General features: G+C 35.1%; 1 protein-coding gene across 1 annotated transcript; it reads left to right on the top strand.

Moving 5' to 3' along the window:
* The first annotated feature begins 41,507 nt into the window (after positions 1-41,507).
* Positions 41,508-43,068, top strand: LOC100924152 (non-structural maintenance of chromosomes element 3 homolog). Its single transcript, XM_031938512.1, has one exon. The coding sequence runs from the start codon at positions 41,607-41,609 to the stop codon at positions 42,564-42,566; it is 960 nt and encodes a 319-aa protein (XP_031794372.1). The 5' UTR covers positions 41,508-41,606; the 3' UTR covers positions 42,567-43,068.
* The last annotated feature ends 101,111 nt before the right edge of the window (positions 43,069-144,179 follow it).

The raw sequence follows: 144,179 nt of genomic DNA, 5'->3' as shown, positions 1-144,179 counted from the left end.
TTTAAAAATTATTTTTAATAGGATGGTTGAAGGGTATGACAGAATATTAAGAAAGACTAAAAATTAATATCAGGAATTATTTCTCTGCTTTGAGGTTAAATTTGTAATCTCCAATTAGTTATTAATAGGTTAACTAAAATAACACATTCTGGATCAGAGCTTTCATGAGGGAAAGAGAAGATTCTTTGGGTTATATGGAACTCACACAAGTTATCCTTTTCTCCCCATTGTGATTGTGGACTCCAAAGCCCTATAATAAGGAAAATTCTCAGGATGCCTTCCTCTTCCATTTCAAGCTAGTCCAAGTCCCCTGAACCATCTGGGTTGGAGGGAAGCAGAACTAGAGATAGGGGTAATTCCCTTTCATTGTTCATTGTAATTCCCTTTATTCTGCACCCAAATTATCTTAAGGTGCTTTCTCCCAACACACACACTCTTCTCACTGCTCCTCTCCCCAAAATCATACCCTTCCCTGATTATCCATGTTTTCCCCTCCCTTGAAAACTCCACAGAGCCTTTCCAGAGTCCCCCAACCTGCCTGCAATCGCTCCCTCCTGTCCTTTGTTCCACCGTACCTTGTGGCTGGACTCACAAGCCACACAACTCTGTGCAGTTACTTTTTTCAGGTCTGCCTCTATTGTTTTGACTTTCTGTACGTTTTCACAGTTCTACATAAGTACAAATTGACCTCATTTCCCACATTAGGTCATAAACTGCTCCAGAGCAGTGATCAAGTCTTTTGCATTCTTTGTAATTTCCCACAGATCCTGGATCTGGGCTCTGAGTAGAGTGGAAACTAATTGCTATTGACTAGCTAAGCCATAGTTGAGAGAATTTTCAAGACAAAGTGGTAAAAGTGGTAAAAGAATCCATTCTTGAGTAAAAAATTTAAAACAAAGCAAAATAAAATCATTCCTTGATTCAGGAGATATTTTTAGGAAATTTATTTCCTAAACACATTGCCAATATGAATGAGGGAAATTTGTTAAACATTGAAATGATAATATCATGTACTTGTAATAGAGAATTAAAAGTCCATATGGAGGACCATGCACAAACACAGGTGGAAATGTTCCCCTATCCTTATATTTGGTGCATCAATGTGATTAATTTTCTTCACTGTTTCTAATACTTGGTAAAATTAAAACAGAAAAAAAAAATTACAGCCTTGCTGAAACCATCATGTGTTTGTCCAATATATGTTGTTAACCTGATATATAATTGTCACTGCATGAAGCATAAACACGTTCCCTTTTAAATCTTATCAAGCATCTCAGGATTACAACATTCTGAGTAGGGGCTAGGATGGACAGCTGGCCACTCTATATCCAGCTCCACGTTTTTCATCTCTAAGCAATTAAACCTGACCTGTTCATAGGTCCTGATACCCCATCAGGAGAACATGAGACCTTTTCAGTGCTATAGCCCTATTCCTGAGCAGCTGGTAGGATTAAATAAAAAGGAGATTTTATTCCCCTCAATACAATCATATTCTCCAACCACATGTCAACTAAGAAAAGGCATAATTCTTCCTACTTGATTAAGATGAATCATTCAGCATTTTGTATGCACACTAGTGCCATGATATAAAATAATCTTGGAAAGGCAGGCCTCAGTTACTTTAAAATATTAATTATTCCAAGTTAGTACTTTTATCCTACTACCTTGAATACTATATAACCTATTTAACTTCTCCAAATTCATGAGATATATAAAATCATTCCACATCCCTCATTTATTCAGGCAATAGATACAATGCATACTCAAGATTCTGATGCTAGCCTCCATTAACTAGATGTTGTCCCCCTCAAAGTTCCTTTGATTTACTGCACAAATATGTGTTTTTGGTTATTTATTTTCCAACAGTTTTACAAAGTCTATGATGGACAGCTTCACTATAATACATTTATTTCTGATTTGGAAAACTCCAGGCAGCTGAGCAGCATACCACTGTCAAGAATGAGAAATCTTCTGCTTGCTGACCACACCAGATTGGCATCTAAAAATTGCCTGAGGGGCTCCTATGTCCACCCAAAGGGCCATAAAGTTCTCATTTTATAGTTTAAGAAACAGAGAAATGCTAAAAGAAAATGATTTTAGTTTAATCCAACCAAAGTCAATCATCCATAGCCAAGGTAATCCCAGCCTGCCTCCATTACTTCAGAACTCCTTGGGCAGGGTTTGCTGATTGGACATACTCTGTATGCTTTTGCACTGAAGCAAAACAGTCTTGGAAGATGGTGGATTTTCACTTGTAAGTCTTCTTAGTTTGCTGAAGGGAGGGGGAATAATGTGTATACACATGTTACTGAGTATGTATGTGGATCTATAAGTGTGTAAAGTTTATCTTGATATTCTGCTGTGATGGTAGAGAAAATGGCCTAAAAAGGGGAAATAGGTATAATTTTAATTGCTGATGCCAATGGACAGAGAACTGAAAGAGAATATATTTAAATTGTATATTTAACATATAGTTACTGGATTTTTTTCAAAGGCAAATAAACTACTATATTAACAATTATGGAAAGATAGTCTTTAACTCAGAAAATAATTTTATCCTAAAATGTAACAACTATTAAGAACTATTTACCAATATAAATATCTACATGAAGATTTTGATGGATCCAGGATATTTGCTATGTGGGTATTCCCTCTACTAATACAAAATGGATCCTGTTATGCCTTTCTATCCTATATAACATTTGTTCTATGGCTTCCCATCCTATATAATACTTGTTCTTGTCTATCTTACATAGGAGAGTTAACTAACCTCTTATTCCTTCCTCTATTCCTCTTAATTCCTTTTAATATTTCATAAATAGCACCAGAGTCAATACATGACTGGCTCACACACTTTTCTAGTTCTATGTGTTTGTGATGATGTCCAACACTTCTGGAGCACAAGCCATTGCTAACAATTATACTATAATCTTCTTTTACCCACTATGCAAATTTTTCCTTCCAGTCACATGCAAATTTCATTCTTCTAAGATCATGATTTTCCATGATTCCTACCCATGTAGCTTCATTGGACAGATACTTGTATTAAAAATGTTTTACAAAAGAAGCTTGGTATCATTGAAAAAACTTCACCATTTCTCAAATGCAATTTCCCAAGTCTTCCTCCTGTTCAGTTCTGGGCCTAGATTATGTCCAATCTGTATTACTAAGAATATATGCTGCAATGCATTGGATTTATCTGTCCCATCACAGTGGGATTTTTTATAATCTGGGCAATATGCATTTTTCATTTACTTTGTTTTTTAAATATAGATGGCTGGGTCAATGTCTTTCAAATTAGGAAGTCTTGTAAAAAGGGAGAATTTGATGCAATTAGTGGAGGCTATCCAGGAAGAATAACTAGAGAATTCCATCATTGATGAAGAATTATTATTCTATTAGGGTCTTATATATACTATTGCTCCTTCATGTAACTGGTTAACAGGGTAGGTAAGAAAGTCTGTATGATGTTACTTCACACTTAATCATAAAGTATGCCATTGAACAAAATTATGTCCAATAGCTAGCAACTTACATGCCTAAAAAGTGGCAGAAGAACCTTATTTGATAAAAACCTTTAAAGCCGCATTTTGATATTTGAAAGTTAAATGCTTAAAAAAAAAAAAGACAGCTGTTATTCTTGCTAAACATACTATCAACTGTATAGTATGGTATCTTAGGATGGTATAGTATGATATCTTTTAATAAAGATGTAGTGTGCTACAAAAAATAGTTTACAAAAACCTGCCTTTTCCCTTCTCATCGTTTATCGAGCATGTTGCAGGTACAGATCTTCTTGGTCACTCTTTTTAGGAGAATATGTAAGGGCACAGTATAAATGCATCTGAATTTTTCCATCCTTTTTAAATCATCCCTCTTTAAGAGGTTTGAAAAATCATTCCTTGACTGCCTATAGAAATCTGTCACCCCGAGGATGAATTTCTTATGTGCTTCATTAGGAGCAGAGTGGTGGGATAAGTTCTAGATAGTTTTAAGACCTGGGGTTAAATTCTGCTTCTGACATCTGTTACCACTATAACTTGGACCAGTGATTTAATATCCTTGGGACTCAATTTTCCTCATCTTTAAAAATGAGTTAGACTAAATAACCTCTAAAGACTCTTCCAACTCTAAATCTATAATACTGAGAACCTAATTTTACTTTCTTAAGAGTCATCACTATTTAATTCCTCATATGATACTTGGGGTACTATTGTATATTAGCTAACTGGGCTAAAACCTGTCAGAGATAAATTTGTCTTAAGAATCTACATGCCGCATTTTCAGATATGGTCACTGAATCCGATGTTTGTGCTAAATAATTTTAATAATAATAGCATGAGAATTCAATGGACCCTAGGAATGACTAATGTAATTTTTAAATAAAGAGTGTACATGGTATGTTTAATAAAATATGCTTGGCAGCACTTTTTGTGGTAACAAAGAACTGGTTTTTTAAAATGACCCTTAATTGGCTAAACAAATAAGCAATAGGAAATTATCAAGACATTAAAAATAACAAATATAAGGAATTTAGAGAAACATGGAAAGATTAATATGATGCAACATGAAATCTTCAGAATCAGGAAAATAACATCTATGATAAATAATAGTAATATAAATCAAAACAATAAAGCCACTAAGAGCTATGTAATTATAACCAAGCTTGGCTTTGTAGAAGATATGAGAAAATAATATTTCCCTCCCTTCTATAGAGAAGGTAAAAGGAAATGGATGTTGCATATTTTCAGATATTACTAACGTGACTTCCTTTTGCTTAATTGTTATTTTCTTAATTTTTGTTATAAAGGAAGCTTCACTAAGTAGGGAAACATAAGTATCATATTCCAAAATAGATGTAATTTTTTTTAAAAAGCAAGAATTTTTTTAAAAATTTAATATAACATTATCTAAAACTCCCCAAAATCAGATTATTGTTATAGAAACAGAAACTATTTCAGAGTTATAGATTTCATTAGGAATTTGGAATTGGGATAATGTGATCACAGGGGTTCATTTCAGTTTCCCTTTAATTACCTGTTTGAATCTATTTTCTTTACAATGAAGTAAATTTTTAAAATAATAATTGGTGGGAAAAAAGCACAAAATGGCATGACAATTCTAAATAAATTTCTTTTGAATTGTTTGATTTTAATAGGGGGAGGCATTGAGTTGACAGAGTCAAGAAGAACTAGGTTTAAATCTTGCCTCAAGAGACTTAGTGTATAACTCTAGGCAAATCTCATCTTTCTGAGTCTTGTTTTCCTCATCTGAAAAATGGGGTTAATAATAACAGCTCTCTCAAAGCATGATGGTGACTATGCCCAAAGAGCTATCAATCTGTCCATATCTTTTGATCCAGCAGTGTCTCTACTGGGCCTGTATCCCAAAGAAATCATTAAAAAGGGAAAATCACCCACATGTACAAAAATGTTTGTGGCAGCCCTCTTTGTAGTGGCAAGAAACTGGAAACTCAATGGATACCCATCAGGTGGAGAATGGCTGAATAAATTGGGATATATGAATGTTATGGAATATTTTTGTTCTATAAGAAACGATCAGGAAGATGATTTCAGAAAGGCTTGAAGAGACTTACATGAACTGATTATTATCCACAGCAACAGCAAAATTATACTATGATCAATTCTGATGGATTCTCTTTTTAATAGTGAAGTGATTCAAGCCAATTCCAATAGACTTTTTTTAAAAAGCTTTTTATTTTCAAAACATTTGCACAAATAATTTGACAATACTGACCCTTGCATAGCCTTGTTTCAGATTTTCTTCTTCCCCCAACCCCTGCAGATGGCAAGCAATCCAATATATGTTAAACATGTTAAAATATATGTTAAATCCAATATGTATAAACATATTTATACAATTCTCTTGCTGCACAAGAAAAATCAGATAAAAAAAAAAAGAAAGAAAGAAAAGAAAGTAAATGAGTAAGAAAACAAAATGCTAGAGAATAATAACAAAATAAGTAAGAATGTTATGTTGTGATCCACATTCAGTTCCCAGTCCTCTCTCTGGGTGTAGATGGCTCTCTTCATCACGAGATCATTGGAACTGGCCTAAATCATCTCATTGTTGAAAAGAGCCACATCCATCAGAATTGATCGTATAATCTTGTTGCCATGTATAATGATCTCCTGGTTCTGCTCATTTCACTTAGCATCAGTTCATGTAAGTCTCTCTAGGCTTCTCTAAAATCATCCTCCTGATCATTTCTTATAGAACAATAATATTTCCAATAGACTTATGATGGAGAACCATCTGCATCTAGAAAGGACTATGGGGAATGAATGTAGATCACAATATAGTGTTTTCATCTTTTTTTGTTGTTTGTTTGCTTTTTTTCTCTCTCATTTTTTTTTCCTTTTTAATCTGATTTTTTTGTGCAGCATGATAAATGTGGAAATATGAATAAAAGAACTGCACATGTTTAACATATCTTGGATTGCTTGCTATCTGAGGGAGTTGGGGGAGGGAAGGGAAAGGGATTTGGAACAGGGCTTTGTGGAGGGGGGGTGAATGTTAACTATCTTTCCAGTGTTTTGAAAATAAAAGGCTATTATTAAAAAAAAAATTAGCATGATCATGAAAGCATTGCTATTAAATGAAATAAGATATGTAAAGACAGCTATGACCAAGAGGGCACTAAGAATATCCAGTTACATACATGGCAGATTGGTAGCTAGCCAAATTTTTCCCAAAAGGATTTGTAGTAAACAAAACTAAACCAATCAATCTTTTAAGTATTCTTTCTCATTCACTTTTTAAATGAAATTATTTTTCCTTTTGAAAATATAGATATCTTCTAAATCTATAACAAGAAAATAGAAAAAAGAAAATGCCACTGGCAAAAATTTTTACAATATGGAGAAGTGGTAATATCCCCCCCTCAGATCTAATGTAGAGCCTATGAAGAAGGGCTAGCATTTTGTATTTTTTTCTAATTGTTCAGTGCCATTTTATTTAGGATAGTCTCAGCTTAAAAGCTAATTTGCTAAAGACTTGCTTGGTTCAGAGCCTGTCTTTTGCTTTGGCTTTGTTGTTCACTGAGGTAGACTGTAATTTTCTGACTCTTCCCAACTCCTGGGTTTGAGACAATAATCCATTCTGTCTCCTTTTAATTAAAGCAAATAGCCCAGACTCACAATAGCAGTTCAGAAAGGCCTTAGTCTCCTCATTCCCTCAGTGTAAGGAGCTAATTGATTTCCAAATGATAATGGTGTTTACATTAGAAAGCCAAACGCCTAGTATTTAGTACAGGGCTCTCCTTAAACCCTCCTAGCTTCATGAATATCAAATAGCTAAAATTCTTCCATTGTGGCTGACGCCTCCTAATGAGTAGGATCTGGGTCCCCAAAATATTTAACAAGCTAATTGAGTGATTTCTGATTTTCATGCTAGGCTTTTAAACTATGGTTAGATACCAGCCTGGAGTTTCCCTTGGAATTTGGGAAGATTGCTGTTGTTTTTGTTACTGCAATCTTCCTTGATGTTTTACTTCTATTCCCATTGTCCTACCAAGAAGAGTTTACTGTAAAGGCCTAAAGGCAAGACTGTAAGGAATATCCTCCAAGTGCTGAGTTTTCAGAATGAATAGAAAAAGGTCTCCAGGATCTCGTTTTGTTGGTTTTGTTTTTTGTTTTTTAACCTGGGAGAAAGAAAATATCACCTTACTGAAAAATGTGGGTGGCGATTATAAACCAGAAAACTTAGTAAAGTAAGAGCAGTATCACTGCAATTGATGAGAAATTATTCCTATATGGCACTTAGCCATGTTCCTGACTTCTTCAGTAGGCAAAGGAACAGAAACTAATAGCTTAGGACTATATTTTTCTTCTTTCGCAGGATCATGACACTGAACAATGCCAGCGGTCTTCTCAAAAGTGCTGACTGTCAACTTCAAGTATTATTGCAAATAAGCTATGCTCAAAGCCCTAAGTCACATGCTACCTCCCCAAAATTCCATGTAGCCTCCCAAAATTCCCTAATAGGAAATGATTTCTCTTGCCTCAAATTTTTCATAGAATTTTTGAGGATCTCTCTTTAAAGAATCACACAATGGAAAAAGCTCTGGCCTTTGGAATCATAAGAAACCTGGGCAAGAATTCCATTTCTGGCAAGTCATTAGCCTCTTTTAGCCTCCAGTTTTCTTAACATTTCAATACTTGTAAGAGAACTAATGTGAGGAACAAATGAGATAATTATGTAAAATGTTTTGCAAACTTTAATTTGTAGTACACTTATCTATGTGTATTTGTCATCTCCTTCAAGGGATCATAACTTCCTTGTAAGCAGGGACTTTTTCTGATTTTTTTTGTCCCTAGCATAAAACATTGTAATAAAAGATTCTTAATAAATTCATTTATCTACTCATTTCAAAAATGTTTATTATTGAACGGCATTGGAGTACTTATCTTTCATCATTTCCTTAGACTCAGATAGAGCTTTTGCAATTCTAGAGATTCACCTCTGCCTAATAATCTTTGAGGTGAGAGAAACTTGACAAGAACTCAAATACATGATTTTTGTATCCAAGAAAAAAAAGCAGGATTTAAGGTTTTCAAAATTTAGAGGATTTTTAGGGACTGCATTTTCTATACATTTCTGAGCTCAGCAAAGTGTTCACACAGCCCAAAAGGGGAGGGGAAGAAACTCTTTTTATATAATCACTTTCCAAGTAATTAAAACTAAGTAATTTCTCTCATAATTAAAAAAATGTTTGCTCACTGGCACACACATCCATCCTAATGCCATATTTAGCAAATAGTCTCATTTAAAGAGATAGCACTTTGGGCTCACCAGTTACCCTCTTATCAAGAAAAGGCATTGCAGCAGGAAGGTTTTTTTTTTTTTCTTTTGATTCTCAAACCAACTTTTAGTCATTCTTTCTTTACATCACCATAGTTTTCTGCTGTTTCTAAGGCATTATCTGGCTTGCTCATACTTTCTTTTTATGCATACTGTTTAACACTATTAATTGTCCAAATCTGCCATCTGCTAAAGTTTTTCAATAATAATCACAACTGACATAATGATAGAATTTTAAGGTTGTCAAAGTTTTTTTCAATAATCTCAGTTATCATCTATCCATGAGGAAACTGAGGTCCAGAAAGCCTAAGTGGTATACCCACATTCTCACACAACTGTTAGGAAGTACGTGAGGCAGGATTCACCCCAGGTCACTCTGGCATCAATACTGGTGGTTCTTGCCACCATACCACCGGCTGATAGATGAGATTTAACAGTAGACTGGATAAGGAAAAGATAGTTCTATGATCATTTTAGTACCACGAGGCTTTAGATATCATATATTATAAATTCTTTATTTTATAGATGAAGAAGGAATTCAGGCAGAGAGATGTTAAGTAGGTTATATTTACAAAGGTAGTAAGTGGCAGATGCCAGTTGGAAAGTAAATCTTTGGTTTAGGGAAATGGGAAAATTTGGTCCCTGATGTAGGTTTCAGAGATACAGCCACACAGCAGTTAGGTATCCAGCAGTGAGACAGACAAACAGACAAGGAGAGAGACAGAGAGACAGAGAGAGAGAGAGACAGAGAGAGAGAGAGAGAAGAGACAGAGACAGAGAGACAAATTGCTTTGAAAACCTTAAAATTACAACCATATGTGCTATAATTATAATATCTAAGCTTTTGTCTCTGTTGGATGAGAATAAAAACTATTGTACAAAATTGAGGTTTGTCCACAGGTCTTATTTTTATTTAAAGGACACAGGAATGGAATAACTCTGAAGGTAGTTGTGATCTAAATGGAATGGGGACACTACTAGTAGAAGTGTAATCTAATGATCAATTCACCAACTCAATAAATTAAGACAGAGAGAGAAAGGAGGAGGAAGAGGATAAATAAAATGTAGAGCTAAAAATCACAGCAAGTCATGTTTCCAAGGGGAAAATTTATGAGAAGTAAACATCAGTATCAATGCTTTAAGAGACTTGGAAACTAAAAAGCAATTTTCATAAACTTTAAAATACAGCTCTAAATATTATAAAGCTTAAGCCCTCCCATACAAAGGGAAGTCTCCTTTGAAAGAGTTCCAGAAAACCATGAAATGCTGTTGATAAGGCTGTGCCAATTTGTAAAGCTTGCTACAATCTCAGGCTCACTGTTTTTTTTTTTTTTCTTTTTTCTTCCCTTTTTTTTTTCTTCCTTTAAAATAATTCACTGAGCTTTGTGAGTCAGTGAGCCTGCAATGACAACAACAACAACAAAAAGTCTTTTCTAAAGCTAAAACATCTTTTTTCCTCTAACAAGGGCAATGTGTAGCAGAAGCATTTGATTTATTCTGTGGAAATAATGTCAAAGTGGCATTTGCAAAGCCAGATAAAAGATTTTTGATGGAAAGCTCCTAGTAGGGAAATGTAAGCAAACTCACCAAGTTTTCTCTGCCTTTATCAAACCATTGTATTCAGGATTAATTATAGGTTTGCCTGAGCTTCACACTTCATCAGAATGTTTATCTGCCAAGATTGACTTGGTTGATTAGATTTTTTTTTAAATGAAACTTTTTGGTGGAGGTTTACTTTTTTGGAGTTAAACTTTCCTACTTAACAATTGTTTTAATCCATTTTTTTTTCCTCTGGGTTGACCAATTATGCCAAATTAAGCCTATAATTGTATAGTTACAAGATCTAATTAATTTTTTTAAATGCCAAAATATTGAGTGAGAACTTTATATTTGGTTGTCAATGAAATAATGACAGCTTACACATTTATGGAACATCTTTTACAAATCTAACACATTCCTTTCCTAATTATGAAACAGAATCATTTCATATACCACTAAAAGCATTTTTTGAAAAATAAAGTCTAGTAGAACAAAAGCACAGAACCTCTACATTAGCATTGAAAAAAAGGAAAGAAATTTGAAATTCTCCCATCTAAGTGAGCCAACATATTACAATTATTTTAGGGAGAATCGGGAGCTGTTATTGAGGTGCTTTTTTTTCTTTTTTAGTAAAATAACAAATTAGGATATAGTCAATGCAGTTTGCAAAAGTTGTAACATGTAAACCATGAACCTTTTACAGTCCCCCCCAAAAAAGATGATCCCATGATACGATGAAAGGTTTGTAATTCCTCACTTTCCAACAACTATAGCAAATTCATCACACATACACACATAAAAGTATTGGCCCGTCTTTTCAATGCCATTCATCACATTCCATGCTACTCCATCATTACCTAGGATTCCATTAAGTGAATTTAGTGAAGGATCTTAGCCAATCTCTTGAAAGCATCTGCTTCTAGGAAGAACTTATATATAGGATAATGAAAAAATACCCCACCTGTTCAATGTATTGTGACTCGGATAGCAACCTATCTTAAAAACTGTCATATACTTAGAGATGTAGAACCAAAAATAAGCTGAGAAATCCCATCTCCGCCAGAGGTATTGAACATACATCCTATGGGCCCACTCCCAAGCACAGCCATACTCAAATTAAAATATAATTGGAAAATATTTAACAAAGCAAATAAAGAAACAATAAAACAGAAATATTACATTTTAGAACAAGCTTTAGTGGTCCCTATTTCTGTTTTGAGTCTTACAGCACTGATTTAGACAATCTCTTCACTTTACAAATGAGACTGAGGTCTAGAGAAATGAACTGACTTGACCAAGATCATGAAAGTAGTAAAAAATAAAGACTAGCCTTGAAATCAAATTCTCTCATTGCAAATTAAGAATTCCTTTCACTAATCTACCTTGTTCATGTGAATGCAGATCTCACTCACTTCTTAGATATGCTAATATTTGTAATAGATATAGTGTGTATATATATATATATATATATAGAATATATATAGTACAGATAATATATGTAACTCATAAATATATGAAATAAATAGAAAATTGGATCACAAAAAGAGATTTAGTATATAGATATAGATATGGAAATGTAGAAATACAGATGTAGGTAGATAGATAGATAGATAGATAGATATACATACATATATACACACACATATATGCATATAATTTTCTTAGTCTCTTCCCTCTCCATATAATTACTATAAATATGTGTCAATAATTGTACAAAAAAAAAAAATAACCTCATGTGTGATTTTACCACACATGAGGATCTCCTGAAAACTAAATGCAGGATCCTACAACCTCTGACAAAAAAAAAAAAAAGGAAAAGGACAAAGATATTTTCAAAAATTCAGCTGGACAGACTTATCACTGTCTTGTACTTTGGTATCTTCTATGCTTAAAATGTCAGGCAGTTATAGCAAAGTCCAAAATATGATTTTTCCCCTAAGATACTTAGAAGACCAAAAAACACAAACATAGACACACAGGGAAAGCCATTCAAGTAAATCACATTCATCAGAATGGAATTACTTTGTCATAAAAGTGCTACCCAACTCTTTTCCCTGATTCCTAAACATAATAGCTGAAACACCAAAGTTATATAGGTTGGTCTAAATACTATTCCAAAGGTTACATCTGTCTTTAGTATTATTTGTCATCTTTGGACAGCCTCAGAGTAAGGATAGAGTAATGTGGCATAGTGGAAAAAATATTAGCTTCCCTACTAGAGGAGGCCCAGATTTAACACCTGCCTCACAGTTTTAAGTGGAATAACCATTTACACATCATTCAGTCATTGAGTCTTCATTTTCTCATCTTTAAAATGGAATAATAACACCAGGATCACTCACCTTAAAAGGTTATTAGTATCAAATGAAATAATTTATGTTAAGTGCTTTACAAAACTTAAAGAACCATATAAATGTCAGTTATAATTACCAGAGCTAATGATTTTATTAGTATTATCACTGGCAGCTACTGCCTTCTTATCCTTCATATAAATTGCTCTGCCTTCTGATTGTGGTCAGTTATATGTGAGAACTAGTCATGTGAGAAAAAAAAAAAGATCCCAAAATTTTTTGGTGTGGATATTATCTTAATCCAGGTAAATAACAGTTCTTCCATATTACAATCTTCATAAGTTGCTAAGGACAAAAAAGTTCATTATCTGATGGCTAACTGGTAATAAGCTTTCTAAAAGTTATCTAGACTGGCCTTAGGATAATAGAAACAGTGTGACCTTTCTTTTTAGCTCCAACACTTAGCACAGTGCCTAGCATATAATACTGCTTAACAAATGATTATGTGGATGGATATTTGGGGATGAGATAAAATTTATTTCATATATACACACAGCCCTCAAAAGTCCATAAGCTCGTCGGTGAAGGAAAATGAACTTGCTATCACCACTGATGCATCTCTTCTGACATTCTAGTGAATCCCTCTATCCCAAAGAGTTTTACACAGTAACTCACAGGTTTAGTCCTATTCTATGGTATAATTCCCCCAGAAGCAAAAGACATTTGGGGGTTACCCCCCTTCCCTCATCAGATCTACATTGTCCAAATAACTCACTATGCAAATGGAAAATGGTGAAATCTGTTTCACTTAAGTAGCACCATAACTTTCCTGTGTCAACTAGAGGAGCCATGTAAGCACTCTTCTTTCTCCAAAAGGTTTAATGCCTTATCTCTTTAATTAATGATTTAAATAATGATCTTATTATCATCTCCAAGGCAACCTCAAAGACTGGTGCTGGCCAAGAATTTTAGCATTTGAATAGAAAGCTGAACTCTAGGATCACATCACCTAAGACTCCCAAATCCCCCACTTCTGGAAGTAGTCAGAGTTCATAAATTGGATATATGAACTATCCACTCAAGTCACATGAGTGAACATATCTTCTACTATCATATTCTTCTTCAAGAATGCTATCAATGCCCCAGCTGCTGTCAACTCTCAAGAATTCCAGTCTCTCACCTCTCCTCAGAAAATCCTGGGTGAATACATCAAAATACTATGTGTCTTGCCCCAAGGTAGCCATTTCCAGTTCTTGCAGAGAGAAACTATAAGGAAGCAGAGGATTCCCTTCATTATTCCCCATCATGCTGCATGGATTGTCTTGGGAACAGGACAAAAGTCAAAATGAACAAAAGGGGGAAAGGGCTAAGACATGGTTGGCTTTGCTTTACAAGCCAACATAATTGGTATTGCCTATACAAAGATTGTCTTCCTGAATTCTACCAGTTTATGATCTGGGAGACAGCCCCAATCTCTCAAAAAAGACCCCAAGACAGGGATTAATCAGTGTGAAGTGCAAATACCTCCAGGATATCTTTGAGGAAATAACAAGTGGGGAGCCCTGGGGCTAGCTGGGAAGCCTCAGGCTAAACCTTAGAAACTTTCACCTCCCGGACAGCTGACAGTGTGAGGAGTAGGAAGTCTGAGTCAGGGAAGACGGGGAACCTCTGTGATCAGGAATGCCAGGCCTAGCTGTGCCTGGATCTGGGCGAGAAGGAACCAGCAACCCAGTGAGCGCAGAAGCAGTGGGGCAGGGACGCTGCTGGCAGCTGGCACTTGCAAGAGTGTGTGGGGGGGCTCTTGGTTTGGAGTTTCAGGGCAGAGGGTAGAGTTGAAATGAAGCTAGAGGCACAATCCCCTCCATCCCCATATTTGAGTTGCTTAGACAAATAGTTCTCATTAAAAAAAAAAAAAAAATTGACAAGAAAGAAGAAAACTTACCATAGGAACAGGGAACATGGGGTTCATCTTCAGAGGAGGACAGTAAAGTGAAATTAAAATTAAAATTTAAAAAAAAGCTTCTTCTACCCTAAAGAGTAACATTTAATGACTCTGCCCAGAAAGAATTTATAGAACTCAAAAAAGACTCAGTCAAATGAGAGATTAAGGGGAAAATTAATTGATTAATTAATTAGAACCATCCAAGAAAAACAAGATTATGGAAAAAAAAAGTTAACCAACTAGAAAAGGAGATGCAGTCTTAAAGACAAAAATAATGCTTTGAAAATTAGAATAGACCAAAAAATAACAAAACCGATTTATAAAGAATGAAAAAATGGAACAGAAAGTAAAGTGAAATATAAGAAAAAGTAACAGACCTGAAGAATAAATCAAGAAGAGAAAATATAAGAATTATTGTACTACCTGAAAACCGTAATCAAAAAAGGAACCTTGATACAATAATGCAAGAAATAATTCAAGAAAATTGTCCTGGAGTGATAGATCAAGAGAGAAAAGTAGAAATATAAAAAAACCTATTGATCAAAAGAGATCTCAAAGGGATCCTTTATGGAAAACACATAGAAGTATTATTGCCAAATTCTGAAAACCCCAGATCAAAGAGAAAGTTTTTTAAGAAAAAAGAAAAAAAATTCAAATATGATTGGAGCTTACAATTAGAATTGTACAGGACTTATCAGCAGCCACAATAAAAGACTGCAGGTCCTGGAATCACATATACTGGTGATCAAAAGAACTAGGTCTATGGCCAAAAATATCATATCCAGAAAAATATCCATAATATTCAATGAAAAAAATGGACATTCAACAAACTTGCAGATTTTCAGGACTTTTAACCAAACTCCAACTTAATAGAAAATTTAACAAATAAGAGCCAATATCAAAGATTAATTTCAAGGAACTTAAAATGAACAAATTATTTATGTTTTTTTACATGGAAATGTATACCAAATATTTAAGAATGACATCAGTAACTGAGAAGCTTAAAAGAAAAATTGGGTCAGAATTGAGTATGATCTGACTTTAAAAGGCAAAATTGTAAAGGAAAAAGTAAAAATAGCAATTATGTTATACAAGTGAGGTGCAGAAGAAGAATAGAGAGAGGCATTGGAGGGAGGAAAGCTTATAGTTCTGAAAACCTATTCACATTGGGAATAAGTTAAATAGGCAATACTCTATATATGTATATATATCGTATATCATATATATCATGAAGGATATAACACCCTCCAAAATCTATAAAGAAATAAATAGGGAGGAATGAGAGGAGGGAATATAAGGTAAGATATAAAAGGTTTTATGATTTAGATTTATGGCAATGGGACAAGGTACAGAAGGATGTTGAGATTTATCAGAGTGGTGTAAATTGTGTAGATTAATGGGAATGGGACAAAGAGGCAAGGAAAGGGGGGAGGACAAAGATAAGTGAAAGATCCATGGTAGGGGAGTGGGGTTAAGTTATAGCAAGGGAAGTTAAAGAACAGAATTAAGTAGAATTAAGAATCAGGGATAGGAAATAAGAGATAAACAGAAATGCTGCAACAAAAATCAGGAGTAGAATTTGCTAGGAAAAAAAAATAGGGCTAGTAATCAGTGATCTTAGACAAAGTCAAACTTAAAGATTCAAGAGACATCTAAATTATGTCATCCATATTATTATTGTTTTAGATGCATGTTTACATATGAGTAAAAACATATGCATATATATGTGTGTGTGAGTATATGTGAATATGTGTGTATATATATATGTGTGTGTATGTGTGTGTATATATATATATGTGTGTATATGTATACATGTGTGTATATAGACACATATATATGCATGGGTCTGTGGGTGGGCATGAATATGTTGTGTGTATATGTATAAATATAACTGTGCTTAACTGGGGAGATGGGGGAGATGAAAGGGAAAAAATAAAGTAAAAAGTACTCAGCAGAGAACAAAAGAACCCACAAGGAAGCAAAAAAAAAAAAAAAAGACACTCATGAATATAATTTCTACTTAGCATATTATATACACTTTCTTGAAATGGAAATTTACTGTTGTATATTTGATTCCTCTATGATATTCTGCTGGACACATGACATGTTTTGTTTTGTTTTGTTTTTTATTTTCCTTTTTTTTTTCTTTTTCCTATTTTGTTTTTCTTATTTTATATTTAGTTCAATAAATTTTAAAAAATTAAACAAATAAGAACATACGAATATAGGGAATAAATACAAGCTAATTTTGAAGAAGAATATCAATAGCTGAGGAGATTCTGTGAGAAACAGTACCTAAGGTAAACTTTGAAGGAAGCTAGGAGACAGAAGCAAAGAGGAAACATATTTCAGGCACAAGATCCAGAGATGGAATGCTGGGAAGAGGGAACCACAAGTAGTAGGCCAGTTAGTTTAGAACATTAAATGCCTGAAGAGAAGTAATGTGTGATCAGTCTGGAAAGACAGGTCAGAGCCAGATTATCAGGTCTTTAAATGCTAGAGGAGTTAGTAGTTTGTCCTACAGGTATCTTCTGTTTCTACCTTTTATCCCATGCACATCCCTTTTCAAGGAGGAAAAGAATCATACTACTAAACAGAGATATATCTGAAAGATAGCCCAGAGATCAATATTTAAACATGTCTGAAATCCAAAGAGAGGCATTTCTATTGCCTCAGGTTATACTAGTTCTTTAAATTTAATTAATGTGGGGGTTTTTAATCCCTGTTAATGAATGCCCCATTATTTGTGAGGCTAAACTCTGTATATTTTAGCCCTTTTAGACTAGGACATCCTTATGTTTACTAGTGACATCAAGCAGAGGCTATCTTGATTTTCTTATTCCCCAGCACGTGGCATAGTGGTTTGCATCCAGTAAGAGCTTAATTCTTTTAAATGTAATCATTCATCTAATTCACCTTAGCAATGATAGGTAGTCCCCCAATTAAAATACAAGACAGTGGGCTTCCCTAAGGTCAGCGACTTAGGTTTTTCTTTGCTCCTAGTTAATGCATTTTCTTAGGCTTTTTCAGACTCAGAGACAGCCAAAGCTTATCTCATAAGATATTGTGATATCTTATGCTACCACAGTCCTCACTGGTTGGGGGTTTTTTTGTTTTGTTTTGTTTTGGTTTTTTGTTGTTTGTTTTTACTACTAAATTCAGAAAAAATAGAAACTTTTAAACCTGTTCATTGATAAGTTTGGAATTTATCACGTGCGCTCTATTCCCCCTTTTTTTTTATGACTTTGTTACATTCATCTCTCTGGTGACTAATGGAACATGGGGAGGAAGAGAATAGAAATTCTGTTTTGTAAAAAGATCTTTGGTTTAAACCATTTTAGGTAAACTCTATAAGCAGAGCATAAAAGGGCAGAGCTCCTAAGGAAGCCACTGCTAGGACAAGGTCTTTGGACCAGACTAGATGGAAGCAGGGGAGGCTAGCTCTCACAGTGGATAAAAGACAAGGCCTGGAGTGAGAAAGACTCATGTTTCTGAGTTCTAATCTGGCCTCAGATATTTATTAGCTGTGTGATCCTGGGCAAGTCACAACCCTGTTTACTTCAGTTTCCCTATCTGTAAAATGAGCTGGAGAAGGCAATGGCAAAACACTCCAATATTTTTGCCAAGAAAGCCCATTAAAGAGCTGGACATGACTGAAAATGACTGAATAAACAACAAAAAAGTAGAAGCTCACCTGAGATGCAGTAACCAGAGTGAGAAAGCTCTTAGATCTCACTATTTTAACTTTCCTGCTAACTGGATGCCAAACTTTATTGTTTCTATGTTGCTGAAATATTGGTATCCTGGAGCAAAGCCCTTCCTTAGTTATGGCTCTACACAAAGGAGTCTAAGGTTGTTGTTTGTCCTTTGTTCTCCAAGAGGACCATGACATCAGGGAGGTGATACTGTGACTGCAAGTGAATTGGATTTCAGTGGGAGACAGTTGGGCAAGGTCACCTGCCTCACTTTCCCCTCCAGAACCATCTGGGTCCAGTGGCCAGATATAAATCAGGAGGATTAGAGAAGGCACTGGTTGCAATGGGAGACCTTGGCTTTTTAAGCTCAGGTCTTCAACAGGTCTCAGTTTGACTGAGGCTGCACCCATTTGGCAATTAAGGCTAGGTAAGAAATGAGGCAGAAATGGTCTCTTTTACCTTGTCAAGAAAAAAGTGTGAGTGTGTGAGTGTGTGTGTGTATGTCTGGGAAGGGAAGACACTCAGGATTTCTGCCAAAAGAGAACAATTGCTATTTATATTCACTCTGAGATACCAAAACAAAGACTAAATGGGGTTTGGCCTGAGACCTACTATTGGTCAATCTGCCAGAGTAATTTGGGTTTAAAAAATGGGCCTTCAATTCCAATAGACTTGAGATGGAGAGAGCCATCTGCATTCAGAAAGAACTGTGGGGACTGAACGTAGATCACAACATAATTTTTTCACCTTTTTGTTGTTGTTTGCTTGCTTTTTTTCCTCATTTTTGATCTGATTTTTCTTGTGCAACACAGTAATTGTGGAAAAAAAGAAATAAAAGAAATTGTCCTATTGTCCTGAAGTTCTTAATAGAGTTGAGAAGATAAAAGTATGCAGAGAAAAATGAAAAGTTATTATGTATGCTTAATGAATAAAGAAAGCAATGTTTCTGTCTGGGGTCTTACCTGGGCCTTGAAGAATAGACCATCATGAAATGGCAGACTGTGACCCTTCTCCAAATTATTTAAACAAAGAATACTTTTGTGTCTTATTGATTTGACTATTTCAAACTTTAAGCATTTTTAAACTATCAAAAAAACAGAATGCTAGAATAAAAGAGCTAAGTATTTTAAAAATCAGCTTACCTCTCTCATTTAGCTATTCATCATTGTGAATGTGAGGAAAAGATAAAAGGTAAAGTTCCAGTCTTGGAAGGAGAAAACCAAAAGGGTTACTGACTAACCCAAGTCAAAGCAATGGGTAAGGCATGACTAGAAATAATGAAATGACACACCGCTTGTTAGTCCTCCTAAAAGGAAAATGGCAGCCTACCTACCTCAGGTTATTGAGCCATTGTTTGAAAATTACATAAAATCCTTTGGTAAAAGAAAAGCATTATCATGAAAAAGAAAAAGCAGGGGGTTGAAAATCAGTCCATAACCACCCACTACCTCTGTGACTTTGGACTAGATTATTTATAAGATCCATTTCTGTTCATATGCAGTAGAAATAAAACTTTTTGTGACAGATGGAATCATAAATTGGAAAAGGGTGATTCATATGGAAGAGATTTTAATTTCCCCTAGGACTGAGTTTTTAACATCAAATAATGTTGAAATCATTAAGAAATAAACTCTCCAGATTTTGCAGAAAAGTTAAAGTGTGAACTAGATGACAAATTAGGTTTAGAGAATTTACTTTGCTCAGAATAGAAAAAACAAACAAATAAATAAATAGAAATCTATAATGAAAATTAGGAAAAATTTGACTAACGTCAATTGGATTTGCTAACTTTAGAACACTAGCCCCTAAGATAAAAGCTCTGTCATTCAGATTGGTCCTATGATAGGTAAGTACTTTTAAACTACTCTTGAATGTTTGCTTTATCTTTAATATCCTCTCAAAATCATGTAGACAAACAATCTAGAACTAAAGAAAAAATACCTAAGATTTAAGTGGGAAATAAGAACCAGTCAGGCTTGTTTACCTATAAACTGTCTTCATACCCAAAGTGGAAAAACAGGGAATAGGATAGATCTAGGCCCTACTAAAAGCAAAATATAGGGCTTCTTTACCTCTAAAAATATTGTTTCTTTCTAGGCCCCAGTTCTTTCATGTCAATAAATCTAATACATCAAACATTTATTAAGAATCTACCTTGACATCTGCATAGATAGATAGATATGTATATATGTACGTATATAGCCAAAAACAATATACAGTTGAAAAAGTAAAGCACTATGTAAAGTTTGAGGTTGAAGTCATATCTATGGAGGTAGAGAAAGCAAAAGCAAAAGGATATAGAGACAGAGATCTTGAAATGGGCTAATAAAAGACATAAGGAGCTTTACTGGGAGGTAGCAGTAGGAATAGAGAGGAGGGCATGGCTTCAGGAGATGATGAAATGATGGAATCAACAAGACCTGGTAGCTAATCACATATAATAAGTGAGGGTGTAGGAAGAGTCAAAAGCATTGAGACTGGGGGAATAGTAGAGCTGAAAGGAGGGACAGATTTAGAGGGAAATACAAAGAGTTCAGTTTGGACCTGTTGACTTTGAAATGATGGTAGGATATCAAGGTGGATACATCCTGAAAAGGTTGAACTAGATGATTTCTAAGGATCCTTTCAGTTATAAAATTGTGATTCCCTATTTAACGCAAACAAAAAAATTTGAAACTAACATTTCCTTAGAGAACTCACTAATCCTATTTGTACTTTTAAAAAGATGAGTAAGACACAAGATTTCCACTCAAGGATTTTCAAATCTAGTAAGGGAGGTAAAAATACACACAAATAACTAATACAAAGTAAAGTAAATTTTCAATTATTTATTTATTTATTCATTCATTCATTCATCCATTCATTTATTTATTTACTTATCTATTTTTTTTATGCTGTGGCAATTGGGGTTAAGTGACTTGCCCAGGGACACACAGTCAGGAAGTGTTAAGTGTCTGAGGCTGGATTTGAACTCAGGTCCTTCTGACTTCAGGGCTGGTACTCTACCCACTCCACCGAGTAGCTGCCCAATTTTTTTTTTAATATATAAGAATAAAGCACTACAGGAGTTTAGGAAAAAGGGATCACTTCTGACCAGCTGGAATATTGCAGGAATCAGAAAGTCAACAAGCGCTTACTAAGCACCTACTATGTACCAGGCACTGTGATAAACACTGGAAATATCAGAGGCGGGGGCGGGGGGTAAAAAATAGTTCCTGTTTTCAAAAACCTCATGGTCTAATGTGGAGACAACTTGCAAACAATTATGCACAAACAACATGTAAACAGAATAAACTGTAGATAATTGATAATCTGCAGAGGCTGGTGAGTGTGCAGTATATAGAAGATTGGATCTAAAGTCAGGAAGACCAGTTGCATATACTTACTGGATATGTGATCTTGGACAAGTGATTTAACCTCTATTTGTCTCAGTTTCCTCAATTGAAAAAAAGGATATTATAATAACATTGAATGGTTGTAAAGATCAAATGAGATATTTGCTTAAAAAAAAAAAAAAGTTAAGCATAGTACCTGACACATAATAGATGCTATATAAATGCATATTTCTATCCCTTCACTGCCAGGTCCTCTACTCCAGCCAACATTGAAAATATACTCCCAAGGAGACTTGAGAAAGGCTTCTTATAGAAAATGGGGTTTTAGCTTGGAATAGATAGAAAAAGTAAAAATGGAGGAGGGGAGAGGAGATGGAGTCTCATTGTCTTGCAAAGTTACAGCCAGTGTCTCTGAATCAAAAAGTACGTGATATTAAGAAGTAAACCCAGTAAGGTTTTGGGATGGCAGGGGCCCAGATTATGAAAGGTTTTGAACACCAAACAGAAGGTTTTTATATTTGACCCTGGAGATGACAGTGAGCCACTATAACTCACTCAGTGGACTCCATAGGAGTTCAACAAGTGAGGGAATTGTCTTGAGCAAAGCCATGGAAATTAGAAAATGCAGGGGACATAGTTAGAGAATAACATGTAGTCTGGTTTGAAGAGAATGATGTGCTTGCTATAAGCCTGAGACTTTTTTTAAACAAATCTTCAAAAGGTCCACTTGATTGACCTTTATTAAACAGAAGTGTTTTGAATTTGCCCAACTGAAGATGAAAATGACAACTTGCCAGAAGTCATAGGACTGCTTAAATGTACATAATATAAAAATTTAGCTTCTAAAAACATAAGTCCCAGGATGCAGTGTTCTATAACTATCAAAGCAACATGATAGAGAATTATACTTTCTTCATTATAATAATAGTAAGCACTCAGCAAACTTCAAAGAACTTTATAAAGACATCATTAATCTTCCCAGGACCTCCTAAAGTTCTTACTATTATAACCCCATCTTGGAGCATAAATGCAAAAAAGATAATATGATTATCTTATCTAGGTTACAGAAGTCTGTACAGGAAGGAACTGGATCTCAGAGTTGTTCCTTGAATCCTTAAGGAGTGTGGTTCCCCCAAAATGTACGCTTGTTTCAAAGAAATGACATGTTAGGAACAGCAGTGAGGACTGACCTTTGAATCCAGTTCTTCAGATCCTGAATTGAATTTTAGGATTTGCCAAAAAACAGACATTCCCCTGAAAACTGATAGGTTTGTTACTAGGAAAAGGAAGCTTTTCAGTTAAAAATGTAGGGTTTTTTAAAAGCATAAAACTAGAAAGCAAGAATGATTTAGAAAGCTGCATTCTAGAAAGATCAATTGTTAATCCCCAGAAAGCATCATAAGGAGGTTGCCTGTCAGAGTTGAGCCATCAAAACTTATTCCTCACCAAACAATCCTCCCTAGAACAAAGGCATCTCTCAACATAAATTATTTCTGTTGGACTATACATGTGGGAATAGTATTGATATCCTATCATAGATCACTTATTCTTTTAAATTGTGTCAAAGACCTTCATACCAATTCAGGATTAGATGATGGATATGCAATTCAAAAAAAAAAAAATCCAGCAAACCATAAAAAAAGAGTATCTATATCAACATCACAGTTATTACCTAGAAAATTAATTCACAGCATGTCTACAGTCCAAAATTCCTCCCTCTCTTTTCTCATTTTTCTCTTTGTATTTGTTTCTGATTCACTTATCACTAAAATACACATTTTAATTGTATTGTACAAGATTCAAACTTCCACTGCTTTGAACATTCAGGTAAACATTTCCATGCAACTTACCTACAGCAATGCCACAAATCCTTGCTGGAAATGGTGTTTGTGTCTGACAATCCCTCGATATGTAGAATTTTTTCGAAACTTATAAATGATTTCCCATTGCAAACCTCACTAAAAGAACTAAAATGAAGTGCGTAATTCCCCTCCTGTTTTCTCCTCTGGTTCAGTTTTCTAAATCTCTCTCCTCTCTGTGCTACCAAACAGCATACAAACCCAGCAGTAATCCTCAGTAATCATAATCTTGCCACTGGTTTCTCTTTTCACCTTTTCAGTCAAGGACATCCAAGCCCTGAGATTAACTCCTGTCTCTCCCTCCCTCTCTCAAATATATAACCCATTTTTCTAATCCATCCTTTGGTTTATTCTCTGACTATCTTGTCCCATTCAAAAACCTTGTTCTCACCTTCAAAGCTCTTTAGAAGGATTCTCAACCTGCCTCTCATAATTTCAAACCAGGCCCTTATTGCTTCTTAGGATCCTCTTTTTAGCACAAGATTTGGTCCTGTTCCTTAGGATACCATTTCTTCTCCCCTTCACCTCAATCTCTCCCTTTGTATAGCTATCGGGTTCAGACGGCTATCTTCATCCTAAATGTCGACTTTTTCTCCTTCAAATTCAAGTAACTGGCTCCAGAGAAGTAGTAACTGTATTTGTGATTGAACCCCAAATCAAAGCATAAAAGTTATTCCCTAATAAAAAAAAAAAAAAGGAAGGCAATCATGTCTACATTGGTCTCACCCTAATTTTAAAAAGCAAACAAACAAAACCAAAATTCTCTGTTCTTTGCCCAAAGATTACATCCTTAATCCGTGAGCCACCTTGAAACTGTATGTCTTTTGGGTTAGAAAGGGACAACAAGGTGAAAAGGCATGGGGATGATTCAGTGCTATTTAAAACATGACTCAGAATCTACAGTGGGTCAGTAGCACTAGTTTCATAACAAAAAGACTGAATATTTAAACTATTTCATAGCCTAAAATTACATGAGTCACTGACCTGAATGTAACATGTAATACACTGAGCAGCATTAATAAACTGAAAACTATTAGATTGAATTACTAAATATGCCAAGACACATAGAAAGATACTAAGAACATTGGGTCATCCAACCTCATGTCAGTAAAGAGGAAATCAAGAGGATATATCGAATGACAGCCTCAAAGAATTCACATGGCTTCCAAAAAACGCCTTAGATATTTTCAACAATTATCTTGAAGTCATTCTATCTTCATTCTAACTGATCAATCAACTGATTTCATGTTTTAATTCTCAGTAGAATAATTTATTCATAGATACACACTGACACATAAGAGCAGTGCCCACTTTGAGAAAATGAACAAAATAAGCTATACAAATTCTCAAGGTTTTGATAGGTGGTATGTACAAATGAGACAATGAGCAGGAAATGGGCAAGTTACTGCAGGGCTCAAACTTGGCTGAGTGTATCTGGGGTCCAGACTCGTTCAGAGATCATAATGAAACTGAAGAAGTGTAGAAGAGTGGATCTTTAGCCCCTTTCTCACAGTATAAAAATTGCTACTTAAACTTCCTCTACTTCACCCTTTCCCCAAGGACCAAGATGATAATTATTTGTTTTGATTTAAAATGCCTTCCTTTTCATTTCCTGCTGTGCTAGAAGTAACTTCATGCAGAGCATAGAATACACAGAGATGCTGGTGAATGAAGCACAGTAGGTGACAATGTCAACAAGAAGTGTGTAGTAAGATCTGCTTGTGATAAATCCCCAATGAACACTATATATGTAGTTTATACAAGTAGTTTAGTTAACAAATTCCATTCAGATAGATCATTATGTATACAGTAAATAAATTTTCATGAAAGCTAAATATAACGGAAAAGTCAGATATTTAACTTTTTCAATATCCTTCTTTATATAGTGGCACATTCAAAGTTGAAAAGGCTTAGGGAACAATTTATCCTACATATAATTTTTTGTTGTACATAGTTGTTTATATTGTTCTCAATAAACTCCAAAATCTGAAAAAGTTTTAGAATAACATTTGCATATTGTCTTTCCCCATTTGACTGTGAGATGCTTGAGAAGAATTGTCTTCTGCCTTTTTTTTCTATCTAAAACACTTAGTAGAGTCCTTAGCACACAGTAGGCACTTAATAGATATATACAGAATGACAATGTTTACTGCTTCAGAGATATAATGTCGGCCCATTTGCCTGTTGTCCAAGAACTAGCCTAAATTAATAAAGACACATCACCAAAATGATGTTAACAGGATGAGTTTTTTGGTTAAAGCAGCTCTCAAACACCAACTATAAAGGTTTATATCTATGTATTCATTATAAATCTTAAAAGAAAGAAGAAAAGGAAGAGAAACCCTTCAACAAAAGAATAAACAAAAGGTATAATGACAGTCTTTTCCTCTGTTTAACATTTTCCCCTCTCATTTTATTCAAAATACTGAAACTGTTTAAACAAACCTGTAGTAAGTTGATATTGATAAATTTATAAAATGGACCAGATGAATTTTTCAAATGGGTGAATGTTGACATATATTCTTCAGGTTAAATGAATACAAATGTCAATTGTCTTCTAGCATGAAACTACCTTAGGCAATTTAAAGAGAAAAATACATCTGCTGGATAAATAGACAAAATTACGCTTTTTAAAACTACCTATATTTTAAGATTGCAAATCACCACCTAACACCCCAATGACAAGGTAAGGAATAGACCTTAATTTAAGCATGAGTATACTTGTAAATGTTTAACAATGGGATCTCAAGAAAAAAGATTATACATGACACTTTTAAATTTAATCTGTCTTACTAGCATTTTTTCCACCACTTTAAATTTCGACAACCAACAAAACAATAAATCAAGCCTTGATTTGAAGCATTTGACAATTTCTAAGACATAAGTGCTCCTAATGAAAATTTAACAACTGGCTTTTAGGAGCTAGTTAGAGCGGGTTCTAGCACAACCTTGATATAAATCACAATACTAATATTAATCTTAATCATCAAACAACATGATGTATGAGAAAATACTTTGTAAAATATAAATTGTTCTATAGATTCATGGTATTATAATTATTTTCACACTTAACCATAGTTTAAATATTTTTTATTCTTGGGTCACATTTTATTTCTATAATAAAAAGTATTGGGGAGTGTAGACAGGTATTTTTTCAGCGGTAAATCCTAGTTCATTTTAAAAACAAGTTCATTTTATAGCTTTTTAATGAAGTCTATTAACTCCTGTCAGGCCCTAGAGTTAGGAAGACTTGGAAAGTCATACGTGTGACACATAATAGCAAGATGACCAAGGCTAACCATTTAGGGCCCCCAGGCAACTCTCTGAGAAGGAAGGGAAAGAAATCTGTGTTTATATACTACCGACTATGTGCCAACTACAAGATTAATAAACCATTTACAAATAACATTCCAGTTGATTCTCACAACAACCCAGGGAGGTAGGTGGTACTGAGGCAGTAAGCAATTGTCCAACCTCATAAAGCTATTTACACTAAATTCAGGACCTCCTGACTCCTGGTCCAGCATTCTGTCCATTGTAGCACCAGCTGCTTAAGAGAACAAGTTACTGAATGTCTGCCTCAGACAGGTTCTTTTTACTCATTTTGCTTATATCTATACAAATGATAACACCAAAAATGGTGAACTCTATGGCCATGGAGCAACATTCTCAAAGGAGGCAAATTTTTCACTATCCATATCTAAAAACTATAATATGATATTAATCTTGCTAAAAGTAAAGGATTTCAACCACATTAAGACACCAAAGTCATTTGATTATTTTTCCTTCAGACCTAGGTTTCCAAGTTTGTTCCCAGATTAGCTAGTGTACTGAAATGATGAATAAATGAGGTAATGTATATATAGAATTGGTGGCCATGTAGTATTAGTGCTAGATATTTTTTGACTTACTTAAAGGCAAGGTACTATCAATTTTCACCAAAAAAATTATTCACTTTTCCCTGATTTTTTTTTCAGTGTAAATGAGTGATGAAAAAGAGATGTCCCAAACTTCTGAGTTGGCAGGCCTTTAGCTGGATGTGGGTGACATGAAAACATTTCACATTCATTAAATTATTAGTATATTTTTGATAAGCTTTCTGGGAGAGTCATTTTATAATGAACTCTACAGAAAAGTAAAATTCATAGTATCATAGATTTTCAGCTGGAAGCAACCTTTGCAGTTACCTAACCTTAAGATCCTATAATTTTACAAATGAGAAAGTAGAGGTCTAGCAAGGAAATAAAACCATGTGCCCAATCTCCCTGGGTAATCAGGTTTCTTAAAGTGGTTTCTTAAACTTTTTCTAATCATGACCCCTTTTCACCCAATACATTTTTATATGACTCCAGATTCATAGATATATATAAAATAGGTATGCAAATCAAATATTTACTTATAATAAATCATAATTTCACAACCCCCCACATACATTCATGAGATTCTATATGAGACCGTGAACCACAATTTAAGAAGCTGAGCACTATAATGATACCATTTTCCATCCTGTTCCTAGACTACAGGATCTAAAGATGAATTAAAGTTGACTTTGTAACTGACTCTGTATAAACTACCATGGGAAAAGATGCACGTTGGGAAAAAAGACTTGTCACATACATATCAACATTATTTTATTTTTTTGACATGTACAGTAATTTAAAAAAAATATATTTCCTTGTGAATCATATCGGGTGAGAAAATAGAATAAAAGGGAAAAACCACAAGAGGAAAAAAAAGTAAACATGGCATGTGTTGATTTCCATTCAGTCTCCATAGTTCTCTCTCTGGATGCAGGTGGCATTTTCTATCCAAAGTTTATTGGGATTGCCTTAGTTCACTGAACCACAGAACCAAATCTTTCATAGTTGAAAATTGTATCATCATGCTATGACTGTGTTCAGTGTATTCCGGGTTCTGCTTGTTTTGCTCAGCATCAATTTGTGTAAATCTTTCCAGGTCTTTCTAAAATCAGCTTCATTATTTTCAAATACCATAATTTATTGAGCTATTCCCAAATTGACAAGCATTTACTCATTTTCCAATTTTTTTGCCACCACAAAAAAAGTTGCTACAACATTTTTACTATGTGGGTCCTTTTCCCTCCTTTATTGTTGGAATATAGACCCATTAGTAGCACTAACGGATCAAAAGGTTTTATAGCCCTTTGGGCATAGAAAACTATACCTCTTAACACCACTAAACATGTTTATCAGAGGATCTCAAATTTAGAGATAGAAAGGAATTTAGAGACTAAGCCCAATCCCCTCATTTACAAATGAGGAAATAGTCATCTCTTTCACAAACCAATTTCTTCCAACGTGACTATTTCTGAAAATAGTACAGCAATACATGGTTCATTATTGAAACTCTAAGTTTTCTTGTACTATGTTTAGTCTCAGAGGCCCCTTAATAATTACTTCTTTGGCTCATGCCCTTGCCCAGGGACTTCTCTGAGAACATGACTTATTTTGTCCCCTAACCAAGCTTTCCTCTAGGAACATAAGAATTTGGCTCATTTGTAACTTTTATTCAGGTATCCATAATCTTACAAATACATCCCTAACAAAGCATGGAACATAGCAAAACTTATTACTAAATAAATATAGAAAAGACTCAAGGTCAAAGAGAGTTAAGAAAAATTCCCCTAACCTCCTTCAACCCCATGGATGTTTCTTGGTCATAGTCACTGCAGAATGATTCTACCACACTAGAGTTTCATGGAATTATAGCTCCAGAGCTTGCAAGTGAATTGCAAGTCATAACATTGTTTTCCTGATGTCATGGTCCTCCTCAAAAATGAAGGCCAACTAACAATCTGTGAGTAGTAATAGCTGCCCTACTGGGGACCCAGTTGACCAGTTCTAATTGTGTAACACAACTCCTTCCTTCCTCTCTCTCTTCCTTCCTCCCTTCCTTTTCCCTTCCCTTCTTCCTTCCTTCCTTTCTCTCTTCCTTCCTTCCTCCCTTCCTTTCCCCTTCCCTTCTTCTTTCCTTCCTCTCTTCCTTCCTTCATTCTTTCCTTCTGTTTTCTTCCTCCCTCCCTCCCTTTCTTCATTCCTCCCACCTTCCCTCCCTCCCTTCCTCTCCTTCCTTCCCTTTCTCCTTCCCTTCCTTCCTTGCTCCCTCCCTCCTTCCTTTCCTTCCTCCCTTTCTCCCTCTCTTTCTCCCTCTCTATCTCCTTCCCTCCCTCTCTTCCTTCTTTCCTTTCTTCCTCCGTTCCTTCATTTTTCCCTCCCTCCTTTTCTCCTTCTCTCCTTCCCTCTCTCCCTCTCTCTTTCCTTCCCTTCTTCCTTCCTCCCTCCCTTTCTTCCTGCCTGCCTGTCATCTCTCTTTCCCTCTATATACAAAAAGAATCATGTTCTTACCTTCAGGTTCTCTGCCCCAAGGAATATACATTTTGATCACTGAAATTGCAAGATATTTTGAAGTTTATGGGTTACATTTTTTTTTAAGAACCTTGCCTCAAATCCAAATTACTTTGGTTCTCATTGATTAGCCAACATTAAGTTCCAGTCCAAACCTCATTTGGTCAGTTGGGCATTGATGACTCAAAGTAAATATAAATAGCGATCGTTTTTTTTTATCAGAAATTCTGAGTATTTTCTCTTCCAGATTATATGTGTATTTTCACATATATATACCGTACATGCATACATGTATGTATATATAGTCATGTGCACATGTGTATGTGTGTATACAATTTTTTTACCAGTTTAAAAAAAACAGCCCCATTTCTTTCTATTTAGTCTTAATTACTGATTGGGCTTTGCCTCAGACAAACTGGGGCACGGGAAAGATTTTAGTGTAAAAAAGCCAAGTCTCCCACTATATCTGGGGCCATCTCAAATCATCCTGATCCATATCTTGATACTGGGCCCAGATGGCTCAATTCACTTGGAAGTCATGACATCACCTTCCCAACACAACAAGATCTAGCCTGGAAGGAAATTTCCCTCACTATGAAGATGAACAAACAGCTTTTTGAGGTTAAGTGATTGCCTTAGTCACTGCACAGAGGTGGAATCTGAATCCAGAGCTTCTGAAATTACCCTTCATCTTCCTCAGGAATGATAAGAACAACAATATTCATAGTGTCTATATATATATATATATATATATATATATATATATATATATATATACATACACTGTACAAATATTATCTAATTTACTCTTTATAAAAATTCTGAAAGACAGGTATTTATTATCTCTAAGGTAGGTATTATTATCTCCCATTTTAAAGATGAAGAAGTTGAGGCAAACAGAGGTTAAATGACTTGCATAGTCGCACAACTATTAAGTCTGAGGCTGGATTTGAAGTCAGGTCTTTCTGACCCCAGATGCAGCTCTCTATTCACATATCATCTAGCTGCTCTATATATTCACTCCAGACTTAGGGTGGTAAAACAACCTATTTCTATCCCCCAGCCCTCCAATTTGTATAGTTCATTACTCATAGTACCAATGAAGAAAGTCTGCTCTTCATTGTGACTCTAGAATTCACTCCTCCACATTTTCTGTTTCTGCAGCTTTTTACTCTAAACAGTCCTTTGTTCGGTCTAAGAATTTCTTGCCTCAATCCATAAACTTCTTATTCTTCCCCTGCCACTCTAAACTGAATCAATACCTTTGCCTTCCATTTGCTTCTTTCTGCTATCCTGGTGCTATCATTTCCTTGAAAAAGTGTCGAAATTCTTTCAGAATTGACCAGCCCAGGGCAACATGTCAGGCAAGTGATATAAAAAGATACATGGGGCCCAAGTCCCAATTTGTAGGAATTAGGGAGCTCCCAAGTGCTTCTAAAGGCTGGGCTTGTTCCTAAGAGGCTAAAACTAGCACAAGAAAATAAGGTTAGGGTCCTTTGTGGATGCTCCATTTGTAAATTCCAGGTCAGATCCTCTATATCTTTGCCAGGGAATGTTGCTCAGGAAGCATTCCCCAACTTTTGAGAGGAAGCAGCACTTTTCAGGGTGACAAAACAGAACACTGTCATCATAAAACAATGAGAAGGGATAACAGAATCAGAAGGATCCTGGAGATGATTTAGTCCCTCTCATTTCACAGATGCAGCACAGAAAAGCTGTCTCTCACTCCTAGAGCCAGATAGATCACAAGTGGAAGTCAGGATTCAAACTGACATCCTTTGATTCTAATCCTAGCCCCCGTTCTACTGTGCCATAGTGATGTGACGAGCACCAACTTTCAAGTAACATGTCTACACAGATTAGAAACACTTTTAGAATGGAACCTTCTCATGAAATGTCCCACCCAACTTGTTACTTCAAGCTTAATACCCAATAGATTTTATTCATATTTAAGAAATTATTTTTAAAAAAAGGAAAATGTTACCAGTTTCACATCAGGATATTATGCAGAGGAACAGAGATGGGCTCTAGCAGTTGAGAAATGCACACAAGGACCCGTCATCTGATAAACTTGAGGAGTAAAATGAAAGATATGACAAGAGGTAAAAGGGATTTATTTACTGAGGATTGATAAAAGGTGTTTGCTGTAAATGGCTTAAATTATAAAGGTTTCTGGGGAAGGACTGGCATTGTGTCCCTAGGACCTAATATGATTCTTATTTGATGTAACTGACCAGAAAAACAAAACTGTTCATTCTTTGAGACTTTTAAATAAGACTGACTTAATATTTAGACCATGTCAGAAAGGAAGGAGAGAGGGAAAGAGAGAGACGAGAAAGAGAGAGAGAGAGAGAGAGAGAGAGAGAGAGAGAGAGAGAGAGAGAGAGAGAGAGAGCGCTCATAGTGCCCTGGGAAGAGAACTAGATTTGGGATTATTAAAAAAAACTAATATTGACTCTAAGCATCTTACTCTGGACAGTCATTTCACATCTTCCATACTTCGGTTTTCTCATCTGCAAAATGAAAGCATTAGACTAGAACTTCAGCCTCTCTTCTAAGTGTTATAGGGGAAGACAGTAAGCTAGAGAAGCAAAGCATTCCCCGATCTTCAGATCAGACAGAGACCTCTGAAACAGAGGTTATACGTGGCAAGACTTCTTTTAGTTGACATCATGTTAAATGAATTTAATGATCCATTAAATGATGAACTATATAATAACATATCATGTATGCTGAGATTTACCACCTTAGTTAAATACACACATTTCATTACCTGTGTGGTAAACCTAAATAAATAGGTTTATATTAATTTGTAGACAATTCCCATGCAATAACTATATTATTAAATCTAAGGAGTTATTAAATGTTAATTATATTCAAAATTCCTAAATTTAACAATGATGTAATATATAAAGCAGATATTTATCTTTTGCTGTATATGCTATAATTATTAAACCTCAATGAATTTCTCTCTTGAACTTTGCCATGCTCTCTGCTAAATAGCTTGTCTGATTGAACCCTCCGCCTACAACCCAAGATGACTCTTCTCCACTTTTGACTCCTAATGGCTTCCTCATACACCTCCTTACTTTTCCATCTTTACCCAAGATCTTGTCAATTTCTTCAAAGAGAAAATTGAAGCTGTGTGGTAAGAGTTCTCACCCTTGCCTCCAGTCCTATCCTCCTTTACCCTTTTTGTTTTAAAATTACAACATAAAATGTTTACTTCATCAAATTCATTCTATGTTAACAACTACTCTTTTTTTCCTTCTCATATCACCATGTCTCTAATCACTTTTCTATTCATAGCCTTCAAATGTATTATGTTATACATTCATTAATGACATTTGGGGTGTTCATTTTGCCTTTCTAATTTTTGTCTAAATTTTTATAACTTTTCCAAGATTTCTCAATATTCAGTGCGCCTCTACTATTTTTTCCTTTTCTAAATGTTCTTTCTGTACCTCATTCCCACTATACCCCCCCCAAATTTAGTTTTCTCCTTTGGGTCAAGTCAAGAAACATTCATATTTAAGTACTGGGGATACAAAGAAAAGCAAAAAGATAGTTCGCGCCATCAAAGAGCTCACAGTCTAATGAGGGAGACAGCATGTAAACAACTGATCAACAAGATACAAGCAGGACAAAAAAGAGGGAATTTCAGAGGGGAAGCATAGCATTGAAAGGGGACTAGGAAAGGTTGTCAGTAAGTAAGTAAGACAGTGTAGGTAAAGAACCCAGGGAAGCCAGGAGACAGAGACAGGAAGGCAGAGCACTAAAGGTCTGGAGGACAGGCCTTTAATCTTGACTCTGGATCAAGGAATAGGAAAGAGAACTGTGGCAAGGAAATCACAGAATTCATGGATGGGACTAAAGATGTGGAAAGCTTGGGAAGGAGATGGGTTGTGATCGGCTCAAAAAGCCAAAAGAGAATTTTATATTTGATTCTGGAGGTAATAGGGAGATTGTGGAGTTCACCCAGAACGTGATATGGTCAAAGCAGTGCTTTAGGAAAACCACATTGACAGCCAAGTAAAAAATGGGTGGGAAGAGACTTGAGACAGCAAAGTCCTATAGTAGACCAGGTATGAGGTGATGAGGGCCTGCCTCAGGAGGACACCAGTATGAGAGGAAAAAGGGGGAGGCAGTTATACAAGAGATGGTTTGATGAGGAAGTCAAGGGTGACACCTCAGTTGTCACTGAGTAACTGGGTATACAGTGAGACTTTTCATAAAAATAGGGAAGTTCAGAAAATGGAAAGACTTCTTTTTTTAAGCATGCTGAGCTTAAGATATTTACAGGACATCCAATTCAAGATTTGCAGAGACCTTCTAAATTCCATTAAGATTGGCTGTATACCTCCTGAGCTTCATATAGCTCTCCTTTTTCTATGACTTATTCATTTTAGTTTCTTTAGAAATTAGAAATAAGGGGCAGCCTGGAATCAGGAAAATGAATACAAGTGCAACCTTAAATACGGAATAACTGTATGACCCTGGGCCAGTTATTTAACCTAGAAGTGCCTTAGCTTCCTAATTTTTAAAATGGGGATAATAATAGCAACTTCCTCACAGTGTTTTTTGTGAAGATTAAGTGACATATTATTTGTAAAGCATGTGGCACAGTATCTGACAATATAAGGTGCTTAATAAATGCTGATTTCCTCCCTTACTAATCCTACAATAATCTTTATCTCCTTTACCACAAAATTACCATTTTGACCTCCTCTGAATTCCTCATAAAACTCTCCTGACATTTCTATATATGCTCAATATTCCCAGAGTGATCATCAGACTCTTTGAACTCCATTTGGTCCAAACATTTCAAGTCTCAAAATTAAATTTATCCAAAGTTTAATAATCTCATCTGATACCCCACTCAATCCAATAATCACAGCACATGACTAATATTTGCCACCATCCTGTCCTGATCTCCTTCTTGACAACACAGCATTTGACCCACAGTTTTTCATTCTACTTATCTTCTATGATGGTCCTCATGGACTAAAACAATCACCCTAATGATGCTCACAGCTCTTTGAGCATCTCAACTTCAAAGATCTTCATCTCCACTTCATTTCAGCCTCCACACATTGCTCTTTATCATCTATCACTTATAATAAAGTCACCAATATCTCAAACTCAGAATACCAGAGGAAAAACATTAATCCAATCATCAGGAAAGCAGGGAGCTAGGCAGAAACATGGGTATAAAGAATAAAGTGAGCATCCCACTTAATAAAACTGGAATACAAAAATCAAAACAGTACAAGCAGCAAAGCTATTTTAATGTAGCTGTGGATCAATGGGTTCTAATAAAAGTTATAGCCCCAATTACAGGGACTAAAATCAAGATTCTTCTCCTGGGGTCCATAGATGCTCAAAAGGATTTATGGATAGATTTTAGGAGTTCTTTGAATTTGAGTGGGAAAATTATATTTTTATTCCAATGTAATGGGGCTTCCTTTGTAATTCTACATATTTTATTTTATGCTTTGGACAAGATAATTCTGAGGAGGTATTCATAGACTCTACCAAATTGCCAAAGAGAGGTCCATGATACCAAAAAAAAAAAAAAAAAAAAAAAAAAAAAGTTAAGAGAGAGAGATATAGGAATAGGGGATCAGGTTCATCATTAAATATTCTTTTATTTGTGATGCCTACCCTAGCTGGAACGCCCTCCTTTCCATCTTTGCCTTTCCAAACCCTTTCTGTCCTTCAAGATTAAATTCAGATATGAACTCTTCCATAAAGTCTCCTAGATTATCACTATCTCAAGTGTTATCTTACTGATTTCAACTCCTATAGTTCTTTGTACCATTCCCATGGCATTTCATATGTATTGCATTATACACTAATAATATTCTACATGTTAAATTTCAATCCCCTTGAAGACAGGGAACAATAATCTTTATTCACTTATGTATCCTTGAGAACATTTAGTTTATACTGTACACAGTATTTATTAAATAAAAGAATGAATTTGGATGAATGATCCTTGCTTTCAAAAATCATCAAGATATCCTATACTTTTCAGAAACTAAAATCCTTCTTAGTACGATACTTTTTTCAAAAAAACTTCTTTTTCTCATCTACTTTATTCCTCTATACTTTTGTCCACTGCGCAGTTATGTCATTCACTCACCTATCCTCCATCCCCCTTCTCATAACAAAGGTAAATTATTCCACTATATTCAGTCAGGCAAGCATGGTGTACCCATTGTGCACCAAAACATCTTGAACACTGAATACAAGAAGAGGAAATTTACAAACTAAATGAGAAAGACTGAGTAAATAAACAGAAAAAGAACATAAAAAATTCATAAACAAAGATGTTTAAATTCTTTAGTAATCAAAGAAAAGAAAATAGGACAACTTCAGGTTATGATCTTTAGATTGGCAAAAAAAATTTTAAAAAAGAATAAAAGTCAATGTTGTAGAACCACAGAGAAAGAAGAAATCTATTATATTGTGGTTAAGAATATAGAAAAAGGCTGTTGTTTTGAAAACCATAATAGTAATAGATAACACACAAAAGTGATAATCCCTGTGGACCCAATATAATCAATCCCCTTGCTAAAACTTTTTTATTTAAATTTCATTGGTGGGGAGAGGAATCATCTCTACAAATATTACATGTATATGTATATATTTTTTACAGCAATTTTATTTGTAATTGCAAGAAAGAAAGGAAACAAACTACATGGATAATAAATTACAGTATGTTAATGTAATGAAATAAATCAATTAAAAATGACAAAGACTAAAGAAGCATCCAAAAGATAATAAACATATTAACAAAAGGCAATTAAAAAGACAATAGAACTTTAAAATTACAAACATAAATTTACAATAGAACACAAAATAAATAGTTTTGTGCTTTTATTTAGTTAAAATAAGTAAGATTTTCTTCTATTTAATCAAGATGTAATTAACACAAATTTAGGATTTTAATTGTAGGCTTGCTCCATATTCAGTTTGAATATCTCCATGTTAAATATTTACTGATATCAAATATATCATGGTAATACTAAAAAAAAAAAAAAAAAAAAACGATTAAGTTAAATATCTTTTTTTCATGGCACATGGCTAATGCAGAAAATTATTCGTATTTGTTAAGGTTTTCATTTTTCTTGCTTTCTTAGTGGACAGAAAAGGGCAAGAGTAAAGGAGAAAATTTGAAACTAAGAAAAAGAAGAAATAGTGCTCAAACATAACAAGAGTATAACTAGGTACATGAGTACAATTTCATATCTCATCAGATTCTGCTGGGAAATTGAACTTCAACTTCGTCAAATCAATGGGTCTTGGTTTTATGAATTTCCCTACCTTATTGGTGGTTATTTTTCCTAATATATGAGGTGACCTAGTCCTTCTTAAGCAGGGGTACTGAGGTGGTGTCAGCTCTAGGGATGTATAGATGGAACTGTACCTGTAATTCCACAACACAAGGGTTGACATGTAGTTACATGTAAACGATGAAACCAATTGCACTGAGGCTCAAAATGCTTTGGTATTAAGGACACTGTTCACATTTAAATGGTATCAGAACAAACAGGATGCTGCATGTAGAGTGAAACTTCTCCAGCCCTTACCTAAAGAGATAAGGGCTGAAGTCATAAACATAACTCATATTTTAAAAATAAAAGCAGAGCTCAATTTCAGAGACTTGGATCTATATGGAGTCTTTCCAACATGGAAACTGGAATGAAAAGTGATTTGGCCCAAGTCTGACATTACTCATCCTCTACTTCTGATGACCACCTTAGAGAAGAGCAGTTTTAATATTTATTCATTGAGGAATAAGAAAAGGGGAGAAGTTAAAACATTGTTTAACAGTATTGGCAAAAAGATTCAACTTCCTACCAAAAAAAAAAAAAAATCCCCCATAATATACCAACTTAGCCATGGTAGAGCTTGGAATTTTGTGAAGGATAATGATGGCAATAATCATTTCAACTTAATCTTGCCTTGTGTGAGGATTAATGAGTTAATGTTAATAATGTGCTATGAGATCCCTGATGAAAGGTCCTATAAATATAGAGTGTTATTACAATTATTGTTGTTTATTTATTTAGATCATTAATTCAGAAAGGCTTGTTCCAGGTACATTGCCCCACTGTGTTTTCTATGATGAAATCTAGTCTTAATGATAATAATAATAATAATAATAATAATAATAATAATAATAATAATCAACACCTAAAAAGAACTTTAAGGTTTACAAAACACTTTACAAATATTATTACATTTAATACTCACAACAACCCTGTAAAGTATATGCTATTATGCTCTCCATATTACAAATGAGGAAACTGAGTCTTAGATTGTAATTTGCCCAGGGAAACAAAGCTGGAGAGGACTATAAAATTCAGGACTTCCTAAACATTTTATTACATTATTACATATTACATTTCATCCGCTAAACCAGCAGCCTCCCCCTAAAACAAGGGTTATTAACAATTTTTAACATAGTGGACCACTTCAGCAATGTGGTGAAATATATGGACCTTTATGTTTTTAAATATATAAAATAAAGCATAGATTGCAAAGGAAAAACTATTATATTGAAAGTCATTAAAAGATTTCTCAAAACAAGTTCATATATCCCAGATTACTAACCCCTGCTCTAAAACTTAAAGCACACATTATAAATTCATCCAAGAAAGAAATCTATTACAATGCCATTAAGACAGATAGGAATTCTTCACCCTTGTAAAGCCCAGAAAAGACCAAATGGGGCTTAGTTATCTAATGCTATAGGAAACAGTTTCTGTGACATCTGTTTCCATTTTACAGCCTTTATCTACTTGAGCTTCGTATCTAATTAATTTTCTAAGCAATGTTTTAATATCTTTTTTTGTTATTTCTCAATGAATAAATATTAAATCTGTTCTCTTGATGGGGTTATGAAAAGCAATAGGTGGGTAATGTCAGACTTGGGGCAAATCATCTTTATTTCTAGTTTCCTGAAGGACATGGGGAAGAGTGGATGGGACAATTTCTATAATTTTTTAAAAGTATATACCGAGTATTATCCCAAAATAATTAAAAACCCAGAACTATATGTTTGGAGAGGGAGAGAGGCAGACAGAGAGAGAGAGAGAGAGAGAGAGAGAGAGAGAGAGAGAGAGAGAGAGAGTGTTTAAAGGAGATCACAACATCTTAAGATCATAGTTTTGTTTTTTTATTAAAGCTTTTTATTTTCAAAACATATGCATGGATAATTTTTCAACATTGACCCTTGCAAAACCTTATGTTCCAAATTTCTCCTCCACTTCCCCACATTCCTTCCCCTAAATGGCAAGTAATCCAATCTATGTTAAACATTTTAAAAAGATGTTAAATACAATATATGCATACATATTTATACAATTAAGATCATAGTTTTTAGAGCCATATGGAACATTAGATCTCTAATGTTCCTAGTCCAATAACCTTATTTTGCATATGAGAGACCTAAGGCACAGATAAGTTAAGGATTTAAGCAAGTCAGAGAAGTCAGCAGAGCCAGGATTCAAAGCCAGGCATTTTAAAGAGGAGGCATCTATATGGGCTAAGGTTAAGTAACTTACCCAGTCTTATAACAAGTTAGTGAAAATGATAGTCATTAGGTACTTGCTAGGGTTATGGTGATCTATGAAATTGTAGTATAAGTTTTTTAGTTGCTAGGGACCTTCGAGATCATTTAGTTTAAACCCTCACCCCATCCTCTTTTACAAATAAGCAAACTTAAGTCAGAGAGTTAAAGACTTAATCCAACTTTGGTTTTGGAGTTCTAAAAGAGAGGGATTTCCTTAGGACCAAAAGCAAAAATAGATAGATAGATAAATGAATAAATAAATAAATAGTTAAATAACTAAATAAATTGGAGATGAGACTGCAGGGGTCTGCTCAAACACAATGGTATCTTGGAGGTAAGTAGGGAAAGAATTAAGGAGGGAATAGGGATAGGGAGATGGAGAACATGGAGGAAAAAACACTAAAAACACAAGAAAGCATAATTTCAGAAGAGAACACAGACTAGCAGGAAAGTATTAGAACTACTCTGTCAAATTTATCTATTTTGAAAAACAAATTATAAGTAACATCTAACAACTGATTAACAGAGACATCTCTGGACACAAAGGCAGTTCTACATAAAATCTGAAGGCCCGTTGTACGATGAAATGATTCAGGCCAATTCCAGTGTGATGGAGAGAGCCATCTGCATCCAGAAATGGGACCAGGGAGACTGAATGTGGATCACAACATAGTATTTTCACCTTTGTTGTTGTTTACTTGCTTTTACTTTCTTCCTCTTTTTTTTTTTTTTTGATCTTAAGTGTTTTGTGTAGCAAGATAAATGTATATGATACATCTACAGAAGAACTGCACATATTTAACATATTGGATCGCTTCCTCTCTAAGGCAGGGGGTTGGGGGAAGAGAGAGAGAAAAACTTGGAACACAGGGTTTTTCAAGAGTGAATGGGGAAAACTATCTTTGCATATATTTTGAAAATAAAAAGGTATTAAAAAAAATTTTTAAAGCTAAAAAAAAAATCTTTGTGCAACCAGTGCCTTTAATATAGTAGATACTAGAAGAGATTCCAAAAATCATCCAGTTCTACTTAAGTGTTCAACAGATGAGGAAACTGAAACCCAGGAAGATTAAGGAGTGATTTGCCCAAGATCATATAGATGGTGCTTGCCATCTAGGGGAGGGGATGGAGGGAAAAATCGGAACAGAAGTGAGTGCAAGGGATAATGTTGTAAAAAAAAAAAAAAAAAAAATTACCCGGGCATGGGTTCTGTCAATAAAAAGTTATTTAAAAAAAAAAAAAAAAACTAAATGAAAGTGGGGGGAAAAAAAGATCATATATATAGATGGGAAGCATTTGGAGTGCTTTAAACCAATTCTTCACCAAGACCTACCAAGCATTTACACAGATGACAGATTTATGACTTCAAAGCGCATCCACTCCATTTTCCAGATAGGGAAACTGAGTCACAGCGAGGTTAAGCATTGCACTCAAACGCAGCTAGTAAGAGGAGGCAGAATCTGAACGCAGGCCTACGAGACTCACAAACTGCAAGTTCACGGGACTGCAGACGCGCAGACGTCAGGCCGAAAAGGCGTATCTGAGCCCCTCTCGTTCCGGAGGAGCGAAGCACGGGGAGCCGAGCGACGGGCCCACGGCCCACGGTTAGAGCAGGAAGCCGCCGAGGGCCTCACACGGAGCACGTCCCCAGCCGCGCGCCGGGCGGCTGCAGCCCACGCAGGTGCGTGCGTGCGTGCGTGCGTGCGTGCGAGCGTCCCCCTGGGGGGGTTTCACCGAGCTGCTCCTAATTAGGCTTCCAGCTCTTCATCGCGGGGAAATGATCAGAAAACAACACTAAGCCGCCGCGGGTATTCCCGCGAGACAGCGCGAGAAGCCCCGCTTTGGATTGGGGCCCGGGCGGGGGAGCGGGGAGCGGGGGGACGCGCATCCAGCCTCCCTCTCGTTTGGCACTGTTTCTCTTTTTCCGCCGCCGCTCCGCCCCTCCCCGTGCTTGGCCCTAGTCTCCTCGAGCCCCCTCCTCACCTCACGCAAAAGCGCCGGGGCGCGCACGTTCCCGGGCCCTGCGTGGGTACGCCGCTAGTCAGGGTCTGCCCGGCAGAGCCCGGGCTGCGTCGCTCCGTCTGCCCGAGGCTGTCTGGTGGGTGTGTCCCCCGGCCCGAGCGCCCAGCTACCGCCGCAGGCTCGCTCAGCCCCCGGGGCTCGTTCCTAGCGGCATGTCGTCGCAGAAGAAAGGCCGCGGCCTTCCCCGCGCGAGCGGCGATGGCGACTACGAGGGCGCCGGCCCCAGCGGCAGCGACGCGAGCGACGGCCCCAGCACCAGCGGCGGCGGCGGCGGCCTCGGCTTCAGCCAAGCCCGCGCCCAGGCCCTGGCCCAGGCGGGCCCCTCGCAAGCGGATGACGTCATGGAGGAGGCGGAGTGCGAGGAACCCGGGCCCACGGCCACCCCGCCAATGCCCTCCACCTCGTCCTCCTCGTCCTCCTCCTCCCAGGCCCAGAAGAAGCCGGCCAAGCGCACCGAGGCCCAGATCCAGCAGAAGGTGAACGAGCTGGTGCAGTTCCTGCTGGTGAAGGACCAGAAGAAGCTGCCCATCCGCCGGGCCGACATGGTGAAGACCATCCTGCAGGACTACAAGGACCTGGCTTCGGTGATCATCGAACGCGCCGGCCGCATCCTGGAGGAGGTCTTCGGGCTGCAGCTCAGAGAGATAGACCAGAAGTACCACGCCTACATCCTCATCAACAAGCTGGAGCGCCTCGAGGGCGACGGCATGAAGATGGACGAGAGCGTGGCCAAGATGGGCCTGCTCATGGTCATCCTCAGCCTCATCTTCATGAAGGGCAACTCGGCCAGGGAGTCTCTGGTCTGGGATGTGCTCAAGAAGCTGCGCGTGGATCCAGAGAAGAGGCACAAGACCTTCGGGGACGTGAAGAAGCTCGTCAAGGATGAGTTTGTCCGCCAGAAGTACCTGGAGTACAATCGAGTCCCCCACACCGAACCTCCGGAATACGAGTTCCTCTGGGGACCCAGGGCGGCCCACGAGACGAGCAAGATGCAGGTGCTTCGCTTCGTGGCAAAGATTCAGAACCGGGAGCCTTCCAGCTGGGTGTCCCAGTACAACGAAGCCCTCCAGGATGAAACGGCATCAGCTTCCGCGGCTGGGACTGGCAACTAACCCCCACCTCACCCCCACCCCCACCCCCCCGGGCCAGTCTCTGGTACCAGGGAAACGAATTTCCCCAAGTCGTGAAAGCGTATTTGCATGTGAACCACAGGCCATCTCTCCATCACACTGGAATTGATCTGACAACGGGCCTTCAGATTTTATGTAGAACTGCCTTTGTGTCCAGAGATGTCTCTGTTAATCAATCAGTTGTTAGATGTTACTTATGACACCTTTCCTTCCCGGGGTCCAACGTCATTCAACATTTCCTCTCTTCTCTCTACCAGAACCTAGGACTTTTTGGAACAAGAATCTTCCTCCTTTGAACTACTTCTTCTTCTTCCCAGATTGGCTCAAGACTTTGTAACAAACTCATGGCTTCAAGGACTATCCTCCCGTAGGCTGGGTGAGCTTTCCTAGCTTTGAACCCATCTGTGGACAGGATTATTTAATCATCTCAGACATATTTCAAGCCTGTGTTTCCTTTTCAGTTAATAAATTTTATCAGCATTCACCCTGTGTTTGGATGTTCTTATGTGCTGGGCTACTTTAGGAGTTTCTTGGGGAGAAGGGAGGACTATGGGCTTGAGTATAGGGTGCCCCAGGAAAATGGGATGTTTTGATCTGAGGTCATCAGACTATCCAGAGGAAAATCAAGTCCCATAACTGAGAATCATGTTTGTTGAAAGATCTAGTTATTTGTGAAGGATACACCAAAGAGGGATTACCTTTACCAGGGTGTGAGGAGGGTAGTACTGAGGATTGTGTCCTATGAATAGATCCGTTGCTGCTCCCCAAGCGCCTATGGCTTGAGTTTTTGGCATCAGCCTCCTAATTCTGTGAATCTTTGGGGAAAAGCCATGATTGTCCAACCCTGGTTACAATTTTGTTGCTCACCCTTTAGTTTCTAGTGTGATAAATGCACTTTTTAAAAGCACATCATAAAGAATAGTTAATATTAATTAGTGGCAAAAGACCTGAACTAATATAACCAGTAGTCACTTCCGCATATGTAAATATAGATAAGTAAAGGTATCTTTGTTCTTAGTATATGCATATATACACAGCCCTTCCTCACTTAAATCCAAATTATTTGCATGTCATGGCATCACTTTCCTGATGTCATGATCCTCTTCAGAAGGAAGGACAAGCAATAATTATATATACACACATACATATATAGATTCATATATAAGGGAAGATAGTTCTTAGAATATCGGGTAATAAATTTGTTAAATTGTACTTGCCACAGAGGAAATAGGAATAGGAAAAGAGGGGGAAAAAAAAAAGCCTTTCTCTCTTGCTAATGATTAATCAAAACTTAACTGCTGCTGAGATTTTCAGAACTCTGAAGCTGTAAGAAAGCTTAAAAATCATGCAATCTTAGGTAACTAGACAAATGTGAAAACTCAAAACTAAAAAGAACAAGGGACTTATCCAATATTTAAGAAAGAAGATCAGAACTCAAGTCTTCTGCTATAAAAACCTGTGTCCTTTTTTCCTAAACTACAGTACTATTATAATAGGCCTGATACCTGTCCCTTCACTTCCCACTACTGGTACCCTAATCTATTCATTTCCTTATGATTGGATTACTATAAGACTCCTGGCTGGCCTCTCTACTTCCAATTTTTCCCTATTAGAAACCATCCTGCATGCTATTACCAGATAATCAAAATCACAGGGCTGGAAAGGATCTTAAAGTTAATCCAATGCAATCTCATTTAGAAGAATAAACAGAACCAGACAGATTAAGTAATTTGCCCAAATTTAAGTAGTAAATGAAGAGCTTGGATTTGAACTCTTATCCTGAGACTCTAAGTCCAATGCTCCTTCCACAGTAACATGCTGCCCCTTCAACATAATAGGATGCTAAATCAATTTGGAGCAATGAAGACCATGGACAAGTTATTCCCTAAAGACTAGAAGAGCTCTAGAACTAATTGTGATCTTCATTGATGAAGGAATTTACCACACCAACAAAATCACATAAAGCATAAGTATCTTTGTTCAAAAAACAATGGATCCCTATTATCTATTACATTAGACCCCAAACTCCTTTATTTGGCCTTCAAGCTTTTTAGAAACTGTAAGTCAATACTCCCCATTTCAACCATCCCAGTGAGGTAACAGGGCAAAGATAAAAATAGCTTTATTGTAGAGATGGGAAAACATTGTACACAGAGGAAAAGGATCTCATTTTTTTTCCAGTGGTATCTGAACCCCATTTGGGGTTTTCTTGGCAAAGATACTGGAGTGGTTTGCCATTTCCTTCTTCAGCTCATTTTACAGATGAAGACACTGAGAAACAGGATTAAATGACTTGCCCAGAGTCACATAGTCTGAGGCCATATTTGAACTCGGTTCTTCCTAAGTGAAGGCCAGGTGCTCTATCCACTATCCCATCTAGATGCCTAGATTTCATTGAGACCTTTCCCAAAAGAAGCTTGTCTTACAGACAGACCCTTTGCTAAATGTTTTGGGTAAGGGAAAACACCATTCAGTGAAAAATATAAGGGTAAAAACACAATGTGAATTTCCATTTATTACTCCAGAAAGGGAAAGGAGCCAAGAGCTAAAACCTGAATACTGAAAGAGAGAATGAATTTAAAGAAAATTAGCAGTAGCTTCCTTCAGCTCCAGCCAAGACGGCATTTTGGTCATGTAGCATACGGAGTACATACAGCTGCTGCAATTATGTGGCAGCAAGGATGCATTGTATATAATAGAGAATTGTACATGATTCTTAGAGCTGCAGAGTTGCTAGTGCCCATGGTTACAGGCAGAGTTAGGCAGAAGTGGGGAAAAATCTAGACTCTAGAAAAAATGATGCAGAGAAGTAGCTCTGTTTCTCACTTTACAACCTAGTTTTGCCTATCCCTTACTCTTCCAATGAGTATGCTGTTGACTGGTCTGGCCAAAAATAACAAATTTGGATTTGCAAAATAAAGGACTTTATCCTCACAAAATAAATTTTTGAAATTTAATTTTTTTAGTTTATTATTCTTTATATCAGATTTTGTCCTGATCCATTTATAACTATTTTGACTTAAGAATTTTCCATGTTCTTTTTTCTCCCCCTAATATTCTCTTTGTCCTCCCTCTCATTTAATTTTATTTCTCAATATCTTATGTCCCCATTTTTTCTCCAGAGAAATCCTACTTTTTCTGACTAGGTTGCTTTCATTACCAATGTGTATGTGTATATCAAGTCAACAAGCGTTTATTAACCACCTACCATGTGCCAGGCCCTGTTCGAAGAAGTAGGGATACAAAGAAAGGCAAACACTATCCCTACTCCTTTCGATGTCCAATATAACCAAGTCTTCAATCAGTCCACAAGTAAATGCTTATTGAGCACCTACCATGTGGCACTTTTTTTTTTAAAGAGATTTTTTTTAAAAAGGCATAGTAAGCCATTTTTGCACAAGGAGCTTATAATCAGGAAATCAAGTCATGTACATGTGAACAGCAAACAATACAAAAGAACAGCATTGAACAATCTTTTCTTTTGGAGGACTGTTACTAGTCTTCACTTCATTCACTTTCACTTTCCCACTTCAATTCTTTTCACTTCCCAATTCAATTCTACTAGTTCTTCCTTTCATGCTCCAGCCACCTGATTGTTCATCATCATATTAAAGCAATGTATTTCTATAATACATACAATACGTACAGGTTTTAAATAAAGAATACCAGTCTTTTATATTTTAAGGAAGTTAATATTATCCATCCTGGATTTAATTGTGGGAAGATAGCTAGCATTGCCCAGGAGCAAGTAACAACTCAATTGAAAAATAAGAGGGAAAATAATTCCAAACAAATATATATAATGATGTCAAGGAACAAATATTCCCAGGTGTTCCATTTAATTATTCTCAGATAACATTATTGTCATGTGTGATATAAACCACATCCACGCTAAAATTGATCTTTATTAACAGAGAAATTATTTAGATATTTTAGATACCAGAAAGTTCTAAAAAAGAGAGAGTGATTGATTTTTTTTCTCTAAAAGGGGGAAAATATTCTAGCTGAATTATAAGCAGTGGGTTATCAGAGATCTCTTAGTATTTCTACATAAGACTAGGAAGTAGTTATGCTGGATTCTGTTCCTAGCTCTGCCATGGAATTACCATGTGGAGTTGGACTTAATTAACCTCTTCCTTCTACAGTTTATCCATCTGTATGGGTATAGCACCAACTTCAAAGGGGTCTGAGTCTTAATTAACTCGTTTTTGTGAAGTGCCCAGAGATCCTTGGATGAAAGAAAGAAACCCTTGCAAACATTCTGAGTATACATGGCAGCAGGTGGAAATTATTACTATTAAATGTGACTCTTGATCTCAGAAGCCATTTTTGCAAACTATCCCTTTGGGGCATAAGAAATGTCAAGTTAGTAAGAATGAATACATGTGGCCAACGTTCCTTTTTAACTTTTAAAAGTTGTGCACAGATGGCCAAGTTCTATACACAATCAGTTGTGTTCTAGGAGTCATAAACTTTGAAGACTAAAACACATGAGCAAGTTTCAGTAGTGGTTTTGGAGAAGGCTCTGCCAGCTTGAAAGTTTTTTTCCTCAATCTTGCCCTAACTCCCAAGATGCAAATCTCTAGTGAAAAACTGAGGCCTAAGATCACATGACCATGCTTGGGTCATGAGGTAGATAAAGTCTGATTTTTAGCCTAGAGAAGTAGAGAACCCAAATGATTTGGTGAACCATAGCATATGGCCAAAAGAACAAACAAAAAAGCAGGAAGCAGAAGGACAACAGGATAAAATGCCCCCCCCAAATACTTTTCCTGGGTTATCTTAGGGAAGAATATAATATAATAGAAGCAATAGAATCTGTAACCAGGATTAGTTCAGAAACAACCAAAAACATCCAGTGGCTCTGAGCTTCCTGGTCACCTAAGGGCATAAAAACATTCTATCCATGTGGTGGGTTCCTTAAACTTGGTGAAGGCCATATAAGTCACCCCACCTTGCCCTGTTTACCAGACCAGTTTCCAGATGGAAACGAGGACTCTGTGGAAGCTAATTGCCAGTGTATCCTTGTTTCATACCTTGTATGTTGGGGCTAAATAAACTCCCTTTGTAGAGTATTCCATTTTATTATCAAATCAAATCTGAACTAATTGAAGTACTAGTGTCAGTCTTACCCCTATTAATAGGTTTGAAGTGTAAAACGTTTCTGATATGTCTTTGAATGTGAATTCATATCCTTCAGAAGAGGTTCTTAATCCCTTGGGCAGTATGGTAAAAGATATAGGCCCCATCTCAGAACAGTGTTTATATATTTTATTTTAAAATATATATGAATATATAATATATTTTTAAATATATAAAATAAAATACATAGGATTACAGAGGAAAGTGATTACATTGAAATATAATTTTATATATGTACATGTGTATGTATATAAATGTACCTATTTTTAACTTTAGAGACCTTAAATTAAGAATCTCTGTAGAGGAAAGCAGGTAACCCACTTTTGACAGGACCGATCCACTATTTGAGTATGCCAGAAGCTGACCCCATCAATTTCTAACTTGGGAGTTGGAAGATGTGTCAGAGTGGATGCTGGAACTGTTGACCACGCTTGACTCAGATCAGGGAAGTACCACTTCTGCAAAGGAAAACTGCACTCCCACTTTCTGCAAAGGAGTGAAAGACTAAGGAAGGAAGCCTTCATAATCACAGTGAGGCAGGCAGGATCCTAGAAAAAGGTTTTACAGCCTAGCTATGTAGATAAAACATGTCTAAGATCTCAGGGAACTTTGCATGTTAGTAACCCTATTCACAAATACTACTGTGTAGGTTTTCTTGAAATAGAAAACCCTTCAAATAAAGAAATTCCTTAAAAAGATAATCACACAATATTTATTATTTCTAGGATTCTCTTTGTATCATCCATGAGGAATGATTAGGCTAAAATATAGCCTCTTCGAATTATCTTGTGTATTTTAGAGACACTCTTCCCATACATGGCAAAAGGCCATAAGAACCTTTTCTTGAACCAAATTAGAATTAATTGATTCCTGTCCCTTTTTTTCATGAAATAATTAATTCCTTATTTTTGGCTTTGTTGTGTTCACTCTGGCTCTTTTGACCACAGAGACATCATCTCCAAAGTTGCTATCATTCCCTGCTTCTTTATACAAGTAGCAATAAAAGATTTAAAACAATTATCTGAGTGTTGAAGACAAGCAGAGTGAAGGAACCGCTAGGAGTAGCTGGTGAGAGGTAGGATAATGAATTGACCCTTATTTTTCCAAGTTCTTATAAAAATATTTATCCTTTTCTTTTCTTTGTATTTCATCCCAATTTTCCTATAGTTATAATCCTAGGAAAAATAACAGCCACTTAACTTGTAAATGACTTGAACTGGCCAATGCCAATCTTTACCTACTATTCTCATTGCTGCAAATCGGCTTGACATGATATTTAAAGTCATCAAAGAACCACAGAGCTGTTAGACCAAATACATATTCCCAGAATTCATAACTATGCTTCAATTAAAAAAAAAAAAGAAAAGAAAAGATGGCTAAATGCCTAAATGCCTGGAAAGCAACAAACTCCCTTAAAGTTGGAAAAAAGCCAACGCTTTTGCAATTTCAAAAACCAATAAAACACCACGTGACACAAAGAGCCATTGGCCTACTTCATTGCTTAGATTTTCACACAAACTTAAGGAGATAATAGAGTATAGACCACTGACACTCCCTTCTTCCAAAAGAACAAACTGGCTTTTGAAAAAAGTAGTGTACCACTGACAATGCCACGTTATTTGATCTTGAAAATCCATTTGTTACAAGGCAGAAACTAGTAGTAGTTTTTTGTCCTGATATGGTACAGTAATGGACTCATAGTCCCAAGCTCTGGATTAAGTTCTTTCTCTGACATTCACTGGTTGTGATTCTGAGCAAGTAACAATTTCTCTGGGGCCTAAAATTATTTACCTGCACAATAAGCCTCCTGAACTAGATAATCTCCATGGTCATTTCTAGCTCTAACCTTTTATGGTTCTCTGTGTTCATTGAGTATTTGGATTCTCTTGCACCCAAAACTCAATAATATTCCTAATATAAATATTTCAATCTCACATGAAGGGACTTCTTAATTTCTGTTTGCACTAAAGACTTACAGAGCCATGATGAAATGAATTTCTGGACCAACAATTGTTCTGAATTTTTAACTCATCATAGAATCAATGATGGAGCTAAAAGTACCTTAAAAGTTGTCTAGTATAACTGTAATTTTACTGATGAAAAAATTGAGACCCAGAGAAATTTGCCCAAAATTAATTTCAGAGCAGGGATTCAAATTCAGATCCTTTGATTTCAAAACTGGTACTCTTTCAACTGAACACATTGAAAATATTCTCTCTCTGCTGCTGTCAAGCCATTGATCCAAAAACTTCAATAATAGTGATCACTAGTGTTGTTATCTCTTCCATTGTTGTTACATTTCATTCTTCCTACAGAATTCTCATGTCCTGGTGGGGATATAGTTTCTGCTGTTGGCTCTAGCCCCTACCAATGGTGTTACCCAAATTTTAGGGGGTCCTCTCTACTCCAGTTCCATTTAATTAACATTCAGATTAGTTTTTGCAAAAGAATATTTACTTCAATACCTGAGAACATAATTCCTTCCTCACAGGATGTCATACTACAGGAGACGGGGAAGGGGAAGGGTGAGGAAAAGATTAGATTCACAGTTAAAGTCATTTCCTATATAGCAGAATCCTCCCAAGCTCCAAGTCTAAAGCCTCCCCTTGGGTCTAAGTCCCAGGCATCCTGGTTTCTCAGGGCTTCCCTGCTAACCTGGCTGGCTGTATATTTAGCCTAGAGTCTACAATCCAAGGTCACCATGACTTGAGATTTAGTGGGGATTCCTGGAATTGAGGACAAAAAAAATTTAACTGAAATAAAACCTTAATCCTAAAGCCTTCTCAGAGATTCTTTGTAAAAGAAGAGAAGGTAGTTCTTTGCTTTATTCCATCAGTTAATGACATAACCTTCATCTTTTCTGGACACTGTGGAAAAGAGAAAAGAAACAGAGATTCCCAGTATGGTCATTTTAAAAATGCAGCTTATTCTGGCCATTTAGCAGATGGAAAAAGGCTATTTCACACATGAGATAGGGAATGCCAGATATTTCCTCCCAGAACATCCCACACCAGATGTTAGGTGTGATCTGGAGAAGGGGAATGAGGAAGGGAATAAACATTTATTAAATGTCTACTATGTGTTAAGCACTTTTTAGAACTATTATCTCATTTGCTCTTTAAATAATCAGAGGAGGTAGATGTCATTATTGTCTATGTTTTTCACTTGAGAGAACTGTTTAGATAGAGGTGATGTGACTTGCCCAGGATCATTCAACTAATAGGTATTTCTTCAGTAATGGACAAGTAACCATTCATTGATGGTTCTTTGATTTTAGTCAGGTTGATGTAACTTAGAAGTAAAACTTTTCCTAAGAGTAAGTTAGATTATCTCACTTATTTAAGCTCTTCAAATGAAAACTATATAGCTACTCGTTAGGAATGTGGTGGTATAAAGTTCTATTTGAGCATGAGTTGAACTAACGGGCTTCTGAGATTCTGTGAAGAACTGGTGACAATGAAAAAACAAAAAAAAAGAAGAAAAGAAAAGAAAAACTGTTGAGGACAAAGTTTTAAGCTACATAGTTTGGGGGCCAGTAAAACCTTGAAGGGTGTTGTTCCCTAAGCTTCCTCATCAACACCAGCAGCATATATACTGTACATCGAATTTTTCCTCTATAGAACATCAATGTGATATATTTAGTTATCCAAGGAACCTTCAAAGCCAATAATGATGTTGTGGCTGCAAAGTGATGGGGAGACACCATAGAACAGGAAAAGGATGCCAAGTACTGATATGAACTTTATCACTGATTACCTCTACAAGCCACAGTTAAAGTTGAGTACCAATAAACAGTATCATCACTTTTTCATCTAGACACTATGATCCAAGAATAAGCTAAATATCAAAGTTGGCAATCATGTTCTTCCTCACTAGTCCACTACCACCTACTTACAAATCATGTTACACTTAATTATAAACATATTCAGAAGATCAGCAAGTTAACATCTTGGCCAATACAACGAGAAATCCTACCTTTTAATGTACTTCAAATTCTTACCACATATGTGTAGTACAGATCCCACCCCAGGATTGTTATCTCATGGGATTCAGAAGGTGACGCACTAAATTATTAAACACTTTTCTTTTAATAACTTATAATAGCTTGACCATATTTCCTATATATCCTGATACTAAACCTGGAATCATAAAATATCAGAGCTTGAAGGAAACTTGGAGATCATCCAATTCAACTGTTTCATCCCTCTTCACAAGTCTTATAAGAGAAGGGATTAAAAGTATTGACTATAGATTTTCCTCAACACAATGTTAAAAATGAAAATTCGGATTTTTTCCCCTCGTTTCTTTCTTGCTGATCTGAAATCCTTACTTTTGACCTACTAATCAAGATACAGGATTCTTTACTGAAGGGTTGAGGAAAGAGTGTGTGGCTTTTGAGGATATGTCCCCAAATAACTGTATTCTTTAATGTTCCTATAATCTTCGATCCATTTGAGCAGCTAGGTGATACAATGGATAGAAGGCTAGAGTCAGTAAGACTTGAGTTCAAAATCAGCTTCAGTTGCAAGTCACTTAATTGATGCCTGTTTCCGTTTCTTTATATCTAAAATGGTGATAATAATAGCACATACCTTCCAGGGTTAAAATGAGGATTAGAATAAACCTTAAAGTATTACTGTCTATAAAACTATTTTCTGAATAATCTGAAAGTAGATGTTTATGTATATGTGTATGTCTGTAGCAGAGAAGCCAATATGAATCTTTTTGTACTTAAGAATGACTTTAAATAAACCTTAGATTGGATTTCAGAAGGAATAGATTTTAATTTCAGCTCTGCCTCTTAACTAGATCCCAGTTTTCTTACCCTCAAAAGAGAAGAGTTGTCCTAGAAAATTTCTAAGAGTTAATTATTTGTATAGTTCATCTATTTGCTTATGTTCTATATATGTCATTTTCTAAAAGCTAGATGAAATTAATGAAAAAATGAATTTATAAAATATGGTAAAGAAATAATTTTATTACCATTATATATGTAAATTATTCCTCATGTTATTAACCAAATTTTGCCAAATTGAAATGCTATAGTACCTCCTTGAAAGAATAGATTTTCAATTAGCATATAAATTGCATGTAAATGATACTTTCTAGAATTCTTAAAAACCTATGGATTATCAAATAGATGAATCATTTCCTTTCAAATCTTATTTAATATTAGCAAATCCTTTTAAATCTAGAATGTGGTAAAATTATGCTTGTCCCAAATCTTTTAATAGACCACAGGACCTTGGGCCAAAAGTCCTGGGTTCAAGTTTTTGTTCCAACAATAATCAGTACTTTGGAAAAGTTACTTTTCTGAACTTGTTTCTTTCATCTTTAAAGCAGTAATATTTGTATTTGCTACATCACAGAACTGTTGTAGGGAAAATGCTTTTCAAATTGTAGAGTGGAAAGCACATTATTAAACTTTAATTGCTTTAAGATTTTTGGGACACTTTATATCTGTAATCATTTATTATTACCTTTATGTTCATAAATTGATAGAGTCCAAATTTATGAGATTATATTATATCCATATAATAGCTAACATCTATAGTGTGTATTAAATGCCAGGAACTATGCTAAATACTTCACAAATATTATCTCATTTGATCTTCACAACAATACTAGAAGGGTTATTATATCCCCATTTTAAAGATGAGGAAACTGAAGCAAACAGAGGGTAAAGGACTTATCCAGCATTACATAGCTAGTAAGTATCTGAGGCCAAATTTGAACTCAGATGTTTTTGACTCCAAACCTAGCAGTCAATCCACTGTAACACATAGTTGTATTTCCTCCCTAAAAAGAATTATCTGGTATGTTATCAGATTTTTCATAGATAATTCAGATAGTTTCAAAATAATGAAGTAATAATATAAATGAAAATGTTATTACACAATCAATTATAGCTTTTTTAGTCTGGAAAAAAACCTTCAGAAGTAATTGAATTACAGAATTTTAGAGTTAGAAGAGACTTTAGAAATCCTTTAATCCAACCTCCTCATAAGGAAACTGAGACTCAAAGTGTTAATGATTCATCCAAAATTACATTTAATGACAGAGCAAGACCAAGGCAGCAATATGGTGTATTGGAAAGAGCACAGGACTCAGAAACAAGAGAACTGGGCTTTAGGTAGGCCTTTAAAAGGCAACTAATTAATTGTGGGACCTCGACCATCTGATTTAGATTTCAGGGTCTCAAGAAGGTTAGACTATATTTTCTCCAAGATCTCTTTCATAATTACTTGGCTTGATGACTCTCAAACCCAAGGCTGACTCTTACTCCAGTGTCCTAATGTATCTCACCCGTCTCTTTTTTTCTTATTTACATATAAAAGAATGGACTACAAATATTTTTAATGGCATCTTCTGACCAAAAGAAGCCCATAAAGACCCAAGTAGGAAAATAACCAATAGTACTTATTTGGAATGGAAAATAAAGGTGATATAAAAAAAAATAATAATTGTGAAGATAGTGGTTTGATCTCTATCATTTATCTCTCTTTGTGGAATTAGCTAAAACCACTGCAGCCAAACCCTGTGTGTTTATTTGAACTACCAGTTAAAATTGTTTTCTGGGTTGAAGAGCCTTGACAAAGAGTCATCTTTATCCAAAGGAAAATCATTTTGCATGATCAAATTGACACAGTATGCAGAAGAGAGAAGGTTCTGAGATGTCTTACTAAGCTGCAGGAAAAAATGATGGGATTTTGTATTGTGTACTAGGATTTAAAGGAGAAAAGAACAAATCAATACATGTATTTTATAAATGCAAAATGCTGAAAAAAAAACAGGAAATGATGACACCTACACCCTCAGAGGAGGAATCCCAGGACCAAAAACCCATTTCCTGTCTTACAAGGTAACTGAAACAAATGTCTTTTCTTTATCTGAAATCTGGTTCCTGTGCCACTCCTCATCAAGACCTCTCTGAAATATTGGCTCAATGTTGTTAGGAGGACCATTTGGTTGTTTTCTCCTTTTTTTTTTTTTTTTTTTTTTTTTAAATCAGACTGATGAGAAAGATTCTCTTCTCCTTACCTTACACAGGAACAACAAGAGAAAGAGAAAACAGCTTTTCTTTGTTGTGTCCACTGGCCACAGATAGCTTAGTCGACAGAGGCCCTGAAAAATATTGTAGGTACAGGTTGGCTTTTGCATCCTGATCAAAACATATAATAATAAACTCTGTCCTGTATTCCCATCACTATCCTGACTGATGAGCCCAATATATGCAACCAAGCCCTAACACCCACATCTATGTACTTACTGCCATCTCTTAGAACTCAAAACTTCTATCTTTATTCAGTCCAACCTATTTGGGATAGAGATGGCTTAAAGAGAGTAAAGAAAATATTTATTGTTTAGTCATTTCAGTCATGTTCTTCTCTTCAAGATTTCATCTGGAATTTTCTTGACAAAGATACTGGAATGGTTTGCCATTTCCTTCTCCAGCTTATTTTATAGATAAGAAAACAGAAGCAAAGAGAATAAAGTGACTTGGGCAGATTAATTAAGTCTCTGAGGGTTCTGAATTCGTGTCTTCCTAATTCTAGGCTGGATGGACTACTGTCTACTTGCAACACTCAGCTGCCCTGATGGAGAATATAGTCAGAAATAAATGAGATTTATAAAACAAAAGTTATCAATAGCACTTTGCATGTGTTTTTCCTACATTACTTTCTCTAATCTTTTTCAAGGTAGATATTAAAAGTTTTTCTAACTCCATTTTATGAAGAAACCAGGACTCGGAAGTTATGTGACTTTCTCAGTGGCACATACCCAATAAGTGTCAAAGATGAGATTTGTTCAGTACCTAGCATGCTGCCTCTCCAATCACTCTTACGTCAGTTTTTATAAAATACAAAGTAAAATAGAGGCACAGCAATTTTCTAGTGATTTAGCTCTATATAGAAAGTCATGTTACTTAAATTGAAACTTTTCATATCACAAATTTACTATTTTGTCTCCTTAGAGCTGGTATTTTTTTTTTTTTTAATTATTTGGAACCAGGGTCTTTGACTAATAAACTCACTTTTGTTTTAAATATTCCAATTTGACCATCTCTACAACCTAAAATGGAATAATTCAATTTTTCACTTCCCTTTTTTTAATGTAAATTAGGAGTAAATAATCTGCCTTAATAGGAAGGGTTTGCCTGTGGAACAATTGTATTTAGTATTTCTCCCGTTCTCTTCTTTGGGATACAGGTATTTAAGTGTCTCAGCGGAAAAAAAAAAAAAAAAAACAATCACTTCACTGATAAAAGAATTCAGTTTACAAAGGTAGAAATTATCTATATCTAACAAGAATGAACTATCTCAAGAAATAGTGAAATTCAGGATACACTGTTAAGGGTTTAACAACCAGATCTCTCTTTTTTTTTTAAACTTACAACATGCTTTAGGGTAGTTTAGACTGTAACATTTTCTCCATCACTGTCTCACATCTAGAATCAACAAAACAATAAGTTAACTCCTGATTTGGAGCATTTTGCTGATTTCCAAGGTCTAAATGTTCACACTGAAAATTTAACAGTTGGCTTTTAGATCCAACATCGTACTGGTTCTATGGAACTGGAAACCTTCTACCAAAGAAAAGTTGAGTGATCATTTATGGAGGTTATTGTACATAGAATTTATGTAGCAAGTAAGGACTAGAAAACCTCCAATGTTTTTTCTAACTCTAGAATTTTTTCCCCCCCTGAGGCAATTGGGGTTAAGTGACTTGCCCAGGGTTACACAGCCAGAAAGTGTTAAGTGTCTGAGATCAAATTTGAACTCAGGTCCTCCTGAGGGCTGGTGCTCTGTCCATCCTGCCACCTAGCTACCCCCTACCTCTAGAATCTTGGGGGGGGGGGTGGAATCCCTCCAGGTAGACAATAATATTGTGAATTTTCAATTTAATTCAATAAATAAATTATCAGATAGCAATTATCCCAGCTCTGTAGTAGATATCTATAGATGATACAAAATAAATGTAATACAAAGTCCCAGCCCCTGGGAGTTTACAATCTCTTTGGAAAGACCAGGCCTAGTTACAGGAAACAATTAAGGAATAATATGTCAGTATCTAAGTGACAAAATGCACAATAGAGATAACAAGTAGATCAAAAGTCAGATTAGAGAGATCACTTTCAGTGCCAAGTAACTTTAGAGAAGATAACTCTTATCCCTCCTATGCTTCTCCTCCCCACCCCAAACCTAGATGCATACTAAGTAAAAGGTAGGTCTTGTTCCTTTTATGTTTTCAGCTTCTAAAAAATCACACACTTATGATAAATATTACCCCAAACCCGAAGAAACTGAGCTAAAGAGGTCCAAGAATTTCTTCAATCCATCAGGGTTTCCTTTCTTTTCCTGTATATGAAGTCATGGCTCAGAAACTGAAATCTGTTGAAAAAAGATCAAGAGAAATTATAGCAATTCTTAACTCACCCATTCTGCACCCCTGGAAATCAGACTTGATTTTTTTTTTTCTGCCTTAAGCAGAACTATTGAGAACTAAACAATGGCCATTAGCGGGTTAGACTAAAGTTGAATTTGCAAAGGAGAGGGGGAGGGAAAAAAGCATCTTGGCCGAAATAGAATCAGAAAATGCACATTGTGGGCAAGCTTTTGCCTCTTGATCTCCAAGGAGAGTTTCTGCTGACCAACAAAAACTACCTCTACTACAAGACAAAGATATTTAAAAGGAATTTTTTTTTTTATTGTGAAGCAGGAGGCTCCCTACTATACAAGATCACAAGATCTCAAAGATGCAAGAGATCTCAGAGGCCAACTAGTCAAAGTTATATTTAAACAAAAGTCCCCTTAGTTAAAGGATTTTTCTGGAAGACTTCTAGGGAGGGAAAACCCATTACCTACCAAAGCATCTCCTTTCATTTTTAGACAGCTTGAATCATTAAGAAATTTTCCTTAAGTCAAGCCTAAATTTGCTTCTTTTTAACTTTTATGTTGCTTTTAATTCTGACCTCTGGGATCAAGCTCAATACATTCTTATCCCTCTTCCATTGTAGAATCCTCCACACAACTGAAGGCAAATATTAAGTTCTTAAGAAATCCTGTTAAACTTATCATATTGCTGACTCATTTTGAGGTTGTAGTCCACCAAAACTCTCAGATCTTTTTCACATGAACTGAAGTTTAGCAACATCTCCCCTATCTTATACTTTAAAATTTGGGTTTATTTTGTTTCAAACTAAGTAAAAACTTTGCATTTCATTTTCCTATTGATTTGATCAAATGTTCTAGGCTCACATGAAACGTTTGGATACAAATTCTGTCATCAAGTGTGTTAGATTCAGATCTGTCAGCTGCAAATTGGTAAGTATGCTTATCAATTCTTTTATTCAAGTCACTGATCAAAAATGTTTAGATGGTAGAAGTGGATGGAACACCATCTCTGGAGTCAGTAGGATCTGAATTCAAATGTGACCTCAGATGCTTACTAGCTCTGTGACTGGAAAACTCACTTAACCCTGATTACCTCAAAAAAGAAAAAGAAAAAAAAAAAAAAAAGAAAAGAAAAACGCAGGATTAAGCAAAGATCCCAGAAGATTTCCATCAGGACTTCCTTTCAAGCTAACATCAAAATATTACTGACTTTTCTTTCTGTCTGGTCATTTAAGTCAATTCTCAGTCTATCTCTAGACTATAACTCTCCACCTTTTCTACAAAAATACTACCAGAATGCTAGCAATTCCTCCTAATCTACCAATCTAGCAATCAGATTTAAACAATAAAGCCATTTGGGATAGTCTTGACATGAAGACATACCAACTTTGTCTGATCATTTCTTTTCTTTCCAGACATCTCTAACCATCTTTTTAATAATGATTTTTAGATTTTGCCAGCAATCAGTCAATCTCACTAGCTTATACTTTGCAGACTTTACTCCCTACTAGATAATCAACCAAAAAGTGTTTTGTGAAACAGTGATGTAAATGTAAGATATCATTATTACCTAATCTAAGTACACGGTATTGCAGGGAGGATGTATCCTAGTATGACTTGGACTTTAATGCTCTGCCCCTAAAGCCAAACATTGCCTTTATCTGCATATAGTATTTACAACATGATAACAACCTTTTTCTTTGCCCCACGTTATTCCTTCTATCCTAGATGCCTAGACATGCCCAAGGAGCATACTTTTGGATCTGGGATGAGGAATGATAAGGAGAACTTTCTTTTCTCATTGTTGTATCATTATCACAGCATAGTATCTCTAAGTATTTATCATTTCCTAGCCGGAGGGGGGTTGGTTTATCACTTTGGCCTTGTGTCTGGAATGCCCATGCTTCCTAAAATCCTTATAAATCCAATGAATCCTTTAATTCTGATGATTAATAAAGGTCTCTGGCAGGGAGGTCTATTGGTCAGACCCTTTCACTCATTCATTAAACATTTATTAAGATCCTATTCCTGAAACATATATAAAAGTAAGTAAAATTCAGCTCTATCTTTTAGAAATATGTTATCTACAAGAAGAGATTAGATATCTACAAAAATAACATTAGCAACAAGTAGAATTTTTTAAGTGCTTAGAAGGAGTACAAAGTGATAGAACAATTGAGAAGAGAAGGAAGACATTTCCCAGCTAGAATTTGGAAATATCCTTTGAATAAGGCCTTAAAAGATGGGTCTAATTTCAACAGGAAGTGACAGAGGTAAGGGGAATTCCAAAAGTAAGAATAGGGCATGGAAGGGCATGGAAGCTAAAAAGTGAGAGTCATTGGTAGGACAATAAGTAGCCCAGTTAAAGGTTTTGACCAAGATAGGAGAGGAATCAAGACATTACTAAGGACAATATTAAGAACATGTAAGATGATAGTATAAATTGGTCCAGGTTCACAATATTTTATGTACTTCATTTAAAAAAAAAAAAAAAAAAAAGATTCTTGAGTAACCATAGGAGGATAATAGCCAAATAGTAGCAATTGGGAATAAGGAACATGCTGACTCCTCCTTCCTAGTTTTAAAATTATATGATTTTGTGACTTTTCTCCTAAAGAGGAGAAGGAACATCCAGAGAAGATGGCTTCAAGACAAGAGATGTCCTAAATCTATTAGCCATATTCTGCTTACAACAAGGAAATAGGTAAAGTATTATAGGGAAGGTAGAGGATGTAGGAAAGGCTTCTTTAAATAGAATGGGTGTTCTATGGATACCATGAAAGATTATGGATACAGTTGAGATCGGTGTAGATTGGTTTATTTCCTGGGATAAGTAAACCTGAGATGTGCAATGGCTTGACTCTACGACCAAAATTTTATCTGAAAAGAACAAAAGAAACAGATAAGTTGGGGGTTATGCTGGAGGGACATACAAGTTATTGAAGAGAATTTAGTTACTAGACAATATTAAAACTAATTAGTTATAAGGGTCAATCAGAAAGCAGTATCTTTCCCTTTCCACCATTCTAGTTCAGATCTTTTATCTCATCTTGCCACCTTCTTAACTGATCTTTTTACCTTCAATCTCCATTTTCCAGTATATATTTTGCATACAGATATAATCATATCATTCCCCTGGTTAAAAACTTTCAGTGGTTTCCCAGTGCCAACCAAATAGAGTACAAATCTTTTTAACGTAGCTATCAAGCCCCTCCACAATATAGGTTCAATTTAGCTCTCTAGGCTGTGTCTTTTTGCACATTCTTTATTCCAAAGATCCACAGGCTGTTCATCAATCTTGTCCTACATTTAACCCTGGCCTGAAACTCCCTCTTCTCTACATATTTGCTTGTGGAACTTCTCTTTTTTTACACCCAGCTTTGGTGTCTCCTCCATAAAACCTTCCTGATTCCATCCAAGTTAAAAATTCTTTCCCTCCTCAGATTTTCCACAAACACTTTGCTGTATTTCTCCATTGCTCTTATCACACATTGTCATTTATTATACTTATCTGTGCAAATGTCAAATTCTATCTTTCATCCTTGCTCCCAGTTGAATTTTAGTTTTGTTATTTTGTTTTGTTTTGTTTTGCTGAGGCAATTGGGGTTAAATGACTTGCCCAGGGTCACACAGCTAGGAGGTGTGAAGTTGTCTGAGGCCAAATTTGAACTCAGGTCCTCCTTACTTCAGAGCTGGTGCTCTATCTACTTGAATTTAGGTTTTTTGAGAGCAGGGACTGAGTCCTTTTATATCCTTGTGTTCTAGGACCTGGCATAATGCCTTGAATATAGTGAACTCAAATAAAAGTTTGTTGAATTGAATTAAGGGAGTCAGGCCTCTGTAATCCCTTGAAAACTCAGTGAATGTGGATTCCCTTTCTATGAGCACTAAAACCCAAGTCCGCTTGGTACAGTTGATAAGAAAACTGTCCTTAGAGTCAGAAAGAACTAGATTCAACTCTACCTCTGAAATATGACCCTAGACAAGTTGCTTAAACTCTCAAAATCAAAGACAATTCAGACCATATACTATTATAATTGCTGAGTTCATCAGGGTTCTCTATTTCTACCCCACTAAGGGAATCACAGATATAAAGCCCCCAAAAGTGTTTTCCATGCCTATTGACAAGTATATCCTGAGAAATCCTAAATAAGCACAACCACAGATAAGTACATGTCGACTTTTACTCTTGGTATACTCCCATCTTCCTCGTTTGTGTTTGGTGCTCACAATTAAGAGAACAAGCTTGCCAGTCAGGTGTTCCTATTTTTTCTGAAGGCTTTACATCAAACCACATGAAGTATCAACTTCAGGGCTCAAAAGCATCATACTACAAAGAGTATGATTTCATGTTTCACTGAATGGATTAGGTAAAAAAAAAAAAGTTCTCTTCCAAGAGGTTCCCAGAGACATGAGAGATCGAGTTTTCACACAGTGTGGGTTAATATCTTTGCCTTTATTTCCCCTATTTGCAAAATGGGCATTATCAAGTACCCTATCTCTCTCTCTCAAGACTGCTAATGAATGTTTGCAAAGTGCTTTGAAGATGCTAATTATTGTTATCCTTGAGTATATCAGTTTAGGTTTCTGAGACACCTGGGAGTCCCAAGCAGACCAAAAGCTACTACATTAAGGGAGCCAATGCTATTACTGTTATTATTTGTCGTCCTCTAGGGCAGTATCAAGCCCTTAGGCTCAATTATCCAAATCAACTTTAAAATCTAGTGAGAGGAGGGAAGAGTTCTCACAATCAAGTCTCAGGGTTTCCCAAAGATGAGGAAGCAGATTTCATCTGATAGGGCCACTTGCCAGAGAAAAACTGGTTCTTAATGAAAATGGGTAGCATGGGATGAAGCCCTTTTCAGCCAGAATATTTTCATATCCAGATTTCCTGACTCCATACAACCCTCTTCATGAGGGAATGTCTTACAGAGGATAGCAAAATGATTCTGTAATTCTGGGTTCAAACCCTACTTCTCACACTACTACCTTTGTGAGCTTGGGCAATAATTAATAATCATCATAATAATAGAATTTATATAGCACTTTAAAGTTTACAAAGTATTTCCACATGGCCCTAATGTACTCCATCCTCACAATAACCCTGTGAGGTAGATAATATTATTATCTCCATTTTATAGACAAGGAAAATGAAATACAGAGAAGTTAAATTACTTGGCCAGGGTCACAAAACAGGTAAGGATCTGAGGCTAGATTTGAACTTAGATCCTCCTCCATATAAGACAAACCTAGAGTGAGAACTATCTATTACCTCTCAGTTAGGTGGCACAGTGGATAGAGTACCATTCCTAGAGTTAGGAGTCTGAGTTCAAGTCTGACCTCAAGTCTGACCTCAGATGATTACTAGCTGTTTCATCCTAGGCAAATCATTTAATCCTGCTTGCCTCTATTTCCTCATCTGTAAAATGACCTGGAAAAGGAAATGGCAAACAACTCCAGTATTTTTTATTATTTTATTTTTCTCCAGTTATACATAAAAGCAATTTTTAACATTTGTTTTTCAAACTTTGAATTCCAAATTCTGTCCCTTTCTTTCTCTCCATACTCTACGTCTTCCCCCACATCCCCAATTGAGAAGGCAAGCAATTTGATATAGATTATATATGTGTGGTCATACAAAATATTTCCACCATCATCATGTTGTAAAAGAAAACACAAAGAAGAAAAATCCCTCAAGAAAAATAAAATTTAAAAAATTATGCTTCAATCTATATTCAGACACCATCAGTTCTTTGGGAATTTTATTATCCTAAGTTGTCCAGAATTTTCTTGGATAGTTGTATTGCTGAAAATAGCTAAGTTGTTCATAGCTGATCATCTTAAATATTGCAGTTACTTTATTCACAGTACATTTCATTTTGCATCAGCTTATTGCAAGTCTTTCCAGGTTTTTCCATTCCCTTAGTTTCCAATTCTTGCCCCTAGAAAAGAACTACCACAAATATTTTTGCACATATAGGTCCTTTTCCTTTTATCTCTTTTGGGATACAGACCTAGTGATGGTATTTCTCTAAGTCAAAGGATATGCATAATTTTGTAGGCCTTAGGTCATAGTTCCAATTGGTTCTACAAAATGGTTGAATCAATTCACAACTCTACTAGTAGTGCATTCATGCCTCATATTCCCCCATATTCCCTCAATCTTCTTTCCTTTTCCCTTTCTGTTCTATTAGCCAATCTAATATGTATGAGGTAGAACCTCAGAATTGTTTTAATTTACATTTATACAATCAACAATGAGTTAAAACATTTTTCATATGACTATAGATAGTTTTGATTATTTTACCTGATCAATTATCAATTGGGAAATTGTTCTTTTTTTATTAATTTCATTCAGTTCTTTTTATGTTTGAGAAATGAGACCTATATCAGAGAAATCTGCTTCAATTGTTTTTTCACAGTTAATATTACTAACTGTATTTATCTTTATCCTATTCCTCCCCCCCCCATTTATTCTATTCATTCTCTCCTTTTACTCTATCCCACCTCAAAAGTATTTGGCTTCTAATTACCCACTCCCCAATCTTTTCTCCCTTCTATCACCATCACCTACCTCATCCTTTTTTTTTTTTTTTTTTTTTTTTTTTTTTTTTTTTTATCCCTTTCTCCTCCTACTTTCCTTCAGGTTAAGATAAATTTCAATACCCAATTGTGTATTTGTTATTTCATCTTTGAACCAGTTCTGATGAGAATAAAATTCATTCACTCCCCCTTACCTTCTCTACGTCTCTACTGTAAAAGTTTTTCTTGCCTTTTTTGTGAGATAATTTACCCCTTTCTACCATTCCCTTTCCCTTTCTCCCACTACATTCTTCTCTCACCCCTTAATTTTATTTTTTTTAGATATCATCCCTTCATATTTAATTCATATCCATGCCTTCTACCTATATATACTCCTTTTAACTTCCCTAATAATGAGAAAGTTCTTATGAATTACAAGTTTAATTTTCCCATAATTTAAATATTTAACCTTATTAAGTCCCTTATAATTTCTGTATATTTTTTATGCTTCTCTTGGGTCTTGTATTTGAAAGTCAAATTTTCTATTCAGCTTTGGTCTTTTCAACAAGAATACTTGAAAGTCCTCTATTTCATTGAATATTCTTTTTTCTTTCCTCTGAAGGATTATACTCAGTTTTACTGGGTAGGTGCTTCTTGGTTGTAATCCTAGCTTCTTTTCCCTTCATCATATAAAATTTCAAGTCCTTCAATCCTTTAATGTAAAAGCTATTAAATCTTATTTAATTCTGACTGTGGCTGTACTATACTTAAATCGTTTCCTTTTAGCTTTTTGCAATATTTTCTCCTTGATCTGAGAGTTCTAAAATTTCCTAGAGTTTACATTTTGGGATCTCTTTCAGGAAGTGACTGGTAGATTCTTTCAATTTCTATTTTACCCTCTGGTTCTAGAATTTCAAGGCAATTGTCCTTGATAATTTCTTGAAAGATAATGTCTAGGTTCTTTTTTTTAATCATAGCTCCCAAGTGGTTCAATATTTTAAAAATTATCTCTCCTGGATCTTTTTTCCAGATCAGTTGTTTCTTCAACAAGATATTTCTCATTATCTCCTTTTTTTCCATTCTTTTGGTTTTGTTTTATTATTTCTTGATTATTCATGAAGTCATTAGCTTCCATTTGTTCTATTCTAATTTTTAAGGAATTATTTTCTTCAGGGAGTTTTTGTACCTCCTTTTCCATTTGGCCAATTCAATCGTTTAAGAAACTTTTTTCTTCAGTGAATTTTTGCGCCTCTTTCTCCATTTGGCCAGTTCTGCTTTTTAAAGTATTCTTCTTCTCATTGGCTTTTTGTACCTTTTACCATTTGGCTTAGTATGTTTTTAAAGTGCCATTTTCTTCAGTATTTTTGTATGTGTGTTTCTTTTACCAAATTGTTGACTCATATTTCACAATTTTCTTTTATCACTCTCATTTGTCTTCCCAATTTTTCCTCTACCTCTCTTATTTGATCTTCAAAATCCTTTCTGAGTTCTTCCATGGCCTGAAACTAATTCATATTTTTCTTGGAAGCTTTAGACATAAGAGCTTGACTTTGTTATCTTCTTTTGAATGTATGTTTTGGACTTGTCACCATAGTAATTTTCTATGATCAGGATTTTTTTCTGTTTGCTCATTTCCCCAACCTGTTACTTGACTTTTAATTCTTTGTTAAAGTTGGATTTTGCTTCCAGCAAGGAAAGTATACTGTCCCAAGCTTCAAGGATTTTGTGCATCTATTTTCAGAAATATTTCCAGGGATCTATGTTTTCAGTTCTTCCAGGGTGATATGATCTAAGGAAAGGTATTTACTACTCTTCTGGCCTGAACTCTGAGTCTGTAAGTAATCATAAGCATTCTTTTCTACCCTGGAACTATGAGGATGATTTTGTGTTGCTCTGGAAAATTGTTTTGCTTAGTCTTTATTGTGGATTCTGCCATTCTAGAATTTGTTTAGAATTATTATTTAAGGATATTTGGAAGGATTTGGGAGGGAGCATACCTGATTTTATTCCACCATCTGGCTCCAACTCCCACTGTAGTATCTTTTCCAAGAAAACCCCAAATGGGTCCACAGATAGTTAGATATGACTGAACTGATTCAACAACAACATATTATTTTCATGCACTTAATCTATCTTTTGATTAATTTCAACATAAGTGACTTGGAAAGGCTCTAGGATTCAATGTCATTTCTCTCAAATCAGTGTCTCATTTTGGTAAGAACAGAGAAAGATTTAGCAAGTGTGTCTTTAGATTGTCATGATGGTAAAAGTCAAGACAAAGATGTAACTAGTCAAAGAAACTTAAAAAAACACACACCCACTAGACTTTTGAAGTGACCTATGACAGGAAGGGGTGTAGGCCAGAAAGAGGGACATACAAAGAAAAAAAAAAAAAACCTGTAATAAACAAAAGATAAATTGCTTTGTGGCTAAACTCGGAGCAATAAGAATTGAATAAATTCTGGAAAATGGTCACCTCCCAGTTTAAATTGCTTCTTCTCATTCAAGGATTTGGTGAACTCTTCTTTTAGAATCCACCTAATAGCAACCTCATCTTGCTATTCAGTAATTGGTCTTGCAGAACCACCTATCAAAATCCTTTAGAATAGAAAAGTTGTTTCATGTCTAGGGGAGGTTCCACTTTGGGGATAGAAGAGAAAAGTGATTCCCTGGGAACAATACAAAATAATGTATTTTTATTAGTACAAGAGAAGAATAAGGTTTCTATTTGAAACTGCCAGGGAAATTTGAAATAGTAAATGCAATTATTATCTCAGTTGCAATGTATTATTAGTAATAATGCTAAACTATACTATAGTACTTTCAGGCTTCAAAGCAATTTATAAACATAAACTAATTAATCCTTACCTCAGCATGGTGAAGTAATTAATAATATCCCCATTTTACATATGGGGAAACTGAGGTACCCAACAGTTATATGACTTGCCTAAGGGCACAAAAAGGAACAACTATCAAAGTCATAGACCTTTTCTGACTTCCAGTTGTATGTCCTCGCTGCCTCCTTTAGTCCTTACCCCAACCCTCATACTTAGAGAGAGAGGTTGGAAGGAAAAGAAGAAAACTTACAGACCTCCAACAGGATCTATAGAGGCAAAAAAAAAAAAAAAAAATTTGATGGAGAAGATTCACTTGGCTCTAAGTCTCCAGAGTACCTTGCCACGAGCAAAGTATAGTATAAAACTTTTTTCTTCAGTGTTTTCCTTCCTCAATTTATTTAAAGCTTGCTGACTTTGGAGAAATGGCATAGCAAGCTGTAAATGATGTATGAAATGAACAAATAAAAATCTCCTGCCCACACAGAGAACACAAGCACTGTGTAGATCAGGAATGCAAAGTGGTATGTTTTTTTCTCTATTTATTCTTTTTTGTAGCTGCTGCTATTCTGTTGCATACAACTCAACTGCAGGAAGAAAAAGAAAGGGGGGGGGGGGGAAGATCACAAGCCAGCAGTCTAGGCCAAAAGAACACAACTTTTTCTTAACTGGTCTTTTTAAAAAGCTTTGTTTTCCTTCCCATTCTCATCAGCCCATCAAGAAACTCAACTTTTTTCATTTTTATTTTGGGAAAAATGACTCTTGGATTCCTAATTTTTTTTTCTCTCAAAAACAACAACAGCAACTTGATAGATTTTAGGTACTTTTTATGGCTCCCTGTACACTCACTCTAAAAGGTGATGTGGTCGTTATTTTCAAGGTTGAGACAGACTGAAAGCATGAAAACATCAGAGTCATCAAGGTAGCAGAGGTCCATTGGTTCTTTCTGAGCCAGTAAAAATTGTCTTTTAGGCTTTTGGAGGGCCTCTTCCTGCAGCTGTCCTTTCAACAGTGAGAAGATAACTCAGCCTGCACCCTTTTCCTTTGACATCAATTACCCAGCAAATGCTAGGGGTTGGTGCTAGAGAAAATCTTCCTAGACTGATTGAAGCCAACTTGATGACTTCACTTAATTTTGCATTGCTTGGATAGATGAGATTCATGACTAATAATTATTCTTTGGGTTTTAATTAAATCAACTCTCTGCTTGCTCTCAACTCTAATTGTACATTGTACTTGATCTATGAGTAATAAAACAAATTCTGAATCCTATTTAGGAATATGTCTAACATTTTTAGTTTGTTGTCAATGTTATTTTATACAGGAGTATTATCTATCTTATTCATATGTATCCTGTAGTCTTTGTATTTGAATGCTATCTATTGGAGATCCTCAGGTACCACCATATAGGGCCATATCTGTCTAAATCAGGTGCCATATGCAAATTGATATTTAATAAATTCAACAACCAATATTTGAGTAACTGCCTGATTATCACCATTGTTAAATTTCAGAAGATGTCATAGTATATTAGATCAAATAACAAATATTGACACTTTTGATCATTTTTCATTTATAGCAAGGAAAAAGAGACAAAGACACATATCATTAACCTGACAAGGGAATGAAAGAATCTGATCCTTTTCCAAACTTTTAAACATGTTCCTTCTAGGTAGGAATCTGTTCTCTAGCATCATCTTTTTTAATTATACCTTTGTTTTATCATCTATGGAATGAGGAGAATTGTCAAGAATTAGACTCCTTAGTGGAGACTATGGATAGATTTCAAGGACTCTCTAAACTTGGATGTGATTAAAAAAAAAAAAAAACCTCTAATTTTACTCACCACTGAAATTTAATATATCCTTCCATTATAAATGGATGTTAATAAGCTTTTACTTACCTGTCAAAGGGATCTATCCCCCAAAATAGTTAAAAATCCCTTCCTTAGAATGTTGTTAAGGATAGTATCTTTTATCTCTAAAATGTGTGGAATTGTATACCTTATTTTCCTTCTATATGGTCTCTCCAACTTCATTTCTCAGGGCACTAGCCTATCTTGATTTTTCTTCTGAGTCTGCTTTCTTCTAATGCCAGTAGACTCAGAGATCAGGACCATTCCTATAGCAAAGGAATAGAATACAAGTCAGCCAGGAAAGATAGTGCAGGTTCAAAATTCCAATCTCACAGGAGCAGAGTTGAAAATTATTTCACAGCTTTATAGAATTCTCACTTAAGAGCTAGAAAGTTCTAGGGCAACCTCCTCATTGTAGAGATAACAAAACGGAAGAGGAGAATTGAAATGATTTATCCAGGATTACACAGTTAGTAAGAAGAGGTGGGATGATGAACCCAGGTCCTCTGACTTCAAATTTAATCCTCTTTTTATTACCCTACATTATCATTCAAGCCAACTCCTATTTGAACCAACACCACTGGTCCAATATCTCCAACAATTAGTCTTACAGCTTTCACTTGAAGATTGCTAGGGATATGGGACCCAATATCTCCTGGGACTGCCCATACCACTTTTGGACAACTCTCAACATGAAGTTTTTCCTTACCTTAAACTGAAATCTGTTCTTCTTTAAGATGCCATGACAGCAAATGAGCTTTTAGGGAAACCAGTGTCTTTCTTTCTTTTCCTTTATTTTCTTTCTTTCTTCCTTCCTTCCTTTTTTTTCCTTTTCTTTCCTTTTTTCCTTTCTTCCTTTCTTTTTTCCCTTCCTTCCTTTCTTTCTTTTCTTTCCTTCCTTCCTTGCTTTTTTCCTTCTTCCTTTCTTCCTTGCTTTCTTTCTTTCTTTTTTATTGTGAGGCAATGGGGTTAAGGGACTTGCTCAGGGTCACAGAACTAGTAACTGTCAAGTGTCTGAGGCTGTTTTTTTTCAAGCTGCTCATTTCTTAGAACTAGTTCTACTCTACAAAAATGCTTCCTCAAAACAAGTGTTTCAAACTAATAGTGAGGAAAATTCCTAATTAGCTCACAAGAACCCAGATTTTTACTGGGTTACTGTATTACATTATTGTATGTAATGTCTCACATCTTCTTGCTCCTAGCCAGTGAAGTGGGAGGGGGTCCTTTGTTCTTGAAGACGACCAAAACATCAGGGAGATGATGCCATGACAGGTAAGTCAATTGGCTTTAAATGAGGGTTTCTGTGTAGGGTCACCTGCCTCACTTTCTCCTTCAGAGCCTTCTGGGTCCAGTAGCCAGATATGGATCAGAACGACTGGAGATGTCCCTGGACGCAGAGGGAATCCTTGGTCTTTTTAAGTCAAGGTCTTTGTCAGGTCTCAGTTTGTCTAGGGCAACCCATTCAGTGATTAAGGCTAGTAAGAAATAAGGCAGAAAGTGGTGTCTTACCTAGTCAAAAAAAAATCAACCTGGCAGAAGAGGACTTTCCAGATTTCTGGCCAAAACAGAAACAATTGCTGTTTACATTTATTCTGAGCCATTAGGGCCAGAACAATGACCAAGCTGGGACCTATTGTTGGCCAATCTATGAAATCCAGAGTGATCTGGGTTTAAAGCATGGTCCTTAAGAAAGAAATCTAGCCCACAAACCCAAGATATCTCACTAGGTTCCTGCAATCAAAATTTACATTCCTTTGGGCAGGACACCTGCAGGTAAAGGTATGATTCTCTATGTGGACAGAGAAAAGGGAATACATTGTCAAGGAAGCACTAGACTGAGATTTCAAACAATGTAGCAAAGATAAGTTTTGGGGGGAAAGAGCAGTAACCAATTTAGCCTGGTGCCTTCCTTCACAGGAGGTGTTCTCTAGCAGTGTGATAGAAGAGTAGGTAAAAGAGCCATCATTCAGTTAATCATCCTCTGCGGTCCCCTTCCCTCCCTCCCCAGTACATTAGTAACTATCATGCTTTGATTTGCAGCTTCATTAACCTCTGCTGCCTTGACTAGCTTTTGCTAAGAAAAAAAAAAACATCTCCTTACAGACTTCTGTGATTTCTAGATTGATAATTTCCCAATAGGATGTAACTCCCACTCCTACTTTCACTCCCATTCATACCAATGATCAATACTGAAAGCTATAGTAGAAATCTCATTTTTTTAAACTCCAAAAGAATCGATCTCCCCAGATCCTTTCACCCATATTTTTTGTCTTCATTTTGAACCTGAGTGGCCCCTGACAGATAGGAATCAAAGCTTCATCTTAGCCATGAGTTTCTTTCCCTTTAGCCTCCTTTCCAAGGAGGTCTGTGGTAATTGAAGTTTTCTAAAACTTCAAGTCTCAGAGGATGTAGGTAAGGAGTGAGGTGGACATCATTCCCCAAATGGTACTTATCAAGCTCACAGAATTATTTAACATATATCTGGAATATGGCATTCTAAGGAAACTAAAGTCAGGGTCACTTTTTTTCTCCTTACCTAATTTTCTCTCTACCCTTTCATGCATAAATATACATATCTTCATCAGTTTGGTTAAGAGGAAAAAAAAATAATATCATTTAAAGACAGGGCTTTTTAAAAAGATAGAGACATCTTAGCAGTGCCTGGGTGAAAAGCAAGCAAGTCATTGCAGTGGTAGGTGGAAGGAAAACCCTGTCATCAGTGCTGGCAACTTTATGCTGTAGTTCAAACAAACTTTTAGCAAAATAAATTTCCTGGAAAACTTTATTCAAAACCCCAGAACACCTGTCAAACAAACTAATTGTTTTTCTTTTAAAAAAGGAGAAAGATGTGATTGGCTGGCTTCTTTCAGCAAAACCTACAAAACTCAAATCTCAGGTTAAAGTGCCAAAATATCTTTGATAGCACATTTACACACCTATAAAAACAAAATTTTAGTCAGAAACCCAATAAATGGTTTTAATGTGGCATTAAAGCCATACAGCCGCAAAAACATAAACTACATCTTCAATAGGTTTTAAAAGCAATTGCATCAGAGGGGAATACAATTTCCAACTCAGATGACTTTTGAAATTTGGTATTTAGGAGGAAGAGAGCATTCTAGATACTTTTTCCACCTAAAATCCTTAAGACGGTTAGCTAATATGAATAAATATAAATATGTCACAAGATTCCCATTAGTAGAGACTACACACACACACACACACACACGCTCTGCATTATCCATGTTCCTATCACTCTCTCCCCAATAATCATAAAATCCTTGAGAACAGGAACTATTTCATTTTTGTCTTTGTAGACTCAGTGTAGGACAGTGCTTAGACCATAGAAGGTACTGGATTGTTTCTTGATTGACTGACTGAAGAGGATTTGTGAATAGAAGAGAAATGGGATATATGAAACTTCCTCTTCCTCTTTCTTATTTCAGTGCAAGAGACCTTTTCTCATCATCAATTGGACCATGAAATAAAAGACTATCTTCCTTGCAAAATCTTTAAGCAAGTTGATTTAACACATATGAAAGGAAATTTACTCAAAATTTATAGAGCAAATCAAAATCTAAGGTGTTAAAAAGACCATTAGATCACCTATCTTTTGCTTAATCCACTAAACTATCCTTTCTCCTCTTTTTTTTCAAAAATTTTTTCCTAAGCCATCAACTGACTGAAATTTGAAACATAATTAATGTTATTAAAACTAAGACAAATAAGAGAGAAAATAGAAGGAGGAAATGTGTTCATAAAGGAGGCAAGATTTAGGAGACCTTATCAAATATTCCTTGAAATCCAAGTCAAATAATGGACGGGAAAGAGAATTTTAGAAGAAAGTTTTTCATAATGTTGATGATCTCCTTGCACTGTACAATGTGAGATGGAGGTTTTTATTAAGCCACTACTGCACTTCACAGGTGTCATTTTGACACATTTTTAAGCTGGCTAGAAGTGCTTGTTTGTTCAGCTTTCCCCTTGGGCATAATGAGAAGCAGTCCCTGGTAATTCCAGTTCTAGCTTGGTTTGGTACATCTTTAACAGTTCCCATTTTGTTATTAATTCAGTGACTAACTAAGAGATGTTTGGATTTTGAAATGGTGCCACGAAAACTTCCTTCTCATCTCTGCCATGAAATAAGCCCATAAACAGGAAAGTTGCAATGAACAATAAAGATTGCAAATGATGGAATTAAATAAAAGGGTATCTCCAGTCACCCAAATGTAAAATTGTCTTAAAGTAGAAAATAATAAAAGTTACCCCAGCAATGTGGTCACCCTTAAATAAAGCTACTTTGTAAGGTGCTTTAGGACAAAGATTATATTTTTTTTAACTAAAAAAAAATCATAAAATCACATTTTTATAGAAAAAAATCCCAAAGTCATTTAAATGTTTTAGTTAAGAAATGATTTCAAAGAAACCAAATAGGGTATTTGAATATGAACATTTTCCTTTTTGGTATTTACAGGGGAGACCAAAGGACCAGATTTCCAAACTATTTAGATCTGATCAGCCTACTTTTTATTATCAAATGAATCTAAAAACAGATTCAAAGGCAGACTACAAGGGGACATTTTAATTAATTTTTTTTAATTGTCATTTCCCACTAGGTCCCATCAGTCAAAAATGGTATTTCCTTTCCTATACTTCAAATAGATCAGCATAGGTCCCATCGTGTGTGTGTGTGTGTGTGTGTGTGTGTGTATTGTGTGATTATATCTGTAAAATTTCTTTGTTTATTTTGTTTCTGAATTATAGCCATTATATAAGTATAGTTTGTTTATGTATCATGTCACACACACACTTATAATCAAGGACAATGTCTTAATTATCTTTTTTATTTCCTGCAATACCTGGAATAATTCCTTTCAAACAATAAGCACTTAAATATTTGGTGAATGAATGGATTAATGAACGAATATCCTTATGAACAGTAGTTAGGAGAGAGGTCTAGGAAACTGTTAGACTCCAAGGTACTTAACAAAACTGAACTCAACTTGCCTTAAAAGCATTCTTGCTAGATAAGCGGCCATAAGATCCCCAAACAAAGGAAACTAAAACTAAAAATGCTCCATAAAATATCCAGCAAAGCAAAGTCTAGCTCCGTACCCATTGTATGAGGCAGCTGGAGGGCACAGTGGATAAAGTGCTGGCCCTGGTACCAGAAAAACCTGAGTTCAAATTCAATCTCAGATACTTACTAGCTATGTGACCTTGGGCAGTCACTTAATCCTCTTTTTCATCTCAGTTTCCTCATCTGTAAAATGGTCTACAGAAAGAAATGACAAATTAGTCCAGTATATTTGCCAAGAAAACACCAAATAGGGTCACAGAGAGTTAGACATATGTGATGAAAACGATTCAACAACAAAATGTTGTCCAGAAGAGACAGTCTGTGGGAAGGACACTAGATCTGGCAGCACAAAGCCTTCTTTTAAATCTTGGTACTTCTTTCTGGTAGAATGACCTTAGGCAGATAAATCATTTCATTTCTCTGGATGTCAATTCTCTTGGCCCTAAATCCTAGTATCTATCCCTAAATCTCATGACTCAGTCTTCTCCTACATAAAGAGCTATAAATCAATGAAGTAAAACGGTTGGTAATAATTCTCATTAAGTTCATGATTTTGGACTCCATCGTTCTATTGTAAAAAGGAACAGTGAAATTTAGAATTTGTGTTTACCCACTGACAGTTAATGCATGGTATTAATTAATGGCTCGCTGGATCCCTGCCAAGATGTACATTAAAGCAGACAATGCTTATGCTGACACAGCACAATCTCTTCAATGAGCCCGATTAACTTTTCATTTTTTTATGGAATCCTTCAACCAATGCAATGGAGAGGCGTTTTCTACTTTCAGCCTCCAACTGCCTTCACTGTCACAGACTTTTTGATGCTGCTAAAAAAACAAGCTACACTATACTTTATGTTGCAACATTAGGCTTCAAACTTAATCAGAGAAACCTGAGATACTCTGCTAAAAAGGAGCATTTTAAAATTTTGAAAGATTAAAAAATTTTTTTCTCCTTCTCCTCTGATTTTCCTATTCTGTTGTTACTTTTCTTGCAGTCTCCAAACTGATAAAATAATTTCTTTTCTACAAATGTGATCCCAACTTCCATCTTGTTTTACCCTCACCCTCCAAAAAAATCCCTAAAAACTAAAACCTTAAAGAAACTTCTCTTTAATGAAGGATGTGAAATATCCTTTGTAATCATTAATTGGGCTAAGAAAAAAGATTTCTTGTCCCCCAATTAAAAAGATGAGCAGACTTATTCAATAACATATAAGGTAAAATTTTATTCAAATTCATAAGTCTTGAATGGCCTGAATTTTCAAAAAGAGCATCAAATTGTCTTCTTGTGTTGATATTAGAGTTATTCTTCCTGATAGAACTTTAGGAAAGGTTTTATGGATGGGGTGACATTTGAGCTGGGCCTTTTAAAGTGTGTAAGAAGTCAATAAGTCATATAGGAGGTAGAGAATTCAAGGCACAGAAAACAGGCTAGAGATGAGAAAGAAATATAGAAGCCTCGTTTGGCTCTGAGACTTCTCTGTTATTGGAAGGAAGGGCTTGTGGATAATTCCAGATTGGGGACATGAAGTACATTTTCATCAGTTAGAAATTAACTTGCTACTAGTTTTGCAGTATTCTAGCATGACTCAAGCTTCGTGTATCTAAAACACCATTCTGTGTAATATCTAGTACAGAGGTATAATAGTTAGTCAGTCTTTAAGACCAGAAGGCCTCTGATATATTCTCTTTGTTTCCATTTGCAAGTCATGGCCTCTAAGTGTTCCCAAGAAACTCTCTAAGACAAAAAGTTTCAGATAATTTGCTTATCTACTTTGAGATTAAAGTAACCATTGACTAAATGCTTGTTAACTGAGAATAAAACAAAATAGCACCTCAGTGAAACTAACCAAGACACCAAGTAAGTCTGACAATATAAATAACATTCCATACTCATAATTCCCTACCTCTGAAAATAAGGGAAGGCATTTCATTTCATTTTTTCATCTCTTCTTTGGGTCTAAGATTAGTCATTATATTAAATTTCATTCAGCTCAGATCAGACGATATAAAAGGGACAAATGGAGAGCTACAAGAGGAGATCCAAAAAAGTGAGGTGTCCTTGAAGCCAAAGCAGGAAAAAAAAATCAAATAGGAGGCAGGAGTCAACAATGTGAAAAGTTGCACGGAAAGGATGAGTATTGAAAAGGAGCTCTTGGACATGATGATTGGAGAGTCCTTTTTCAGGTGCAGTTTTAGGAGAATGATGAGAGGCAGAATTGGTGGTGAAGAAGCAGCATTGTTCATTTTTTCTAAGAGTCTAATAACTGGATGGGGTAAAAAGGCCAAGAAACAGCTATTTTCTTTTGTCTTCTTTCCTTTTGAGGTTGGGGATCCGAACATATTTTTAAGTAGATGAGAAGGAGACAAGAAAGAGTGACAGAATATGAAGGGATTGATCACTCTTAGAGAAAATATTTAAGAATGTGATTAAGGGCCCAGGCAGAGCCTTTGAAGACTACAGATATATCTCTCCATTATTAATTGGTACCCTAGATAATGAAGGGAATTCTTCATTTCAATAAATATTTTCAACTCTTATGACACCATACTTTTTGTTACTTACTAGGAATAAAAGTTTAATTTCATCATTTCTCCTCTAAAAGAAAGGCTAAAACAAACCAACAAATAGCAGAAATAAGCAGCCTGAAAAATCTAAAAAATTCTAAAAACTGACTTTTCATAATTGAGGCCAGATTTTTTTCCTTCAGTAAGGCCTGCTGACAGACCTATCAACAAAGTATTTATATGATCAATCAATCATTAACATTGGATCTCATATTTAGAACTTGAAAGAGACCTTAGAGGTCATCCCAACCCCCTCTCTTCTTCCAGATGAGGAAACTAAACCCAGAAAAAATTAAGTGACTTCTCTGATACTATCAAGGGAGTGGCCTCAGGATTTGAATGCAGATCCTTGGATTCCAAGTTCAACACTTTTTTCACCAAATGATATTGACTTTAATCAATAGGTATTTATTAAGCACCAACTATATTAGATGGCAGAGATATGAGGTCAAAAAAATTAAACAATTTCTGTCATCAGAGAACTTATATCCCATCAGCAGACAAAATGTGTGTATATTTGTGTAAAGATGTGTGTGTATATATATGCACATATATAGTGGATATATGTATCTATGAGTATGTAAACACAAAATATATATACAAAGTAAATTCATAGTAATACAGAGAAAGTTTGCAATTATCCTAATTTCTGTCTTTTTGGTGGTACATTTGGTGAAACATTCTCATTTCTGGAGTCACCTAAAACCAGTACTAGCTGGTGTGTGTGTGTGTGTGTGTGTGTGTGTATCCAGGTATAATATAATAAAGGTATAATACCATTTACCCAGAACTTACTTCCCCCTCCATTTTTATCTCAATTACAATAACTTCCATATTCTTTGAAGTTAGTTAAAAACTGGACAAAAGGATGATTTCAAATTAAAGGTTTTTTAATTGTTAAAATTTTTTTCTTTAATCTTTAAAAAACAAACAAACATGTAATTTCCTGAAGGAGTTGAAGAAATCATTGCCCAAAGAATGCCCCTTCTAGAAACAAAACCAGTCTTAGACAAAGGTCTTAATTCTCTCTAAGTTTCTGGTGTTCTCAATTTCTGGAAGTCAGGTAAGATTTATGTCACCATCCCAAGGGTTTCAGGTTATTAATTTTCAGAGCTAGAGTCATCTTCCTCAAGATACCATCCCAGAGGTCTGAAGATAAAGCTAGGTAAGAATGTTAATTTTCAGAGTGAGTCAAATTACTTCTGGAATAGTATGTTTAAATATGGACGCCATAATTTGACAAACTAAAGCAGACCCAAAAGAATACAAAAGACCCAAAAGAACTATAAACACTGCCATGGAAAGATTGATTGACTGGGAGAGGGGATGATGTTGGCCTACGGGGGAAAAAAAGATGATGAGGGAATAGCACTAAATACTTTAACATCTATCATGTGGAAGAAAGATTAGAATTTTTTTCTTGGCCCCAGAAGATAGAAGTAGGAGCTAGGAATACAAATTATAGCAAAGCTGATTTCTACTCAATATAAGGGAAAACACAAGTGAAATGGCTGACCTGGGGATAACCATTCATCAATGAAGTTTTAGGAATCATAGTAGATGGCTTCAGGGATCCCTTCCTATGTTGAGATTCTATCACTTTTGGCTCTAAAACACAATGCACATTAGAAAACTGAGCCATAGCCCAGAGAATCTGAACACTGGAGACAAGTCCAGATAATTCAACTTGGTCACACACAGCTGACACTGACAGCAGTGGACCAACCATCTACTTTAAACTGAGCAAGATCTCAGGATACTAATCAATGTGATATTAAAATTCCAATTCTCATGCTCTAAAATGTACAACTGAGTACAGGAAAGGTCCACTGGTTTTCAACATAAAAGTATGAACTACTTCAATGCCAAAGGAAGTCTTACAAAGTCTCATAAAGCTTGGTAGCTTTATATTAATACTAGTTATATGAATTATATGTATATATGTATCTATGTAGTCATGAAGAATATGGTTTAAAAATTAAGTAGGCAGAATAACAAACCAAATAACAATAAACCAAAGGCATAAAAGAAAGATATGAAAAGAAAAAGTTATCAGGGAAGTGTTAGTCAGAGCTCACAAAGCTGTTATAGAATTTGTTTGATTGGGTTCACCTTGATCTGTATCTAGCCACTGGACCCAGATGGCTCTGGAAGGGAAAGTGAGGCAGGAGAAAGTCCTCCCTCCCTTAAAGCCAATTCACTTGCATGTCACAGCGTCACCTCCCTGATGTCAGGGTTTTGTTTGAGAACAAAGGACAAACAACAACCTTGAACTACTCACTACCTGCTTTTAAACATTCCCACTCATGGTCAAAGCCCTACTCAGAAGCCCTCTTTAGCAGTGTGTCAGGGAATGGAAGGGGAAAAAGAGACTTTACTTTTATTCCTAAATCCAGTACTTGACCAAGAGGACTAGCATCCTTTTGACTTAATTTCTTTCATCTCTTCAAAAAGTTGTCTCAGCAGGTAATAGCAGGTGCCTGGGCATGGGAATGCCAGGGTCCTCATCCTGGTTTCCTTAGTATCTGTCTATCTCAGTTGTGCCACTGACTCACTGGAAGCTTGAGGTTTTTCTCTGTACTTCGACTTACCCACGTATAAAAAGTGGATAATAATACATACTGCACCTGCCTCCAAGGGCTATTACACCACCAATTTAATTAATTAAGTGCTTAGAGATCCTTGGATGAAAGGCTCTCAGTAAATGTAAAGTATTATTAAAAAAGCTAAAAAAAAAATTTAAACTATGATTTCATCATTGGATTCTTCTATTACATAAATAATACAGCAATTAACACCTGTATGAGAGAAGTATGGCCTTGTGGCTCAGGCCCGGACTACTATCAGAGTATTATAGTCTAACCTACACTCTACCACTAGTTAGGTATTTAGCCTTAAGCAAGTTACTTAACCACTCTGTGGCTCAACTTCTTCATCTGTAAAATGGGCATAATCATGCACACCTACCTCACTTGTGCTATGTGAAGTAGTTAATTAATGATTATAAAGCACTGGGAAATATAAAGTGCCATATAAGTGCTAATTATTATAAATTCCCAAAAGCACTACCATTCAAATTTTTAATTACCTCTACATTTTTATTGAAAATGTATAAAGTAAATAATAAAGTTAACCTATATGTCAAAAATTATTGCCTGCCTGTACTGTCTTGTTCATTTCACTGCCTGAACTACAGTGGTAATTTTCTCAATTATAGCAATAATTTAATTTCAATAAAAGAAGCTTAACCAATATGATTTTAGTTCACTGTGTTATAAAAATATGTTTTCCTACACTGAAGAAAGTTCAGAGGGAAAGAGAAGCAAATAGGATGGCTTTGAAAACAGCATGTTGAATTTATTATATAGGTTTTTTTTTTTTCCTCTTAAGGAAGTGGCACAAAATAGAGTCATGATTTCACATTGAATCCTTTTTTCCTATTTTATTTTATATATGGAAATGTCCTCTTTTTCACTTTAATTAAATTCATAATTTTTCTAGAAGAAAAAAATATGATTTCCCTTTCTGACCTTTACTTCCTCCTTCAGCTATTACAACTCAGCAAAATAGGATGGTCTGTCATGAAATGTACTCAGGGTAGCCTGCTCATGTTACCCAAGAAAACTAATTGTTAAATTCTCAGTGTGAACATTTTAGAAATTTATGCTTGACTTGTTGATTGTCAAGATTTAAGAAAGGAATGGGGACATAGAGAACAGGAGGTGGCACAGTAAATAGAGTACCAGCTGTGGAATCAGGAGGACTTGAGTTCAAATACAGCCTCAAACATTTGACACTTGCTGTGTGACCTAAGCAAGTCACAACCCCATTTGCTAGGAAGAAAGGAAGTGAGGGAGGGAAGAAGGGATAAATGACAGAGGAGGGAAGGAGGAACTGATGGGGGGAATGTTTATGATAAAGATTAATTTTTAAAATATGTCCTGCATACATTTTTTTCATAGCTGATTGTTAAACATTTAGCAGAACACTCCTGAATACATCCCCAAATACATAATTTTATATCAAATTAGCATGGATGACATTAAATATTTATGCTTCCTTCTGAAGAATGTGGGAAAATATAGATCTATTCTCAGATTTTTACCCAAATAGCCTATACACAGTAACAAATAAAATAATGAAATGTTGATCTAAAGATTGTTACATTAGGAAGTGACAAGGATAGTATCTTTCTAGATAGCAGTTTGGTAGCACTACAGAGTGCTAGACATAATAAGAAAGAGATGAATTCAAATCTAGTTTAAAATACCCACTAGCTGGATGATCCTGAGTGAGTCATTTAACCTGTCTGCCTAGAGCTAATAATGGTGCCTACTTTCTGGGATTGTTATAAAATAATTAGATAATATTCATAAAGCACTTTGTAAATCTTAAAGTACTATGTAAATGCTATCAAGCCTGTATTAATGATATTAGAGTATGTTAGTACATAGACATGCAGATAGTTAAAAGTTAAGTCTACAGAGTAGCAAATAGCAAGTGCATAAAAGAATGACATGAAGAATCAAAGAAATGTTTAACAGAGTTCACAAAACTGTTACAGAATTTGATTAGGTTCTTGCCCAGTACCTGCTTTTAAACATTCCCACTCATGGTCCAAGCACTGTTAAGCAGCCCTCTGTTTCAATGTGTCAGTGACTAGTAGGGGGAAATAAGATTTTCATCCCTAAATCCACAGCTTGACCAAGAGGATAAGAACAAAGGCTTAACCACTTCTTGGCTTAATGTCTTTCATCTCTTTTAAAAGTAGTAAAAGCTCTGGTTCTTCCATAACAGAGATTTAATTTCTGGGCCCACCAGAAGTCTTCACATAGGACTGGATTTTGTAAATGGACAAGATGGACAGTGAAAAATCCAGACCCAAGAAAGAATAAAAGAATAGTAATGGAATTCTGGAAGCTGCTTGCCAGGTCAGTTCCATTCAATAAGTATATCGTGTCTACTGTATGTAGCACTATGGTAGAGATTAAGGGAATTGGTTAAATGGAATGGGACAGTACAAGAAAAAGAAGACATGATCTCTACTTTCATGATGAAAATAAGAAATAAGAAAGTCTCCATGTTCTAGTGATATACATGAACATTAAATAACCCAAAGAAAAGCTTCTAGGATATTGACTTGGTCTTCAGTGGAAAACTTGTAGAAGGACCAGGAGAAGAATCAAACAGAAAGAAAAGACTAGGATGGGGTTGGACTTTGCCATGAGAGGGAATACCCACCCCAATCAATGAAATTAAGGCTTCATCAAAATATTAAAAAAAATATGAAGCTATGCATGAAGATGAGGCACAGACTATGAATGTAAGTACTAAAGAAATCCATAGTAACTAAAAGCTCACTGTGAGGTAACGTTAGTCAAGGGAACCAATTGTCACAGAAGTGAGTCTCACCTCCTGAAGTCTCACCTAAAATTATAACTGGCAGAAAAATCAAAACTCAGATTCTATTTACTTAAACTTTCTAAATGAGCAATTATAGAAGTTGATAAAAAGAACAAAGGCAGAAAGAGAATTCTTGGTTTAAGAGAAAATCTGAATTTTCTTCATATTAGAAATCAGGCTATTCAGAAGATGAAATTATTTAATACATTTTCTGGAGGGGAAATATGACATCCTAGAGAGAGTAGTAGACTTTAAGTCAGAAGATTCCAGATCCATTATATCACTAGGGGCCATTTGACCATGGGAAAATTCTTAGCTTCTTTGAACCTCAGTTTACTCATCTGAAAAACTGAGGTAATAGTGTTTGTAGTACCTACCTCACAGAGTTGTTTTGAGGAATGCACTTTGCCAACTATAAAGCTCTATATAAATATGAGTTGTTATTCCCTTAATAGTTATATAAATTTCCAAATGATGCCGAAGCACCTCTCCCAAATCCACCACATCCAAATAAGCCATGTTTGGCAAGGCTGTAAATGCCTGCTGGGGTGTTCAGTACAGATGGCAATGAGTGAAATTAGCATGTCTTCATTTAGCAGCAAACCTGCCCTGTCCTGCTTGAGAAAGTTTGGCCCTCATGATTCTGTTTATTTTCTACCAGACTCCCTTTCACCCATGTTCACTGTTCTACCATTCAGTTGTTTCAGCAAAAAATGAGAAATGCAAGGTGTGGAATTGGATTGGCCCCAGGACAAAGTTTGATAGAACCACATTATTGCTATACCTTGAAATCCCATCATGTGAACAACTGGCACAGAGCCACTAGCACCTACTGAAAGGAAAACAAACAGTTAAATGGAGCAGGTACATAAGCACTATTAGGCAAGGAATATAATTTTCCTAAGTAAAACATTTTCTCTTTGCAAACAAGTTTTAGAGCTGGGGGTGAGATAGAGAGAGTAAGAAGATGAGAGTAAATAAGCTTCTTCCCAAATTCTTTTAAAGCTCAGTTAAAATGTACATGAAACAATTTAAGGTTTCAGTACTGCCTATAAACCTGTTCCCTTTATGCTAATCACTTACAATAAAATTAGATCAAGAGCTAAGTCTATATGCTCAGGATAAGCATTAACATGCCTGGTGGGCACAAGTTCAGAGCATTCAGATACTAGCTAGATAAGTAGAGATAGAGAGATAGATGGATAGATGAGTATTAGATTGTTAGCTGAATGCTAGATAGATGGATGGATAGATAAATGAGAGATTGTTAGCTAGATGAATGTTAAATATAGATGAATAATAGATTAGATGAGTGTTAGATTGTTAAATAGATGAAAGATAGACTAGAGAGATAGATGGATGGATAGATACACAAGTGTTAGATTGTTAACTAGATGAAAGATAGACTAGGTAGATGGATGGATGAATGTGTTAGATTGTTGGATTAATGTTAGATAGATGAGTACTGGTTATAGAAAGGTATTTTGTAGCATGTGGATTTTAAGAAATGATTATCCATAGTGCTAGCAAACAACAGATTGTAGCCTGTTATCACAGATATTTCCTAAGAGAAAACTTTACAGGGAGTATATACAACGTTTAAAGCCTACATGATTCATCCAAGATTGTTTGGCTACTCAAGCATACACATCCATACCTTTAAATATTTTTAAATTAGAATTAGAACAGCAGAGTGAACGTTGAACACATATAAACTGGAACTCAAGTGAACCAGCTTTCCATATTTTCTGGGAGGTAAATCGCCCCCAGTGTTTTTCACTCGATTAGACCCCAGTATGTAAACAGATAAATCCTAAACCTGTCTTTTCCCAACACTCCATCACTACTTTCCAGAAAACCAGAAGAAAGAAACCTCTTCTAGGGGTCTAGCTACCTCCCTCAGTCTTTGCCATCTCACAAAGACCTATCCCTGAAGCCTGGAGAATTGACATTGCTTCCTGTTGCCCAGCTAATAATTCTTAGTGAACCTGGCATTAAGGACATAATAAAAACTTCAACTAATGCAAGTTAGCACCGAGTTTTAGAGAATTGCATAGCTCATCGGGTATTAAAGTGATCTTCCCAGAGCCACAGTCATAGGATATGTCTAAAGCAGGACCAGAACTCAGATCTTCCTAGCTCCAGGGCCAACTTTCTGTCAACTATGTCAGTGTCTCTAAATCCTAAATCCTTTTCGTTACATTTTAAGCCTGTGTGTTCCTGTTCTATCTTCACTCCCCTAAGTATAAGTCTCTGACAAGCCTGCTTCAGTCATCTATTTGGATGACTATGTGTTTGGATGATAGAAACCAATTCTTTTGGCTTAAGCCATAGGACATTTGTGAGATGGGAAGATATGGGCGCTAAATAGTATTGATCCTATCCAAGCCATTCTCAAAACAGGTATAACAAGCAGGATCAAAGCTTCTACTGCTGCCTCTCAGGAATTTGACCCTAAAACTTTGGTTTATTGAAGGTTAGACATGGGTTTCTTTTCTCTGGGTGGTATTTTAAGGAAAATCTGTGTGACTTTAAGAAAGATGCTAAAAAACATGGCAGAGATGACTCTGTGTGTATCTATGTATTTGTGTGTAAGATTACCAACACTATTTACCACTGATTTTTTGGTAAATGTTCTAATACCATTATTATTAATTTCTCACATAGAAGCAACAGAAAAAAAAAGCCTTGCAAAAATATTTAAGGGAATAATTAATTAGATGAATTTCTAGTGTTATTATGATCTCATTTGAGCATCATAATAAACCTAACATTAACTACAAGTATTATTGTTTCAAAATTAGTAGACAGAGGCACAAAACAATTTCATCATTTTTTAATAATTTTTCATATATTTTAATAAATTTTAATATTTTTTGTTTTTGTTAAACTAAAGTGAGATGATTCAGGAAGGATATATTACATGAGAAAGGATTCTGCAAATGATCATAACATCTTTAATAACCACATGGCAATGCCTAGAAACCATTCCATAAGCGATACTATCCAAATGGAACTGGAGGAAGTTACACAAACCTCTAGATTGGGTTCTCTACATTTTATATCATCCAATATTGATATTATTCAATCTTTTTATGTTATCCAATCCAATCTCCAAACCAAAACAAAGGCAATTATTTTATCCCTCCCTAATTGATTCTTTTTATAGTTGTTTTCATTTATTTATTTTTATTATTATTATAGCTTTTTACTTACAAAACATGCATGGTAATTTTTCAGCACGGACCCTTGCAAAATCTTCTGTTCCAAATTTCCCCTTCCTTTCCCCCACCACCTTAACATGTAGTCCAATACATGTTAAATATATTAAAGTATATGTCAAATCCAATATATATATATATACATATCTATACAGTGATCTTACTTGCACAAGAAAAATCGGATCTAGAAAGAAAGAAAAAAACCTGAGAAGGAAAACAAAAATGCAAGCAAACAACAGAAAGAGTGGAAATACTATATTGTAGTCTATACTCACTTCCCACAGTTCTCTCTCTGGGTGTGATCAAATATTTTCAAACATTTCACAGACAAACACCATAAATCCTTAAAATGAATTTTATAGTAAAGCTTACCTAAAATCATCCAATTTCTGAGGGAAATAGGGAAAAGAACCCAGAAGTCTTGATTTCTAAACTACTAAAATATAAACCTATATCAATCAATCAACAGGCTTTTATTAAGCACCTGTTAACATGCATACATATAAAGTATCAGTCATTTAATTTTTTGTTGTCATTTGGTTGTTTCAGTCTTGTCTAACTCTTCATGATATCATTTGGGGTTTTCTTGGCAAAGATACTAGAATGGTTTGCTATTTCCTTCTCTAGCTGATTTTCCAGATAAAGAAATTGAGACACACAGGATTAAGTGACTTGCCTAAAATCACATAGCTAGTAAATTTCTGAGGTCAGATTTGAACTCAAGTCTTCCTAACTCCAGCTCTGACATTCTATCCACTGTGCCACCTAGCTACCCATCAGTCAATTTATCAAATGATCACTATGTTTCACTCTGCTAAGTTCTTGGGATACAAAAAAAAAAAAAAAAAAAAAAAAAAAGGAGAAATACAATCCCTGCCCTCAATAAGCTTATTACATTCTAATGGGGGAAAACAGCATTCAAATGACTATGTAGCTATGAAATTGATATAGTATAAATTAGAAGATAATCTCAGAAGGAAGTTACTGAAGGTTAGAGGAGGACTGGAAAAGGTCTCCTGCAGGAGGTAGGAACCTTGGTGGACTCAAGGAAGTTAGGAAGCAAAGGTAAGGTAAGAAAAGAGAATGCCAAGTGTCATGTGTGAGATGACTTAGGCTACTGTAGCTAGATTATAGAGTCTGTGAAGTGTAAAAAAATTAGTAAAGTAAGAAGGAAGGGTTTTAGATTCCAAATAGGATTTTGTATTTGATCCTGTAGAGATAATAAGTAGCTCTTAGAGGTAAGGGAGAAGGATACAGATGAAGGAAAGTGACATGGTTGGTTAGACTTGTAATTTGGGAAAAAATCACTTTGTTGAGTGGAAGTTGAATTGGAATAAAGCGAGATGAGGCAAGGAGACAATAGAAAGCCATTGCAATAGTCTAGCTGAGAAGTAGAAACATGGATGGGGTAAATAAGAGTGAGGAGTTGATTATGACACTGATGTTTCAGGGCTGCTATCTTTGATGGTGATAGAAAAGTCAGAAATAGAGGGTTCTGGGTAGAAACTCAGCTTAAACTGGCTTCTTGGAACCTATGATTTAATTTTATTTTTTTTTCATTTTTTAAAAATATAACTTTTTATTGACAGAACTCATGTGTGGTTACATTATCCCTTGCACTCACTTCTATTCCTACTTTTCCCCTCCCTCCCTCCACTCCCTCCCCCAGATGGCAAGCGGTCCTATACATGTTAAATATGTCACAGTATATCCTAGATACAATATATGTGTGCAGAACCAAACAGTTCTCTTGTTGCACAGGGAGAATTGGATTCAGAAGGTAAAAACAACCCGGGAAGAAAAACCCAAATGCAAACAATTTACATTCATTTACCAGTGTTCTTTCTTTGGGTGTAGCTGCTTCTGTCCATCATTGATCAATTGAAACTGAGTTAGATCTTCTCTTTGTCAAAGAAACTATGATTTAATTTTCAATGTGAGAATTTATACCTCAGAAATAAGTAATCTATAAATCAGGGTTTAATTTATTGTTTTGTTTATTGTCTAGACTTAATAAAATGATAGAGAAAATGTTACAAAGACAGGTTAAATTTAAAATTGTGCCTGGGGTACATTTTTCTGCTAGAGAGCTGGTTGTTAAACATTTACCAGCCATCATACATTCTCTGTTATGAAGAAGATAAAAAGAAAATGTTGGTTTGAAATGCCTTCAGGATAATTTGAGATGTCCAAAATGCTTTAGTAGGATGAAATTGGAAGTTGAGAGAAAGATTTGGGCTAGATATACAAATCTGAAAATCATCCTTAGAGAGATAATGATTGATCATTGAATCCATGGAAGCTGATCACTAAGCAAAATAAATACAAGATATTTAGGATGATAGAGAAAGTACTATCAATTGATGAAGGAAGGAGAACAGAAAAAGACCTGATGAATATTGAAAAAAAAAAATCTAGAGATTCTAGGATGAAGAAGAGAGGAGGCAATCCATCCTCGGTAAGAGAAACAGAACATGCAAAATTTGAAAGACTAATATGTGTGAAGAATAGCAAAAAGATCTGAGACACTGAGTATGTCTGCAATGGTTCCTACTCATCCAACTCTGCTTACAGCTCACCCTATGTAAACATGCTTCTTTTGGAGATAATCATTTCCCAAATGGATGGAATACATAGTGGAAGCACATCATATTAATTTGGCAATGTACATTTCTTTGCTTTACTATTTGTTTCTAATCCCCATTAAATATTTTACTGTTCCAATACTGTTATTTGTCTGTATCAATTAGCATTATAAGCCACTTAATACTTAGATTTGAGTTAACTTCAGAATTTCCTCATTTCAAACTGGGTAGGAGCCAGCTAGGCAAGATAGATAAATTACTATTTTAAAAAGTCAGCATGCTTCAAAATCAAATCTATGAAGATCAAATATTATCTACAAAGCTAACTTATTATGATTATAACTAATTTTTGTAGATTGCCTCATCCCCTCAAGCCACTGTCTCTTCATAAGGAAAAAGTCTCCAAATTTTATATTCTTAGAAGTCAAATGACTTCAAACTTGAAAAGAAAGATGAGCAGAGCTAATTTAGAAGCAAAATTTTGGAATGTCCTATTTCCGCGAGGCCTGCTTAAAGACAAGGAATGTCCATCTTTCTTAAATGGGAGAAGAGAAAATGTCACCTGAAAACCACATGCTCCTTTGCATGGAAATGACTCAGAGAGCCCTACCTCTGTTTCACCCACCCATGAATGCAAGTCATGAATTTGATTCCCAAAAGCAATTACATCCTGGGCAGTGATAGCGATGCAGAACAATTTATGTATGTTTGAATCTATTTTGAACTAAAATTGATTAGCTTTTTTTTTTTTTTTTAATGGAAGGCAAGCTACTCAAATAGCCAAAGCAGCTGTAGCACCCAAAGTATATTGATAGCACCAAACTGCCTCTTTCATGGTGATCCCAATCAAGTGTAGCCTAGAAAATGAGTTTATTGTCAAAAGAACTAAAAAGTGAAGAGTTGAGGGTTCCATCCCAAATACAACATTTAAAGTAAAAGGCACATCCCTCAAGGAATTACTGTCTACTCAAGCAAACCCTACTCTTTTTATTTTTTGGCAGGGATATATAGTGTGTTCAGGGAAAACTACCACGTATGGGTGGAAGGGCTTACCAAGACTTTTTGAGGACTGCTCATCTATCCTTGGTATCCACATTCATCCATCTCTTGCTTGTGTCTGCAAGAAACTGTAGCATATACAGCCACCACTCTCTAATAAACTATCTCAGCATATGGGTTAAAACAGGTTAAGGATTACAGACAGATCTCAAACCAGTGGGTAAGTAAAGATGATATCTACTACAATCATGGGAAGATTTCCTCCAGGGGAATGGGTAGATGAGAATAATTTGTTCTAATGGCCAGGAAGGCAGCTGAAACAGACATTGGCCAGTTTTTTACTCAAAAACATGCAATTTTTGCATTTGCATGGATCACATAAAGTGATCCAAATCCAACATTTGGGTTCATAGGATAAATTGCATAGAAGACAGAAAGACATAAATAAACCATCTATTCATAGCTCAGGGTTTTGGTGGCTACAAGCTCAAAATGATCCAATAGAAGGGCTTCAGTTTCCACTAATGCAAAAAAAGTTAATGCTATGCTAGACTGAGTTAGAAGACATTATCCAGGATGAAGGGGTTAAGGGTTCCTTTATACTCTGACCTGGTTAAACCACATCAAGAGTAATGTTTTTAGTTTGGGGGACAACAGTTTAGGAAAGACTCAAACAATTTGGGATAGTCCAGAAGAGGTAGATGACTAAGATGGTTAGATGGGCTATATTGAATAGAAGAAACTAGAAATATTTAGCTGTCTATTCCTAGATCTCCAGACTTCCCCACTTTCATCCCAGGGCCTTCTTATCCTAGAGTTGCCTCTGCTCCTGTGGTCCCAACTCTCAGATCATCGAGTTTCAGCCCAGAACTTCCATTTGAAGAAATACCATACTCACTTGTCTCCCAGATGCAATCCTTGTTCTCTAGACTTTATACATTGTTCTTTGTTGCTTTTTAGGACTTAATACAAGTGTCTGGCATATAGTAGGCATTAAATAAATGCCTACTAAATCTACCCATCTATTTACCTACCTAACAGAGCCAAAACTCCTTAATTGTCTGCAAGTATTTAAAAGGTTGTCATGTGAAAGAGATTAAATTTGTCCTCCTTGACCCCACAAGACTAGGATTAATAGGTAGAAATTGCAGAAGCAAGTAGATATAAGGAAAAACTTCCTAACAATTAGAGTCATTTAAATGTAGAAATGGGCTGTTTATGGAAGGAGAAAAACTTGTCTCACTAGAGGCCTTAAATCATAGATCACTTGTTAGAAATGCTATAAAAAATGATTCTTGGTCAATTATAGATGGAACTAAGGGTCCCTTCCAATTCATAGATTCTATGGTTCTATGAATTTGAAAGATGGTCTTCAAGAACTGCTGCAGACAATGTGATAAATCACAGACAACAGATATGCATCCCTCACCAGGACCAAAATCATGTATATCATGTGACCTTAAGTTAAATTCCTAATCATAAAAAGCTTTAGAGGGTCATATGATACCAAATCAGTGGTTTCCTTGATTTGAGAATTTACTTGACAAAGTCACTATTCCTGAGCTTAATAAAGAAATAAATGATATTCCCCAGGACAGGTTAGGATTTAGTGATAAAGATAACTTAAAATTTACCATTTTACTTGATTTTCCATTGATAGATCATTTCTTGCCTTGAAATGTCTATGGTCTTGTCAAAATGTATTTTTTTAATCTAAAATAAAAAAAAAACCTCTAAGGCTAATATTCACATCAAGACAACCATTTGGAAGGTAAGAAATTTTAATATTTTCTTTTGTTCTTCATGACAGCAAACAATCAGCTTGATTATATTTATTTCTGAATTAATTACTTAGTTGTCATCTTAAATGAACCAAATGGATTGGGTGTATGTGACATTTTACTGATGTGGCCTAAATTAAATATTTATACTCAAATCCACCTCTGTACAAACCTCTCACTTTATAGATGAGGAAACTAAAGAAAGATATGATTAGGGAACATGAATTCACAATGGAATTGATGATGGAATCACATGAATTGGCTTAATTTAGCCAATCTCAATGCAAATAAGGAAAGGATGGGAATATTAAAGCCGATGACAACCCAGTATATTCCATAATTCTATTTTGTACTAGTTAACCTGCATGGTTTTAAGATTATTCTTTTTACAATCATTGACCCAGATCATACTAGTAAATCTCAAACCTCATATTTTCCTAGCCAAATAATTATAAATTAAATTTCTTTAGAAATTTCTTCTTCACAGAGGAACAATATAGTTGTGTTCCCAGTTTTTAGGTCAGTCTGAGGATCACAAGGTTGAGAGGTCAAAATAGTGAAATGACCCTCAAAACGTGAGTCCCCTTAGATCTTCATGTTCTCTCAGTTCCTTTAGGTGGAAATGAGTCCTAAGAAATTTTCTAACAGCCTGAAACTCCCTAAAGCTTTGTTGTTCCAGGTTAATCAAGCGTATATGACAGCAGAATTAAAGGTGCAAGGTGGTGGTGGTGGTGATGTGTGTGTGTGTGTGTGTGTGTGTGTGTGTGTTAATGTTCTGCATCTAAAATGTGTTTTTTTTTTTTCCATGAGTACTTAACAGGTTTTAATTTTATAAAACATTGTGCAACTAGATACCTTGGGGAACAGTAATTAACTTGGATTATGTTTTCATTTCAGTGAATACCAAATGAGAAGCCTAAAGACTGATTTCCATGATCACTAAATGGAAAAAATACATAGCAGGGCTAATTTCTAAAGCTGAATTCTTTGGTTGCACGAACAGAACACTTTCCTAGCGATATTTGCAATTTTTCCTTTGCTTAAAGGGCCCTTCCCCAGGAAATATAATGGATTATTAGAAATCATGCAAAAAGTTTACTTTTATTTGGGGCACTTTTCTTTTTTCTTGAAAGTTGCTAATTTACTTTAATTTTATGAAGAGATGGCTATTATTTGCAAAAAATAAGGTTCAAGGCATTGATTTTTAGAGTTGATAAACTCATCATCTTTTTTTGTTGTTGTTGTTAATTAACTAGAATAACTCTAGTTCATTTCAAAATGAGCATGATGGGAAGAATTTGAACTGAGTCTAAATTATAGGTTTGAAACCAAGTAAAATCTCAGAGAAAAAGCTGAGTCTCCTTTTGTGTATTCAAGTCTGATATCTTTGCCTCAATGCCCAGGTAATAGGAGCCTTGTAGGTGCTACAGAAATGATCCACCTATATAGTTAATTTAAGGTAATCAGTATATCCACTTTAGTCAATGAGACATTTACAACAAAACAAATTAGCCAATCAGAGTCCTACCCAAGAAAAGTGGAATTTTGGTAAAAACCTTCTTAGGGATGAAGCTGAAATGTCAGTTTCAATTAGGAATATTTCAGTTATAGCTTTGGGAACTAATGTACTTTTATGACCTTCAGGTATATCCAGTCACATTCTAAGCTCTCAATGTGTGGCTTACCTAAGGGAACCTACTTTAATGAATGAATGATCCTGATCTGTGTAGTTCTGATGTTGATTGCTTGGCATGTAAATGGAATATCACCAAAATACTTGTTGGTGCTTAGGAGTCCATTATCCTCTAACAGATTATAGACTTGCTACACTACAATCTCATTCATGTTACTCATTTGTATTTTCCAAGGTAATTTTGTTAAATAAAAGAAACTTGGTCCTCCGTCCCTGTTCAAATTCTCACAAAATGTGTATCTGCGTAGTTTGTTGCTGTGGTTTCAATGGGTTAGCCCTATGTAATGTGAGCAAGAAATTACCAAAATCACGTTGACAAATTGGAACAAAATGCAATTGGAATAGGCCACAGACTCTTTTCTCTTAGTTCTTAAGAATGAAATGCATCCATCTTCTGGATCTCTATATATCCTATATCCTAAAACACTTTACTTTTAGACATTTAGACATCCAACCTTAGGATTCAGCAGCTCTTCCAATAAAGTCCAGGAACTAACATAGTTTTAGGTCAGTAAAGCAATCCTGTGAAGACTGAGCTAGCCATATCCATAATACATTATCCAGTAAATTAAACTACAGGTATTAGAATAATTATAATGATAATGTACCTTCTTTACCACATAGACCTTTCTTGACAGAGACTTATAGGTCTGTCTAGTTCCATTTATGTCTGAGCAGGCTTCATAAACAAGAACTTAATACAACAGAAGTTTCCTTTTCAAAAGAAGGATTCATAACTTCTTCCTTTAGTCTATTTAATAGGTAGGAGTGTTATCATGAAAACTGCTTTAAAGGGCTTCAAGATCCATTCAGGTTTCTGAATGCTGGAAATATTTTAAAATAGAGAGGCTGGTGCCCTAATTATATAGCTCTTCATAGGTACTGAATGTGTGACCTGATGTCTAAGCGGTATTGGCAGCAACAAACTTCCCATTCATTGCCAAATACTTCAAAAACAATTTTAAAAAAAGTTCCATTTCTGAGGTTTTTCCTTTTTTTCTGTCTTTAAAAAAAAGAAAGAAAAAGGATTTGTTCTGTTTCAGGTGCTTCAAATCATTGCCCAAGGAAATATTCTTGGGGGGGAGAGGGGGGTACTGACAGAGAAGGAGCATCTCATTAATTAGGGAGGACCTAATTGACATAGCCTTGTCTTCCTGGAAAGACAATGAGAATACTGTTCTTTGTTGAGGAAAGGAACTGGCCTTGTATTATAAACCAGGCTGTTCCAGAGGCAGATTAAGCTAGTGAGGTTCAGTCATTGTCTTCCTTAGTCGGAAGGGAAGCATTGCCAAGCTCCCTAAAGTGGTCCTAACCTGTGCTCTTCATATAGTTTAAGGAAAATTAGAGGGAGATTAAGCTTGAAATTATCATTTTAAAAGAACTTTTTGTCATCTTTTTTTAAAACTTTCTCTTAGATCTGTGTATGTGGATGATGCTCAATTTCATTTATATCTTCTTCTGAGCTTTGCCCCTGGAAAACTGGCTAAATTATCCTGGGATTGCCTTGTAATCTTTTTTGATACTAATAAAAAGGAATTGGGAAAGCCCACAGAAAGGACATTAACGGGTGCAAATATCCCCCCCCACCTCCAGGCCTCTTTTTATTATACTTATAGAGACTACATTGCTATCCACATAGATAGCAAACAATTCCAGATCCCTGACCTCCTCTTTTATAGGTCAGGCCCCTGGCAAATGAAGGCCAAGGAATTGCTAAGGGCAGCCCTTAGTACTTAACAGATTGTCTTGCTTACTAACCTGGATAAATGTTTGTTGAATTGAACTTAACTCCATTTTGGAGGAACCTTTAAGGATTCCTAGTACCAAGAGAGAGCATGAGGATGAATCACACTGATGCTAAAAGAGAATGGCAATCTCACTTAAGGGAGAGTGGAAAGCCTCAAATGCATCTATATGACAATATCCTTACTTCCTTTCAATTCCCCTATAAATGACATTCCATGGCCTACATTCCAGTGCCTAAAAATGCTCTCCTTCCTCACTTCTGTCTCTTGGAATCCCTAGTTCCCTTTAAGGCTCATTTCAATTGTCACCTCCTACATGAGGCCTTTACTGAGTAATAAATTTGGAGTCAGAAAACTGAGAGAAGACCTGGATTCAGTTGTTAGTGTTCACCCCCATCTTCAGAAATTACTTTTTTGGGGATACATATTTTGGATTGCGTCCTTCCAATAAGATATAAGCTCTCTAAAGGCAGGAGATTTTTTTTTTGGGGGGGGGGGAGGGGATCTTTGTATCTCCATCACATAGCATAGTTCCTGGCATATGAAGAAGGGACTTGATAAATGTTTGTTGATTTAATTGACTTACCTCCTCAAATGAAAAATCTTTTCAGAAATAGAAAATAGATAAACAATTCCTTTAAAAAGAAAAAAAGCCTATGTTTAAGACATGAAAGGACAAGTGTCAGGGAAAGAAGGTTGATGAAATACTCTTGCTTTTAAATGAATTCCATTTATTCTCACTCTCATTCTACTGCTTTTCAAGCAAAAAACTGTGGTTCTTTAAGTATTCCACAGAAATCTGCTGTCCAAGTGGTTTCCCTTATCCTGAATTGAATCAGAAAGAATCGCCAAATCTATGGGGGGAAAAACCTACTCCTGTGAAATTTCAAGCTTACCTTTGCAGATGTAGGAGATTCCGACATCTCTCAGAACTCCAAAACCAAATATCTAATCTAAAACAAGGCCATTCAAGATTGACAACTTATTTCTGAGCTCCAAGAATCATTTGGTTTGACCTTGTTGCCTAGGCAGACAAAATGACTTGTTCCTTAGTCCATGTGGAAAATGACAGAAAAAATATCATCTTAGAATTTTTAACCCAATTAAAATAGTTTTTAGGAGGCACTTTACTCATTTGAAGTTCACAAGGATGGATATTTATTCATGTGAATTGATATTTGCTCACATATTTTACTAATGCCAATGTAACCTAAAAGCTACTTATAGTAAAGAATGTTTGAAATATTGATCATGGTCTTACTGGAATCACCAAATTAATATCACAAAGTCTCTCTCTGTTTCTGTCTCTCTTGTCTCTTTCTTTGTCTCTTTTTCTATATCTCTTCAATACAATGGAGTTAAGTGTTTTGCCCACAGGATCACACAGGTAGTAAGTATTAAATATTAGGTCATATTTTAATTTGAGTCTTCCTGATTCCAGGGCCAGTGTGCCATATAGCTGCCTCTCAAAGCCTCTTGAGAAAGAACCAGAAATTAGGGAATTGTACAAGTCCCAGAAAATTCACATAATCCATTATCTTTCCTATCTCATATCCTTCCAGTCTTCCTATTTACAAAAAGTTACAGGTAAAAGAATTCTAAATCCTCCCTTCCTAACTTCCCTAATATTTAATAATCTTTATAGCTCATTCATTCAATATTTATTCATTAACTCAACAAACACTGATTGAGTGCCTATGATATATTCTCTATGAGGGACACAAAACTGAGACAGGGTCTCTGTTTGTAATCCTTTGGAGAAATAGGACTTGTTAAAAACAAAACAAACAAACAGAAAACCCAGAGAATACTAGGATACTATGCAGAATGTGGTAAGCAACATCAGAGAGAGCTAAACAATGTGTAATATTCCTGGAGCCTAGGGAAAAAAGAGACATCACTGTTAGGTAATGGCATCAGAGCAGGTTTCATGGAAGAGTCAGATCTGATCCTCAACTTTACTATCATTCATATTTTATATTCTCCCTGTGACTTTGGACAAGTAGCTTTGTCTTTTTCAACCTTAGTTTCCTCTTCTGTAAAACAAGGGAGTAGACAGATGACCTGGGGTCCCCTTTCTACCTCTAAAGCTTTGACCCATGATCTTGGTCCTACTTCTCAGTAATTTTTAAAAACTATATATTGAATTTACAGTCAGAAAAACCTGAGACTTAGAAGACCAGGGTTCAAATTCTAATTTGTATGTGTTTGGGCAAATTATTTACTGAATCAGTTTCCTCATTTGTAAAATAAGATTAACATAGAATGATCTCTAAGACCCAACTTTAAATGTCATATTTCTATCATCCTTAACCTAATCCCATTCTCATTTCCCCACACAATAGACTCATGCTGAATTTGTAGATTACATGTATAAAACATCCAAGATATTTTTTCATACAAGTAACTTTCTAATGGAAAACTTTTCCAAGTATATGATGGATATTACTATCCGAATTTTCCTTCAACCCCAGCTTGTATAATACAGTAATCAATGTCTGCCCTGCAGAACCTGGCTGTTTTCCAGTAGTCCCCATCTCTATTAATGTCACCATCATCTTCCTAATCACAAAGATTAAGAGCTTTGGAATAATTTTTGAAATTGGGTTTCCATACCCAATATCCAATCAATTGAGTTTTATTAATTCTGTTTCAACATCACTTACATTTCCCCCCTCATTTTCATTCTCCCAATATCATCTTAGTTCAGAGTTTTATTACTTTTCATCAGGAAAGTTATGATGATTTCCTAAGCAATCTGCTTAGCTCTATTTCTCGTCCAATCTGACCTATAGAAAACTTCCAAAAGCACACTTGTAGCTGTTTCATTTCTATAGCAAAAAGCCTCAGTATCTCCCTATTTATTATGTACAAGCTATATAGCTTAGTATTCAAAGTTCTGCCTTGTGTGCCACTAACCTATTGTTCCAACTTTATTTTTCAGAGCTGGTCTTCTTATATGTTCCAGCAAAAAAAAAGCATACTACTCACTACTTTCTGTATTTTTATTCCATCTAAATGCCCTTTCTCATATCATCATTTGCCAAGCTCAATGAGGGAGTTAACCATATCTCATTACTTCCTATCTCCAGTAGTGCCTCATACAGTGGGTAAAAATGGTGAGTGTTCAATAACCATCTTTTGGATTGAACTGAATTGATTATTTAATAAAGTTCTCTTAAACAGCCAGTCAACTAGTTGCAATATTATGTTATGGTGATAAGGCAACCAGATCTCCCTACTTATTTTCTGACACAATTATAATCTATCACTCTAAATAGGTGAAGAGTAGAAACAGACCTACAATATCTCACTAGGACAGCAAGTTGCCCTTCAAGCAACCACCATGTCAATTGAAAAGAAAAAAAAGAAGAAGAAAAAGACAGTCCATCAAACATATCCAATAATTGAAAAGTACTGGTAACCACTGGAATAGGGAAAGTTTCTTCAGCTAGAAGACAAATAAGTGGTTAGCAGCATTAACTTAAGCTAAATGAATGCAAAACATACATGGAAGAAAAATTACAGCAGATGCTGAATACTAGGAATATGTTGGCTTTGAAGGTAACATCAGTCAAATTTTGAATAAACTACCAATTGTGTTTTTAATTACTTTTTTTGTGTGTGTGCTTTATAAATCATGATAATTTCAAGAAGGAAGAGGAGGAAAAGAACATTTTCACCCCTTCTAGACCGACCTCTCCTAGTAACAAAGAAAAGGAATTAAGGAAAAGCATCTGAAGTTATAATTTATGTAGCAATGTCTATTTTGCCCCAGTATTCCTTATATGTTTCTGGTCTTGGTAGATAGATACGTTTTCATCTCTGTTCTGAACTATTAGTGTTTGGGTTTTCTTTTGTTTGTTTGTTTGTTTTACTAAACAACTGACTTTCTTTTAGCAAGTTTTTCATTTATATTGTGGTAGTCATTGTGTTCTTTTTTTTTCTGCTTGTCTTGCTTTCTATTAGTTCTTAACAATTCTTCCCATGTTTCTCCTAGTTCCTCAAAATTATTATTTCTTACTATACAATAACATTCCATTACTTTCACCTGCTATAGTATGCTATAATGTTTCAGAGACACAATTCAGTTATTATGTCTAATAATATTCCCCTGGTGTTTTCAATATCATTCCAAGAGCTGGAATTCTTTTAATGTATTCTCATCTTTATCTGTATTTCATTTATTTACTAGACAGAAGACATTAATTATTAAGCATCTTAATCAACAAACAACAGGCCCTGGCAAAGAGTAAAGAGATTTTTAACCTCCTTGAGCCTAAGTTATTTATTTATAAAATGACAGAATTGGAAATAATGTCTAAGACAGCTTTTGACTCTAAAGCTTTCTGAAATTTTTATTAAGTGCCTATTGTGTGCATGACACCATATTAGAAGCTAGGTTATCAACATATTATAAATACTCTAGAACCAACAAAGCACATTTTATCCCATATTCTATGCTACAATAAATGATTTCATAAGGAGGCTCTACTATATTGTACTAAAAATATTTTCATGTGACATTAACAGTGAAACGTGACAGTGAAACACCCCTCTGGTGTTTCCAGATATAAAAGTCTGAATTTCCCAAAAGTTGTTTGCTACTAGAATGAAAAAATGAGAGCAGCACTTTCTTTCCCTAGTTTCTTAAGATATTCTTCCTTAGCAAGTCATCAAATTCTCTCTCTCTCTGTCACAAACACACACACACACACACACACACACACACACACACACATCCTGGGACAAGTTAAAGCTTAGATTTCCTATTAATTTCTAAACACTTCAATGCAATTCTCTCTAAGTTGGCTAAAGTAAATGACTTGTGAAATAATCCTTATTGAGGGAAAAAAAGAATCTTATTGCACATTATGCCGATATGAAAGGTATAGCCAACTGTATATCTTTACTTCAAACTTATTAGGTCAAAAAAGTGTGCAAAAAATACACAATAAATGTGAGGAATGGTATTCGGGGAACATATTTCATTACTTAGATCTTTGAGCATTTTCTCACAAGAGATGACCTCAAAAGTAACCCTTGGATAAAAGCCCATTTTGGCTCAATAGTAGAGTTTTACATGAATAACCTATGTGAGATATTCTACATGGTATGGACAGTCTTTGTATGAGAGAAAGCATACAAAGTGTTTAGATCAGTGATGGCATAAACTCAAAGAAAAACAGGGGTTACTGAACTATACATAAGGATCCTTGTGGGCAGCATATTGACTACATAGTAACATTATCTCTCTTCAATTGTATTTTTATTTGTTTTGTTAAATACACAATGTATCCTAAATACATATATACACACTCATATATTGAGTCAATATCCCACCCTGGGTTAAGAGCTGGGCTCAGGTCTCACTTCTGACACATAGTGACTATGAGACTCAAGGTCACCTTCAACGCTTTAAGACTATATAAGTTGTGGAGAAAAAGCTGGGCTGCCTTGGTAGAGGCACTCTACCAATTTCCCTCACTCTAAAATTTCCTATACTCATGACGTAATAGATCAGTCCCTATCTTACGATAGGGGACTACACATGGGTCCTATTTATGATATAAGAAAAGTTACTTTGATATGACTGCCAATCCAGAATTCTATTATCATACTAAATGTTCCCACAGATGTGTATAATAATGTATTAATTACATAAAAGTGATGACACTAGCTATGTGTGACCACATCTTAGAGCCCCACTTCTCATCTGTATAATGGGGCTAATAACATTTGCCCTAACCACTTCGATGAGTAAGTGGGAAGATTAAATGAGATAATGCACGCAAAACACCTTGTAAACCATAAACTGCTGGATAAATACCAACTCTTATTGTCAATAAGTGGTAGCAAGAGTCAGGAGAGGCCCCAGTACTAACCCTGCCTCTGACATTTAATAGATGTGTGCTAATCAAATCACTTCACTTCTGAGAGATTGAATTCCCTCATCTACAAAATGGAAACAATTATCTCACACCTGGCCTTTTGCAATAGCCTGCTATTTGGTCTCCCTGCTTACAAGTTTCTATTCTAGTCAACCTTCCAATCAACTGTCCAGGTGATCTTCTTAAACTACAGATCTGACCATGTCACAAATCCCCCAACTTAAGTAAATTCCAGTGGCTCTTTATAATTTCCAGGATCAAATTCAAAATCTTATTTGGCATTCAAAGCTTATTTTAGCTGAACCCCTCCCCAACTTTTCCAAACTTCTGACATTTTACACTCCACTCCACCCACTATTAGACTCTTGTAACAATATCTTTCTGGATGTTCCTTGAACAAAACAATTGGCTCCCAAGTTCAAGTATTTTTGTGTTTGTCCTCCATACCTAGAACCCTCTTTCTCCTCTCTGCCTCCTGGATTTTCTGGCTTCTTTCAAGTATCAATCAAAGAAGTCTTTTCTAGTCCTGTATATAGTTGGTTTTTTAAACCTTTTGAAAGCAGAGACTGTCTTTTGCTTTTCTTTGGATCCTCAGCACTTAGTACATTGCATAGCTGTTGTTATTCAGTTGTTTTAGTTGCATTCAACACTTTATAACTCTATTTGGAGTTTTCTTGACAAAAATACTGAAATAGTTTGCCAATTCTGCCTCTAGCTCATTTTACAGATGAGGAACTGAGGCAAATAGTGTTAAATGACTTGATTAGGGTCACACAATTAGGAAGTATCTGAAGCTGGATTTGAATTCATGAAGATGTCTTCCTGATTTCAAACCCAGTGCATAATAGGGACTTATTAAATATTCTTTGACTGTCTTACTGTACTATCTATCTCACAAGATTATTATAACGATCAAATAAAATAATGTGTGTAAAAGCATTTTGCAAACCTTAAAGAGCAATATATATCAGCTATTAGTAAGATTGGCTTATAAATGAGAAATATACACTTGTCTATAATATCACAGTGAAAAAATAAAAAGTAATCCAGAAACATCATCATTTCCAGCCTTTTATTCTAGGGTTTTAATGTTGTTATTAGGGAAATAATTGTAATGTTTATGTTACTTCCCAGACTGAAAATTGGAAAGGACTGTTTAATCCAACCTATAGCTAAACAGTCTAATTAAATCTAACAAACAGTTATTAAGTCCCTACTATGTTCCAGGGAACCAGAGATTCAAAGGCAAACCAAACTATTCATGCCCACAAAAAGCTTGCATTCCAATTCAGCAGAAAAATATGTATAAGAATAAGGACTTTTGATTATTAGTATAAGGACTCCCAGATGGGGACACAGCTTAATGCAGTTGAATTAATCAATATAATTAAAATAATTAAATGTAGTATTAAATTAATTTGCATTAAATCCTTAACCACTGCAGGTTGGCACTCTTTCTTTAACTTATAGTGTTAGAGTTCTTCTTAGAGCTCTGAGAGGTTGCCACTGATTATACAGCAAGTGGTTGTAAGAGGCAAGACCTGAATTCAGGTCTTCTTGGTACCCTATGCACAAACAAGTTGACTCTTGGTACACAGATAAATGAATATGAAATATATGCAAAATAAATTAAAAATCATTTGTGCAGAGAAGAGAAAGAATACTAACAATCTGGAGGTATGGGATAGGCCTTACATAAACTAAGTCTTAAAAAAGTCAAGGATAGACAGAAATGGAAGTAAAAAGGGCAAACATTCCACACATGGGAGATAGTCAATACAAAAAAAAAAACAACACAAAAAAATTGAAATTACTTAGCAATCAGTTATCAAGTTACCCGCATCAAATAAGATGACATCTAAATAAGAAATAATCTGGCCAGATTTTCTTGATGAAACCAAGCTACCTCCTAACTGCTTTCTTTTCTAGTTCACTAACCATCTCGTTAATGCTACCTTCTAGTATTTTGGCAGAAATCTAAGTCAAATCCACTGATCATTGTCGAATCTATTCTCTTCTATTCTGGAGGTAAATTGCCTTCCTCTAGTTCTGAAGTACTGTTCCCATTATACATGATCTTACCAAGATTGATAACAATGGTTTGACAATTACATTTAAAAGTTCATTCAGGATATATCAATGTAATGGAATATTATTGCTATCAGAAATGATGAAAAAAAGTTTTAGAGCAACTTGTGAAAACTTCTATGAATGAATGCAGAGTAAAGTGGACAGAACTAGAATTATTTATATATGCAAATTAAATAAGCATATTTCCTATACAAAAAAGCATTTGTTCCCTCTGTAAAATCAGCTTTTCTCTACCATTCATTAAATGGAATGATTATATGTATATTAATTTTAAGGAAAATTCTAGTAGTTTTGAATTCAGAATAAATTTAGTTTTAAAGTTTTCCTTTAAATAGCAAAACATTTCTAATTTAGTTTAAAGTTTTACATTAATATTCTGTTTGTAATTGTTGAGTGGAAAATACTGGTACAATTTCAAAATTTAGTCTCTTAAAAACCAATGGTGTCAAACTCAATTAGAAAGGGAGGTGCCACTAAATCTTACATAAGCACCACTGCTGGCTATATATTGATTTAGAAAACCACATATAAACAATCTATGTTCTATTGTGGTTTTATTTATTTATTGAACATTTCCAATAACATTTTAATTTGGTTCAGGCCACTCATGAAATAGATCAAATGTTTGATACCTCAGCCTAAAACCATGAGGATATGGAAGGCTCTCTGAGTGGCTCAATGAAGAGAATGCTGAATTTGGAGGCAGGAGACCTGGGTCTTTGTTCTTTTTTTTTTTTTTTTTTTTTTTTTTTTTAATTAATTAATTCCTGTGTAACTTTTAGTTTCCTGATCTGTAAAACAAGGGGATTTAACTAGGCAAGCTCTGTGAGCTCGCATAGCTCTGACTACAATCTTATAATGCTTTATTAAAATGAATCAAACAGTTGAACTATGTACTTTCACTCATAAAAAGTAAAACATGTTCTAAATTTGAGGAGAGAGATAATTGCAATTCTGTCTTTTGATAACTATATGCCAAAAATGGAACTGCACTCCAAATCACCACCACCATCCTTGCCTTATTAAATGTACTTTGTGACACATGGAAGTTAAGGGGCCACTACATGTCCAGCAACAATGTGAAAGGCATTTATTAGCTACCTTTCCTACCAAGACCCTCTATCCACAGCAAACTATCCTGGGTCATGTTAAGTGGGTGTCTTAAATAAGACACAAGAAAAAAACTGCTTTTCATTTTTGTCACAAATCATACTTCATGTCACAATACGCCCCAGTCCCTTTTCCATGTTTTTATAACATAAATTCATAAACTGGAATCAGTTAGCTCAGCTTTGTTTACTCTAAGAGAACAAAATATCTCAGAATTAAATCCAACGGGTTGCTTTGCTCTGGGCCAATAAACTTAACCTTTCACCTCCTCCAATTACTTAGTTCAATATTTCAAGAATTCATGATTTATTTATTTGTTTGTTGGTATACAAACTGCTCCAACAAGGTAAATCATAACTTGGTCTTTGAGCATTGTTAAGGACTGGGACAAGAATGAGACCTGCGATTTTATCAGTAAAGGGAATTCCTGGATTAGGAAACTCCCCCTATTAAATGCAGGACAATATTTTCTCTGCAATTTAAGAACTTTGAAAGTTGCCTTAGAGCACAAAAAGGCTGAGTTGCCCAGAGTCATAAGCAACATACCTCAGAAGTGACACCCTGGTCTTCCTGGTTCCAAGGCTAGCCATAATGTACTGATCATCATGACAGTCAAAAAAAAATCATTACCCCATGACCAACCTGGCGTTGAGCTTTTCCAGCCTTACTTAGGCTGGTCCTCTTATGATAGTCATACAATCTGGTGCCCAGATCTTTCCAGTTTGGCAGGATCTGCTAGAGTTTACAATCTACTGCTAGGGTCTTTGAGAACCAGAGATCATTTCTGTAAATTGAATCACAAGACTTTAACAGAGGACTGCTTAGACCAACTATTATAAATTATTCAAGTAAAGGGTTATTACCACTTACAAAATGATTTTTTCTGTTAATAACTAATTGCTCATATCATTCTAACTTAATTCTCTGAGAATGCTTACACAAGCAAATTGAAATAGAAAACTGAGTAATTATATGAATAATTAAGTGTTGTAGGGCAACAGTTTTGTCTCAATTATCTGAATAGTTCAAGTTGAAATGTTTTGTGCCCAAATAATCTGGATAAATGCCCCAATTCCATACTAATTTTTATTTACATATTCATTAAAATATGTGTATGCAAACATATTTACATTTATACATATATACATGTGTGCATAACCATATGTCTTCACAGAAAACTGATATAACATAAAGGCAGCATAATATATGGAAAAATAATTAGACTTGAAGTCAGTCTACTTTGGATTTAAGTCTCAATCTTGTCACTTACTAATTTTTTAACTATAGTCAGGGCAATTGACTGGTCTGGACTTGAAGTCCTTGTTTGATAAAATAGAAATATTTATAATAGCAAAGGCTGGCATATATGAAGCACTTAAAGCTTTTCAAAACATTTTACAATCATTATCTCATTTAAGCCTCACAATAATCTTAGGAGGAAGCTGCTATTATTATCCCCCTTTGTCAGCTAAAGACAGTCCCAGGGACTTGTTAACTGACTTACTTACCCAGAGTCAGACAACCTAGTATCTGAAACTGGATTTATCCTCAAGACTTCCTGATTCCTCAGCACTCTATCAACTGAACTATCTAGCTGCCTAAACTATATACTTTATTGGATTATTTAGAACCTTAAGTGAAACCTACATAGGAACTTAAATAAATATAGGTAATTTAGTAATGTTAAGAACAATAAGGTCATGAATCAATTAATGAGAGACTTGGTTTTTTCTCTAGGATATTTTGATATATAAGTATTAAAATTATTCTGAGGTCTTTAAAATTAAACCTTAAAATTTAATATTTAGAATATGGGAAGACTTGAACCTAAGAAGGATATTATACACCATCAGAGAAACAGAGGGCAAATAAGCATATTATAACCTTAATACATGTATGTGATTGCATATGTGTATGATTAAAGAATCCACATATACATATTTATGTGTATATATACATATATAAATATAAACATGCTTAACTATAGGCTAATTGGGGGGTTGGGAGGAAAGGAAGAAAACCATAAAGTAAAAAGTCACAGCAGAGAACAAAAGAAAACATACAAGGAAGCAAAGAAAAGGTGGACAGCTCTGAATACAATATGTAGGATTTATTATACATGCTTTCTTGAAATAGAAATTTATTGCATCATATTTTGAATCTACTCATGTTCTTCTGAGCACGACAATTTTTTTCTTTTCTTCTATTTTGTATTTAAGTTTTAAATTAAAAATGCATTAAAATTAATATTTTGATAATTTGTTTTTACTTCCTCGGTACTTCAAAATGTGATCTTATCAATAGAAGTATTCCCTTCATTGGGGCAACTTGCAACTCATCTATATCTTGTCATCCTGTGCAATTCTTGTCAAGGTGCTCCCATAAATGCTTGACCTGGTAAACCCCCAACTGAACATTGGTCTTTCTTTTAAATCTCTCTATATTGCTTGAATACCAAGGAAGTATATAGGTTTCTTTATGCTACCTGTCAGGCTCCTTTTCTGATCGCACATCTCTCTGACGTCATCCTTTACAATGTCTCTCCCATGCAACACCTCACTGTTAATAAATCACAGACTACTCACACCTACCACAGGTCTCTCCACTATCCATCAAGTAATATTAAACTTAATTCTTGAAGACTGAAATACAACTAATTTCTACATAGAATCCCTGGAAAAATATGAAACTTAAAAAAGATGAGTCTGTTTCACATAGAAGCTTAGGCTCATTAAAAAGCATTGCCCAGTTTTCCAAAGTTCCCACCCCACTTCCTGATGAATTCTAAGTCCAGGTCATTGTCCAGTCACTGCATTTTCCAAAGAATATATACTTATGGACTAATTCCTGTTCATGCATGAAACCACCTGTAATAATCTGAACAACAGGCAGTATTTATCCATTTTGTTTTTCCTTTAAGGATAGAATGTACTCTTTTGAGTGATTATTGATCTCATACAGGAGACAAAATATTCTAGAGAGGTACAATCAGTACAATATAATCTATAATGACATCTATTATTTGTAAAGCACTTAGCACAATGCCTGGAATATATTAGTGCTTAATAAATACTTGTTACCGCTTTTCTGTTAAACAGAAACATGTGGAAAACCTCTTCATTTATAAAGAATTCCTCTTCTTTTTAGATTTTGCCATAGCTATGCTCTATGATAATGGCAACCACTTTTAGTGAAGGAATACAAATTGCTTCATGCTTCATTTGATATTAAATAACCATAGTTACTTTCAAGGAATCTTGAATTATTTTGGCATATGCTTGGAAGGTAACTTTTGAAGGAGATCCATTAAGTTAATACCTTGCTCTATTGAATCAAGTGTGTTTTGGGAGAAGACCTAGTTCTTTAGAACACAGCTTCTTAAACTTTTTTCCCCTTGCAACCCAGAAATGTTAAATATATCCTGTCTTTTCCTCACTTATGTGAGGTTTGGTGATCCCTGCTTTTAGACGTGGCAGGGCCCTTCCTTTCATTTTGGAGAATGAGCAAGTTATCTTCTGACTGTTTCTTGTTAGATCACTGTGTGGTAATGAACAGTCATTAATTGGCCATTGAGTAAGAATTCAATATGCATAAAGAAGATTTGACCCTAAAGAATCAACTATAAAACTATTAGAAATAATCCACAACTTTAGCAAAGTTTCAGGATAAAAAATAAATCCACATAAATCATCAGCATTTTTATACATTACTAACAAAATCCAACAGCAAGAGATAAAAAGAGAAATTCCATTCAAAATAACTGTCAATAGCATAAAATATTTGGGAATCTATCTGCCAAGGGAAAATCAGGAACTATATGAGCAAAACTACAAAACATTTTCCACACAAATAAAGTCAGATCTAAACAATTGGAAAAATGCCAAGTGCTCTTGGATAGGTTGAGCGAATATAATAAAGATGACAGTACTATCTAAACTAATCTATTGGTTTAATGCTATACCAATCAGACTCCCAAGAAACTATTTTAATGACTTAGAAAAAATAACAACAAAATTCATCTGGAAGAACAAAAGGTCAAGAATTTTAAGGGAATTAATGAAAAAACAAAAACAAAACCAATGAAGGTGGCCTAGCTGTAGCAGATCTAAAACTATATTATAAAGTAGCAGTCATCAAAATCGTCTAGTACTGGCTAAGAAATAGAGCAGTTGATCAGTGGAATAGATTAGGTCCACAGAACAAAATAGTCAATAACTATAACAATCTAGTGTTTGACAAACCTGAAGAACCCAGCTTTTGGTATAAGAACTCACTATTTGACAAAAACTGCTGGGAAAATTATAAACTAATATGGAATAAACTAGGCATTGACTCACACCTAATACCACCTACCAAGATAAGGTCAAAATAGCTTCATGATCTAGACATAAAGAATGATATTATAAACAAATTAGAAGAACATAGGATAGTTTACCTCTCAGATTTCTGAAGGAGGAAGGAATTTGTGACCAAAGACGAACTAGAGATCATTATTGATCACAAAATAGACAATTTTGATTATATTACGTTAAATTATTGAGTTAAAAGTTTTTGTACAAAATAAAACTAATGCAGACAAGATTAGAAGGGAAGCAATAAACTAGGAAAACATTTTTACATTCAAAGGTTCTAATAAAGGCCTCTTTTCTAAAATATATATAGAAAATTGACTCAAATTGATAAGAATTCAAGGCATTTTCCAATTGATAAATGGTCAAAGGATATGAATAGACAATTTTCAGATGAAGAAATTAAAACCATTTGTAGCCATATGAAAAGGTGCTCCAAATCCATATTGATCAGAGAAATGCAAATTAAAACAACTCTAAGATACCACTACACACTTCGCAGATTGGCTAAGATGACAGGAAAAGATAATGACGAATGTTGGAAGGGATGTGGGAGAACTGGGACACTGATACATAGTTGGTGGAATTGTGAACAAAACCAACCATTCTGGAGAGCAATTGGAACTATACTCAAAAAAGCTATCAAACTGTGTATACCCTTTGATCCAGTAGTGTTTCTACTGGGCTTATATCCCAAAGAGATCTTAAAGGAGGGAACAGGACCCACATGTGCAAAAATGTTTGAGGCAGCCCTTTTTGTAGTGGCAAGATGGATGTCCATCAGTTGGAGAATGGCTGAATAAATTATGATATATGAATGTTATGGGATATCATAATTCTATAAGAAACTACAAGCAGGATGATTTCAGAGAGACCTGAAGAGACTTACATGAACTGATGCTGAGTGAAATGAGCAGAACCAGGAGATCATTATACAAGCAACAAGGTCATACAATGATCAGCTCTGATGGACATGGCTCTCTTCAACAATGAGATAATTCAAACCAATTCCAATTGTTCAGTGATGAAGAGAGCAATCTACACCCAGAGATAGGACTGTGGGAATTGAGTATGGACCACAACACTCTTTCCGTTGTTGTTTGCATTTTGTTTTCTTTCTCATTTTTTTCCCTTCTTGATCTGATTTTTCTTATGCAGCAAGATATAAATATGTATGCATATATTTGATTTAACATATTTTTTAACATATTTAGCATGTATTGGACTACCTGCCATTGGGGGGTGAGGTGGAGGAAGGAGGGGATAATTTGAAACAGAAGGCTTTGCAACGATCAATGTTGAAAAATTACCCATGTATATGTTTTGTAAATAAAAAGCTTTAATAAAAATAAATAAATAAATAAAATAAAAAAAGAAGAAAGTTTGAATAGATTTGCTTTCCCTCTAGTGGTACCTCACTGGTCATTATGTGTCTACAAATAAGGGCTCTTTGTTTCTCTAGTCTCTTATTCTTTCCTGAACTTATATGAATGAGTGTCTGGCAACAACAGACCAAATAATGACTTCATAAGCTTCAGAAGACCAGAAGATCCATTAGAGATAAGCAACTAAAGACAGCAGAATCCAGCAGCTGCAGCAACCAAATTCCAAGAGTAGTCAAGCCTGAGGAGTAACCTATTTGACTCAGGTGATTAAGGAATAAGCCCAGCTGAGCAAGGGAGAGACTGTCTATCATCTGAGCCATAGCCAGAAGTGATTCCTATTACTAGGGAGCAGATCCCTTTTGGTTTGGAGAGGAGGGTGGTTTTTTAAACAACTACTTTAGGTTTGAGTGACCCCTACCTGGGCTCAGAATGGGCATACAGAGGGAAATTGAACTTCTAAGTTTAGATTTTTACTTTAGGACTTGTTATTCATTTTCAATAAATATCCCTTTATAAAAACTAATTTGTACTAATCGGTTTATTGACATTAAGAAATTGTTTATTGGTCAAATGTCATTGGGGAGCATAATAATGAAGGTTTGCAAATGATAGTATTAGAAGCCACAACCTTTCGGGGTTACATCTAGAATCCTGAAGGGAGAAGTAATCATGACTCATTGAATATACAACCTGTTAGTCTGAGTGTGAGTCGGGAGAATGAATCCAAAGCGTCTGTGTTAATATAATATTTAATATAATCAACAAAAAATAAGCACAGAGAAATCATGTACTTTCTTCAATTAAACTGTAATTAAAAACATGTCTGCTGTAAAACATTTTATGTGAATACTTGCCTATTCCCTTCTCAAAACTTCTTCAAAAATACCTCCAATTTTTATGTACTTGATTATCATAAAGATTTTGTAAAGGCAGCAAATTAGGCATATGAGTTATTAATTATTGATATTTTCTTAGTTACCTCTTTCTGGTACTAAGAGTTACAAAAATCTTGAAAATCTACCCCCAATCCCCCTCTGAATTATGTTGTCTCTAGTGGGAATTTACTCTATATTTTCAGTCTCATCTAGCTACCTTTCCCAATTTCCCCCCTGTGGTGTGATTTGTGCTTCATTGTTGGAATTCATTTAAGATAGCTTCAATATCATTTCTGGAGAAAATAGTTTGCTGTAGAAAGTTTGACGGATCTTTTCTATTCCTTTTTATTCCTTGACCTTCCAGTTCCATCTTTAGTCAGTTGGTCAATCAATAAACATTTTGCTAAGTATTTGTTGGGTAGCAGGGACTTTGGCTTAGTTGGATCTCTAAGTTTTCTTTAAATTTCTTTTTGTTTCCATGGCTTCTTGATAATTTATGAGATAATCACGTTCACATTCTACCATCTATAAAATTTTACCAATTAGTTTGTATTTTAAACCAGGATTTCATTTGACTATTATTAGTTATTTACTTGTCAAGAAGATCAAGTGTTTCCTGTCAAAAGCAATTTCTAAGCATTTTTGATCTTCTTGCTGTGGCAAATGATTTATATCAGTTAGACTTTCTTAGGAAATAGTGATCATGTAGATTGACTTTTCTTTTTCTTTATTTTTTCTTTTTTTTTTTTTTAGCATTAATGGTTTATTTCAATAGATCAGGTAGGAGTTGTCTCAATGAGGTCTATATCTTCTCATTTTTATTGTTTTTTAGTAATCTGTAATTGGATAGCTAATTTAGAAATGGCTTATCAATGACTCTGAATGTAAAAAATATAATCACTTGCATTTTTTGTGATAGCATGTTGATACTTGTTGAATCCAAGTCTTTTCATTCTCTCCTTGAAGAAATTGTTCATAAGTATGAGACTTCTATACAATGTATAAGTCTTTAGTATCAGTAGTTTTTTATTCCTAAACCATGTTTTCCAACATATTTTTTCTCTCTCCCCCAAAGCTCCATTTTGTATTGAGGTTGATCTAATTATCTAGTTTAAATCCAATTTAGAAGCTCATTTTTCCCCCACCAGTTTTTTATAGAATTTCTTACTCTCCTCATTCTCTGCAATGGATAAAGCCACCTAGCATACAATTACTTTCATGGTGATATTTTTGCAAATGTTTGTCATGGGCAGTTCCATACAAAAAGAAAAAAAAAAAAATCAAAGAATATGTTTCCTGTTATCATTGGATACACAATCAAACCAGTTTCACTCTTTTTTTTTTTTCCTACCCAATAGGGAATTATCTTTCCATTCAGCTACAATTTCCATTTGTCTCATTTGTTGATGATTAATATCAAGACTGATGTGATTCAATTCATCCAGTATTATATCTACTTACTGATTAAGAATTAACACATCCGATGATAAAGCAAGAAACCCTGTATGTGAAGGGAAAAAAAAAAATAGGGCTCAGCAAGTGTAACATAAGCAATTTCAAATAGTATCAGAAAGAGAATTTGAATTCAGATCTTTTGACTCTATACTCGATGCTATTTCCATAGTACTGTACACATTTCACTGTACCATGCTACTACCATTTAGACTATCAACAGCTAAGTTTATGTTATGGTCACTTTATAAACCATATATCTTAGTACTCTTTGATCTCTTTTTCTCAGTCACCAAGAAGGAACTGTTATATAGGACTGAGGGATATGTTGTATGATTCTTTATTTCATACTTTATTAACATATGATGAAAATTTTATTATAAATAAGATGATCATAAAATTTTCTCATTAAAGGGACCTTATGAATTATTATCTAATCCAAAAGATATTTTGGTTTTTTTAATAGGATCAAAATCTTCTATTGTCAGTGAAGAATTGCCTTGAGACAAATGAGAGCCACACACAACTATGGCACTTCTTACATATGTGTCTCCTAGAATTTCTGCTCTTTATAAGTTTTAAATTCCATATCAAAATGTCTTATAATAAAATATTTAAGCTAGGAAACATTGATTGGATTCTGGGATATTGTGTTATAATTAGGATATTTCTTAGTGGCAATCATGACCCTTCCAGAGCAGTGGTCTGCCAAAATCTCCAACTCTTATCAGGTGCTTTTCCTCAAAAAGCCAACATTATTGTATCTTTTTGAGTAAACAAGAAATCCAATCAAAATAATTTTCTTTAAACAATTCATAAATTAAAGAGAGCTGAATATGGAATTCCAGGACTTGGTCTCAAATATTAAATTATAACAAATTATTTAAGTTATCATCATTTGAAATAAAACTCAAAAGAAGCTATTAGCCTAGAAAAGCAAGTATTTATTAACTAGAAGCTTAGCAAGTAGGAGGATGAAATTGGCTACCTTCAATTCTTGTGATATGAGTTTAGAAATAAGTTGATAAAATAGTCTTCTTATGATAATTGATCTCATTTATAACTAACTAATCTTATAATAATTTTTCTGGACTCAGGAAAACAGACTCAAGTTCTACTTCTGACTTAGCATAGAACAGTGGAAATCCTGGCTCTGGAGTCAAAGGACCTGGTTTTAATTCCTGCCTCTTATGTATGACTTTGTACAAGTCACTTAACCCCCCTGGGACTCAGTTTAGTCATTTGTAAAAATGAGGGGTTTGGTTTAGACAGTTTCCAAGGTCCCTCTAGCTCCAGCTCAATCATCCTATATAATTTTATAATCCTAAAAAGTAGGTGTGTGACCACCAACAAGTCATCCAATCTCTTTGTGCCTCAGGCATCTCTCTAAGACTATAAGTACAGGCAAGTTGGTAAAGGAAGTTTCCAAATTGTCCACAGATGAAATGACAGGTCTGGACCGAGACAAAAAGTATAAGAATAGGAATAAAGCATACTGTGATTCAGACCATGTTGTAAATGAGATTGTGTAATCTTAAAATCATGAAGCATGAAATTTATATCACAGACACTGAAATTTTTAAATACAAATATTTCAGCAGAGTGAATTGTCCTTCCAGTCTTCACCTAGATTTTCTTTGATCCTATTATCTCATTATAAGTCTAATTTTTTTTTTTACATAAGTCACATTATCCTAAAATAAAATCATACATCTACTTTGAGCTAAGGTTATGATGACCACTTCAGCTACTATGCTAATCTTACAAATAACTGAAAAACATATTAATATGTACCAAGAAACTAGAGAAGTTGCACAGACATTGGTTTAATTGTAAAAATAATTTAACAATGAAATTCTGCTTATATTATTGAAACTTACACCTCTCTCGAGATCCATTTCATGTTCTGTGTTGTTAAAGTATAGAATTTCCACAATTTTCACTTCATTTCCTGCTGTTTGCACACTTTTTTTTTTTTTTTTTAATATCCTTATTGTCTGCAGCACTAAGTAGCAGACAAAGCTTCCTATGCACAGCTGCTCCTCCAAGCTTACCATCCTTCCTTAAAGGTACAGAGCTAAGCTTAAAAAATAAAAATCAAACACATAGCTTAGAACACAGAGGTGAACAGAGGGGATGTTGGAGAGTGCTGGAAAACATCAAGCATATGTAAAAAAAAAAAAAAAAAATAAGCAAAGCCAAAGGTCTGTAGCCTATACAGATACATCAAGATTATATTATCATGAATATTTTCTTCAAGAAGAGAATCTGGAAAAACTAGAGATGACAAATAACAAAAATCTCAAAAAAGATGATTATATTTTTAATAGAAAGAAAATAATTGCTAACCAGTGTGAAAATCCTTTCCTAATGAACCATCTGTGTGCAAAGACATCATGTTCTGATTAAAGCAAAGATCAAAATCAATACTAAATATCTTGAAGAGTGATTAAAAATAATACATCATGGTACACATTGAAGCAACTATGACCTGACCTAATGAAATGAGGTATTGACATCAGAAAATGAGAAATGGATGAAAGGATAAATATCTACCCACATGATCACTATCTCTTGAGGAAATTAAACAAATGAAAAAAATAATTTGCCACAAAAAGGACACCAAAACTAGAGATTAGCTAGCAAACTCTTGATTTCTTTGCCAGAGAAATGTGACATAGACAATATCAATTTAAGATATAAACCCGTTTGTAAAGTTTTACAAAAGAGGATGTTGGAAAATTATGAACCATGTGATCTCCTTAAAGAGTGGGAAGCTACAGAAGGAAAAACAACTTTAAAGAAAATCTGGTAAGAGACACAGTTAAGTCCCAAGAACATTAATGGATGAAAATCAGGAGCCCACAAACAAAAGAAAACTGAAAAAAGATGTATCAAAATTTCTAAAATTTAATTTCTTGTTTATTACTGATATGGTATGCAGACATTTTTCTTAATCTTTGACCCTAAACATTTCTGGGTAGTAAGGTGTAACAGTGGATAAAAATCCAGGCATGGAGTCAGGAAGTCCCAAGTTGAAATCTGACCTCAGATCCTGGACAAATCACTTACCACCGTTTTCCTCAGTTTCCTCTTCTGTAAAATGAGCTGAAGAAGAAAATGACAAACTACTCCAGTATCTTTGCCAAAAAATAAATTAAAAAAAAAAAAGAAAGAAACTTAAATGGGGTCATAAAAAGTCAGACCCAACTGAACAATAGCAACATGTCTAGAATATTAGCCCTAGGAAAATGCAGCAATAAACTAGGGCTCTCACCCAGAAGGCTTTAGAATTCCGTTTTCAGCAAATAAACAAGTTTTAAATTCTAATTATTTTACCAGCCTCCAGAGTAGATTTTTCTTTTCTCTTAGAGATTGGCTGGAGGGAAGAGAAGCTAAGAGCAAGGACTTTAACTACCATATCTCAGATATGCACCCTTTCAAATCTACTCCTAATCAGCTGGAGAGTGTGAGACCAGAGGCAAGAAGCAGTCTTTGCAATTGAAAAGGTCTCCTCACTTATCTTGATTAAATAGAAAGGGTGGAGAGCAAACCCGCCCCAGCTGGCTCCCCCAGTTCACTCCAGTCTTTTCTGACTTTGAGCTAAAAGACCAAGTATACTACAGGGAAAAAAAAAAAAAAGCAGAGAGCTAGTGGGAGGCAGGAAACCTTCTGAATCCTCATTCTGACTCAGTCCTTACCTAGCTGTGAAACTAAGAGCATGCTGCTTACTCTGGGATATAGTGTGGTATGATGGGCAGTACTGGACTTGGAGTCCAGAAACATCTTAGACAGGTGGGCAAATCTCTTAAACACTCTGGCCACGAATTCCTTATCTTTAAAATAAGAGGACTGGACAAGATATAATTTCTAAAATCCTTGATTCTTCCAGTTCTAAATTTATGATCCTCTGACCCTTTCTGGTTGTAAGGCAGTTCACCTGTTAACCTCAGTTTCTTTGTCTGTAAAGAAGGGGCTTGAACTCAATAATTTCTAAGTTCTGTTTGCAGTTGAAAATTGTCTTGCCTGATTTAAATTGGGGGGGGGGGTAATTCCTTTTTTACCTAATTCTTTAATTAGAGAGGGAAAAAATATTTAAACCAAAAAAAAAAAAAAAATTAAGCCAACCAGTTCATTTATTCATTAGACAAATATTTAATGAGCACTTGAGTGAATAGTGCTAGGGACTAGAAGAGACATGTAGTTTAAGCAAGAGATACTTTATGCCCTTGTGAAGGGTAATTTATATTAAATCAATCTTTAAAAAAAAGAAAGAAAAGAATTTCATATTTCCTCTGTTAATGAATCTGTAGGACTTAGTCATGTGAGGGACATTTATTATCATTGTCACTGTAGGCAGGTTCCTAAGTTTGGGTTGGCTTTAACTGGACCATATCTAACTTGCTGGGGAATCAACTTTGAATACTTGACTTTTGTTGAATAAAACTATTGGTACACTCTAGCAATACCTACCCCCACTAGCTGAATTCTGAGGGAAAAGCTTATTATCTCTGTATCCTGGTAATCAGTTGTCTTTTGGTCTACTCCTCTAAGTTATCCTGTAGTAATTAAATCAAATTATCCCCTGTCAAACTAAAGGTGCATCTGTTACTAATTATTAATGGATTGGGGTTTTCTGCTTTAATCCAATTGTTGTTGCTTTTTCCTGTTTTCAGTGTGAAGAGATAGACTGTATGTCTTTCCATATTTCCAAAGTTTGATTAAATAAGCAATACCCTAGTGAAATCTCCATTGTCTAAGTCAGGGACTTTCCTCCTTCACCCCCAGTTGATTTTTAGAAACTTACTGACTTGCTAAATATTGTAATGAAAGATCATGGAGAATCTCCTCCTTTTTCTCTAGGTCTTTACAAAAGAAAATAAATCCCAATCTGTGTAGAATGGTTTAAATGGGCCCAACCCAATGAATCAGATGAACTTCTCAACAAGATTTTTTTCAACTTGAAAATCCTATGAACCTTTACTACATATTCCCACAAGGGAAAAAGAAATTCTCATCTTTATGTAATTCTGAAAGATGAAATATTGTCCCCATGATTAAATACTGGAAAATTGCCCAACTTGATTTTCTCATACACGAAGATATAATTCTAGCTCATAATTCAGCATTCATGTAGCACTAATTGTTAATATACCATGAAAGTTACTATTAAGACAGTTTTATTAGTTTTTTTCTCACAACACCCTTCTAAGATAAGCCACAATAATGTCACATTGCAGATAAAGAAACTGAGGTACTGAATTTCAATAACCTATTTCATATTAGGAAATAAGTCAATGGTGGGATTAAATATGCAACTCACCAGTCATGAATTTTAATACAAGAAGCTATCCAGTGTCAATCAACAAGGATTTGTTGTCTACTATTTTCCAGGTACTGTGCTAGGAATTGGGAATGCAAATACAAAAAAAAAAAAAAAAAATGACCCAATCCCTACTCTCAAGGAGTATTCTATTATTGCCCTAGTATGTATTAGTATATCCTAGTAGAATTTTACAAGGACAATGTCCTAATATATTACTTGGACAATTACCCAACATACTGTGAAGAAGTGATCTTGGAATAACCAACTGCTTTGACAACAATCCTATTTAAACAAAACAAAGCAAAAACAGTACAGATCAAGTCCATGGTTATCTTCATCTCTAAAATGATTCTGGGCTATTATGGGATTAATGTCAATGAAAAATCAAACATAATGCACTAACTTTAAAAATGTTTTTCAAAAATCTATCAATATAAAAAATTCTAATCCAAGTCAATTTCACAGGAGTATATTCTTCATTTCACCAATTCCCCTTCTCCTTAACTATTTACTGATTACCTGTTTTTATGCATGTTTTTACAAGTGAATACCTCAGCTATATTGTAACCTTCAGAGATGCAGAAACATGTGTTAATTTTATCTGTATCTCTGTCAACACTTATATGTAATAAATATTTAATCAATAGTCATTGAATGATAAAGAAATATCATCATTATAGGGGTTCAGGAACATACAGAAAAAATAACAACTGATCTATGTCTTCCAGGAATCTGAAATCTCACTAAATAGACTGGATGTTTTTGGAGAAGAAGTGAGGGAGCTAAATCTAGATCTGTGAATTCATCCACACAGGGAGCTCTCAGTGTGGAAATTCCTTTTGCCAATGAAGATTGACAACTTCTTTGTAAATTCTATAGAGAATTGACAAGGAGGGCACTGAGAGGTTCAGTGATTTGCCCAGATTATATGGGTAGTATGTGTCAGAGATGAGTATTGAACAGGTCTTCCTGCCTCCACTATAAAATACTAATTCTTTAAAAAATAGTAACAGGCCAAAAAAAAAAAAGTATAATTTGAATGGTAGTCTGGTACACTTGAAGATATTAGCAGTTTGCTAATCTGATGCTACCTCAACTCATGGAGGGTTCTAGTGAGATGGCTGCCCAGAGTTTATGACTTGTAAAAGAGGTCTATTGGAAACTCTAAGGACATTCTGTAACTGGTTCAAGCTGGCAATCCTCATGACTGGGAGAAATTTCTTTGTTCAAGCTGAACCTATTGGCATTTTCTGAAATGCAAGAGTCAACTTTGGCTATCTCTTTTGACTTCATTCATGCTGGGAGAGTTCAGTGACTCTACCTGGTCTGATATCATTGAAAGATTATGCTGTAAGGGGAAAAGCCTCAGGGCCATCTTTTCCTCTAAAGCCATCTGTCCCCTCCTGTAATCACCTTCTGTCCTTGGTCTTTTCCATTCTAAGCAGAGAAAGCCAACCATAGAAGAACAAGTCACAGGATTGGAATTCAGACCTGGTTTTGCAATTAGCACAACAACCAAGAAGCAAGAACCACCTTCAGGAGTGACCTTTGGAACTAGTTTCTGAATGTCCATGCCTGCTTCAAAATCTTTCCCATGGCTTTTCCCTAATACATCATTAAGATTCTCTCAGAAGCAAACATTCTTACAACCTCCATGGAAAAACTGCAGCAGTCCAGTTCAGCAAGTTAATCGGGTCAGCACCAGTCCCCTACAGTAGTTACCTTGGACAGGAGAATTTGCATATAGTTATTCTGATGACTGAATTATAGAAGTAAGAGAGTCTTAAACATAAATATCTGATATTTGCCTAGAAATATGGGGTGCTCAAAGTCTTTATAGTCAAGAGTGAGACTCTTAGTATGCTATACCAAATTTTCTGAACTTACACACAGAAAACTACAGACACAGCTACACAGATAACAGATATCGTGGATTCAGAAATATAAACTGATATTTCTGCCTGACTCTATAATAGGATTTAAGACAGCTGGACGTGTAGTGAATGGAGTACTGGCCTGAAGTCAGTAAGGAGTAAGTTTAAATCTAACTTCATCCTGGGCAATTCATTTAGCCATTGTCTGCCTCAGTTTCCTTATCTGTGAAGTAGACTAACAATAGCATCTACCTCTCAAGAGATTTATGAAAATAAAATAGTATTTGGAAAGACCTTTGCAAAGCTTGAAGTGCTTTATAAATGCTCACTATTACTATTATTACTCAAGACTACCTCAGCAAAAACCAATCACTGACAATAGTTACTTGGAGGTGTGCTAGTTCTGTCTGCAAAGGAGTGCCAGACCTGCCATTTGCTCTCCATTAAGATCACTAGGAGAATATGGGACAGACCAGATATTACCTCATCTCCAAATCTCCTACATTCAACTGACCCAGCCAAAGAATCTCATTGACCTAGTCAGTTTCCCAAAATTTAATAAATATACTTCCTTTTGGCAACAAATATCTACAAATACTTTTCAAGAAAATTTGTTTCCAGATCTTCTCCCATTTGCAGTAGATTCCTACAACAATGGAATCAATAAAAACTTAGAACAATCAGATATCTATTATAATCCATTCTTTTAACAAGGAAGTTGTGACTTCCTCCTGGCCAACTAGTTTGCTAAGGCTATCACAAGAACAAGAGTACAGACTTGAAATGTTAAATGATGATTTACAAGACATAGCTGAGCAGCACGAAGGTTTGCACCACAAATTTAAGATGCCATCAGTTCTAGTTCCCAGGAGTTCGTAAAAGAGAGGATTGTTCCAATATGATGAAGGACAATTACATTGAGATGCAGGGTGTGTTAGATTGTGAAATAAAATAGTCAGATGTACACAAGCTTAGAAGCAAACATAAATCTCATTTTACCAGCTGCCATTTTCAAGATATTACAAAACGCAAACCTAATTTCATGCTCAGCCTGTGTTTATGCACATACATACATATACCTTATGCATATAATACTATAATGTAATAATAGTAGAAACCAATATAGGTCTGATTGAAATCTTTGAGTCACGTCTCTCAGTGTCTCCTCTCTAAAGACATCAAAGGTAATGAACACCTAAGGGTGTGCTAGCAAATGTTTAATATCTTCAGAAAAAAGAAAAAAAAACTCATTTTTAAGTTTAAACTGAATTACTAATATTCTTAAGTTTAAACAATCAACAAAACAATAAATCAAAGCCTTTTCTGTAGCATTTGCTGATTCCAAGGTATAAATGCTCAAGCTGAAAATATAACAATTCACTCTCTTTCAGTTTGGAGCTGGCCCAAGCGCATCCCTATGTACATGAGTACTGATCATGACTTGTCTATTCTTAATTAAAATGCAATATTCATTGACAAAGTGATTTATAGTTTGTAAAATACTTTCCTGACCACAAAGAGAGATGGATAGCAAAAGTATTCCTAGGAGCATAGGACATAGGGTTGGAAATTATCTTAAACAGATTGTCTAATCCGATGTCATCATTCAGATAAAGAAAACGGAGTTCAGGGAGAGACCAAATGATTTGCCCATGTTAACCAGATGGTAAACTTCAGGCCTAGGAGTTGAATCTCTGATAATAAATCCGATGCTCTTTCTACTATAACTATATTAGCCCTTTGACCACAAGGTCAAGGTCATGTGTTAGATCTGAGTATGAAACACAAGATAGCTTCACTCTGTCCCAGCCTGCAGACTCCACTTCTAACCCCTAGTCAGCTGGCACCTATTGCCTTCTTAGTCCCAAGGTTCTCACCTGTCTTCAAGGTCTATTTTAATGTGCTCTTCCCTCAGGAAGACTCCTTTGATTATCCTAGCCCTCAACAACTTCTCCCTCTCCTCTTAGCTTACTTATTGTCTCTCCCTAGTCAGTTGGCGCTTAGCCCTCCTGACAGAGTTTCCTCCTAATAGAGATAATGGACTCAAGATGCAGAATAAGACATATGGTTTTGGACATGGCCGATGTGGAGATTTGTTTTGCTTGACGATGCATATTTGTTAGAAGCCTTTTGTTTTTGTTTTTGTTTTTCTTCTTCGTTCTCAGTTGGGGTTTGGGGAAGTAGAAAAAATGGAGGGAATATTTGATAATTGAGCTTCAAATTGACACACTATATATGGTCTCGTATTGGTAAATATTTTTATGTGTGTTCACATATGTTAAGATGTAGTTATATACATATATGTCTCACACAAACAAGAACTTTGCCATATTTCCTTGTATCTGTGCCACTTAGCACAGTTCCTGCCATATAATGGAAACTCAATAAATGAGTGTATGATGGTAAAGATGTTTATGATAATAATGATATAGTAGATGAAGATAATGATCACTCCTTGCATTTATATACAGTGTCATGGCACATAGTGGACACTTAACAAATAGTTGTTGATAGAGTAATAAAGTAAAGAAGTATAGGTAGCTATGGATGGAGTACAGGGCTTGGAGTTAGAAAGACCTAAATTTGAAGCCAGACTCAGACACTATGTCACTATGGGCAAGTCACTTAACTTCTGTTTACCTTAGTCCCCTCAATTGGAAAATGGGAATAATAATAACACAGGTTTGTTGTGAGGATCAAATGAAGTAATATTTGAAAAAGGTATCTTAGTATAGTGTCTAACACATAGTAAGTACTATATAAATGCTTATTCCCTTTCCTTTCCCACTATAGCCATAACTCTACTGGAAAAAAAAACAACAACAACAACAACAACCCAACTCCATGAACATTTTTTTCCTTTGTCAATAATTGGAAGTAGAAAAAAAAAAAACTAAACTTAAAAGACCTGAGTTCAAATTCTGACTGTATAAAGTTAGGTAAGTCACTCAAGTTTTCTGAGACTCCATTTCCTCAAGAGAAAAACACTATATAAACAGCACACATATATTTATGTATACAGACACATACATATAATTGCTGTTATTATCATTAACATCACATAGACTAATAGGGAAAACAAATAATCAAGATTTTTTAAAATAAATAATTAAAACTGGTAATGGAAATAAATTCATGGGAGGAAGAAATATGAAAAATAAATGTCAGTAATGTTATTATTAAATAGGACATTGTGAGCCCAATATACTTGGAACAAAATCAAAAATGGCTTTACTCATGATCCGTATTGAATTAAAGTCTGAAAAGTTTTTAAGATGTTAAGCTGAAACACACTGTAGAGAGGATTCTTGATATTAATTCAAATAAAGAGGGAGGTTTTCTGGCAAATAGAATACAGATCCCTTCAAGTCCTATATTTTATTTACATTGGGGGAAATAGGAAAATGAAAGAAAGGAGACATATATTCAAGTAAAGGGGATGATGACGATAATGGAAAGCAATAAAAAGAGAGCTTCCCAGTTCCTGTTTGCTTCTATTTTTTGACAAGGAAAAAATGACTAAAATATAGGACAAAAACCACTAGTAGGGATCTGATACACAAAGTAGATATGGAAAATCATTCAATACATACTTCTAATTATCAGTTCTTTCTTTGTGTGCAGATATCTTCCTTCACAGAGCCTTTGTAAATAGTTTATGTATTTATAATAGTCAAAATGACTTAGTTACTCAAAGCTGTTTGTAAAACAATATTGTTATTACTGTATATTTCATATATGTTCTACATTTTAGTCATTTTTCCCCTGGGAGGAGCTCGTCATTTCTTAGAGCAGAGTAGTATTATTCTACTATGTTCATTTTATGTCATGAATTAAAAATAAATAAAATTTTTAAAAATCAAAGTAAATATGGAGACTGTAAGAAAGTAGCTTGAGAAATTCAAATCACTAAAAACCCAAGAAATCCACATCCTAGAGTAGTAAAAGGATGTTTACTTTACTTTTATATTATGTATAACACATTGGATTACTTGCCATCTAGGGAAGAGAATGGGGCAAAGGAGGGGAAAATTTGGAACCCAAGGCTATACAAGGGTCAATGTAGAAAAATTATCTTTCAAAAAAAAAAGAAAAAATGGGATTGTTAAATAACTGTCATTGGTATTTGAAAATTCATGATGAATAAAAGACATAGCACAGGAGTAGAAAGAGGTAAATACCTTCCTGATCTTCAAAAGGGGAAGAAAAGTACAGATTGCAAATCATTTGCCAGTGGACTTGATTTAGTGGCAATCTATATCTTAGTATGTATGCATGTATTCTATCAGTAAATGAACATTTATTAAGTATTATTATAACTTCCTCTCTGCAAATGTAATGGTATTAAACTGTTACTAGTTTTTAGCAGTCCTTGCATTCATTTCAGTTGGCAATTATTTTTTAAGCATCTAACTTTTTATAAGGCTGATATTTATTAAGTGCCTGATACATGTCAGGCACTGTGCTAAGTATTGCCAATACAAAAATACAAAGGACAGTTCCTACTCTCAAAAAGCTCACTGTCTAACAAAGGGAGGGAACATAAAAGCAACTGTGTACAAACAAAATCTACATGGAATAAATTAGGAACAGTCTCAGAAGAAAGGCACAAAGATTAAGGGAAATCAGAGAAGGCTTCTTGAGTCAGGGAAACCAGGAAGCAAAGATGAGAAGGAAAAATGTTTCAGGTGTGGAGAAGAGTTATTAAAAATACCTGAAGTTGAGAGATGGAGAGTTTGTGTATGAGCAACAGCATGGAAGCAGTATCATTGGATTATGTTATACATGGAAAAGAGTAAGGTGTAAGACTGGAAAACCAGGAATAAACCAGGTTATTATAAAAAGCTTTAAAAGTCAGGCAAGCAAAATTTATTTTGTATTTGATCCTGAAGGTCATAAGAAAACACTGAAGTTTATTGAATAGGGGGATAATATGGAGGGTAACTTGTGCTTTAGGACGATCAGTTTGACAGTTGAGCAGAAAATGGATTAGAATGAGGAAAGACTTGAGGCAGACACACCCATCAACAGCCTATTGCAAGAATCCAGGCATGAAGTGCTAAGTTTCTGCATCAGAGTGGTGGGAGTGTCAGAAGAGAGAAATGGGTATATAAGATGTTAAGAAGGGTCACTGGAAGGATAGTGATACCCTTGACAGTATAGAAAGGTCAGAAAAGGAAAAGGAAGAAATGAATTCTATTTTGGACATCAATCGTTTAAGATAACAGTATAGCTGTTTTCTAATCTTCCCAATAATCCTAGAAGTGAGTTACTGTAAATATTGCTATCATTTCCATTTTTGAGATGAAAAACTTGAAGTTCATCTTCTATTAGCCAATGTACTATGATGTAACCTTTAAGGACTTTGGAACTATAGGTCTCTGGATTCAAAATCTGATCTCTGGCACTTACTATCTATATGGCATGGCCTTGGACGAATGATTTTGCTTCTTGGAGAATGTTTCTTCATCTTCAAAATGGCGTACTTGGACTAGATGGTCGAAATTGCCTTCTGGTTCGAATTTCTAAGAATATAGCTGGTAAGTATCAGAGACAAGGTTAGACCCTAAATTTCATCTAACTCCCAGCCCAAAATACTTTCTGCTACACTACCAGGTCCCCTAGACATTTTTTCAATCAACAATGCTGAATAGTTAATGCTTTATTGATGTATGTGATATCACATTTTTATTTTCTCTCTGACCCCCTGAATTTCTTTCCAAATCTAAGAAATCTAAGGAGAAATAGAGAGCAAACATTGATTAAAGTAGAGAACTCAAGCGATTCCATAAACTTAGAATCCCAGAAGTTTGAAAAACTCAATGTAAAAAAAAAAAAAAAAAGAAAACTTTGAATTTTAGAGTTTGAAAATGGATCTAATGCATTCTACTTCATATTTATGGCTTCTGTACATTAACTCTAAAAAACACTAATTTACTTGAAGACTTCCAGTGACAAAGACCTTATTCTCTCATTGATAACAATCTACTGTTGGAAACTAATTTTAAGAAATTTTTCTTTTATTAAACTGAAATCTTTCTCCAAATACCTGCCTAAAATTAATCTCATTCAAATATCAACAATTTTTCTTGTCTTCTCAGTCAATAAATACTTATAACATCCAAAAATTAAAGTTCTATATTATTAAAGTGGAGTATAGGGTGTGTTCAGGGAAGATTAGCACCTCTAATGGGAGGACTGCCAAGCCCTTTACAAGGTTGTTCTCCATCTTTGGTGTGTACCTGATATATCTAACTCACCTGTCATTTCAAGAAGCTGTAACATATGCAGTGGCCACACCCTGGTGAACCGTTTTTGCAGATGGGCTGACCCAGTTTGAGGACAACTGAGGAATCTTAAACTCTTTGGTGACTTGGGAAGGAGGTATCTACCCCAAGCATATGAAGATTTCCCCTAGTAGAATGGGTGGAAAAGAACAATTTGTTGCAACAAATTATTGCATAAAGCAGATATTATGGAGTGCTTAAAACTTGGTCAGGAATCAAAGATAATCAAAGTCACCCATTGCATCCTGGGCCATCACCAGTTGTGTTGACTTTGGATGACTTTGGCAGAGAGAGTAAAGTCACACTACCTTGAATGACTGTGTCTTGCCAAAATCCAATTTATACTGGAATCAAAAGATATTATTAAAGTATATATATATATATATATATATATATAAATATATATAGATGTCAGTGTACATATGTAATTTAAAGTGATATTAGATATATAAATACACACATATATATATATATATCAATGAATATATGTATTTTAAAGTAATATAGATATATAAAGACATATACATGTGTTAATGGTGAATATTAATTTAATTAGATTACACAGAATTCAAAATTTGAGTTATTTAATAAAAATAAAGATTATGCTCAAGTCAATTTATATCAGCTTGTGAGAGCCAATTGTTAAATTTTCAGGGTGAGCTTTTTCACTTCAAAAATCAGTAAAAACTATTGCTTAATTTGTGATTATGTTGATTGCCTAAATTAAGAAAATGATGGATAAAAATAATAAGAATGTAGATTAAATTTAAAAGTGTGTCATACATATATTTCATTTTCCTATAGAGTCAGTAGTTAATGACACCAACTATATGGTGGGAGCAAACAAGGAAAAGATAAACCAATGAATAGGGAACTTCATTGTTTTTACATATATATACATTATATATATATATAAAAGAAAAATGAAACAATCTCTATTTCTAAAGAGTATATGTTCTATCAGTCAAGATAATATGTACACAAATGAATATATACAAAATAAAACACAGGAAGACTCATCTTCCTGAGTTCAAATCCAGTCTCAGATCATAAGCAAATAATTTAACCCTGTTTGCCTTTGTTTCCTCATTTGTACAATAAACTGCAGAAGAAAATGGCAAGAAATCTCCACATGTAGTCATGAAGAGTCGGATACCACCGAACAAAACAAAACAAAATGTTGAGGAAACTAAGGATTATGAAGAGGTGGAAGAAAAGAAGAAATGGAATCCAATTGAAAAAAACAGTCTGGGCAAAGACATGGTCATGAGAGATGTTATATTATGTATAAGGAAGTCTAAATATTACTTAAGAGAAGGATTGTCCCAGGTTAACGTGCTCACCTTTTGTTGTTTAGTCATTCAGTTGTGTCCAACTTTTCAAGACCCCATTTGGAGTTTTCTTGGCAGAGATACTCAGGTAGTTTGTATTTTCATTTTCTAGTACTCATTTCATTTTCTAGCTCATTTTACAAATGAGGAAACTGAGGCAGATGGGATTAAGTGACTTGCTCTGGGTTACACAAGATAGTATTTGAGTTTGGATTTGAACTCAGTTCTTCCTGACTCAGACCTGGCACTTAATCCACTGTGACACCTGGCTGCCCATGTACTGTCCTAGTTAACTAGGTTATGCTAACTACTTAAGTAGTTATGCTAGCCTGTGTCACCTGCCTGCTCATATGCTAAATATTCTAGGTTATATGTTATACTTTTTCAAGCAAATCACTATTTTGTGGAATGGAAATTTGCTAAAGCATTATAGACACTTTGGGAAAGAAATGATATAAAGCTATAAGTAGCAGAGGATAATGCCTAAGTAGAAACTTTTGGATAAGTTTAAGTACAAAGTAATACTGCAAGAGAAGCAATGTGTTAGAGTATCTAAACTTGGTATCAGCAAGAATTGGGATTGACTCTTGCTTCAAATACTGTGTAACTCTGGGCAAGACACAAAACCTCTCTGATACTTGTCTTCCTCTTCTCTAATGGAAAAAAACAATAATAGCACCTACTTCTTAGGGCTGTGAGAGTACAGAGAGGTGAAGCCTTCGAAATAGTTCTCAAACCTTAAAGCTTAGATATACTACATGACATGGAATGACATTGCCTGAGAAATGTTTGAGGGCAAATAACAGGAACACTACATTCTAATGAGTAATGAGCATTACATAACAGGAGAGATAAGCAATAACTCCCACAGGTTTCATGTAAATGCTAATATCAAATGGGGAGCCAAAATGTAAAAGGGAAGAAAAGAAACATTATTCTGCTTCCCTTGGTTACACATTTTTATATAGCAAGCCATCGATCATTGAAAATGGTCATTTCTTTTGTTTGCTCTCATTTTTGTTTCCTGAAAAAGTCCAAATTTATTTTTCCTTTCACAATTCAACATTCTAAAAGTGATTTTTGAAGAGGCCTCCTAGATCCAATCAAGAGAATTCCTAAACTATCACCAATGAATGCTACCAGGTTTGTGGTTTTAAAGAAGTCCTGTAAAAAGAAATCCCACAACCTCTCTCAATCATCTCAGTAATAATTTATTTTTATAGAGAATTTATTATTATAAATAATTTATTAAATAGAGCACTTTACCTTTTTTCTTTTTTAAAATAAATTTTTATTAATATCTTTTGTCTTTATGTGTCCTAAAATCCACCTCCCTTTCCAGATAGCTATCCTTTATAAGAAAGAATATTTTTATAGAAAAGAAAAAAAATCATTAAAGCCAATCAAAACATTGAAAAACTTGACAGTTTTTTTCCTAACACCACCCTTGTGGGTCATCATTGAAGCATTAATATATCCATTTTAGAAATAAAAAAATGGAAAGTCCCACCATAAGACCTGATAAATGATAGACCAAAGCCCAAGCCTTCTGTATAGGCTGAATAGAGGAAGACTGTTTGTGGTACACTGGAGGATCATTCCCAGTGGCTTCTTTTTTGACTAGTGGGAATACTCCCCATTGGGATGTGGAAGTATTATCTATGAATGACTGCTTTTGATTGTTTTTCAGTTTGAGTTCCATGCTTTTTTCACTATATAGCTCGGCCTCTCAACAAAAAAACAATCATGTTACATATAGATGGAATTTATTAGGGTGTTAGTAGGGTACTAGATGGTGAAGGGAGGTTAAATCTTAACCAATTCCCTAATTAAAAAAGAAAAGAAAAGAAAATTGCTGAGAGGATCCAGTATCTTTTGCTAATTAAAAATAATAATAAACATGCAGAAGAGAGAAGTACCTTGATTTCAAAGATTTCCCCTGATATTTTGAGTAGTAGTTATCCCTCTGCCAGATGGACATATTTCAATGCTTACCTTTAGCCCAGGGATTCTTAACTTTTTGTATGTGATGAATCCCTTGGGTAGTCAGGTGAAGCCTATGAAGCCTATGAAGCCTATGAACCTCTTCTCAGAATAATATTTTTAAATTACATTAAGGATAATATATAAGATTAAAAAGAAAGTAAATTATGCTGAAATACAGTTATCACAATATTTTTGGAAAATCAAGTTCCCAGACCCAAGTTAAGAAACTCTTTTCCAACCCATCTCATGTCATGAACCTAAATAAGCTTGCTTAGCTTTATTCTCTGTCTCTCCGCCCCCCTCTCTTTCTCTCTTTCCCTCTTTCTCTTTCTCTGTCTCTCTCTTTTTCTTTCTCTCTCTCTCTCTGTCTCTCTTTCTCTCTCTCTCTCTCTCTCTCTCTCTCTCTCTCTCTCTCTCTCTCTCTCTCTCTCTCTCTCTCTCTCTCTCTCTCTCTGTCTGTCTCTCTCTCTCTGTCTCTCTTTCTCTCTCTCTCTCTCTGGCTCTCTGGCTCTTTGGCTCTCTGGCTCTCTCTCTCTCTGGTTATTTCTCTCTGTGGCATTGCTCAAGAATACAGGGAATAGGTGGTGAAAAGCAATAACAAAATCACAGACTTTTGGAGCTGGAAGGGATTTTCTATATTACACAACCTATTTCCTTGATTTTACAAATGATAAAACTGTGGGCCACAGAGTTTCAATGACTTGATCAAGGTCTTATAGTTAGCTACTGGAAGAACTCATAGTAAGTAATATGATTTGTCAGTGACACAGCTGGCAGCTCAGTTTGCCTTCTTCCTCCTACAGCATTCCTCCCATTGCCATTGTTTTCCCATGTTTTCTCAAGCCTTCTATCCCTGCACGAACCTGCAGAAGTCTTACCTTCAAAGGTTATGTAATTTGCCCTCTGACCTGCACACTGGAGAACTGGACTCAAGAGACAGTAGCACTCTCTTTCCAAAGAGCACTCAAGAGCCAGCCTATTGCCATATTCCAGGTACAAAGGTGAAAAGATTTCCACTGCTATTAATGACTCCAGCAGAATAATGGGAAAATGTGGCAACATTGGTTTCTTCACTAATGGCCCAATTCCATACTCTATTTCTTCCATCTAACACTACTGAATTCCAGGTGACTTCTGTCTGTGTAGGAGGGAATGAAATTGAATTGAAGACATGAAAATGAAAATGAAATTTCTTGTACTGAATCCTTGTAATCTCTGCTGATACCTTCTTATATGTAATAACTATTAGATTCACACCATGATAAGGATCTTGAATAATAAGTAATCCTAAATCAATCAATCAACCAATTTTTAATTTTTAATCAACCAAGTATTTTAAGCTACTATTACATGCCAAGCATTATGTTAGAAGATGAAGATATAAAGACAAAAGTGAAACTGTCCCAATCAAAAGACCAAAATAACTTGTATTCTATCAAGAAAGAGGCAACATGCACATATACGTGGATTTACAGAAAAGACGTGTGCAGAATAAATATTAAAAATAATACTGCAAGGTTTTGGGGGGACCAGAAGTTGGGGAAAACAGAAAATGCTGGCTGTAAAAGGTTAGAGTTGAGCTGTGAATGGAAGGAAATTAGGAATTGTGAGGCAGAGATGAGTATGACAATAAGATTTAGCCTTGGGGAATCAAGGTTTAACTTTTTTTACCTTGAATTTCTTGCCCTTTTCTTTATTATTGACTATTCAGCTATTCCTGGAAGAAATCAATCATAGGTTGTTGGGTTTTTTCTTGAAAATTTGGACATTTGGCTATCCCAGTGTACAACTTCTCTGGACATTATTCCCTGTAAGTCATTTTCATTTTCTTCCATCTCCTGAATTCTGGGAAATATTAGCCCCAATTGAGCTAAGGTCACATTTCAACAGATCTTATGCTCTCTTAGTCCTTCTAGTCCCTGACCTCCAGAAAACAAGGGAACATGCTTCATTGAGACAGCCATTATGTATCTCCACTCATCAGAATCCCTGCGCCAGGTGGCAAGGGTAGAGGATGACATGGAAACAATCCCATCTTTCATTTCCCCAGCTTCTGTCACACATACCCCTTCAACCTGAAAACTGACCACAAAAATGCAGTGAGGAAATGTTTAAAAAGCTCTGAATTTAAGTGAGAAGCAATGACAAAGTCCAACCATTGTTTTTTCTGAAGGGAAAAGGATTTATGATAAATTGTACAGAATTTGCCTTTTTCCTTTACAAGGCAAATGAAATAAATAAAATTGGGTTCTACTGTGCATTTCCTCTTGAGTTTTTAAAGGATTTTGTCTATGATACTTACATTTTCCCAAGACTGATCTACTTTTTTCTTCTCTTTTCTTTTTTTTCTCTCTTTTCACTCTCCCTTTCTACTCCTTCCTTCCTTCCTTCTTTCCTTCCTTCCTTCCTTCTTCCTTCTTTTCTATCTATGCCATTTCTATTCAATTAACATATTCATCTTCTGACTTTAAATCAAGGCAGTGTCTATTTAATGTAATTACTTTCTATCTAGCTTGTAAGCTAAAGCAAGCAACACTAAATTAAGGGAGCATCTAACCAGAACCATATGGCCCTTCATAAAGTAAGAATTCAGTTTAAGGGGACACATTAAATTTAAATTAAATCAAGGCTGACAGTGCACCAAGTCCCCCTATCCTACCATCCTCAAGGTTTTGCAAACTGATTAAAAATAAGATGTTCAAAAGCTTAAATGAGTAGTTTAAAACAGGTAAAATGGGCATATAGGATCTTTGGGAGAAGAAACTATCACAGTGCCCTGTACATAGTAGATACTTAGTAAATATATATTGATTAATTCATTGATTGGAAGAAGAGTTTGAAAATTATTGTCATATCCATGTTGAAAAACTATAAATAATTTTATTTGCTGCTTAAAGTATTATCTATATGATAATACATAATATATATATTGTATTAAATATTATATATATAATATTTAATACAATATATATATATAAGAACCTATCTCATCTAGGGTTCTTCATGGTTTTTGCTAATGTTATAAAACAATGGCAATTAGCATTAGTGATCTAGAATTTCAGCTAAAAGACTTTAGGAAATAGCTGCTTCCACTTTCTTTCTTCCCAATCACTCACAATTCCACTGTTTGCAGCCTTCTTCTTCCAGCCTTATCATTCAACTGAAAGTATTCTTTTCAGTTACCAATGATCTTTTCACTATAAATTGCAACTTCTTCTGGACACTTTCTCTTCCCTGAGTTTTTATGAAACTATTTTCATTTGAGGTTTTTTCTTACCTTTACTTCTACCTCTGAATAAACTGAGTTTTTGGAGAGACATTACAATCAAAGAAGGATGCCATAACATTGAAGGAAAACTATGTCACAAAAGTATTAGCTAAAGAAGCTTAAGATATTTAATCTAGAGAAGATTTTAAGGGGAGGGAAAAGAAAGTGCAGGAAGGGGTGAAAGACAAGATTGGTATCATCATATATCTGTTGTTATTGTTGTTAAATCATTTTTCATTCATGTCTGACTCTATGTGACCTCATTTGGGGGTTTTCTTGGCAGAGATAATGGAATAGTTTGCCATTTCCTTCTCCAGGTCAGTTTTCAGAGGAAACTGTGGCAAACAGTTAAATGACTTGTCCAGGGTCACACAGCTAGTGTTCAAGGACAGATATGAACTCAGGAAGAGTCTTTCTAACTATGGCCCAGCACTCTATCTACTAAGGCAGGATAGAGCCCAGTAGAAGAGGGCTTTTTTGTTTTATTTTGTTTTATTAGCCCCCAGGCTGCCCTAGAAGCAAGAGGTAGAAACTGCAAAGAAATATCACTTAGATGTGATATAAGGAAAAACTTTTTGAAAAGTTAAAATCTCTTCAGTTAAAATAGATGGCTAATAAAGTTGTGAGTTCCCCAACTCTGGAGGTCTGCAAGAGGAACATAGATGATCACCTGTCAAAGAAGTTTAACTTTTAAAGCCATACATATCCAGCTGGACCCCAGTTTATCTTCCCAGTTTTATAGACTTTACTCCCCTTCCCACACCGCAATCCAGTTAAATCGGTCTTCTCTCTGTTTCTCATGACTCTCTTATTTCCTTGCCTTTATACTTAATGTCCTCCATGCCTGGAACAAACGTCTACATTAGCTCTGCCTCCTAGAATCCCTCTCATGACACTGGTCTTCTTCGAAAAACAAAGGACAAATAGCAAGGACCACTTTCTGAACGAACTTTTCTGTTCTTTTGAATTGCTTGTGCTCCCTCTCCTAAATTACCTTATGTTTAACAATCTTGTACATATTTGCATTTAATCATTTTAAATTTATTCTATGTGTATTTGTTTTCTGCCCTCATTAGAATGTAGAAGGGATTGTTTCATTCTTTGTTCCTTTTTTTTTTTCCCTCAGCAAGCAACATGATGCAAGGCATATAGTAAGTATTTAATAAATTGATTGATTGCCCTATCTCATGTAGAAAATGCTTATGAGATACAAATTGAATTAGATGGCATTGAAGAACCTTTCCAAGTTTGAGATTCTATAATAAAGTGATTCAGGGCTCATAATTTTTACAGGATGTGGAAAATCCATGCTTGCTATGGGCTCAACAATAGAATTTCAGTTTAGTAAATGTGTTTTTTTTTTACTCTTAAAAGAAGCATAAAGAAAAAAACCATGAAAAGTCCTATTCTGATGATTCATTGTGGTGTGGAGGTGACCCTCCCTAGTTAAGAAGGTTGCAGAACTAACGTTTTGGCAGATCCTACTGAAAAGACTTTAAACTGAACTTCCTTATCAACCAGAAAGGTCTGTTGTCTTGAGAGTCAGTCCAGCTAAATTCAGAGTTATCACCAGATTGGTCACAAGGTGATAAATTTTTTTGGCCACAGGAACTCTCCAAGATCATCATCTACTAATTGTGTGAGGGGTTGAAATAAGCCTTGGTGGAGGAAGTAACAGCATCGATGAAATCACACATCTCTGAAACCTTGAAATACAGAAAAAGCATCTTACATATTATCTTGTGTTTCTTCACAATCCTCTCAATAAAGTCAGAAAAGAGACAGCCTGATTGGTCCATCTAGCATATATGGAAACAGGTGTAAAGAAAACTAAAGTTTTTAAGCTCATACATTATCTATAAAGTGCTTTATAAATCATGAAGTTTCAAATTATATCAACCAATCTTTGTTACATCATGTAATTATATCAATTATAAGGCCATAACAAATCCAATTTTATTTTAGAAGTCATTAAGGCAGATGTTTTGAAGTGAATTAGGTAAAATACATTAGCCCTTTAAAAAATTCTCTGGCATAAGCTAAGATGTTTATGACTTTAAGTTCTGTTATTAAAAAGTCAATTTATACAAGTCATTGTAAATAAAATATTGACCATAGGAAAGAGAGGGAAAAGCCTTAGGACAAAAGTAATCAGTCAGACAAACTGGATTGGAAAGAAATTGAGCCAATCAATTCTGGAGCAGACTGGGGGTGGAATGTTACTAGAAATCTAAATATGTCTCACATGCCTTGTAATTTCGCATTTACTGCTATACTTGGAGAAACAGAAAAAGAGTGGAGTTAGAGGGAAGGCAAACAAACCTTCCTGACTGATAAAGAAACCAAGAAGGCAAATTAAAGCCATCCCTTTCATTTACTAGAACAGTTTAAACAGAAGAATAATCTGACTAAACTAGTTTGTAGTTTAAAAAGAGAAAAGCTTAAAAAGGGGGAGGAGGGAGAAGGGAGGAAGGTAGAGACAGAGAAATAAAGAAAGAGAGAGAGAGAGAGAGACAGACAGACAGAGACAAAGAGACAGAGACAGAGACAGGGAGACAGACAGAGACAGAGACGGAGAGAAACAAAGAGATGGAGAGAGAGACAGAGAGAAGCTACAAGTAGTCACAAATTTGAGAATAAACTTCCAGAGAAACTTTGAATGCCAAGTCGTTTGAAATCCCATTGTCTCAGACGAGCCCCAGAGAAGTAATATTTCAAGGTAAAGATTCTGAGTAATTAGGAAAAGGGAGTGGGGGAGGAAGGGAGAAACAGTCTAATAAAGTCTTTGGATAATATACTACAATGGACTAAAATATGACTAACAATAGTTAAGGGTTGGTGGAAGAGATACCAAATTTTTACTTTGTTTCCTTTCTGTACCATCTTCAAATTATGTATTTTGAAATATTAAACTAATTTCAATATAATTTTAGCTAATTTTACTTAACTAATTTAAGATAATTAAATATTAATTTGATGGTTTTATGTAAGAGTAATAGCTCACTGCTAGGCATATACTTCAAGAAGCTTAAAGATAGAATGATTCCATATATAACTATATATTTATGACAGCACTTTTCGAATTAATTAGCAAAGAAATGGAAAGAGAATAGATGTTCACTGACTGGAGAATAGATGGCTAAAAAATTTGTGATATGTGAATTAATGAATTTTTGGCACTGTAAAAAATGATAAATAGCAAGAATGCAGATAAATATGGGAAGATACATGATGATCTGATGAACTGATACAAAATGAAGTGCAATTGTTTATAATATACACAATGAGTATACCAATATAAAAGGAAAGAACAATTTCTCCTTCAAAAAGTGAATAATTAATATTATTCCCCTATTCCCTCTCCAAGAAAGAAAGATGGAAAAACTGCACCATCCTCTCTTTTTTGTGGAGATGAGGACTATGGATATGGAATATTTGTCAGACTTGACTGATGTTAGTTATTTTTGCTGAACTTTTTTTCTACTTTTTAATTATTTGTTACAAGAAAGGACTTTCTAAAAAAAAGAAAGGACTTTCTGGGTAGGGCAGAAAGGAGAACTATTTAGAAATGGAGGTAATAGAAAAATAAGACATCAATAAACAAATTTTGTTACCATATAATGTATATAAAATGAAATACAATGATTACAATCATGTAAAAGTATGTATGAATGTTTTAGCAGAAGAATGAGAGTAATACAAAGAGTTCGATTTCAATGTTTAATTTGAGGGATCAATATTTTTTTAATTATGTTCTTTTGGAAGGTCTAGCAATTCATGACTTTAAATCCAATAGGCTCTGAGCATGGAGCTAAAAGGAAGTCTCCCAAAAGCATAAACTTGATAATTGGGAACAGGAATACCAAAGCACTCGACTGTCTTCTTTTAGCAGTATTCCTTCATTTCAAATAATATGGTATAATGGGAAAATATGAGGAAAAATACCAGAGGCAAAATTCCCAGATCAATTATTTACTAGTTGTAAGCCCATGAGCAAGTTAGCTTTTAATTTCCCTGAATATAAAATTGGAATGATAATATCTGCTCTATTTACTCCCCACCATAACTATCTTTCCCATCCATATTTGTTTTCCTGCCTTGAAGATTTGTTAAGAAAAGAAACTCTAGGGGCAGTTGGTTGGCACAGTGGAACTTCAGGGCTTCAGAGCACCAGCCCTGAAGTCAGAAGGACCTGAGTTCAAATATGACCTCAGACACTTAGCACTTTCTAGCTGTGTGACCCTGGGCAAGTCACTTAATCCCAATTGCTTCAGTAACAAAAAAAAGAAAAGAGACTCTATACGATGATCATTTCTGATGGACATAGCTCTTTTCAACAATGAGATGATTCAAGCCAGGTCCAATGATCTTAAGGTGAAGAGAGCCATTTACACCCAGAGAGAGGACTGTGGGAACTGAGTATGGATCACAACATAGCATTTTCACTCTTTTTGTTGTTTGCTTGCATTTTATTTTTTTTTCTCATTTTTTTCCTTTTTGATCTGATTTCTCTTGTGCAGCAAGATAATTGTATAAATATATGCATATATTGGATTTAACATATATTGGATTACTTGCCATCTAGGGGAGGGGGTGGAGGGAAGGGAGGGGAAATTGGAACACAAGGTTTTGCAAAACTTAATGTTGAAAAATTATCTATGTGTATGTTTTGAAAATAAAGAGCTTTAATTTAAAAAGAAAGAAAGAAAGAAAAGAGACTCTATAAAATGTCATGTGGATAGTCTTTATCAAAAGAAATAGCTTCCAGAATTTTTTATACTTTACATAATGCCTCTCCATACCAACAAACATTGCCATAACCCATCAAGATGAAAGAAGGGACTTCAGGCTGATCAAGCAGTCTTTCCAGAAGTCTAAGTTTGCTGTAAACTGGGGGATTTGGGGTGGGGGGGGGGTCTTCCAGACCAGCAGGGAATCACTAAGTCCTGAGTTTTCATGGCAACACTGTAGGCAGTGTTCCACTTATGAAATGATGGTAACATATACCATGGCTGTTATCAGCACAATTACCAAATATTTATTAGATACCACTAGTGGATCAATGTAGAGACAGTAATCATCTTTTCAGAGAATAAGTATGACCAGGACCAAGTGTAACCAAGAAAATTTTTGTAATGTCAGGACCTGGACCACTGCCAGTCTTCTCCTCCCTCCCAATTGCTCCCCCAACCATTTCTCTCTGCAAAAGAAATACTTAGGAATTTCGACTGATCCATAGGGTATAAGACCCTGATGATAACTTAATGCTACTCAACCTAATGGAAAGCAATCCTAGGCTGGAAGCATTCACAGGTTTAATACTCGTTTCCACAGGAGCTGCTTCATTTCTCACTCATTTTTCATGGCACTTCAAATCTCTATGACAGAATAATTACCACTGGTGTGGGACTTTTACTTCGGACCTCCTCCCAGGTTGTTGGTTTTTTTTTTTTCCCTTGGCTCCTAAATATTGCTTCAGATGATGTGTCTAGTATATGAAATCAGCCCCATCCCTCCCAGGTTGTCTTCCTGGTTGCTTTTCTATAGATGGCATGATTATCATTTTTAATCCTATCCCCAGGGCCACGACTTTAGATTAACTCGCAATAACCTCACAAGTGACTCAATTTGCTTATGTTCGCATCAGAAATTCCTCCTCCTCTCTTCTCTGATGCCAGTTTCCTTACCTTTAAGTTTCATATGTGCCTTCCCCACAAGTCAACCCCACCTTCTTGTTTCTGGTTCAGATCGGGTAGAATTGTAGGTTCATTCCAAGGGACTCAGTACAGTTCAGAGAAAACTTGAGCATTTCTCTGCCCTAAATGATTTCTTTCATAGAGTTAGAAGAGATTGACATTAAGCATCTTTTTGAATAGTATCCATGTGTTATAATCCAAAATCACAGCTGCTGCTTTCAAAAACTGAAAGTGAAGACAAATATAGTTTTTCCATAGTTAACCAAATTATAAGTTTCTTGATGAATAAAATGTCCAGTTTTAATGACTGTGCGTCCCCCTTACTAAATTCAGCCATTTTCCATTTAGCCATAATCATTTATTTTATAGCTCTTTTTTTCAAATGTGGGTAATGAACTCTCCCTGACTTTTTCTGTGGGATTATTTTTAGGATCCATTTGCTTTAAAAACAAACAAACAAAAAACTACAATGTGCTATGAACTTCAGGAGGAATAACCATTATTATTTCTTTAAGAGGGGGAGGGACAAGAAACAAAGAATAGGGTTAAATAATGCTATACTTTGGCTAAAGACAATAGAATTGAAACCTAGAGGTAGATTTGGAGTAGGAGTAGCTGGGATTGCATCCCAGTTCTGCCTCCCTTACTTCTCTGGGTTTCAGTCTCTTCATCTGTGAAATAAAGAGGTTAGATCATATAATCTCTAAAGTCCTTTCAAACTCTAAAATGTGAACCTCCTCTTTGGAGGTAATCAATATCAATAATAGTATCTTTGCATTACCTTGTCAATGTATACACTGAGGTCTGTCTCAGTTTCAGTGGGAAAAGAGAAAGAAAAGTTGTCACTTTTATCCGTCTTTCTGGACCACCTTCAGGTGGGCTAAGTAAAAAGATAACATTTTCAGAATTCCCTTGGCCACCCACATCAATTGCCTCCTCATTCAAATTTCTTGCATATGCCATTTCAAGTGACTAAGCTGCTTTTTCAAAGATCCATGGTCTTTGACCTTTAATAGGCCAGAAACATGACCATACATTAACCTTTTTCATTTTCTGCTGAGATTAAATCTTTCCATTGATATCTCATTTGTGGAGACCCTTGCTACTCAATGAACCAACAACTGCTTTAATTATTCCCAAGTATAGCAGACAAAATTTAAAATATAATAAAAAATAATAATTCTTTTTGTGCTGTAGCTGCATTCTTAAGGAAAAAAATAAGTACAAATAGTTTTAGTTCTAAAGTTCCAAAATCAAAATATTTGACAGTCAAATTTATTTTTTTAAAAAGAGCCATTCCCCAATTGATACATTATCAAAAGATACAAAATATGCCCAAAGGGCTATCAAGTCATTCAAGTCTTTTGACCTAACAATACTTACTACTACTAGGCACAAGTTCCAAAAGATTCATGCCTAATAATGGTATTGTTAGGTCAAAGAGATTTTTTAAAAAGGAAAAGTACCTATATGTATGAAACTATAGCAGCTCTCTTCTCAGAAGAAAAAAAAATTGGAAATTGAGGGGATGCCCATCAATTGGGGAATGGCTGAATAAATTGTGGTATGTGATTATAATAGAACGTCATTGTTCTATGGGAGATAATAAGCAGAATGCTCTCAGAAAAACCTGAAAAGTCCTCCATAAACTCATGCAAAGTGAAACGTACTGTATACAAAATAATAGCAATGTTGCAGGATGATCAGCTGTAAATGACTTTTCTAATCTCAACAATACAACTGATCCATAACTACTCTGAAAGACTTATGATGAAAAATGTTATCCAAATCCAAAGAAAGAACTTGATTATATTTGAATACAAATTTAAGTGTACTTTTTTTCACTTTATTTTTCTTGAGGATTTTTGGGGGGTGGGTGGAGTTCTATGTGTTCTTTCACAACTTTTATAGAACTATTTTGCATAACTTCATATCTGACTTCTTAATGGGGGATGGAGGTGAAAGGAAGGGAGAGAATCTGAAACTCAACGTTTTAAAAAAAATGTTAAAAAATGTTTTAAATATAGCTGGGAAAAATAAAAATATTAAATGAAATTAAAAATATATATTTGGCAGTGAGAACTTATTCAATTCAGTTTAATATGCATTTTTAGAGACTCGTTATGTATACAGCATAAGAGAAAATATTGTCTAATGAATAGAGGATTGATCTAGGTGTCAGGAAGGTCTGGGTTCAAATCCCAGCTCTCCAACGGATTACATGTGATCCTGGACAAGTCTCTCACTTCTCACGTCCCCTTAGGCAATTGACTAAATCTCTAAATTTCAGATTAGCAACAGATGTCAGAGGAAGATTATAAAGAGGTATCCTCCATCCAGCTCAAATAAGTTTTGAGAGCAGATTGCTAAATTTTCAATGTGAGTAATTATATCTCCAAAATCTACAAATGACTATAAATCAGTATTTGATTTATCATTCTGTTGACTCATTAGACTTAAGAAAGTATTCATAATGTAGGTTAAAATTAAAAGTGTGTCCTTTATACAATTTTTTTCCTAGAGAGACTGGAGTTTTAGAGTTTTAAACATTTACCGGCATATCCCTGAAAGTTCCTCCCTAGAAATTCTCTACACCAATGAAATTATGAGTAGAGACACTCCAAAATTCACAAAACATTGTTCTAGGCAGTATGAGAAGTCTTTTAAACCTCCAAATCTGCAAATTTATTTGGTTTGTACCAGAAGATTATGTTTCCCTTCACGCCCCACCCTACATAATGTTGAAATGTGCAATCACTCTTGTGCTAGAAGAAATATAGGTGGGACAAAAGGCTGAATTTTGCTCCAATCTTCACTACAATTTGATGGCTCCTACCTTTCAAACTTCCCTCAGTCGTTATCCCTATGTACAATGACGATCTTTTTTTTTTTTTTTTTTTTTTTTTAATTTAATAGCCTTTTATTTACAGGATATATGCATGGGTAACTTTACAGCATTAACAATTGCCAAACCTCTTGTTCCAATTTTTCACCTCTTACCCCCCCACCCCCTCCCCTAGATGGCAGGATGACCAGTAGATGTTAAATATATTAAAATATAAATTAGATACACAATAAGTATACATGACCAAAACGTTATTTTGCTGTACAAAAAGAATCAGACTCTGAAATACACAATGACGATCTTTCTGGGCTGCTGTGTTACATTGCAATTTCTAGCAAGACAGAGTTTGAGACAGCCCATAATTAGAAATTTACACAACAAAAATCTGAAACTGGCCCTAATTTTTTTTTTCTTTCTTTCTTCCTTTTTCTTTTTCTTTTGTGATAGGGAGAAAGGGGAAGTTGCAGAAAAAAGCAATTCAGTCCCAAAACATATTCTCTAGAGATCTGGAAAACTGAAGGAATATAAGGCAAAGTCCAAGTCTTCTTTTAGGACTCTATCCATTAAGCTATACTGCCTCTATTTGTGTGGACACTTTCTCTGCTGATGCATATTTGAACCCCTCCAAGCATTAATAGGTGACTTAGGGATTTGCTTTTGCCAAAAATATTCATCCACTGCTTACCAATATTTTAGAAATGAGCCCTTCTAAATTTAGCATGCTGTTATTAGTAGATCCATTTTGTTGTTGAGTTGTGTCTGACTCTCCATGAATCCATTTGGAGTTTTCTTGGCCAAGATACTGAAGTAGTTTGTCATTTCCTTTTCCTAGATCACTTTTTAGTTGGGTAAATCAAAGCAAACAGGGTTAAGTGACTTGCTCAGGGTCACAAAGCTAGTAAGTACCAAAAGCTAAATTTGAACTCAGTTCTTCCTAACTCCACCCTATCCAATGAGCTACCTAACTACCCCAGTAGATCTGTAGTCAAAGTCTCTTTCTTTGCTGATCGATGAGAGCTAATGCTGTGCTTGCATAGTTCTCTAAAACCCAAGGTTATATCCCTGCCTCAATGAGACCATGGACTAAAAGTCTTGTGGAGAAATAAGAAAAACAATTTACATTAATATAGTAATTACAAAATGCTTTATATATGTCATCACAGAGTCTTGCTATTATAAGGTTACAGATATGCCATATAGTAAACCATTTCCCCTAGAATGTAAATACACAATTAAAAAATAATAATAATAAAGGGGCAGCTAGATGGTACAGTGGATGGAGTACTAGCCCTGAAGTCAGGAGGACCCGAGTTCGAATCTGCCCTCAAAAACTTAACACTTCCTAGCTGTGTGACTTTAGACAAGTCATTTAACCCCAATTTCCTCAGGAAAAAACAATAATAATAAGTACATATGATACAAATCTACTGCATGCTATCTCCAAACATCAGTCTTGGAGTTGTCCTCCACTTTCCTCCAACTCTCAGTCCCACATCCAATACCTTTCCAAGTCTTCTATTCATCCCTTCTTCCTACTTCCATGGTCACCATGTTATCTATTTGTCTCCCTTTGCCTAGGCAATTTCAGTAGCCTCCTGAATGGCCTCTACTTCAAATATCTCTCCTCTCCAATACACCCTTCTCACCCACTGCCAAAGGCAGATTCCTAAAGCCCAAGGCTTACAATGTCACTCTCCTGCTCAAGAGATGTCAGTGGTCTCTAGTATACCAAGCAAATCGCTTTGCCTGGCATTTAAAAGCCTTGCACAGCCTGGCTCTTGTCTGCCTTTCTAAGCTTATTGTGCATTATTTTCTGTCATCCATGCTATGTTCCAGCCAAATTGTCCCACTTGTTGCTCATCATACTAGACATTCCATCTTCTGTCTCTGGATATTTGCACAGACCTGTCCTCATTCTTTGAATGCATGTCCCTCTCACTTCCATTTCATTGGATCCCTAGATTTCTCCAAGGATCAGCTCAAATGCCACTTTCTTTTTCTTCTTTTAAATTCTTTTTTCTTTTTTTTCCCCAATTACTTGTAAAAACAATTTTAACATACTTTTTTAAAATTAAATTTTGGGTTTCAAATTTTCTCTTTCTCTCTTTCCCGCTTCCTTAAGATGTAAACAATTTTATATAGATTATATGTATATGTGTTCATATGCACAGTTTAGCTGCCCTTTGGGCATAGTTCCAAATTACTCTCCAGAATGGTTAAATCAGTTCACAACTCCACCAACAATACAAATGCCAATTTTTACATAAGCCTTTCCCATGTTCCCCCATCTGCCAGTGCCCTACCCTACCCCCAGAAATCATTTTGTACATATATTTATGTTTATATATGTATGTATATATATATATAAATATTTATATATATTCTTATCTATATACATGTTGTTTCCTCTGCCCCACACCCATGGAATGTAACTTCTTTGAGGACAGGGGATGTTTTATTTTTTTATTTATATCTACAGTGCCTAGCACAGTTCTGGATATACTGTGGATACTTACACAAATGATTGTTGATTCATGGATTGATCATTTTAGTCCTAAAATACTATCATCCAAAATATCCACTATTTAAAGCAAAATTAGGGGAGTATCATTCAATCAATTCATCTAATAAGCATTTATTAAATGTCTACTGTGTGCCAGCCACTATACTAAATATTGAGAATTCTAAGCCAGGGAAAGAATGAAAATTAGAGAAAGGGTCATGATGTGGACTTGGAATCAGAGTACCAGGAATCTAAAAGGAGCATTGAAGATCATTTTTCAAAGGAGTAATTGAAACAACTTGAAGGTTCCAGTATTATTCCAATAATAAAAACAAATTGTGAAAGTAGAAAACATTGACAATTGTAGAAATTAGGAAAGGTTCTTCAGAATAGGTGACAGCCACTTGGAGCCTTGAAAAAAGATAATGATTCTGCAAGTTGGAAATGAAAAAGATGTGTATTCCCAGTATAGGGGAGACTACCTGGGAAAATACACAAGACAATTTACAAAATCATTAGGCCTTAGCAATATATTGCATGAGAAAGATTGGAGAGTGAGAAAGTGAGAAAGCATGAAGGGTCAAAAATGACTCCTAGATTGTGCATTTGGGTGACTGAAAGAATGGTTATAGAGAAGTTGGGAGACAGTGAATAAAACAATGGGTTTAAAAAATGTCTATAGATAATCTGACTTTCTTAAGAACTTTCTGCCCTTATCCTTAAGACATTTATCAGTAAGAAGATGAGTTCTTAATTCTTGTAAGTTTGAGTCTCTTGCACATCTTGGAAATTAAACTTTTATGAGAAAAATGCTGCAAAAATTTGTTCCAAGTTATTTCCTTTTAACTTTAGCCTTATTAGATTTATTTGTATAAAACTTTTTTTTAAAAAATTATGTAAATAAAATCCTCCATTTCATCTTCTATGACAGTCTCAATCCCTTGTTTTCTCTTATCCATAGATAGACAATTTTTGTTTCTTGAATTTGTTCATAATGTGGCCTTTTATAATTAGATCATCTACCCATCTGGAACATACCTGATATGAGGTAGTGGTCTAAATTTAACTTCTTCCATGCTGCTATTCAATTTTTCAAGCTGCTTTTGTCAAATAATGAGTTCCTATACTACTACGTGAGATCTTTGTGTTTATTGAATAATAGACTACCAGGTATATTTATTTCTGTATATTATGTACCTAATTTATTTCATTAATCAATCTATTTTTAACCAGTACCAAATTATTTTCAGAATTTCTGTTTTATAGCATATATAATTTAAGAAATGGTACTACTAGTCTGCCTTCATTCCCATGTCTTTTCATTATTTCTCTTGGGAATCTTGATGTTTTTTTCTTCTATATGAATTTAGTTTTCTAGTTCTATAAAGTAATTCTTTGGAGAATTGATTTGTATGACATTAGATATGTAAATTAATTCAGGTAATTTGTAGTTTTTATTATATTAACTCATCCTACCCATGAGGAAGTAATATGTTTCCAATTATTTAGGCTGTCTTTTTTTGTAAACAGTTATTCATTGTTATATTTATAATTCTTGCATGGGTCTTAGAAGGTAAACTCTCAATTATTTAGTACGTTCTGAGGTAAATTTAAATGGAATTTTTCTCTATTCTTCCTGCTGTGTTTTATTGACAATATATAGAAATGCTGGTGATTTGCCTGGATTTGTTTTATATTCTTTCAGAATTTTTAAAGTTACTAATGATTTCAATTAAATTTTACTTGAGTATCCAGGGTTCTATAAACCTGACATTATATCATCTACAAAAGTGTTTGTTTTATGTTTTTTTTTTTTTTTACCTATGGTTATTCTTTCAATTTTTTTTTTTGTCTTATTGCCACAGCCAGCATTCCTAGAACTATGTCCAATAGAAGTAGTGACAATGAACATCTTTGTTTCACTCCTGAATTTATTGGAAAGGTTTCTATTTATCTCCATAATGCTGATGTCAAAAAGCTAGCAAAGAATTAATTTAATAGGTTTTCTGGGTTGTAAAGAAATTGGGATGTATCATATGTCACTTTATTTATGGTGGGACATGGTTTGACTTAAAGTATAAATAAATATATGGCATTGGATGATGATATTTTTCATAAATCAATTTCCAGTGTAACAAGGATTCTACTACATGAAACATGCACAGAACTGTACTACCTACTTCCATCAGACTACAGATGCTGGCTCAGCACTAAAGGAGCTTTGGGATGATAGAGCAATCCTCTTATGGTCCCCTTAGCCCTGTGACAGTCATGGGAGAGCAAATGACTAAGTTTAAAAAGCAGAGGCTGTTCCCAGCTCAGTCTCTTGACTTTCTGATTCTGGGGCGTATAGCAAATAGTCTTTTTTCTCTGGGTTTTGGGGAGAGGTCCTTTAGCACCGAGCCAGCATATATGACCAGCTTACCACAGACAGACAACACATGGGATGGAAACTCCATTGTACAGGGATGAAGGGAGGGACTATATAACAAATTGGATG

This window comes from Sarcophilus harrisii, chromosome 5, assembly GCF_902635505.1.
Source record: "Sarcophilus harrisii chromosome 5, mSarHar1.11, whole genome shotgun sequence".
NCBI classification, from domain to species: domain Eukaryota; kingdom Metazoa; phylum Chordata; class Mammalia; order Dasyuromorphia; family Dasyuridae; genus Sarcophilus; species Sarcophilus harrisii.
Note: the sequence above shows the minus strand (reverse complement) of the source record. Positions and strands in the feature narration are given on the sequence as shown.

What these genes read in the sequence shown, in the direction of transcription:
- LOC100924152 (XM_031938512.1), top strand. Translation starts at nt 41,607, where the DNA reads ATGTCGTCGCAGAAGAAAGGCCGCGGCCTTCCCCGCGCGAGCGGCGAT.